Source organism: Ruditapes philippinarum, unplaced genomic scaffold (genome assembly GCF_026571515.1).
Source record: "Ruditapes philippinarum isolate M1 unplaced genomic scaffold, ASM2657151v2 ctg4692_1_1_1_1, whole genome shotgun sequence".
Taxonomy (NCBI): Eukaryota; Metazoa; Mollusca; class Bivalvia; order Venerida; family Veneridae; genus Ruditapes; species Ruditapes philippinarum.
The window spans coordinates 1-101,021 of record NW_026862804.1 but is presented as its reverse complement, the minus strand read 5'-3'; the positions used below and the strand labels follow the sequence as shown (position 1 = coordinate 101,021).

Sequence of the window (101,021 nt, the reverse complement as noted above, 5' to 3'; positions counted from 1 at the left end):
GGTTGACAACGATAAAGCTCCTCAACACTGTGATAAATAATGTTACATGCACTAGGTTACAAAAAAATCAAGTAATAGAAAATATTGTTATTATTAAAATACTTGGTTCTGGTTTAAGCATGTTTGCAAATCATATGTTTCATTTAAAGAAGTTTCCGATGGTAAAGCAGGAGATATTGTACAAAAAAATGTGGAGAGCAACGGTCAACAGATGACGGACACAGTGTCACTACAAAAGCTCTTTTCTGCTAAACAATCTTACAGTTTTGGTTATTTTATATAAGGTTATTTTATACTCGTTTCAGTAGAAAATTTTCTGAACTTGTTTTATATGGAATAACATGAAAATCAATGAAAGTCTGAAAGTCAGTATTGAATGACGGTTCAATACTTGTTTATCAATTTAAATGTATAAAATTATTTTATGAGAGTCTCAGTTGAGCATTATATTTCATTCAACGAGTTCAATAAGTTATGAAACTACATTGACATAATATTCATTTTTTATAGTTGAAATACTTTAAATTGACACACCTACAGTATAAACATTTAGTGAAGCCACACTTTTGTATAACGCAAATGACGTCACGTTAAAAACTGCAGGGCCGTGAAATACTTTTAACGGAGTCCAAAAAGCTACATGGATATTAGATAACAGTCTTTTTGATATTACATAAAGTCCTTAAAAATCTTAATGCAATGACATGAAAGTCAATAAGAGTCTATATATATGAAATAACAAGTTGTGTAAGATCCAATAAAACGTTTTAAATAATCTTCACTAACATAAAAGATAATGCCACCAAGGAACCGCTTCATTAGTTATATTGTCATTTTCATCATCTGCAGTAATGGTCTTAATACCTGAAAATAAATATGGAGCATTTATCAAATTTTTTGCCATAAACTCTTTACATGAATGAATAAATCAAAGACATGTTCTCAAGTGAATGGGTTTTTTCACGATCAATTACCTTTTTACTGACCAATCGATATTAATCCGATTGTATAAATTTTGCCAAGAATTGTATGCCAATATATATTTATGTCTAAATATGTTTTAAATAATCAGATTATTGATTGATTGTTTGTTATTGTTTTTCTGAGATTAGGAAACTTCAAGCTTGGTTAATACTGCAAAATGATTGTTTTCTAATTTTGAATTTTTGTGTCGAGTCTACATAGTATTGGTGACATAAATGACAACTTCTCTGTCCTCTGTCTGTCTTTATGTCTGTCCAGATAAACCTCCAATGGTCTATGAGTTATTCCGTCCATAATCTTAAATATAAAGAAAGAAATCTCATACATCGACTGGTTACGTGGTAATTTACTGGTTTATGTGGAAAGTGCCACATAAAGATAAGAAAAAACACATAAACCCAAAATGTTGGTACGTTCGCCCGTCACAAAATTTGTCCGAACTCCTCTAAGACTTCTTGTGCAATTTTATCTTAAAGGGACTCCACTGAGGTTTAAAGGTCTTAAAACATAACTGTTTACATTTGAATTTCTTACATAAATGAGCTAGGGCACTTTAAACAGAAATGTATGCAAAGAAGTGAAAACATATACTTTGAAATAAATTGGAAATCTTATTTTTATGCTTTTCTTAGTCCTATTTGAGTGAAAAGCGTTTAAACGCTTTTCATTTTGGGTCGTTTTTTACAATTTGAATACTTATTGTGGAAAAAAATGAAGTGCGAATGATTTGAAATTTTGCACAAAGATTAGTCGTGTAAACCTACATCAAATGGTACATTTATCTGAAAAAATATGTTCAGTCCCATCATGTCAAAATACCTCAGTGGAGTCCCTTTAACGTTACAGGAATGATCTGTATCAGGTGTAATTGTGCATGTCGTCGGCATTGCTCGGACCAAAGATTTTTGTAAGAGTTATGGCCCTTTAATTTTTTTTTTAAAGTTTGTCCGGACTACTCCTGTTATACCACTAAATTAAATTTGATTTAAATGAAACTATTTGGTCGAGTTATGACCCTTGAATAAAATAGTGTTTTTCGTGTTGCTAGATACACTGAAGATTGTCTGGATTTCTCTACACAATCAATACAAAGTCTAGTTGTGAAAATCATCGGTATTTTCAGTTAATTTTTTTTAAACATAGATATGACCCTTTAATGATTTCTATTTTTAAAAATTGTCCGCACTACTCCTCTTATACCACTTATGCAATTGTAAATTCAATGAAATTTTACATGATTAATGAGTACGTGCACATATTGCACGGGTACACAGAATTCACACAGCAGATACAATGGCCACAATAAGGCGACACATGTGACCACTGATCCTTCTTATATATATATATATTTATTGTATTTCTCTTGATTTTGTACTTGACAGTGTCAAATTTATGAAACAAGATTACTCTGATTATTTTAAAGTTTAAAAGTAATATTCCTCTTTATATCACGTACTTGTCCTTCCTCTAAAATTAGTTGTATTGATGCCTTCGGTTGACGATTGTGTTGTGCTGATAAGTGATGTCCCCTGTGTTAAAGTTCTGTCAGTGGTAGTAGTAGAGATATTCACAGAACTCCCCCTATTAAGATAAAACTATGAAGGCTTTACACAGAAACTTTAAAAAAGCACCAAACGGCATAAAACATTGAATGCTTACGATTTCTTTTTTTATCTTGAATAAAATCAAACAGTTACATACAAAACTCAGCTTATTATTATTTATGAAATTCAATTTATTCTAATAGGAAAATAGCTTAGTTTTAGACTCTTTAATATCAGAACCCATAAAATAAGAGGAGTTCAGCTTGACATACACTAGTTTTAAGATACTATAGAAGAAAATTTTATTATATTAGGATATAGAAAATATATGGAAAGTATATAAAACACAAATAAAACATTCGAATAATGCTATGTCTGAAATTATTTACATTGGTCTACAAAGGAAGTCAGGAGGATTTCTGTCAAAACCATGCTCGCATTCACTTACACAGAGTCCATCTGAAAATGATAATTGATTTAGGCGCGATAACAATAAAAAAAAATATTGATTTTATAATTAACATAAAAAATAAGCATATTAATGTAAACATCGACATTCAAGAAAAAAGTTAAACATTGTACTTATCTTTGTTTTGTTTTGTATGAAATGTGAAAAAAAATTTTTTTAGAGAATATTTTTAATTGTGCTGTATCATCTGAATATAACAACTCAAATTGCATGAAATAAAAAATACCAAATTAAGTCGAAATGTGTAAACGTTAAACGAGCAGTAACTATGGGTAATAGAGCAGTACTGCTGAAAACCGATTCATTATCAGAAAGACGTAGTAAGTGGTTTACATGCAAATGATCTTCTGGACAAAATTTACCTGGAAGAGGATATTTGCCTTTCTTACATGGGTTACTTTCGTTTATATGCATGCAGATATCCGAAATAACAATAACATCTTCGTCATAGTTCAAATTGAACTTTCCATCAGGGTTAAAGTATCCTTTTTTGTAATTACAGTAAACATAGGTTGGGCTTATATTATCTCCTCTAGAGCTCAATACAAATCTTTCATCCATATCAGCAACATCCATATGCCTGTATGAGCATGCATTAATACATTCAGAATCGATAGGCTGATACATGCCATTAGGACAGTTCACCTCTTCAAGATGAACAATATATCGGTCTGCAACATCCTGACTTGCTTTTACCCATACTTTCCGGGAATTTAAAAATTCAAAAAAAGGGTTTGGGCTTTAATGTTATAAAGGCTATTTTAAAAAAATTTTTTTAAAAAGGGGAGGGGCCCTTAATTTAATTTTTAGTTTTTAAATCAGTTACCTTCAAAAGGTTTTAAATTCAAAAACGCCTTTTTAAAACAATTAAATTTTAAAAAATAAAAAATAAGGGGGAATATTTTAAAAACCTTTTTTTAATTAGTTTTTTTAAAAATTTTTAAAAAATTATTTTTAAAATTAAATAAAGTTTTGGGCTTTTGGGGGAAGGGAAGTATTATATTTTTTTTTACTTTTTTCAAACCCTTTTGGGGAAAAATTTTTCTTATAAAACCCGTTTTCCTTTTGGCTTTATACGGGTGCGCGGGGCCTGAATTTTCCAAAGGAAATTTTTTGAAAAAAAGGTTTCCCTGTTTTTTTTTTAAATTTAGTTTAAAAAAAAAAAGCAATTTGGGGAAACATGTTTTAAATAGAAAAAACCAAAAAAAAATGTAGGAAAAATTTTTAAAAATTAAAATCGGGCCCCTGGGCACAAAAAAAATTGAAAAAAACCTCGGCGGGAAGGTTTTTTTCCCTTTTATTTTTTTTGGGGGCCTTTTCCCTTTGAAAAATTTGGGTTGAATTTTTCCACCCCCCAAAAACTATTTTCTTTTTTTTTTTTAAAGAGGGGGGGCCCAAGTTAAAAAAACTTTTTTTCCCCACGTTTTTTCCGTGGGGACTTTTTGTTTTTGTAAGGGCATTGTTTTTAGAAAACAACTTGAAAATATTGGCTTGTTGTATTTAAAAGGATACAAAAACTTAAAAAAAAAAAAAAAAATTTATTTAAACCCTTTTTTTTCAAAAAAGATATATTTTTCCCTTTAAACCCCAAAACCAAAACCAGGGGCCCCTTTTTTTTCATTTTTCCGGGGAAAAAACGGGGATTTTGGGTTTTAAATTTTCCCAAAGCCCCCGGGAAATTTTTGGATTTTTAAAAAGATCTTTTCGTTTTTTAAAGCAAATTCCCCCCTTTTAGGGGCCCAAAATTTCAGGTGAAAAGAAGAAAAAACCTTTTTTGGGGGACTGAAAAGGGATGGGGACTTTTAAGGGTTTTCGTCCCCCCGCTTTTAAAGGTTTTGCGGGCCCAACTTGCTCCACAAAAAGAAAAAACTGACCCCCCCCAAAACCCAAAAAAACGGGCCCATGGAAAAAAAAAAATCCCATTGGGACCAAAAAATGAATTCTACAAAAAATCGAAAAAAAAACAAATTCCCTTTTAAAAAAAAAACACCAAAAAAAGTTTTAATTTTTAAAGGGGATTACTTTTGGTTTTTATCAATTTTATTTGTTCAAAAAAACCCCAAGTGTTTAAAAAGCAGGGGGACAGTTTTTTGTAAGAAGGGGTTTAAGGGGAATTTACCCGGAGGCTGTTTTTTTTTAAAATCTAACGTTAAAAAAAAAATTGATATAAAAGGTTTATTTGTTTGTTGGGGGTTTTAAGATAAAATTTTTTTCATCGGGGTGATTTTTAAAAAAAACAAAAAAAACAGTTTTTCTTTTCCATTTTTCCCACAAAAAACCAAAAAAAAAATTTTTCTTTTTTTATTTTTTTGTTTAAAAAAACATTTTTAAAACCCAAAATTTTCCCTTTTGAAAATTAATTTTAAATTTTAAAATCTGTTTTTCCACTGGTACCCCTTCTTTTTGGGTTCCCAATTGTTTTGGGTTTCAAATTTTTAAAAAACCCAATTTTAACAAAAAACGTTTTTGGGGTTTAAAAAAATAATTTCGAAAAAATTTCCAAACTTTAAAAATTGGGGGGTGATATTATTCATTTATAAAAAAAAAAAAATATGAATAAATTCTTTGGTTTTGATAAAAAAAAAAGGGGAAAAAAGGGTTCCAAAATCTTTCATCCATTTTTTCTTTTTACTTTATTTTGCGATTTTTTTTTAAACCCGGGGCCCCTGTTTTTAAATGTAAGCGGGTCCCCCTTTTTTAAAATTTGGTGTTTTTTTCAATAAAGAGGAAAAAAAAAGTTGTGTTTAAATTAAAAAAAGGGATATCATTTTTAATTTTTTTAAAGCCCCTTTACCCCTTTTTTTAAAAAAAAGGAAAAAACTTTTTTGGGAGGATTGTAAAAAAAAGCCCCAAAAATTTTAAGTTTTGGGAACAAATGGAAAAAACTTTTTAAAAAAAGGGATTGGGGGCCATTGATGGCCCTGGATCGTTTCCCCCTTTAAACCAAAAAACCCGGCTTTCCCAAAAACAATGCTTAAAAACCCAAGCACCCAGGGCCCAAAATTTGTTTGACAACTGAGCCCAAAACTTTCCCTTTAGTGTTTTTTTTAAAATTTTTTTTTCCATTTTGGGGGGAAAAAATTGTAAACCTTTAAATTTTTAACGGTTTGGCCCCAATATTTAAAAACCCTTTTCCCTAAAAATTTTCTTTAAAAAAAAACCTTTTCCTGCCCAAATTTTTTAAAGGGGAAATTTGGATAAAAAAAATTTGCAGCCATTTAAAAGGTTAAAAAAATTTTTCTAATATTTGGGCCCCTTTGGCCCCAAATTTTTGGGGACCGGCCCTTTGGGGAACCAAATTTTTCTTCGCACTTGACCCAGAAATAAATTCAAAAAAAAACCTTTCCTGAAAAAAAATTTCCGGGAAATTTGGTTAAAAAAAATGCGGGCCCAACAAAGAAGTGTTTTAAAAAAGGTTTTTTTCTTTTTTAAAAGCTCCTTTTTTGCCCTTTAATTTTTTTATTTGAGGGGAAACCCCATTTTTTCGAACCCCAATTTGTTTTTTTAAATTTAGTAAAAAACTTTTAAAAAAATTTTTGGTTTGATGACCCCAATTAAAATTTGTGGATTTGCTGGGAACTTTTTAAAAAAAACCCAAAATTGTTTGCCCAGGGGAAACCGAGGGGAACGGGGGGGGGGGGGACTTTTACCCCCTACCCCACTAAAAACCTTTTCCCCCTTTAAACCCCCTTCTTTTTCGGGTTAGCAAAAAAAAAAGGGGCTGGGGGAAATTTGGGAAATTTGGGTTTTTTGTTAAAAGGGGTTTTGCCATACAAAACTTGGGTTTTTAATTTTATTCTTGGGGTTTGATGGTTTTCCATTCTTTAAAAGTTTTTTCAAAAAGGGGCTTTAAGGGGGCATTTTATTGCTCGTAGGATACTTAATCATGCCAAAATGTCATCAAGAACAGTTTTGCATGTAGAAAGAATGTATTTTTTAGACTGTAAAGATGAAACAAAAAAATTAAGAGACGATATTTGGTGATTGGAAATTTGGATGAATAGAAGTAAGTTTTCTTCTTTTTATTACTTTTGACATTTAAGCTATTTATCAATTTCAGCTTTGCTTTTCTCTAAACAGCCGGACACTGTCAAAATTGTCAGCAAAAATAAAATTGAGGTTCCACATGGGGAAAAAGTAGTTTGGTCATTGAAAAGTGTGAAATGATATTTTGATAATTTTCACTGTGAAATTATCAAATATATTGTTCACGGATAAATCAGTAATCCGCTGAAAAGCTTAAAATAAATCAGAATATTGTGTTTACCTTAAAAAGCAAGGGAAGCAATCCGTTTTTATGTTTTTTCTTGTAACCGTCATTTTCATTATATTTCCTCTTCTCCAATTTCTACAAAGTAAAAATAAAACAAGATATGTGTGTATATATCGCCAATTGTGTGTAGTAAATTCATTCAAGTCTGTGTATCTTTGTTTAACATTGAAACCATGAAGACCGTCTATCACATTGTTGGAGCTGTTACATCACCTATTATGACATAGTAGTACAAAAAAAATACGCAACTGTTCTTTGTATATTTATGATTGATAGACATGTATTACATATAATACTCGGAAATAAAAAATATATCACCTAAGTTATTTGCCCAACAGGCAACAGTATTAGACCTGGCATAACTAATATTGCAATAAAAAATTCAGTCCAAAAGAAATGTGTATTCATGCAAGAATTGATATTCATTGCACAGTTGCTGTTGGAAAAAAACGAGTTAGGTAATAGTTTTAACTTCAATAATAAAATTCAACCTGTAATGCAGGAAAATCACAAACCTCTTTGTTTTTTGTACGGTTGCGGTTTTCAAGTATATATATTTTTTTCTTTTGATGAGTTTGGGTTGACGTAATATTTTCTATAGGGTTTTTTACAGCTGTCCTCTCTACAAGAAAATTGAGATTGAAGTTATTATATAGAAACGTTTTAAAATTACATGGTATGCTAGATATTCACACAACCATAAAGCAAAGAAAATATTAAAGTTGATTAATTAGTGCGAATTGAAACACGGTAACATTATGTCTTTAACAAGAGAAGCAACCTGGTTTTAATGTATTTCATGGATATTATTGTTATCACTTAAATAGTTGTCTATGTTTTTTTATGATTTATGTAATCACATATTTTTGTCTTACAGTCTAATTAATCTATCTTCACATACGGCCTAGGCAGTTCAATAACAACGAAGGCTTAAATGATGCAAGTCCTAAAGACTTCATAATAATAATTTAAAAAAGAGTTTTCAGTTTCGAAAACCATTATGTACTGCAAACAAAACTACGAGCCGAATTTAAAACTGACCATAAAACACATATTTTTAACAATTACGAGTACAATGTAGTCATCAATTAACATCACACACACACGCGCACGCACACACATACTTATACCTGCTGGAGTCTTGATAATAGTTTGTGCTGTACATCTATCGTCCAGGTACACATGACGAGTGTTTTTTGGTTGAGCTTCATAAAAATTGCTGTCGCTATTCCTGGTTTGTTTTGTTGAAATGCATTTCTTAAAGTCACAAAAATAGCTCAATAAACCTAAACATTGTTGTTGCTTTTTTATGAAAAAGTTTTTAATAAAATAATTCTATTTTTAAAACGTTTATTTGCCTCCAAAAATTGTGCAATTTAAATTTTCTTATGATATTGAATAGTCAATAATAAATAGAAAGTAAATGTCGCATAAGCTTAGTTTTAATTAGAATAAATATTCACACGTACATACGTACATTAAGATAATTATGTGTGTGAGTTTTTATTTTAATTTAATTTATTAATGCCAATATGTAGTTTTTTTTTCATACTTCTTTATGCGTGTGATTTTGTAATCAAATTGTGGAAAATACAGTGTTATTGTTGCATCTATCAGGTTAAGTATCTTTTGTCTATATGATTGTTGCTGACCCTTATTGTTCGTGGCTTCAACAGCTTGATCTGCTAACTGTAAGGGTTATAATCATATGGAATTAGCTTTTCTCTTCGAGTGCGTGCTTTAAAATAAAGCTTTAAATATATCTCATTGAAAGAACATTTAACTTTCTTTAGTAAAAATTTGAATATCATATGAATATATTATATGTACAGAAAAATCGTAACATTAAAATGATCAGTAAATGAAAAATATAGGCTCAAAGAAAAAGTTTATATCGCTGAACATTATATAAATTTGGTATCAAGATTCTCAGTATTTTTTTTTATATTTACATCTTTGGGAAAGTTGTTGCATTTGAATCGTTGTTTTCAAAAAATAAATTCAAACCTTTGATATCATATAACTGTTCAGAATAATAACCGTTTTCAAAAAGAAATTGATATTCTGTGAGATACATAGAAGCTAAAATACATTCCTTTCATTTTCTTCAACTTTACCTTGTAATGTTGACGTTTTAATTACTATATAATATTTGTACCACAATTAGAATACTATATTTATCACTTTTCACTAAATATCAAAACCCTTATTCAAATTCCAATTAAACAATATCAAGAATAATAATGTATAAAAAAAATGATGATTGAACTGGTAAGTAAATTATTTGGATTGCAAATTGTAAGTTTGTTCAAGTATAAAATGTAGCCTTAACACGCATGTCTTAGTTATTAGTTAAGTACTATGAAATCCTCGTCTGGAGACAGAAATATTACATTTCCGGTCGCACAGTGTAAGCAAGTTAATTACCTGATTAAATACTTACGTAAACTTTAGGTCCGTCGCCATGAATAAGCCTGCATAACTTTCGAAAGACACTTTCCATCTTGAGAACGCAGGCGACAAGCAAAGGGATAAGAACACTTCGTATAACAATATTTTGATATCTAAAAAATGTGAATGTGTATAATATAATTATAAAAAATATATCACAAGCAACATTGTACATTCGATATACATATTTTAATATGTAAATCTACCACTGAAATAAAATTTGATTTTTAACCATTTCAAGAATAAGCAGTGTATTATGTGTTATCAACTACATACAGCAAACATATTGTTTAAAATAACATTTATATTTTTATAATATACCTTTATACACTAGTGTGATTATATAGATTGAATATCTTTTTTTAAGTTTATTATTCCTAATTATTTCCAATTTACGGGTAAAATTTCAGTACATTTTGTAGTTGCTTTAGTGTAACCCTACAAAGTACATTATCGCGTAGATGTAAGAGTTGCTACCCTTGCGACCTTAAAACCTTATTTAACCTTATTGAAATAATGATGTATTATTAATTTATATGGCAGCATTTCTCGTAATATACTTTGCATTTACCAACATACAATTTGAAATTTAGTGTGCCGTTTCTTGTTTAGAAAGCGCTTTTACTAAATATAAACCAAAACTTGGATTCATTAATTGTTTCCACTTGTAACGATATTACTTTATATTAGAAGATTACAATGCGTGAATATTGTCAATTATTGTTGTTCTTGACAATATTACCACCAAGCAAGTGCTCGATCAAACCATTATTCAGCATTGACATGAGTCTATAGAGTTTTTAAATGATTCTATTGATTTCGCACGAAAACGACGTTTTTACCTTAGCCTCACAACAATGGAGAGAAGCAGTGGATTATATATGCGTTCTACTAGATCAAATTTTAAAGAGTGTCTCATTTTACAGAGTATTGATAATGTACAGCATACAGCTATGAATACAATCTAGAGTTACACCGTTTTACACACATACTTGCCAAAAAAGCAGATGAAACTAAAAAAAACTGACTGTTAAAACTTGACGACAACAGAACCATAAAACTGGTCTTTCTAATAGATTCAAACAAGCGTCGAAACAAGTAGTGCAGTGATATAAAAGAAGTCCTCTCAAATCAGGGTATTATGAATCACCTAAATAATAGTGTTAGATAAGATTCGAACACATTTCATAGACTTCTTCAGTATATTTTGGTCTGAAAATATAATAAATGTCCCCTTAAGAACATACAGGCAGTTTAAGTCCTGTTTTGCCCAGGAGAAAAAGTTTAACTTAACTTTAAAGGGAAAAAACGATTACGCTAAGCAAAATTGAGCTACGTTATATTCCCTTTATATAGTAAAAAACCGGAAGATATAATGGTTGAAAGTATTCCGTATAAATTGCAATTGCATTACACATAACGCAAAAGGAAGTCAGATCCTTTTGTTCACAGAGTTCAGTGAATATATCACGTATATGACAGCCAGAAAAGTACATCAAACAAACGGGCCATGAAAGCCCTGAGTCGCTCACCAGAAACATGTTGGAAATTATTTTTCAAAAGAACTTGTTGAAAAGCAAGTCCAGCACTTTCGGCAAGTTCAACTCAACTTTAACTTGCCCCTCTAGTAATATTCTTTCACAACTTTAGCTTTATTTCTTCATAATAAACAATAGGGCCACTAAGATGGCCCTAGATCACTCATCTAACACATCATTTCATTATTCACTATATAAATTGAAATATTTTGCTCTAATATTTTTGAAAGGCTTTGTTGAAAATATGTATGTTGCAAGTGTGTTCCTATGAGACTATGTAGAATAAATGCAGAATAAATGACCACTAGAGCCGGATTAATTTTGACTGGTCAATTTTTTTATAACTCTTTTGAATGAAAAAACAAAATGTCACATGCAAAACATGTAAAGTGTAGATGTTTGAAGTTTACAGTATGGGACAACAAAATTTTTATACATTCTATATGGTAACATAACTGTACCTCAAAAAAAGAGAGAATAAGTCTAACATTGTAAAAAATATAAAAAGAAGGACAGTTGATATTAAAATTCAATTTAGCATAAGAAATTACACACCTAGTCCAAATTTCAAGTTTGTATGTGGACAAAAACACAAAAATGAAGGTTTAATTATATCAAAAATATCAAAAGTAGCTCAGTTGATATCAAAATTCATTTCGGCATCAGAATTTACAAACCTGGTCCAAATTTAAAATCTGAATGTCAAAATGCAAGAAAGTAGGTCAAATGCTGTCGATAATACCTAAAGTAAGTCAGCTGGTATCAAAATTGAATTCAACATCAAAAAATGCACAAATCACACCCCTGGTCCAAATTTTAAGTCTGTACATAAAAGACAAAAAAGTAGGTAAAGTGATATCAAGTATATCAAAGGTAGGCCAGTTAATATCAAAATTCAATTCAGGATCAGAAATTTAACACCTTGTCCAAATGTCCAGCAGGTACATCAAAAATGACAAACTAGGTCAAGCAATATCAAATTATTATATCAAAAGTAGTCAATTGATATCTTAATTCAATTCGCATCAGAAATTACATTCCTGATCCAAATTTCAAGTCTCTGTACATCAAAAACAAGGTGCAATGGTTTCAAAAATATCAAAAACACCTCAAGTGATGCCAAAATTCAATTATGCACATGAAACTCAGGTTCAACAGTATGTCCCAAAATTTATTGAAATGTGCTTTCTCCAAGTTTAAATCCAATTCGACAAAAAAAATGAAAAAAATACAATTTTTAATAACATTCAATACAAAAATTGAGCATACAAACCCATCTTTGTTAAACAAATGTAATGTTTCTTTAGCCTATTTTTTTCTGGTTAATGACCTACAACTGACCTTACAATGATGCAATATGATGTCCAAATTCTAGAGCTGAAATATATTTACGCATCATATACTGGTCATGACATTAAGACTTTCTCCAAGCCATTGAACCTCTTTTGGAAAAATTCCATATCATACATATATGTACCCATTCCAACATGAGTTGTTTCCCTTTCATTATGAAAAGATAGCCTATGATAGAAATTTATTGAAATTTATGAAATTCTAACTGAAAATGTCTAATTTGGATAAAAGAATGAATAAACTATGTATGGGGAGCTGCAAATCCTATTATTGGCCAAGTAAAGTTGGTCTTTTCTATATATAAAAAACAAACTTTTTTTAATGACACTATCATTATATTTATATTGTCACCTATAGTGTGAAGAGTTTAAAACATAACATATCTACTTTGTGTGAAGTCAAAACACGTTTTTTTATATTTATAAAGAGACTGTGTATCCATCGTCAATATTTTCTAATATTAAATTTGAGCATACAATATCTTTAAACTATAATTTGAAGAAATGACATGACCTGGGGCATTCAAGCTTTAGCTTAAACAGGGCCAATCAAATTAATATGAACAAACTTGATAAAAGACTACCTAAGAATGCTACAGACAAAGTTTGGTGATCATCCATCAAATATTTCAGTAGGAGATGATGTTCAAATGTTTTTCTATATTTAGCTTAAGGTGCCTCTAATAGGGGCCAATCAAATAAATATGAGCAAACTTGATAAAAGTCTACCTAAGAATGCTACAAACAAAGATTTGTGATTTAAGTAGGAAATGATGTTCAAATGTTGATCTATTTTTAGCTTTGGATGCCCCTAAAAGGGGCCAATCATATTAATATGAGCAAACTTGATAAAAGACTACCTAAGAATGCTACAGACAAAGTTTGGTGATTTCAGTAGGAAATGATGTTCAAAGGTTAATTTTTTTTAGCTTTGGAGGCCCCTAAAAGAGGCCAATCAAATTAATATGAGCAAACTTGATAAAAGACTACATAAGAATGCTACAGATAAAGTTTGGTGATCATCCACTCGTCGCCCTAATTCCATAATGATGTAAGTCATATTTTTACCATTTTGAGAAAATCGACTTCAAAGTTTTAACAGGTTATATCTTCACACTTACTCAACCAATTTTAATATAAAATACATCATAGTGGTGCAAAAAAAAAAAAAACCTGCAAAAAAAAGGGGGGGGGACTGTTTACCCAAATTCTTTAAATTTTAATTTTTTAAAAATTAAAAAATTTTGGGGGGCAAAAACCCCAATTTTTTTTTTAAAAAAAACTATTTTTTGGGGAAAAAAAAATGACTTTTGACCGGGGGGGCTTTTAAAGGGGTTTTTAGTTTTTAAAAACCCGGGGCCAAAATAAAAAAATTTAATTTTAGGGAAAAAAAAATTTTTGAAAAAAAAAAGGGAAAAAAAAACCTTTTAAAAAAAATGCTACGGGGCCCAAAATTTTTTGGGGTTTGTTTTAAATCCTTTTCCCAAAAATTTAATTTTTCCAGTTGGGGGAAAGGTTTGATGTTAAAAATGTTTTTTTATTTTTTTTTAAGGTTTTTTAAGGGGGGGCCTCAATTTTTTGGGGGCCCCAAATAAAATTTTAAAATTTTTTTTGAAAAAAAAAAATTTTAAAAAAAAAAGGTCAAAACCAAAGGGGAATTGTTTTTAAAAAACCAAAGATTTTTTTGGATTTTAATGGGGGAAATTTTTTTGATGTTTAAAAAGGGAAATTTTCTTTTTTTAAAAGCTTTGGGGGGGGCCCCCTTTAAAAAAAGGGGGGGCCCAATTTTTCCATTTTTAATTTTTGGGAGAAAAAAAATTTTGTTTTAAAAAAAGGACAAACCTTTTTAAGGGGAAATTTTTTTTACGGGGAAAAAAGGGGTTTTTTTTTTGTTTTTCCATTGGGGGGGAAATTTTGGAAGGGTTTAAAAAAAAGGGGGTTAAAAATTTTTTTTTTTTTGGGGGGCCCCTAAAAAAAAGGGGCCAAAATTAAAAAATTTTTTTAAATGGGGGGGAAAAATTTGAAAAAAAAAGGGGACAAACCTTTTTTAAAGGGAAAGGGTTTTACGGGTTTTTTAAAAGTTTGGGGTTTAAAAAATTAAAACTGGGGTTTTCCCCCCTTAAATTCCCTTTTAATTTTTAAAGTAATTTTCCAATTTTTTTTTTTACCTTTTTTAAAGGGAAAAAATGGGGACTTTAAAAAATTTTTTTAAAACGGGGTTTATAATTTTTTTCCCCAAATTTTATTTAAAACCCAATTTTTTTAATTTAAAAAAAAATTTAACCTTTTCCAATTGGGTTTTGGGGCAAAAATTTGTTTTTAAAAATTTTTTCCCCCCATTTTTTTTTAAATTTAGGGAAAAAATTTCCTTTGTGGGGAAAAGGTTTTTTTAAAAAAAAAATAAAAATTTAAAAAAAAAAATAAAAAAAAAATTCCATTTAAAAAAAAAAATTTATTTTTTTTTTGAAAAAAAAAAAAAAACCCAAAAAAAAAAACCGGGGGGAAAAATTGCTTTTTAATTTTAAGTTACGGGAAAATTTTTGGCCCCCAAAAAAAAAATTTTTTTCTTTTCCCTTTTTGGGAAATTTTTTAAAAAAAAAACCCGGGGTGTTAAAAATTTAATTTGGGGAACTTTTTTATTTTGTTTTTTTTACAAAAAAAAAATTTTTTTATTAAATTTGGGGGGAACTTTTTTTAACTAAAAAAAAAAAATTAAAAATTCCCTTAAAAGGGGGAAAATTGGGGTCGGGGAAAATTTTTTTTTTTGGGGGGCCCCCCCAAAAGGGCCATTAAAATTTTTTTAAATAAGGAAAAAAAAAACGGGGAAAAAAATTTAAGCCCTTAAAAGTCAAAAAAAAAAAATGGGAAAACCCCAAAAAAAAAATGGGGAAAAAAAAGGGGGGGGGGAAAAAAAAGCCAAAAGGAACTTTTGGCTTTTTTTGGGGTTTTGAAATTAAAAAACTAAAAGGCTTCTTTTTAATTTTTTAAATTTTTTTTGACCATTTACATTAAAATTTTTAAATTTGGGGGGGCCTTTTGAAAAAAATTTTGAAAAAAAAAAAATTTTAAAATTTTTATTTTACGGGAATTTTTTTAAATAAAAAATTCAAAATTATTTTTAAAAAAAAAAAAAACGTAAAAAAAAAAAAAAAATTTTAGAAAAACCCCCCGTTATTTTTTTTTGATTTTTTTTTCCCCCACTTTTTAAATTTAAGGAAAAAAAAAAAAACTTTTTTTTTTCCTATAAAATATGTTTTAAATTTTTTAAACTTTTTAAAGAGAAAACACTATAAAATTTTTGGGGAAAAAATTTAAAGATTTTTACTTTTGGTTTTCTTTTAAATTTATTTTTTTCCCTTTTTAAATTTTCTTTCCCCCAAAAATTTAAAAAATTTTTGGGAAATTTACCTTTTATTTAAAAGAAAAAAACCGGCTTTTTTTTGAACCCCCCCAAATTTTTTTGGGGATTTTTAAAAAAAACACCCCCAAAAAAAAAAATTTTTGGGAAAAAAAATTGAAAAAAATTTTGCTTAAATTTTAAAAAAAAAAAAAAACTTTTAAAAACCTTTTGGGGGAATTTTTCCCTTTTTTTTCCCTTGTTAACTTTAAAAAAAAAGAAAAAAAACCCTTTTTTGTTTTTTTTTAACTTTTTTTTTTTAAGGGGAAATAGCCTTTTTATTTTAAATTTTTTTGGGTTTAAAAAAAAAAAAAAAAATTAAAAAAAAAAAAAATTTATAAAAAAACCCCCAAAAAATTTTTTCCCAAAAAACCTTCAAAAAAAAAATTTTAAAAAAAAAAGTTTTGGTTTTTTTTACAGATTTTTGGGATTTTTGGGTTGTTTTTTTTTGGGAAATTTTATTTTGGAAATTTTCCCAATTTATTTAACTTTTTGTTTTTATTTTTTTTTAAAAAAATTGGGCTTTAAAAAATTTTCTTTTTTTTCCCAAATAAAAAAACCAATTTAAAAAGTTTTTTTCCCTTTTGGGGTTTTTTAAAAGGGTTTTAAAAAAAACTAAAAAAAACGGGGTTTACAAAAAAATTTTTTAAAAATCATTCTTTAAAAAAAAAGGCAATGTTTTTCAAAAAAAAATTTTTTAAGGGGGATTTTTCACCCAAATATTTTTTTCTTTTTTTATTTTTCCAAAAAAAAAAAACTTTTGAAAAAAAAAACCCAAAAATAGGGAAAAAAAATTTTTAAAAGGGTTTTTCCTTAAATGTTTTTTTTTTTTTTGGGTTTCAAAAAGGGGAAATTTTTTGTTAAAAAATTTTTTTTTTAAAACAAAAAAAAAAATTTTTTTTTTTTTTTTCCCCTTTTTTGGTTCCAAATTCGAAGGGGAAAAATTTTTAAAAAAAAAAACCTTTTTTGGGGCTTTATTTTTTTTTTTTTTTTTAAAAAAAAAAAAATTAATTTTTTTTTAAAGGGGATTTTTTTTTGGGTTTTAAAAAAAAGGCCCCAAAAATTTCCCAACCCTTGAAAAAAATTAAAACCGGGGGTTAATTTTTTAACCCTTTTTACGATTTAAAAAAATTTTAAAATTTGTCCCAAAGAATTTTTTTTTTTTTTAAAATTTTTTGGGGGAAAAAATTAAAATTAATTTTGGGGGTTTTTTGGCATTTTTTAAATTTTAAAAAATTGGGGTTTAAAAATTTTAAAGGGCTTTTTAAAAAAGATTAAAAAATTAAATTTTTATTTTTGGGGCCCCCAAAAAAAAGGTTTTTTTGGGAATTTTTGGGAACCAACCCGGGGTTTTGGATTTTTTTTTGGCAAAAAAAAAAAGGCCTGAGGGGGGGGGGTTTAAAAACAGGGGGGCATTTTTTTTTTAAATAATATTTGTTTTTTTTTGGCCAAAAAAATTTCTTTCCTTTTTAAAAAACGCAAAAAATGGGGGCATCGGGGCCCCCAAAACTTTTTTCGGGGTTTAAAAAAAAAACTTTTTTTATTTGGGGTTTTTTTGGGGTTAAAAATTTTTTTAAAAACCTTTTAAGGAAAAGTTTTTTGGGGGGCCCTTTTGGGGGAAACCTTTTTTTAAACTTTTTTTTAAAGGAACACAAACGATTTATTTGGGGACTAAAAAAACCCATTTTTCTCCCCCTTTTTTAAAAAAAGTTTTTTGCCCTTTTTTTTTCTTTTTATAAACCATTTTTTGGTATTTTTTTTTAAAACCACTTTTGGTTTGGTTTTTTTTTAAAAATTTTTCCCTTTTTGGGAACATAAAAAAATTTTTTGATTTTTTTTTGGGGAATCTTTTATTTTTAAAAAAATTTTGGCCGGGGTTTTTTTAAAAAAAATTTTTTTAAAAAAAAATTTTTAAAAAAAAAATTTATAAGCAAAACACTTACATGTTATCAAGAAATATAAAACGTAAAATGTCATTCCTGATACCTTGAAAAAACTGCCATTTTGTCAAAACAGCATCACGTGACTAGAATCTTAACGAACTATTGGTTCAGAAGTTACGATATTATGGACTGTATTTTCATCACAATTTTTTGACTTACAGCACTCTGACCCATTCAATATATTGTTACAGACAAAAGCCAGAGTGATGTTGTTCTTACCATTAGATAGAGCAAAAAATTACGAGCATTTTGATACCAAATACTCATATTTTTCAAAATTGGAGTTACGACACTCTGGAATTAGGGCGACGTCCACTATTAGTGCTGTAGAAGAAGACATTTAAAGGTATTTCTATTTTTAGCTTTAGCGGCCCCTAAAAGGGGCCAATCAAATTAACATGAGCAAACTTGATAAAAAGACTACCCAAGAATGCTACAGACAAAGTTTGGTGATCATCCATGAATTAGTTCTGTAGAAGAAGATGTCTTAAGGTTTTTCTAGCTTTAGCTCTAGAGACCCCTAAAAGGGGCCAATCAAATTAATATGAGCAAACTTGATAAAAGACGCCCCAAGAATGCTACAGACAAAGTTTGGTGATAATCCATCAATTAGTTCTGTAGAAGCAGACGTTTAAAGATATTTCTATTTTTAGTTATAGCGGCCCCTAAAAGGGGCCAATCAAATTAATATGAGCAAACTTGATAAAAGACTACCCAAGAATGCTACATACAAATTTTGGTGATCATCCATCAATTAGTTTTGTTGAAGAAGGTGTCTAAAAGTGCTTCTATTTTTAGCCCTAGAGACCCCTAAAAGGGGCTAATCAAATTAATATTAGCAAACTTGATAAAAGGCTACCCAAGAATGCTACAGACAAAGTTTGGTGATCATCCATCTTTTACTTCTGTAGTAGAAGATGGTTAAAGGTTTTTCTATTTCTAGCTCTGTTGATCCCTAAAAGGGGCCAATTGAAATGACATGAGCAACTTTAAGTGTGACTGTCACAAGGATGCTACAAATCAAATTTTAGGTAAATCTGCCCAGTAGTTCTGTAGAAGAAGACGATTGTTGACGCATGACGACGGACGCGTAAGTATCCCCCTTTCATCCTGAGCCTTCGGCTTTTATGTCGATCAAAGATAATAGTTCGTATATAATGAAGTGGAAAAATATAAGGCTGTTGATTATAATTAAGGGTTTAAAAAGTGAATAGATCTATAGATCAAAATTCATTTAAAACTGAAGAACATGAACATGACTTTAGTGCGCCAAGTACATGTTTATTATGTTATCTTATAATCAGGTCCATAGTCTGTTCATTTAAATCATTTAACGACATATGAAAAGAGGTATTATATCTTTCCCTTGTCACAGTTGACAAAATATGAAACTATGAACAACTGGTTTAAACTTGCTTACACTACAAAAGGGAAAATATTTTGAAGATTTCGAAATGTTTGTTAACTTATTTTATTATTATTATTATTTTGTTTGTTTGGCAATTTTGACTGATAAATGATCGGGAGAGTTTCCGTCCTTTCTTACGGGTTTAAAAGGTTTTATTCCTGTTATAGTTCTCGATGCAATTTATACATAATAACGGCTTTGTAACACCGCACTTTGGGGTCAAACGCACAGTGCGTAACGCTCTTTGGGATCAAATTTCGACCCCAAAGAGTGTTACACAGGTGCATATGCATTTTTTAACATCAGACAAACGACCGCACTTTGGGGCCATTAAAAAATAATTTTCATTATGTTTTAAATAATATATTGTAGTCAAATCCAATGGTAAACAAAATTCAAATTATTAAAAAGACGCAACACATGTGCCCTGTCGCGACGAAGTATGCTATATGCGGCAGTATGCTATGTTTTTGAATAGACAGAATAACAGTATACATGTAAATGCTTAAAGGCAACAGATCATTTGTTATCAGCGGACATTATCAAAAAACTGGGGTCATAATTTATTATAATGGTGGCTACGAGTTTTCCGCTCAGACTGAACCTTTTTCCCGATGTTTGACTTGATTGTTTTCTTCCGATAAAATTAGATTATAAGGAAACTTATTCATTGAATTGTATTACAAAGTGTTTTGTATACATCTGGCATAAGACCTTTTTATTTAACTTAAAGTTGTCCAAGTAATAATATTTCAGTACCGTAAGTTAAATGCATAAATGTTTATACAGCTCAAGGCTGTGTCATAATTTCAAAAAGACATTACGCCTCTAAAATCAGTATGGAGCGATAACTCGCCCAGAATTAAGCTCAGAATTATAGTTTCTCATTATTACCAAGAAACACTGCATATTACATTGTCTAGGTCATCTTGACAGTTTATATGAAATTCACGTCATGATTCTAGCAAGGTATTTATATATCTGGAACATGAAATATAAACTCCCGGATAAACCGAAATTAAAATATTGTAATCAATTGCTGTTGGTATAAGAAATCGGTTTATGTTTTTGTTCGAAATCTTAACTACCCTTCCTACAAAATGGAAGGTCTAGGCGATACTTATTTACTATTGTAACTATTATTTCGAACATTTTTATGTATGTTTTTAAAATACATGAAATATGGTTACTTTCGTTACTTTTATAAATGCTTAAACGAACGGACAAGTTACAGTCAATTTGAGTTAAACGGCTTTTTATCATCATTATTATTATAATTATTTTCGGTATTATTATTATTATTATCATTATAACTCGAACCCCTCTAGAAAGTCTACCCCTGCTGATACAGTCGTGTGAATATGATAGTTCAATATTTCAGGATCAAAGGAAGTTAAAACAAGCAAATTCGTTGAATTTATATCCCCCGCCGAATACTGGTTATTTATAACAACAACAACTGCACACACAAGGTTAAGTATTCAGGGTCATAACTCCATGTTAAAAGGTCTGACCATGTGTACCATCTATTGTTACTGAAGGCCCTTACAGACTTTCATTGAAATCCAGTTAGTATATGCAGAGAAATAGTGTAGAATCAAATGTAAGCCTGTATACATAGTTTACCTCTAATCAGAGGCTGTGTTAAAAGATCCAACCGGTACAGTCCAATCACATGGGCATCTTCTCCTTGTGTTGGAGGTACTCACAAACTTTCATTTAATTCATCTGGGACATGTTCAAAGGTGCTGTTATAGAGAGGTCATAACACCCGTTTTGGAACTAAGATTCCATATGAATACTCTTGCTGCTTCGTCTTCATGTATATAGCATACTGCGTCGGGACCAACAATGCACTATGCTTTATAAGGAAGCTCGACTTGAAAAATATCATATGGCATAGTGCGTCGTTAACAAGCATGTGTAAAAACATTGTTGGGGAAAACCCTTAATCTTTAAAACAGACAATCAAATGACAATGGTAAATTGATTCTTTTTTTTTTTCTTTTTTTTAAATACATTAAAACGTTGTCAATGTATTAAACATAAGTTTAACACTTCACACTTTTTGAAACAAGAGCCGGTAGAACCGGTGATGCTCCTCGAGTCCACTTCTAGGGTTTAAAGTTGACATCTCTAGTAGTTTTAGAGTTTAGAGTTAAGTATGAAAAACTACGAAGGGCAATAACTCAATATATTTTAGAGAGTTACGGTTCTACTACTCCGGACAAGAGTTTTGACGGACGGACAAAGCGGCGACTATAATAAAAAATATTTGGTCGGTCTGTTTGGCTTGGCGTTTTATTCCGCCAAGTATTGAAAAACGATTCTTCCTGAGGTTTTCTATTATGCAAAATACTAAACATTTTTCACTTTTTAATAACCCTTTTAATTGATATTTTCAAAATATCGACGAAGTGCTGCAGTATGCAATTAAAAAAATGCATATGGCATACTGCGTAACCCCTTCCAACGCAGGAAGCCTTTAAATGTGCGGCAGTATGCCATATAACATGCAGCAGTATGCTATCCGTAAGGCATACTGTCGCATATAGCATACTGCGTCGCGACAGTGCCCTGAATTATACTAGAAACAAAAGGGATTTAAATGGTCTTGATCAATAAGTGACGAACTTTCATCAAATAAAAAATTTGTTTCAATTATCAAGCTCAAAATATATTTTTTAATAATGTACACTTTTCATTAACTCCATTGTTTTTAGCTAATTGCATCATTTTCCCTTTTTTCTTATTTACACATTTTATAGAAATATGATAGACTTAGCATAGAAAAAGGTATAAATTATGAGAAATCTTAGTAAGACATTTCAGTAAAAAATGTGCCTGATGATATATTTAAAGAGCCATTTATTTAGCTAAATGTGACATATAAGAAACTTGACTAGGTGTAGATGAGGCTTTTGTAGAAGTCCGTACAGGCAGTACTAAAAATATCGTAAACTATTTAAGTAATCGCGATTTAAGAGCGGAGCTTCAGAATAATGTAAAATTCTCACTGGGGGCATAGAGGTGAATGTGTGGTATCGATCCGCCGAGGGTTAACAATAACGTTTTAAAGGCTTACTATTCTTTTATTTGTTTTTCTTAAAGCTTTTTTTTAAATTTTGATGTTCTTCTATAATATCCAACAAATACACATTGGCCAAATACCTGAACCATCTGTTTCATGTGTTGCTTTTTTGGCAAGGATGAGTACAGTTATTGTGAATTAGTATTTTATATGGAAATCAAATACTATATTGTTTTGACTACTTTTATGACAAATAATTTCACATATATCGCTACTTTATCCAGGTAACAAACATCTTACATTTCTCTGCTACCATTAATTTAACATTATAAAATTCATGTTTGCTCTTTCTAAAGAACTATGTTAGATTTCCTTTGTAAAAAAGCCTCTGGTGAACGGTTTTTACGGAGCTAACAAAAAATGTTTGTTGATAATCTTAAAAATGTATTTTTTAAAAATTACTTTTATAGGCCGATCGAAAAACTTGATATTTCACTAGAACATTGCAATAGAGTATATTTATAGTTCTTTAGAAAAAAAATATTAAATGCATTTTATTTCATCCCCATCATATTTAAAATGGGCTCAAAATGGCACCAAAAGTTATCAAGTAAATGACTGACAGAACGGGATATTTTTTTCAGCATCTTTTAATTTAAGGAATCAACCATAATCTATGTACTAGAGTACTGTGTTATACATATTGTATGAACAAAATTTTTAGATATTTCAAGTGGTAAAAATAATGAAACTTTTATCACTTAAGCATCAAACAAAGTATCTACCCCCATCTTGAACTACACCTCAAATATTTCAATGTCGCAGATCGGAAATAAATCAGTACTCAGTATTTAAGCAGAACTCAAATGACGCCTTTAGACCTCTGGAACCAAAAGTGCGTTGATATGTAGCATATAAACACACTTTGGGGTCAATTTCTCGATTTTGACCCCAAAGTGCGTTGGACCCCAAAGTGCGATGCGAAGTTTAACGCACTTTAAGGGTCAGACCCCAAAGTGCGTAAGACCCCAAAGTGCGGTGTTGCACGGCTTATTCGCCTAGTGGTTAGTACGGCGGAAAGGTAACCGCGTAGTTACAAGTTCGATTCGTCTTTTGTTTATATGCGATAAATTTAGGGAGGGGAGGGGCATTTAGCTTTGCCTTTGTCCATCATTCCGTCCGCCCGTACATGCATGCATTCCTTATGTTATGTCATATGTAGCTCTAAATCTTCTTAAGCTAGAATTATCAAGTTTTACATGAATGTTGTACACCTAAGGTTTCGCGTGTGGATAAATTCAGTTTCGTCAGACAAGATTTTGCCCTTGACTAAGTAAATTTCACAACTTGTGTTGTAGCCCACCAGTATTTGACCCAGTCATGAAACTACAGGAATATTGGTCATGTGACGTTGTGCACCTAGATTGTGCATTTGGATTTTTTTTTCAATATTTGTATTCATTACACTTGACTTCCTTGATGATCTTGTTTATCATATTATTAGTAAATATTTGCAATTGTGTAGCGCTTAGACCTGAAAGTATTCGACCTTGAGTGATTAAACTTTTCAGTGTGCAGTTGTACACCTGAGGGTTTGCTTGTGGTTTTAATCATTATTTGTATTGTTGTTGCCCTTGCTTTAGTAAAAGTTTAGCAATTTACAACTTGTGTCGTGAGTTGCCCAAGGCATGTTTGACCTAAGGTCATGGAACATCACAGAAATGTTGGTAAGTATGTATAGTTGAATACCTAGGGATGTGCTTATTTTCAGTTGTGATCAGCGTGTTAAGTCGTTCATCTTAGGGTTTGCTTGTAGATTTCTTCGGTATTTGAAGAGGTATTGCTCTTGACTTAGTAAACATTTGGTAATTTAACTTGTGTCGTGTGTAGCCAAAAACTAATTGACCTAGAATCATTATTGTCCATCAGCATGTGTAGTTGTTTACCTGGGGGTTTGCTTGTACATGTATATTAATTCAGATTTGTAGGGTAATTGCCCTTAAAAAAGTAAAAACTGATCCAAAAAGGTGTATCATATTATAAGCTAGAATCAACAACTTTACAGGAATGTTGATCAGCAAGCTATGTATCTATAAATTTGCGAGTGAATTTATTCAATTTTGTTAGAGGTATTGCCCTTGACTTAGTATAAATTTGCAATTTTCAACTTGTTTCTTGCTAGCGCTAGCTCAAAAAGCATATGACTTAGAGTTATGAAACTTTATAGGAATGTTGGTCAGCATGTGTAGTTGTGCATCTGGGGTTTTGCTTGTTTTTATTTTCAATTCTTAATTTTTAATTCAGCATATTTTAGGATATAAAATTGAGATTTGAAATTCAAATATCAAGTTGTGAAAATTGGAAACATTTGGTGACGTTTTTATGGCCCAACCACTTAGGGGTGGGGAGTCATGTATAATTTCCTTTGTCTGTCTCTCTGTCATATTGTCCTTCTGTACTTCAGTAGGCTGACAGCGGAGAATGGAGACTCTGTGTTATATAAACACGTTTCTAGTTATTTCTCATACTGATTTCTTTCTTTATTTGAATAATGAGTTGATAAATCATGTGTTTGATTTCTAGCATTAGTTTTGTCCCTTTTCAATTTTCATAATTGCGACAAAAGGCATGCATAGTTTTTCATTTCATTGATTTCAACACGTAAAGACGTACATTTAGTGATTCGCATTAATAAAAACACAGTTGTAAAGATTTATAGAAAATAATAAAAAATGATGTTTAATGAAAAAAAAATAAAACATCTACAAAACAACACTTTTTCTTCAAATTATATGTTAGGCCATGTTTATACCATGGAAAAAATTTCAGGTATTTTCATCAGTTTTTGTTAACCGTTAACATCAAATATACGCGAATCAACGCATTTTCGCCCCCCCCCCCCCGCTATTATGCCTCAAATAGTGAAAAAATGTCCTGTTTGGGCCCAAAACACATGTTTTTGTTTGAGAAATGTTGATAATAAAGTGAGAACTTCTTCGGCGGGTCCTCCAACCAAGCGATTCATCAGGGGGTTGCCAGAAGGGGTATGTTGGGGGGTTGAAGAGGGGCGGCAGTCCCCCTCATCGCCAAAAGAATTTTGGACTTGTCTGAGGCTAAAAATGACCCCAGATCGATCATAAGGTAACGTGTAAACAACGCTGAAAAGCATTTGACTCTACATAAATCCATTGAGAAGTTGCAGCACTTTGAAATCAATTTTAATGGGAAAAATCAACGAAAAATAGTGATTTTTTGGCAATTTTGAGATGTCCCCTCGTTGCCATGGTAACAGGAAATTTATGTCTGAGCATGTTGTTACGAAGGCAATGGTGCAGTCAACATTTGTGCCAAGTTTGATTGGTATTAAAGCAGTTTTCATAGTTTTATAGCAATTTGAACTTGTAATGGGAGACTTTTCAATGAAAACAGCCATTTTTCACAAAATTCTCATGAAGTAATGGGTTAAAAAACGTATATAAAAAAAGTTTCTTCACTATTCGAACCTTCAGCCTCCAATATGAACGGGAATAGAAAACATAGGAATAAAGTTTATATAAAAAATATAGGAGAATTTCTACACGAGGTTCAGAACAGTTGACACAATTAGTGAGTGACTTATAAACAAAGATGTTAAATTATCTTTCTGATATTTTTCACCAAGTCAAAACAAGACTAAGTTCTAAGATATCCGAAGTGACCCAGGGCTCAGTTTGTAGTTTTATTCTAGGCTCTTTCATTTGTGCTATGTTATCAAACATTGACAAAATATGAATTTAAATTTACCCCATACTGGAATAACATTGTCACATAAAAACACTGCACCGTAGTCTACATGTGGTAGACTTGTCTTCTATATTATTTTCTTCAATGATCTAATTTCACAGTATTATGATTTCAAATAGTACTTCGGAATTATTCCTAATGCAAAATATAGTTGAATGGTCTGCTATTGAAATACCAACTACAACTCAATTAGGAGTTTTACCACAGTCTGAAACTAGTATAATTATTAAGATCTTCAGCTGTTGAAGTAGGCTCCGAAATTGCTGGATTTTGTGTTGTTATTTGTTTTTTATGTGTACTGTATATTGTAAGTATCTTTGTGACGTTGTCTTCCTTGATTTAAACTTTTCAATATTTGCATATAGTTTCTTCTGTCGACACATTTAAGTTTTATTTCGTCATTCGACAGAAATTTGTGACTGAGGCAAATTTAAGGATGTTGAATTGATAAAGATATAGTATGTCTTATGTACCAAAGTCTCTTGAGTTAATATTATGACATCATTAAGTACATGTGTGTATAAATAAACTGAGTAAAATATACAGCAATGTTTCTTTTCTAAGTTTTGTTGAAACAAAAAGGGGATATGTTCAGCAAATAGGTCAAATTTGTTTAACTTCAACAGGGCATCGCTATAGTTTCAAAAATAATTTGTATCTGAACATAGTTAAAGCAAAACAAATAATGTATGTTTATCATCCGGATTTACAAAATTTATATTATCAATTTAAGTCGCAAAACTTCGATAGTTTCACCCATTCACAATAATAAGTGTATTTAATTACAATAGCGGCTTGCCATTGACGTGGTTTGAACGCACAAGGCCAAAGATCCGACGCACTAACCACTCGACAATGCCGCCACATAAACTATAACTTCATGTAGACTTTTATACGTCTTGACTGAGGCAGATCGGAATTTACTATTGTTTAAGTACATGGTGGGGAGTAAAAGGCGTTAACATGACTACATATCAAACATTTATTTCCATTCAAGTTTTATAGAATAGAAAACATGAGTTTTCTTCTGACACACCTCATATTATTGACAATGAAAATGCAACAAACGATGTGGATTACGCATAACACATCTCTTACATTATAAGAAAAGGGTGGGGTTAAATAACAGAAAATAAATCTTACCTTCACAGCTTTGTTTTAATAACGATGCTCCTTTGTCTCTGAAGGATATAACTGCATAATAAGCTTTTATTTCTTAATAATCCGATGTTTCTGTGACACTTCTGAATTTTCAGTGGGTGAGGATGATCCCTTTGGAAACCGACCTTATAATAATTTCCTTTCTTTCCGATACGACTGTCCCGTCAAAATAAAAAGGAACGTATGCTAACCGTATATGAATATCAACGCTTCTAAAGTATCCTTTATATAATCTTTCATGGATATGAAATTACGGTCAATCGATGTAAATATCACGACTTCTGTAAACATGACGCACCCATTTAATATGCAGTTTTTGTGTTCAATTACCCGCGTAGAAATCGGATATTTTGAAACCCAGTACAACTTAAGCATATATACAAGTCAATATTTAAATACTTCATGGCCGTTTTAAAGCCATTTAAAGAATAATTGAGCCGCGTCATGACAAAACCAACATAATGGATTTGCGACCAGCATGGATCCAGACCAGCTTGCGCATCCGTGCAGTCTGATCAGGATCCATGCTCTTCGCTAACCAACTCTATTACAAGTGGAGAAACTGACAGTGAACAGCATGGATCCTGATCAGACTGCGCCGATGCGCAGGCTGGTCTGGATCCATGCTGGTCGCAAACCCATTATGTTGATTTTGTCATGAAACGGCTCAATTAAAGAATAATCTATCGTACAATATAGACAATATATCGCTGCAACAGAAAAGAATATACATAGCGCTGTTTTTTTAAATATAGATTGTAATGTTTAATTTAGTATATATTTATGATATATTGATTTCAGAGAAAACTGTGAATTAGAACATCTCTTGAATGTTTACGATTGTTTCGAACGGCATTCGAACTGCAATTCTATTATAGCATAATATATCTATATAAGTGTGGGCTATATAAATATTTATATATATTATAACAACTGGCGTGTTTGTTAATAAAACCCAGTAAACAAACACTACAAAAAAAATACAAAAAAACCCAACCTAATAATGTCTAACGTTTTCAGCTTGGAAGAATGCGGAAGGAAAACCTCTTTAAACTGGAGATAAAATCATTATTTATTGTGTAGAAATTCAATTTCCTGCCTATATTTTTTCACCGACTTAAGTTTTATGCAAATTCAGTTTTTATTGCAAATGAAAAATATAAGGAGAAATTTCTTTTTGAATTGTTAAAGATCCTTTACACTTTATACAATATGCTATTATTTATACTTCTGAAAAAATCATGTTTGTGTCCTGTTGTAGTTTCCACAAAAATGTTACTCATTAGTCACCTTTTGCTTCTTTTGCGTTTTTGGCAAAAGCTAAATTTGGAAGTCAGTATGCCCCTTTGATAATAATTTGTTACCTTAATCAACAATAATTTCACGCAATAAGCATCTCACAAGCTCTTAATATATAAGATGATAAAATATTTGTTTGTCCTTTCTACCGTATTAAAATACTATTCATTTCTAAGGCTCGATGTGCCTTTAAGAAAGATTCATAAAATGTATAAATTATGATTTCAGGTTACTGGTCATTATTTTAAATGACAATGTAGAACAATTTGTTCATGCCAAGCCAACATGTCATATAAACATTTATATAATTTTATTTGTTACTCCACGCCCCCCCCCCAACTGAATAAACATGTAAATAAACACAAGAACATTGCAGGTATGCTTACAGAAATGCAATCAAGGTTTATGAATAAAAATTAAAAAGATGCAGTATATAAATAGGAAAAAATGTAGGTATAGGAACGAAACTATAATGTAGGTATTATTTAGGTACGTGCTTATGAACAGAAAAACAATCATTATGTAAGATAATAAACAAAAATACATCTTGACAAGGAGTGAAGGTACATAAAAAGTAGTATAATGTAGGAACATAAACAGATATTCAATGTTCCTGATTAAATGTTTGTTTAACGAGATTTGCACCGCGGGATTTACATACCTTTGACAAACAATTTGTTGCTGAATGAAAGGGAATGGAATCTGAAAGAATGTTGAGGAGTTCTATTCTGAGGGAAAGTAATTAGCCTGCATGGACTCTTTTTGGCGTATGTATTTACACAAGGAAAGATTTGTCGTTCAATAACCGGAATGATCTATCTCATGCAGAACTTGAAGCAACCTGGATTGAACTGATTTTACCTAAATCAAAATCTATTTTATGTGGTGTATTATACAGACCTCCTTCACAGCAAACATTTTATTCTATTTTAGACTCAGTGTGCTCTATTAACAATGACTTTTTAGAATATGAAACATTATCACTTGGTGATTTAATACAGATGTGTCTAGTGACAAGTCTAATCCTCTTTTAAAGTGTTCTAAATCATTTATGCATATGTTTCATTTTAATCAGTTAAAAAGTGAACCTACAAGAATTTGTTCTACAAGTTCAACAACTATTGATTTAATTTTAGTATCTGACCATGATAAAATTTCTCAATCAGGTGTTATAAATACTTCATTTAGTGATCATAACATGATTTACTGTACAGGAAAACTCTCTAAATCTTTTATTGGTTCTCACAATAATGTTACTCTAAGATCTTTATAAAAGTATAATAATGAAGACTTTCAAGCTAGTCTATTATATACTGATTGGAATCCGGTATTACTGAGTGATAATGTGAATGAAGCATATTGACAGGGACAGGTTTAAAGAAATTTTCTTATCTGTAATAAACAATATTGCTTTAGTGAAACAAACTAGGTTGAAACAAAGAACATAACCTTGGATTGACTCTGATATACTTCAAGCTATCAGTGATAAAGATACAGCTTTTAAAATTTATAAAAGTAACAGAACATTGGACAATTTTATTTGTTTCAAGGTCTCAGAAATAAGGTGCAGTATTTAATTCACTCTGCAAAATCAAGTTATTTTACTAGTCAACTTGAGGAGAACAAAAATGATTCAAAATCTTTATGGAAATCTCTCAAAAATCTTGGGCTGCCATCTAAGAAAGGATCTTCTTCATCTAGTTCTAATATTTGTTTAAAAATTGATGAAAAGGTTTGTTTTGATAATAAACTTATTGCTGAGACTTTTTACAATTTCTATACAACTGTTGCTTGTAAACTTGTTGAAAAACGTCCTAAATGTGTAAACAGATTTGGTCAGGTTTTTGTAAACTCATTTTATGCTGAAATAGGTGTTTATCCTTATAGTTTTTTCTTTTGTGTGAAAGCAAAGTTTTTAAATACTTAAATGCACTCAGCACTAGCAAAGCTACTGGCTTAGATGGTATACCTTCCCGTTTTGTCAGGGACGGGTCACCTATAATTGCAGGTCCTATAACCCACATTGTCAACTTGTCTCTTATCCAAGGTGAAGTTCCTGATGATCTTAAGACTGCTGAGTTGTCCCCCTTTTTAAAAAGAATGATAAACTTTCTGTTGGTAACTACAGGCCTCTGTCAATTTTATGTGTAGTCTCCAAAATACTTGAAAAGGTAGTTTTTGACCAAGTTGAAACATATTTTAAAGAGAATAAGCTGTTGTGTAAATTCCAATCTGGTTTTAGAAATGGTTTCTCCACTGATATTGTCTCTTTTACATGACAGACTACAAAAGGCATAAAAATTTTAAAAGGGGAATGTGTAGGTATGGCTCTGTTAGCTTAAAAAAGCCTTTGCCCCTTTTTTTTTTGAACCATTCTGGTCTTTGTGACATCATAAGGGGGTTTATCATATTTTTCCCGAGAAACAACGCTTGTTGATGTGTCGTAGTTTTTCTTCTATTAAAATATAATTTTTGGTGTTCCCCATTAAATTTTTTTTAAACCCAAACATGAAAAGCTTTTTGCTAAAAAAAATCAACCAATAATTCTTTTTTGGTTTTTTTAAAAAAACAAAAAAACAAAAAAGTTTAAAAAAAATGAAAATTTTTTCCAATATTTTTAAATTTATAAAAAACAAAATAAATAAATAATAATTTAAAAAAACCCAATAAAAAAAAGGAAAAAAATTAAAAATTTATATATTAAACCCCTTTTTCCCTTTTACAAAAAATTTTGTTTTTTTTATTATTTAACAAAATTTTTTAAAAAAAATAGGTTTTAATTTTATTTTAAAAAAGCTTTTTTAAAAAACAAAAAAAAATAAAGAAAAGAAAAAAAAACCATAAATTTTTCTTTGGGAAATTAAAATAAGTTTGGGCCCATTTCCCTATGAATTAAATCTAAAAAGAATGTACAAAAATTACACATAATGGTATCATAGTAAAAAAGGGAATTAATCAAAAAATGGCCAATCTGATTTTTAGGAAATAAATTTCTAATAAAAAATCAAAAAATAAGTGGTTCCAAAAAATTTTTTTTGAGTATAAATTAGCTATTTTTTCATAAGTATAACATAAAACCTGTTAATAATATGGAAAATAAGAAGATTTGTAGTATTAAAGGAAAAATTACTGGTTATAGTATGAGTTGTCTTCCCCCCACTTAAATATTTGTGGTGTGTGTAATACCACTCTGTAAACTTACTCAAACTAGATATCTATGATCATATGGAAAATATTACAATTGATTTGTTATGTTAATTAGGTGTAAAATGTTCTCAAATCACTAAAATAATGGAATTTCTATATATAAAACACCAATAATAATATGTCAAATGGAAAATTTACACTTTATATGAAAAATACTGAACTCTGCTATAAATTATTTACTAGCCTGGATGCCAGACCATAAATTAATCCTTAAATATCTACTAATAACCATAATTGTTCCATATAACTTAAAAAGCTTAATATTTTATAGTCGTTTTCCTCCCTTCGGTACGCATCTCCTCCATGTGAAATAATAGGTTTATACTTTATAATGCTCTATTATTCTAAATCAGAAACTGTTTACTTTTTGTCTAATAAATTAACATATTAAAGACATGTCAAGACAGATTTAACATGCCACATTATAGTAACACTTATTAAATTTTTGTATGTGGTAACATAAGGCTATTTATTACACTGATAGCATATAACCGTTTATGGGAGACAGCTCCATCTGTTCAAGCTACACATATATATTGTAGCTATATGTATTTTTACAATTAACTGCCAAGCGGTGTTGCTATTATGACTCTATTGTTTTTGTTTTTTGTAATAGTAATTAAGAGCTCCATCATATATAAATTTATAATAGTAACTGTTGTAATAGTTTACAGTTCATATATTTTTATTGTAAATACTCTATTGTTTCTTTTATGATATGTTATTAAATTATAATAGTGGTCCTAAAAAGTGGCCATGAAACGGTGAGATTACTAATTATTGATAATTTTTTACATTTTTAATATATTTTAATACATATCTTCTTACATGCTGACTGTACACTATCATTAAGTTTTATCGTCCCTAATACATGATCATTAAGAATTGGGTTGTTGCTACATGATACCTACAATGTATATAAAACTCCATTTTTTATCTTTTATCTATATTTTTATCCCTTGTCTATAACAAACAGATGGTCTGTCTGTAAATAAACAAACTTTCTATTTTTACTCTTTTTATATAGGGTACAATCTATAATATACCATATGTTGATACTGAGCCCCTGTTTAAATAATATGGAGCAAAGGCTATATGGGGCTCAATCAAGTATGAATACCTCTATTATGTGTTATCAAGAGGACTTCATCACATTCCTATAATAATTTTAAAAAAAATGAAGAATATAAATGAATTAAATGAAATAATTACTAGATATGATATTTCACAGCACACAGAGGTTATGAACGAAAAGCAAATAAACTTGAAATAAGTCTGATATTTAGGTTTTGTGTACCAGATGAATATGTGTGTTTGTTACAAAAATATATTGCTGAAAACTGCTTTTCAAAATAATAATTTTAAACTTTTTCAAAAACACTTTCTTTTAATAATTGCATTTAGTCATTTTAATATTGAGCACACATTACAACACATGTATTGTGGCAAATATTATTGCTTTTGAAGAAATTACACTAAAAGCAAAAAAGCAATTATATTAAATTTATAATGTTATACTTAACAAGCAGTACATATGCTAGATAAATGAACATTCGTGTATTACATTGCATTTTATCTAAGTTAACAAATGCATCCATTTTTATCCCCCTTGCAATCTCATTAACTATTGCCAGTCGACTTTTTTTGCAGAGAAAAATTTGAAAGAGATAATTTCATTACAAAAGTATCACATATGAAATGTTTAAAATGGAGTTTGGAATTATTTTAACATTGTTGATGAGCAAATTATGAACATGAATACATTTCTGTTAATCAGATCTATTATCTCACACTTAAATATACCTGCTAGGACAATTTCAATCGTTGTTGGTAAACAATATCAGATTTATCTCCCTTACATACTCAGACAGTAAATCAGGTTTAATAAAGCAAATGTACATTCACAAAAGAAAAAGGGAAGTGCCTCATTGTAATTATTTGGATATAAAGCGCCATAGTTACTAAAATGCTCAGGGACTAAACTTGTAGCAAAACATAAACAAGGAGAGCAACTGTATTATTTTAAGACTCAAAAAGCTAGTTGCTTTTACTCGTGTATGTAAACAACATGGAAAATAACTGGACAACATATACGTATGTGACAGATACATATTGTTTATGATAACAACAAATCACAATAAAAGAGAATACTTTTATTTATAAATATAATATCTGAAGGTATTGTTGAATATAAAAAAGAAATATTATTCAGCAATTTCATACGCAATTTGGAAACAGTCAAACTGGTGGCCCAATGTGGAGGGGATAGTGTTTTCAACTGTTGCCCAAGGCCATAGGGTGACAGTTCAAAACACTATCCCCAACACCCAGGGATAACTGTTTGACTGTTCCTTAATCACATGTGAAATTACTGTTTTATTGCCTGATCAATTACTGTTTTAACACTACTTGCAGAAGAAAAACAAGACAAAGAAAATAGTTTTTAAATATGTACTAATGAAACTTTCTCAATTTAGCAATCTTTCAACTATGCCACGTCTTTTCTGGTTTATGATCATGATCGATGGACGATTCAAGGGGGAATCCTCTATGACGTTAGAGCACGCGAGGGAAACAGTCGAAACTATTGACAGGTCAACAGTTCGCTTAGAAATTCAGAAAACAGTAATTAAAATACCAAATAACATCTATATAAGGTATCAGGTAATAAATAATATACAGTTATTTCATATGTGATTTGAAAACAGTCAAACTGTTGGTCCGAGGTGGATGGGGTAGTGTTTTGAACTGTTGTCCAAGGCCGTAGGCCAAGGGCAACAGTTCAAAACACTTTCACCGACACCGAGGGACAACTGTTTGACTGTTCCCAAATCAGATATGAAATAACTGTTTTATATCCTAATCAACTAATATTTTAATAGTAATTGCAGAAGAAAAAAGGAACAAGAAAACAGTTTTGCACATATGTTAATAATTAATCTTAATACTTTAACTATTTCAAGTCACGTCTAGTTTATGATCAGGATCGATGGACGCTTCAGGTGGGAATCCTATATGACGTTACTGACGTCAAAGCACGCGAGGGAAACAGTCAAAACTATTGAGCGGTCAACAGTTCGCGAACGTGGACGATTAAAGAATTTCAGATCACAGTAAAAAATAGCAAATTACATTTATATAAGGTATCAGGTAATAATATAACTGGTTCAATAACTGTACTTTTTATCACAGCCATAGCTATACGCTAAACAATTTAAAACACATAGGTTTGTGAGTTACAGTAAAATAACAACCCTACCCGGAATGTCGCGTTAGTGTTTAACATATCTATTTTAATACCCCGAACAAACACTTCATTTGGACTATGTTTCTATAGGTTATTATTTCCTTCAGGTTTTCACTGTGAAAATGTACTGTTCCCTATGTAACAGTACAATTGTTTAACTTTACTTTACAGTAAAAAACCCCCTTGGTTATGAAGAAAATTAAAAAAGGGGGGGGTTAAAATAAAGTATGTATTTTTTATTTTTATTGTATAATTTTCAAACGGATTTTTTAAAAAAACTTTATTTTAAATCCAACGCCCTTTTAACATTCCGTTTTACATTAAAAAAAGACATAAAAAAGTAAAAAAGGTTTTATTAAAACTGTAAAATTTGAGGAGTCATATAATATAAACATATTGTGTGATTAATATTTTAGAAATAAAAAACTAAAAGTATTTTTAAATTTTTTAATTTACCTTGACTCTTCTTAAAAAAAAAAATTTTACTTTTTCTGTGAAACTTACGTTAGAAAATTTCTTAAAAAAGCCCTTTTCAAAAACAAAGAAAAGAAAAAAAATATGTCTGGAAAAATGTTTTTCAAAAACCGTCATTTGCTTATAATTCAATTAAAAAAGTTTTATTTTTTATATTATATATACGCAAAAAAGGGGTTTAAATAAATAAATTTAAAAAAATTTTGAAAGGCTAATTTAAAAATTATTTTTTGGGGGTATCAGTTAACAAATTTTCACTAGAAATGGTCACATAAAATCATTTTTTCTGTTCTAAGTTGATGTATACCAGTTTAAAAAAATTCAAAAATGGATGTCAAGTTTAAGTGAATAAAATGTGAAGGGCCTGCGTGCTTAATCTTTATATCTGAATGTAAAAACAACAAATTAATCTTTTCCAAAAAAATTTTATTTGAACACAGTCTTCGAAATAAACATAACAATATATAGTCATTTTAGAAATGTTTTTATATTGATAATGTTTCTGTTACTCAATGACCATGACTGTTAGAACATGTTGTCATTGTCCCTATTTTTAAAGTGTAAAAGATGATGGTAATTTATTTTATCAGTGATGTTATACATGTATTCTAAAATAATTGTACTTAAGGATAACTGTCTAGTCAAACAGTTGATGTATTTATTTATAAACTGGTTTTACTTACCTCTATCTGGATCATCCTAAAATATAAATAATAATCACTAATGCACCATACGATAAAAGACGAAAGCAAAATACACAATGAATGTATTGAATTTCATGAAAATACTTTCCGTTATTTAACAAATGTTTGAAACTAATTTATATTTGGACGAGCAGCAAGTAAGGTGCCTTCTATCGGCCGAGCCATCGGAAATGTTTGCGTAGTTCCAGAATAAGTATTTTCAATTAAAACTTATCAAATTTTATTTCATTCCGATTACTATAATGGCATGCTAATGGTTTTTAATCACTGGTTAAAGACTTACAGTGTTGTTTTCTTGTGGTGGTAAAAATGGACCCATATTACCTGGCAGATTCACATTCTTAGCATTCACCACTGTGCTTTGATTCTCTATTTCGTTTATATTTTTGTATACTGTCACTCCTACAGGAAACACATATTAAATATTAACACGAAAATAAATTATTTTTAACTATTGGACACACTTTGTACTCAAACATTTCTTAAAGGAAATATTTCAGATAATAATACAGAGATCTTGTAAAATAGACTCTTTTGCAGGACCTTCTTAATCTGGATAAAACAAAAATGCTATAATTTTTATTTTGTTTTTAAAGCATATTAAATATAAAAGTTGTATTGTAAAATTTGTATTCGTTGATGCATTGTAAAAAATAAAGTACTTTTTCTGTTGTTTATTTTCAATCATTAATAATGTTATATAACGTACAATACTTACTTGGTTTCGTCAAGACAAAACACAGAATCACGGAAACAAGCACTATGACGACGAGGACGACCACGACGCTGATCACTGTAAACATGAATATAAATAAATGGAGTAGTTTGATAATACTTAATAATAATTTTTACATTTGTCTCAGTTGTTTTCTTGATATTCATTCTTGATAACATTATGGAAATTTGTTAAACTATAACTTTAATGCAAACGTCTTAAAAGAGTTTACAAATATTATTTTATCTACTTTTGCACTTTCAACTTGTTTAGTCCTTAAAGAAAAAAAAAATGAATTTTAAAAGATGTCAAATATGTAAATATGCATATATTCAACATTTATATTGATGAGTTGAATAGGGCCGTTTTTAAAACTTACAGACAATGGCCCACAAAGGAAATTCGGAGTTCTGGTTATCATAATAGTTTGTTACATTGTCTTTATCATCTGTTATCGGTGGTCTCCCTGTAGAATATAAGTAAAAATTTGTAAAAATAAACCGCATACAGGTATTGTAATCCACGCAGCGGTTGTTTAATGTGGTCCTGTTTATTTTCATACGAAACATTACAGGAGGTAATATTCTTAGTGTAATTATTTTTCAATTTAAGTACATTGTTTCAAGTACTTTTATGCATTTTTCATTCAGTATTGTATTTTTGCTTCCTTTCTTTCAGAACTCACTCCAGATTTGTTTTGTTTTGAAATTGAGCCACTTTCCCACCGCTATAACAAAGTCAGTATAATTTGTAACCAAGTGCTATTTTATAGATTTTTGTTATTTTCCAAGAAAGACAACTATGTCGATCTTGTTTGATTCTATCTGTAGAGCAATAACCACATTTAACAAAATAATACTTATACCAAAGTAAAACTACATTATCTCTCTTAAGCAAGCATCACTTCTAAACAAACATAAGCAAACACACCTTGCCCAAACATGTCTATCCTATTGATAGGTTGTACTGTATGAGAGGAATGTGAAATTACTATTGACGGTTGTTAGGTTTTACACCGCACCAACACAGTATATGTCATATTGCGACTGTCTAACTTTACTTGTGGTGGAGGAGAACGTCAGGTACTTTGCCGTGCATTATTTTATGAACGGACTGGTACATAAGTAGAACCACCGACGTTCTGTAAGTTAGTTAGATAGCTTCATCACATGAATGAATCCAAAGTCCATGTCAGAAATCGAACCCACAGCGGCAAGGGTAAAGTGGTTTGAAGTCAACGACTTTAATCACTTGGTCATGTAAGTCCCCTATAATTCATATCAGTTGTCAAAATAACAATCATTTTCTGACAAAGTGAGATTCATTTAAATCAAGGCTTGATTATACTTAGAGAACCATATGTAAGTTACCAGTTGTCTTTCTCGTCTTTGGCACTGTTTGTGTGTTAGGGTATAGATACGTGGTTGTTAATGATGCTTTCGTAGTGGTTGGACGTGATGGCAATTGTTCTTTCGTAGGATAGATGTTGGTCCTATTTTATAAAAAATACAAGTTAATGTATTCGTATTCATCTTTGAATTAATTAAATATTAACTTGTAACATTTAAGATTATACTTTAAGTTAATAGATTTAGCAAATTGATACAAACATATATATAATCGCAAAGAAGAAATTCAATTGAATAAATGCATAATAATTATTGGTGAGTCTTTTGACACAAACGTTTCCTAATTAACAGCTTTGCATTACCTTTTAACAATATGTCAGTAAACTTTACTTATAGCTCTGTATTATTGCACTGGTGAGATTATCTACGATTTATAGATATATTTATATCTTGATTACGATACATGTTTCAAATAAGTTCTAACTAAAGTAAGACTTTGAAATAACAAAAGAAACTGCAAAAGTTAATTAACCACGTGAATTATACAGCCTGCCAAAAATTATGTCACTTTCTATTTTTAAAGATAGAAATTCACTTACGTTGGAGTACAAACAAAATCAGGTGCATTCCTCTCGAACCAAGTATCACATATGTCAACACATGTGCCATCTGAAATTAAAACGTAAGTACTTCATTTATCACTTTTCAAGCCATACAAACTAGTTTTCTTGCAGAGGAAGAAGCTTCATAACATTTCTATGATTAAATGTGTCTTTATAAAAGAGACTGCATAAGTATGAAGAAATAACAATGTTCATATAATACGTTATGTTTATCACTTTTATGGTTACCTGGTCATCATAAAATAGTTCAAAACCCCATTAGTTGGTAGTATTTCATAACGTTTACAAGAAGGAAACTGAATTGCATGTGTTGGCATTGTTATTTCAAAAAGAGTATTATGGTCTGGTTTGAATTACTGTATTATAAGCTTAAATAATCCGAGCTGTTGCTAGGCGTTCATACAGAGCCGTATAAACTGTTATTAAGAATAAATTTACATTTCTGTACCACTGTTTTCTTTGTTTTAGATAATTAAAGTGAGGATCACGGTTGTCTAATTTAAACGTGCAGGATTATGAACATACATGTATATCATTATATAAGTTTGAATTAAGAATAATAATCAAATAAAAAATGTTATACTTGGAAGAGGTTGTTGCCTTTCTTTGCAAGGATTATAATCGCCAACATAGTCGCAAAAAAACGGATCATGTAGTTCTTCTTTGTCGTAATCCAGTAGAAAATTGCCGGCTCCGTTGAAGTAGCCCAGTTGAAAATTACAATAAACTTGGGTAGGATTAGTTGTGTTGCCAACGGAATACACAACGTATTTTTCTGGGATATCTTCCAGGTCTCTATGTTCGTCTACACATGCGTGAATGCAGTCAGATTCATAGGACTGGTATGTTCGGCCTGGGCAATTATCCTCTTGGAGCAATATTTTTCTCGGATAATTGATATCGATACCCGCCTTGTAATACCGACCTAAAATGTAATATAATGCGTATGAAATGAAGGTAAAATGTTGTTACAGAGGTAATTAAATTTATGTAGAACTAATTACTTTATTCGATAATTTTTATTTATATTTATCCAACTAAGGGTGTTAAATGTATGCATAAGTAAATGCATTCATCATTTTATAAAAAAAAAAAAAATACTTGGAAGATATAGTTGTAATAATTTGAATATTTTATCTTAATACTATGCTCCTTTTGTTTCTTTGGCTGAATGTTAACGTTATGTAAATACTATATTAAACAGCGTTTATTTAAACTGGCATGATGCCAACCAACTTAAGCATTAATGTAAGTGTACAGGTCAAATGATAAAGTCTTTATAGAAATTATAGGTATATTGTTTTTTTGCAAAACTTTCATTCTGAGAACAATAACAATTAAGTGTAGACAGTATGGTATGCTTTTCACGTAACAATGATACTTAAGTTCTTGTGTAGTCCATATTATCACTTTATAATTTCATTTTTGCAGGAAACAGTTCATTATTCAACTTTATCAAAACATCAAATAGTTTGACATAAATTTTGTCACAATTATGGATTTAGGTTGTAAGTCATAAGTCAGAAATTTTAGTACTATTTTACAAAATAAAAGAAGAAAATACCTTAACAGAATACAAATCAATCAATTGTTATATCTAAAACCAAGATTCATATTAGATAAGGTACCTTTTTGGCATGATAAATTCTTTTTCAAGCACACGAAGGCACCAAATTCATTAGTGTTGATACAATATGGCTTTTCACCTTCATCACATAGGTCTGAGAAATCGCAGCTGTCTGTCAAGAGTTGAAGGTCATTCCCATTGGTGTGACAAAGTTCCTTCAATGAATACAAGTTGTCCATGTTACAGTATTTAGATTCCAGCAAATCTTTCGAAAACATCATTGCATCTTCGTTGCGGGGAGCTGCATTTACATGGCCTATGGTTAAGAGGAAAATCAGGACCTGAAAAGAAGAAATATCATATTATTAATTTCAACCTTGGTATAATGCACCCTTATGAAGCCATAAATATTGCTGTAGAATTTTTTTTCTTTATAACATTAAATTAATTATTAAATTACATTTAAATTACTGGTTTCTAAGTTAACGCTTTAAGAAGAGATATTAGCGTCAGAAGTTGATATTACATTACTGTTGTTACATGTTTTCTTACCATGAGTATTTTATCCAAAAATAGTTTGGGTTTCTTTCTTTTTGTGCGTTTCGAACTATTCTCTTCTTGTATTTTTTCTGCTGGTTTTAAGTCTAAATGATCCTGATATCAAAACATAGACAACAATTAGATGGACATACAAGCCACTAAATACGCAAAAGAATATTGATGTTCCGTTATATTCAAAAGGAAAATTAATTTAAAGTCCATTATCTATATCTCGTTATGATAACCACTGATTTTAATAATGAAGCAGTGGTATGGTATATCTCTTTTATGGTTAAGTTAGATTTAAATAACTTATAAGGGCTTATTTCAAGATCATTGAAAAAGGTGTTGAAATATCTAACAAAATTTTTTATGCAAGATCGACAGAGTTGTCTCTCTTATTATAGTATAAATATTATATTACTTTTATCATTTAAGTGATAGTAATACAAAATGATTTTTACCTGATAAATGCGGAAGCTTTCCGAAAAATCTGAATTGTCCTCTTTTTTGCAACTATTTGTGTCTGTGACTGACTTTAGGCGGCTGAACTGAACTTTTGCTTTTTAAGAAGAAATAAATAAATAGTAAGATTTAAGTGGCATTCAATCTCAAAACTTAATACGTCAATTAAAACGATAGGTTTTTATATTCAGCCTTTCAGACAAATAACATTAGATTTACCTTGAAAAAATGTATGTTCAGTAATTGTAAACGTCAAGAAACATTGCCCACATTAGGTACATTATATGATAGCACTCTTCCTGTTTTGAAATAAAGTCAGAATTGTTTTGCATGGTAAATAGGATTTTATTTGTAAGTTGTTCACATTTTACATTCTGCCTTTCATTTAGCAAAATAATTAGTCTTTTGATTTAAAATATAAATATTCTTACGTTTGCATATAATTGCAACATTGTTGTTGATTATAAAACCTTTTTGATTTACATAGTCATCCGTATTTTGATAATATACGCAATGGAGCAATCTGTTGATGTCCAGTCCCCTTTCGGTTATCACATATAGTTTGAAGCATACGAGTTTATTCACGCTTGCCGAAAGATTCAAGTTCCCGTTTGAATACTGTGCTATTTGCATTCCTTAAATTGAACAATGTAAATATATTTTTAACATCTCCTTATCAACTAATAGGAACCTATAACAATATTCAAAAAAAGAATTGCGAGCTATTATAGTAAGTAAAGCAGATATGTGACCAAAAAAAAAAACCTATGGTTATCCTTTTTCATCACTATAAGACCTTTATTTATTGCAATCGCCTTCATCTAAACTGTAATCAAAACTTTTGCTACAGTTCCCAGTTTCTTTTCTATATCAATGTTGAGTTAAGTGTATTTGGCATTCATAGCACTTTTGGTTAAAAGGATGTAATCCTGGGTGAGGCTCCGGGCACTCGTTCCTAATACATGTAAATTGTATGTATGTAAAAATGAACAAAGAAAAACTGATCAATCCGACTGGATAGCTGTGTCGCAATTGCATTTTAAATCTTAATCAATGACCTAATGCTATATTAAAATTGTAATTTACCATTGCAATTGGTACCTTTGTCGAAATCGTTTTGTTTCCATCTATAGATCTCGGCTATGCTCGCTGATATAGACACTGATGCTGATACACTGTCAAGCAATACCTGTTTATAAAAAAATATCGGAAAAATGAGAGGAAAATGTTTATGTGTTAAAATTCTAATTTTACATGTTTTTTAATACATCACAGATGAATATTTTTTACTGTTAATGGCATGCTTGCAAGCATTTAAAGTAGACAAACAATGTCTCACAATCAATTAATACTTTGAAATACGTCTATTTATACCTGCTTTTATTTAGATTTACCAAGAAATAAGATACAGGTTATAGAAGGAAATCAAACTAAGGGCTCAGAATATGAAATCTCAACAGCTAAAAGCAGACAGTATACAAAATGAACCTGAATGCAAACAATTGTTGGGTCCGGTGTCTTATCGTCTTTTTCCGTATTCCGTTGCAGAAAGACTTTGATACCATTGCATGTCCTCGCAAACTTCGTAACTATGTAAGCCAGATAGAATAAATAAACAATAAGTTTCATCAGGAACAAAGGCTCTATATAGAGAAAGCAAATTTTACAGAACACAACAATCATATCACATTATATTTACAAAAAGAACGTTTATACTGAATTCGTTTTGAAATATAAGTACACAGAGTGCATAGTCAAACAATATTAATAAAAGACGATAAACAACGAAATAAAGGAAATAATTTATTCTATTTTTTTGTTTCAACATGCGTTCATTGTTTTAAATACTTAGCCTTATAGAAAGTATAACAACAAATACTTTTAAAAGATATAAACAGACCTGAAACATTCCATATGTTTGATAATACTTTTAAAACTCGCTGTTTGACCTAAAACAATAAAAATAATGAAAACGATTCAAAATGGTTATATGGTTCGAATAAGACTTGTTGAGAAAAAAAAAGTTAAAATAAAACTTAAATGTCTTTCAAAGCGCGTTTAGCCATTTGTTTTATTTGTTAAAAAGCATATTATGATTTGCATTACTCGTTGCATTTGAAATGTTCGTTCCATACCATTTCTAATTTAAAATTAACTGCTGCAAACGAAGATTTGTTTTAGCTATTAACACTTTCAAATTCATTTATCTTTTAGAAAACATGAAACTATAGCATTTCCGAAAAGATACTTATAATATAAGAGAGAAAAAAAACACTTTACCTTTTGAAGTATATCAGTATATGACTTTCTTAATCTGCACACTTCTACGAGTGTCTGAGGGCAATGCTCCTGGATAAACTTGTTATAACTTTGATCTGTGTCAGACATCATGTACACTTAAACGAACTTTGATGAGACATAAATGCTATTGTAACACCATCTTCAGGCTTGATAGACGTGATTTTAGACAATAAGATTGTTTATGCTGAAATACAAAGTATCAATTATAAAGAACACATTATAGAAATGCATCACATGGAAATTCATAAAAATTGATATAAATCAAATATAAGCGGAAGGCAAAAATTCCTTACCTGTCTAATTCTAATTATCAGATAAGTGGATACTATAAGAATTTCACCACAACATACATGACATATGTGTTAAGCACAATGTTTGTGGTTAAATATAAACTTTTAAATGCTTAGTTTAAAATAATTCATATACAAACTATTGTATTTCTTGTGTCCCTGCTAAGCGAGATTGTTGTTATTGCTTCCCTTAAGGATGTTTGTATTTTAATGTACCAGAGAACAAGCTTCGAAATGGTGTCCTCTAAGGAGTTTCAATGGTTGTGGGTATAAATAAACTTTTAAATGCTAAGATTAAAATGGTTGATATACAATAGTATTGTATTTTTTTGGGTCTCTGCCAAGGGAGATAAATTATGATTCAAAACTTGAATGTAAAGTGAGTTACTCCCCTTGCAAGATTCACTGATACACACGCAGAATTTTTAAGTTTTAACCACTCATTATTATTTCTTATAAATCTGTTTCACTTGATCATACTTGATGTTAGAGTTCATTTTATTATGTTGTCTGCTTTTGTGCATGGCTTTTGGCTTTTGTATGCACCACATTCTCTTGGTACATTGGCTGGGTTAAGCTTACTTTATCATTGTATACACACCGGTCCCGGTGTACACAATGCTTTCTTTATTACATTGTTTAATCACTGTGTAAATATGTTACGCTACTTTACTGATGTACCAAGCCAATTATATATGTCAATTTTATTTAATCGTCATTTATAAATGTAAATAAATGTTAAAAGCACAATACAATTGTTGATGTTGCTTCTCTTAAGCATGTTCGTATTTTAATCAATGTACTAGAGAACAAACTTCGAAATGGCAGAGTTTCAATGGCTGTGTGTATAAACTGTATCGACGAAGGGAGTCACATGACCTGAAGCAGGTTCCAGCGTTTATCTACATTTAAACTTGATACACATTTTTAGCAGTCAACAAAGTAGGTGATAACTGATAAATAATTGTATCCATGAATTCTTATAAAAAGAACAGACACTGCAAAAATTAATTATCAAAAAATATTATTAAACTTTAACTTTAAAAATAATTATAGTACAGTAGACAAATTTGTTACTTTATTAAAAGAGATTATAGTGTAATAATAAGACAAATTCTGTCAATACACACTACGTAATATCATAACGTGTTTTTGTTTGAGGTCCTGTAAAAATTAAAAATAAACAATTAAATATGGTTACTTTTAAATAAGACGATTTTATCTAAGGAAAGAATCCGGTGTCATCTCCTATAAACAGATCTTAACATTTAATTTATCAAGATTTGTTAAGGGCATTTCCTAGAAATATGTTTTATTCAATACAAAGTAGACAGGAAACTTGCAGCCTCTGCAATATATGTCAGTGTTTTCCTGGACGACATTGTCCTAGGCGAAATCTATATATAAAAAGTGATGAGACTCAAACAGCATCTTCTGGTTGAGGGGATAGGGTGCATGCCGAGATTCAAGTTGACTGGAGTAGTGCTAAATCTGTTTTAACAGAAACTTTTCTTAGCTTTAACCCTAGAATGTATCTGAAATTGTTTTATATTTGGTTTTCAAATAAGTATTTTTCTTTCTTTTCATTAGTCCTTAAACTACTTGTTCAAATAATACATGTTTATATCATACTTTTGTTGAAAAAAATGTTTTACTTACATTTATGAAATTGAAGCATGGAATAATTATCATCAAATTGTTGGCCTTAGTATTAAAAAGTTAACTATCAACCCCTACTGTAATGTATAAACGAAGACCAATTTCATTTTTTCTCAAAAATTTGACTATTGAATTTAGAAATCAATATCTGGAAGCTATGTTGATAAACAAAAGTGAAAACTTAAAAAATAATGACAGCATCCCTTGTCAGAAAGTTTCGATTTTTATTATTCTTTTATAAGTACTTCAAATTAGATTTTGTGTCGTTTCAGATAAAGCTGTTTTCTAAGGTATCACACATCGAGTTTATATATCTGTACACATACTGTGTATGTCTTTAATCATCTGGGCATTTCATTTCAAAACTATAAACATGGTTTTTAAATAACTTGTCAATAAAGATTTATAAGAATAACCACAAAAAGAAGTTATCATTACACTTGTTTTGTGCATGCTACTATATGTGTTGCTTATCTTGTCATATTTTTTATGTAGGATGAAAGATCAACTTTGTTTATGTGAAATAACAGTGAATGTTGACAGAATTTTTTTGTGTGCAAAATATTCTTCAATAGGACTTCTCCAAAATTGAGAAACATTCAGTATATTATTCCTACATGCATGGCACCATAGTCATGATTTTCCTGCAATTGCCCTTCTTCACTTCACACTTTAAATTTAAAAGCAAATGCTTCAAGTACATTTGTAGAAACAAATGTGTAACCTTAAGTGTAAAAAGATAAAGCCTTTATCATGAGTCCTTTCTTTTTCTTTAACTTTTTAATAATTATTTTAATCCACAGGTTTTAACAGTGTTTTGGCTATGAGCACTTTATTCTAAAGACATATTTATAAACACAGTGGAAATTATTAATGGATAATTGTAACCTGGAAATAGACCTGTACTGTTATCAGATACTTGAGCTTAATCAGTAATTAATGTGGTCAAGATGTGTGTTTTTCTTCTTTCTCCATGGTGAAGTGTAGTATTTTCAACAGAAATTTTTATTGTTCTCACTCTTTGATAATTATTTGACATGAAGAAGTCCACTTTTAGACAGACCTTCATAGCATGGATAGAAGTAATCTTCCACAAACACACCTCTAGTAGCTTTCCATATACATGAATATTGAGTTAAGAAGTCAGAATAGAATAGGGTAGTATAGAGAATGTATCAATGTATGAAGTAGGTAAACACATAATCTTTAAGTGAATTTAAATACCTGACTTCCTAGGTAGTTTTCATGTCAACAAGAGGAGTAATGACATGTATTGATATTATTTACTAGTAAATATTTTCTGTATAAAAAACATGTACTTAAAACTGTCAACACTAACCAATTGAATAATAGGAAAATATATGTTAATCTTATAAACCTTTGTTTATGGTTATCTAGAAAAAACATTATTTTACCCGATTAATATCTGATAAATATTTCTATGATACATGTTTGTATTTAAAATTTAAGTAAATTGATATTATCCATACATATTTTTTGCTGCCGAGTTAAAGTAAATTAGTTATATATTTCAAGATATTGGCAATGAGATTGATAATTGACTAGTCATTGATGATAAAAACATTTATGATACAATATTAAAACATCATAAATTGAGCGTTACCGATACATTCGGTACGATATTTGTAGCAATTTTGTTGGTCACGTGGGATATTGATTATTATTTTGTCACAGTAAGATAAAAAATTGAAAACAATTATGTCGAAATGTAAAGTTATTTTCATTTCTCACTGTTCAATGACCATTTGCATTTGAATGGGCATAATTTAACTTTAATAATATGCATGTAGTTACGTAACTGATAATTATGATTGACTGTTTCCATCACATGGATATTCATAAATATAAATCAAGTTGTTAACACAAGCCATATATCCCTGACCTGTCTAATTCTAATTATGAGATAAGTGGATACTATAAGAGTTTCGTTAACAAAATAACGCATGTCAATGTTTGTGGTTAAATCTATTGCTATTCAAATAAAAGGTCAGAGTAGGAATCTATCAAGGCGTAGATGAAAAAGATAAACGCGCTATCAATTGAAACTATTTACACGGTCCTTGTAATACATTCATTGTTAAGGAGTGTATCTGTTTACACGAAATACAGGAGAATTATAGTTATGATAAAAGCATATATTTAATTTAGATTAGACTTTACAATGTCTTCACATTGCACTTAAAGCACATTTCTGATATAATCAAATATTCTATGTATGACTAAATTATTAAATATGTAGGAGCGCCTTATACTTGTGCATATATTGATTTAATACTGTGCACTATCTTAGCTAACGACTTAAACATGTAATTTATGCAAACTGAGGTATTTTGTATTCCTATACACTATCTCCAAATTTAAGACGTCCACAAGATTTTAGAATAAAGTATATATCTTACTCTGTTTATCTGTTAATTGTGTGCATAGCTTCTAATGAAATGTGCCGGAATTTGGAAATAAATTAAATTACGTCTTCATTGTATAAATCTATCAAATTTAGACCAATACGTTCCTAGCAACATAATGTACTTATCAGTAAAACAAATTTTTAACATATAAGTCCAGTAACTGATTAAAGGTACGAACTATTAATTTTCTTTACGTTTTGAAATATAATTATTCTTAAAGAGAACAAAGTCTGGTGCTCTATTTATAAAACTGCAGAATTTTTCTACTGAATAGAAACTGTATTACGTTATGCCTTTTAAACTTTCAAATATTTTTCCATCTCTACATAACAAAACAAAAGAAACATTGTTGAGTAAAAATCACTTTTAAAATCACTTACCGAGTAATCTCCAAATTGTTACTTCCATGTGAACTCAAACTGCGTAATAAGCATATTACTTAAATCTATTAAAACGCCATGAAATTTGTTCCTTATCATGATAGATTACGTGATATATTAAACTTAATCACGTTAGAAACAGAGATTGTTATAAAATTTCAAAGTTGATGGTTAGTTTATATCCCGAAAAAACTTTAGTACTTTTCATAGAGATAGTCTGGTATACCTGCCCTTTTCTCTCCGCTCACTAAATTTTATAGTACGACGGGAACCAGACTATTCATTCGGATCATCTTGCACAAGTTCCACCACGTGACCATGATGTAATATTATATTTTGTATTTTATTAATGAAACGGATTTATTTGTGTTGAATTATAGTCATATAATGATTGGAAAATTTGTAAATTTACAAATTATCATAACAAAATCAGAAAAATTGTCAACAGGTATGTCTTTTGTACTTTCGGTTTCTAAAAATATACTAATCAGCAAATAATGCATACTTTACTTTGATTCTTTAATTCAACGTTATAATAAAATAAACTTGCAAAACTGATACCTACATTTATATACTATTTGTTTACATGTTAAAACTGTGTAGATTAGACCGATAATTGTGTTCCTAGGTATTTATCGAGCGATTTACACATTTTTACATACTCATAGGGATTCCATATATGAACAGTTATAGAATGTTAGCATTGCCTAATACACGTGCAATATTACTTGTTGCCATTATTTGGTTTCATTAATTGATTAACTAACAAACACTTTCGACGATGAAAAGTAGTTTCAGAAAAGAGTCTTAATCGTGTTTGGAATTTGGCGTCTTTTTAGTTCTAAATATATACACTATATATATTTATAGTTATCACATAATAACAATTTTAAATAATTGTAAACATAATTCAAGAAGATAACAAGGTAAAGTATTATGTCTTTATGTTTAAAATTAACATTTCTGGAAACAATTTGAGCAAAACGATATTTATCTATTATTTAAAAAGAAAAGTATTTTAAGGGTATAAATGTATATGTAATAATATGTTTTTAACATTAATTTACAGTAAAAAAATATTAGTTACATAGATGTATGGTCGATTTTCGAAAGAGTTTTAATTGGAATGTCTTTGTAAACAAAGTAAAATGTTTCGGAACAAAATATGTTGCTGTTATATGAGTACGGTTGTTAATAATGATTTCGTGTATGCGCCATTCACTCTCATATATTTTCAAAATTCGGAAAATAATTTTTGCAGCAGATATATAGCTTTACGCACATTAATTCCATTAGTAAGTCAGAAGACAATTTGCTACATATTTCTTTGTAGTAAATATGGATAATATTTTTTCTAGCCGGTAAAATGATATTGAACATAAAGATATATTGTTTGTACTCAACACATTGACTATAATAATGAGCTAAAGTTAAAAGCATTTTAATTTTCATCTGAAAAAGTAAAAATTCAAATAAGAGGTACATGTCATGTTGCATTTTCACGGGCGTCCGTAGCCGAGTTTTCAAACAACATGCCCCTCACCGCTATGGTTTCGAATTTAACAAGGGACTTTGGATATTTTTACGCGAGGAAGATTTCCAGCTGGCTTACCAAACGTCAGTGGTTCTACTTATGTTATTGTTTTTGCCAGAAATAATTCATGTAGTGATATATGAGGTCTTCTGCCATCAGTAATGCAGGAAAGTCGCTATATGACCTTTATTTTGTTGGTGCGACGTAAACCCCAAGCGAAAATAAATGTATCATTTTTTGAAACTTAATCATTTCTCTCTGTGTTATATGTCAGGAGTGTCATAGTCATTACGTAAATTTCATGAGTTCCTTTGTTTGTTTTCATGAGATAGACATGTGGTAGACATTTATATCTAATTATTTTAAAATCCGCCGATGCATGACAAAGTTACAATCAGGACGTAAATGTGTGTACCTTTAAGTTCTACTTGTGATAAAGTGTAATTCAAAATGGTAATGTGACATTGACTTTGTGTGGTAGGGACGATATTCTTAAACGTGACACATTGTCTTGCTGTGGTAGACATTTATGCCAAGTTATTCTAAAGATTCTTCAATGCATGACGAAGTTACAGTCCGGACACAAATGTGTGTACCTATAAACTCTTATTGTGATAAAGTGAAACTTCAAAATGTTAGTATGACCTTGACCTTTAAAGAAGGGACATAATTCTTAGACGCGACACATCATCTTGATGTGGTAGACATTTACGCCAAGTTTAAAATCCTTCAATGCATGACAAAGTTACAGCCCGAAGACGAAATTAACCCTCATATTGATAATGTGAAACTTCAAAATGCTAGTGTGACCTTGACCTTTGAGGTAGGGATGTAATTCTTAGACGCCACACATCGACTTGATGTAGTAGACATTTATGCCAAGTTATTTTAAAATCATTCAATGCATGAAAAAGTTACAGTCCGGACACGAAGATGTGTACCTATTAATTCTATTTGTGATCATGTGAAACGTCAAAATGTTAGTGTGACCTTGACTTTTGGGGTAGGGACCTTGTTCTTGGACGCGACACATTGTTTTGATGTGATAAACATTTATGCCAAGCTATTTCAAAATCCCTCAATGTGTGACAAAGTTGCAGTCCGGACACGAATGAAATGGGGACGCACAGACAGACAGGCGGAAGGTGCGATTTTAATATGTCGCCTTTCGGGAGCATAAAAATAATTCATGCTTTACTTTGATTTCTTTTATTCAATGCTACATTGAAATAAATAAATACCTGCATGTATATACTATTTGTTAACATGTTAAAACTGTGTAGTGTAGATTAGACCGAATATCGTGTTCATGATACCGTGTTGAGTTATTTATCCGAAGTTGTACGGCAACAGCCGAGGAATTACGAATGTGATAACGATTTACGCATGTTTCAAACTTATTTGTAACGCGATCATGGGGATTCCAAATACGTAATCATATATATAAATAGTTTAAGTGTATTTATTTTCAGAAATAATTGTGAAGCATTGCCTAATACACGTGCAATATTACTTGTTGTAATATTTGGTTTGAATAATTAATGAACAAACAAGGACTTTCAATCTCAGAAAGGAACTCGGTTTTGTTTGTAAGTTGACTTCTTTTTACTTCTAGATATATACAAGCATTATCATAATTATTATGATATTTTTTTTAATTCGAACGAATAATAATGTATAGTATAATATCTTTAAATATCTTTAAAAATTAACATTTCTGGAAACAATTTCAGCGAAACGTTATTTATTTATTATGCCCCCATTTCGAAGAAAAGGGGGTATATTGCTTTGCACTTGTCGGTCCGTCGGTCCGTCGGTCCGTAGACCAAATGGTTTCCGAGTGATAACTAAAGAACCCTTAGGCCTAGGAACTTCAAACTTGGAATGGTGATTGGTCATGACCAGTAGATGACCCCTATTGATTTTGGGGTCAAGGGGTCAAAGGTCAAGGTCACATTGACCTTGTAAGCAAAAACGGTTTCCGATCAATAACTAAAGAACCTTAAGGCCTAGGAACTTCAAACTTAGTATGGTGATTGGTCATGATCAGTAGATGACCCCTATTGATTTTGGGGTCAAGGGGTCAAAGGTCAAGGTCACATTGACCTTGTAAGCAAAAACGGTTTCCGATCAATAACTAAAGAACCTTAAGGCCTAGGAACTTCAAACTTGGTATGGTGATTGGTCATGATCAGTAGATGACCCCTATTGATTTTGGGGTCAAGGGGTCAAAGGTCAAGGTCACATTGACCTTGTAAACAAAAACGGTTTCCGATCAATAACTAAAGAACTTTAAGGCCTAGGAACTTCAAACTTGGTATGGTGAATGGTCATGATCAGTAGATGACCCCTATTGATTTTGGGGTCAAGGGGTCAAAGGTCAAGGTCACATTGACCTCTTGGGTAAAAACGGTTTCTGACCAATAACAAAAGAACCCTTAGGCCTAGGAACTTCAAACTTGGTATGGTGATTGGTTATGACCAGCAGATGACCCCTATTGATTTTGGGGTCAAGGGGTCAAAGGTCAAGGTCACATTGACCTCTTGGGTAAAAACGGTTTCTGACCAATAACAAAAGAACCCTTAGGCCTAGGAACTTCAAACTTGGTATGGTGATTGGTTATGACCAGCAGATGACCCCTATTGATTTTGGGGTTAAGGGGTCAAAGGTCAAGGTCACATTGACCTTGTAGGTAAAAACGGCTTCCGATCAATAACGAAAGAACCCTTAGGCCTAGGAACTCCAAACTTGATATGGTGATTGGTCATGATCAGTAGATGACCCCTATTGATTTTGGGGTCAAGGGGTCAAAGGTCAAGGTCACATTGACTTCTTATGTTAAAACGGTTTCCGATCAATAACTAAAGAACCCTTAGGCCTAGGAACTTCAAACTTGGTATGGTGATTGGTCATGACCAGCAGATGACCCCTATTGATATTGGGGTTAAGGGGTCAAAGGGCAAGGTTACATTGACCTTGTAGGTAAAAATGCTTTACAATCAATAACTTAAGAACCCTTAGGCTTAGGAACTTCAAACTTGGTATGGTGATTGGTCATGACCAGCAGATGACCTATTGATTTTGGGGTCAAGGGGTCAAAGGTCAAGGTCACATTGATGTTGTAGGTAAAAATGGTTTCCGATCAATTAACTAAAAACGCTTAGGCCTAGGAACTTCAAACTTTGTATGATGATTGGTCGTGACCAGCAGATGACCCCTATTGAGTTTTGGGTCAAGAGGTCAAAGGTCAAGGTCACTTTGACCTTGTAAGTAAAAACGGTTTCTGATCAAAAGCTTAAGAACGCTTAGGCCTAGGAACTTCAAACTTGGTATGGTGATTTGTCATGACCAGCAGATTACCCCTATTGATTTTGGGATCAAGGGGTCAAAGGTCAAGGTCACATTGACATTGTAAGTAAAAACAGTTTCTGATCAATAACTAAAGAACGCTTCGGCCTAGGAACTTCAAACTTGGCATGGTGATTAGTCATGACCAGCAGATGACCCCCATTGATTTTGGGGTCAAAGGTCAAGGTCACATTGACCTTGTATGTTAAAACGGTTTCCGATCAATAACTAAAGAACCCTTAGGCCTAGGAACTTCAAACTTGGTATGGTGATTGGTCATGACCAGCAGATGACCTATTGATTTTGGGTCAAGGGGTCAAAGGTCAAGGTCACATTGACCTTGTAGGTAAAAACGGTTTCTGATCAATTAACCATAAACGCTTAGGCCTAGGAACTTCAAACTTTGTATGATGATTGGTCGTGACCAGCAGATGACCCCTATTGAGTTTTGGGTCAAGGGGTCAAAGGTTAAGGTCATGACCAGTAGATACTTGATAACCCTTATTAATTGTTTGATCACTGGGTCAGAAGTCATGCATAATAACCTTATCACATGACTAATTGGCTGCAGATAGGGGGCATACATGTTTTACAAACATATCTTGATTTTACAAAATAGTATTTTGAAAGTCAAAAGATATATGTAATGTAATATGAACATTTACTAACGGTAAAATATTATTCTTTACAAAATTTGTATGGTCGATTTTCGAAAGAGATGTAACATGGAATGTCATTGTGAACAGAGTAAATGTTTCGAAACATAATATATATTTTGCTGTTATTTGAGTACAGTTGTTAATAATGATTGCGTGGATGCGCCATTTACTGTTTACTGTATCTTTTCAAAATTTAAACAATATTTTTGCATTTATACACTTCATTTCCATAAATAAGTCAGAAGACAATTTGCTTAGTACCTTCATATTTCTGTATTGTATAACACAATCATTCCAGCCGATAAAAATGGCATTGAACATGTTTGCACTATACACATTGAATATATGATGATTGAATGATAAATGTAAAAAACAGCAAAATTAAGTTCAATTTAATGATCATCTGAAAAGATAGAATTTCAAATGAGAGATGTATGTCATGTTGCATATTCACGGGCGTCCAGGCCGACTTGACTTCAAACAATTTGACCCTTACCGCTGTGGGACCGAATCTAACTAGGGACTTAATTCGAGGAAACTATCTGGCTAGCTTAAAACGTCGGTGGTCAATCATTCCTGAAATAATACACGAAGAGATATTTAAGGTCTTCTTCCATCAATTATGCTGGAAAGTCGCCATTTGATTTGTTTAATGGTACGACGTAAAGGCCCCAACCGAAAATAAATGTAGCATTTTTGGAACTTGATCATTTCCAAACCTGTGTAGTATAGCGATACATTTTTGACAGCAATTACACGTGAATTACCTGACTTCCTAGTTAGTTTTTCATGTAAATAAGATGAATTATGACAGGTATAAATATGATTTATTATTTAACGCAATATAGATAATATTTTCGGTTAAAACAACTAATATAAATAACCAGAAGCTTAAATTTGTCGACACTAGCCAGTTCAATAACAGTAAATTATAATTATGTTAATCTATTAAATTTTTATGTTTTTTGCTATCCAGAAAAGTTTCATTTACCCGTTTAATAACTGCATAACACCTACATAATGCATGTTTGTATTTATAATTTGATTGAAGTGATATTATCCTCAATTTTCGCAGTCGAAAAGTGACTTGAATAGTTGCTATTGTAATTATGATTAATTAATAATTGATCATAAAAAAATTATGATTACAATATAAAAAGGTACATTACTAGAGCGTTACAGATATTTGAGTGATATCTGAGTGATATTTTTAGAAATTTTCTATGGTCACGTTGATTATTGACTATTATTTTGATTAATTTTGTTAGTAAAATAAAATATTTAGCACATTTATACCAAAATTTTATGTTATTTTTATGTCATAAATGTTCGCTATTCATTAATACTTAGATAAGCATGTCACTTTAATGGTATAAATAATAGATGATTTTGACTAACAGTTTTAAAAGACCTAGGTCATCTATGTGAAAAGTTCAACTTTTGATGTATATGTGTTATTAAACGTCAGTGTAGATTCTTTTAACACACTTTTGTAGAATTGTTTATAATATTTATAATTATAACTAAATTTTCAGTATGTTATATAATGTAGCATAATGCGTTGTATAGAAAATGAAATTGCAAAACATAAAGATTATGAGTTCATTGAAGCAATAATTTAAATTTATTTTTAGTTATGTCCTTTTATATTTATGTATTGCACATGGCAATTGTCACTACGTCCTTAGGTAAATAGTGCGTGTAATTATTTACAAGCAGGACACATACAAAATTAGAATGACAAAGACAAAATTGTGCACCAATTATCAAGATTTGTTACAATGACTTAAATTTAGAAATTGACACGGCAAGTATTATTGTAGTGGGTTAAGCCGAATATTGCATAAATATACCTATGAACAAGACGATTCTAAAACCAAAATGTAATTGTTTTATGGGAATAAAGTAAACCAAACTTGGACATGTAAGAATATGATGATGAAATGTGTTTGGATAGCATCATTTAATTTATCACATATGAATTCGTGACAAAATACTAGAGGGAAAAGTAAACAAAGGAAGATATTTTATATACAAAAAAGGAGATCAAAACAGTAGACAAAATTAATGACTTGAAGACGCCCGCACTACTATTTTTCATCAAATGAAGAGTGAAGTCAAAAGAAGACTCATTGTATCATATTCTATAATACCACAGAGAAAATCAAGATAAGGACAAAGATTTGGTCATGTTATTCATGAGCAATAAAAGTAGAACTTCAGATGGAAAGAAAATACATTTTGGTACATAGATTATGGTCGATGTATAAAAGGAAACTTGAGTCAATCCACGTCAGTGCATAATATAACTGATTGTAAAAATTTAAAAAAAAAACAGATAGTAAATCGGCACATATATCATCACGCAAAGGTCATATAACAATTGGAATTGATATTCTCGAGTAAATATTTGAAATATCGAGCTCTTGGAAAAGAGTTTATACATACATGTAATACATATGGCAGGGGAAACCAGAAGGAACAGGCGTTGCCATAAACATAAGGATAAGTGCTGCTAGTTAGACAAAGACTGTAGTCTAAAAAGAAATGTTTCATAAACTTGACGAGTATGTGTCAACAAATAAAGATAAGATATCAAAACACAATATAGTGTATATACTTGAATGGAAGGCAAAGTTGATTGAATGTTCAAAGGCAAAATCAACGAATCTTTATAAAGTCAAACAGACAGATATAAATGGTAGTGAGACGAGTAAATATATCGAGAATAACAAAATATGCTCATGACTATTGTATCAAAAACGAAGAAAGGTTTTGTCTATTTGTATAGCTCTTAAGGGGAGCGAGAAACTACAAGTTGTCTTTAGATTTCACATGGGAAATGTAAACAAGAACAAGTAATGTACATAAATATTTGGACAGCCAGGAAGAAATAGAAAACTTTATTACTGTAACGAATCAAATCTGGATCTAAAAACTGTAGGATGCTTTAGAATTGACATCGGACTGTCTAAGAATAGGACGCTGTTGTTTTGTGCAGGTTTCTTTTGTCATATTCTTAAAAAGATGATATTTTACCATTGGATTATATAACCAAATAATTATTGATTCAGATATCAAGGTGTGTTTTAATCTTAGATTACCCTTGTGCGATTCAGTGTAGTAAAGCTATTAAATTACATAGATCATTAAAGATATAAAAAGCAAAAATCTATAAAATTTTACAAGTATTCATGTAACGCATGACTTGTCATTCTAAAGAACTATCAATGTTTATTTTGTTACAAAATGTGGGGTACTGTTTAAAATTTCCTTTTGTACTGATTTCTTTCTTTCTTTTTTAAGTAATAACCTATTAAATCACTGGTACAATCATGCCCGCTAAAAATTAATTCTCAACCAAAAGATGGAAGTATACCAAATTAATATTAATTAAGAAATTAAACGAAAGGACAGATATTTTTATGCATTTAACAAGCTCTTTCTAACACCTGTAATTTTCATAAGGCATTGAAGAAATACTACGCTCAAATTTTCTATTTGAAAATACTGATTCTTGCTATACAGTCTTATCATAAATGAAAAATTACATATTGTGAAAATACACACAGAGAAGATAATTATGTTACGTTTTGAACTTGACATGCTTAGCCCAGTATGAATACATAGTGTCATTAAAAATCTGGCAGTTGTTTTTGTTTTGTTTTGGGTTTTTTTAGGAAAACGTCAAATTAACTTGACTAATAAATAGGAAGGCAGCTTCTCATGTATAGTTTGTTCATTCATTTATTCAAATTAGACATATCTGTAAGAATTTTCTAAATGCAAGGAAAGTATTTTACCCAATTATGAGCAAAGTATATATCCTTAACGTTGAATCTATTTGGAATATCTGCTGTGTTTATCTAATCTCAAAATAGAGTGAAAGATACTGAAAAAAGTGTACAATTAATATATAGAGCTGTAAGAATTCATGTTGAATTTGAAAATGTAGTTAGTGCTGTTCTGCTTTTTGTATCAACCATTTATATTTTCTATATACTGAAATCAATTTGATGATAAATTTTCTGTTTTTGTTGTGATGTAGATTTCAAAAAGTTTGTTTTTATTTACTGCAATGGATGTTACCAATGTGTCATGGTCAAGCTTACAGGAAAGATAAAACTTCATGAAATATATATCAGTATATAAAATTGTCATAACATGTAAGGATTTCAATTACAACACCGAAAACTGCATTTTTTGTAGGTAAAGATCTTTATCTAGACATCATTCATTCTGTTAACGAGAATTCAGTGATTTTTTTGTCTGTCTTTTTATTCCCAAACCAAATGGGTGGGTTTTTATGCGACTTGTAACGCACATCAGTGGCACGGGGTTTGACAAAAGGATTTAATGATTTGATATATTATTATTTTAAGAATTTTAAATGGCATTTTATTGCATATTTGGAAATATAACCCAAATCAAAAGGTGAATACAAATTTATTTCGAATAATAAAAGACAAATATTGATACAACCGGAAAAAAGATAAGCATACCATTGACAGAATTAAAATTGTTACATTTGGTCAAATTGGTCAAAACTTCACTTTTAAATTGTTTTATCGATTAAATATTTGCAAAGATAAAGTTTTTTATTTGCTTTTCTTACTTAATATTCAAAAACATTTTTATTTGTATTGATGTAGGTTTAAGCAGAAAAAAATCATACATTATATCATTTTTTTAAACACAATAGGCACGAATCAAAGTGTTAATTTATATTTTATATAACATCTAAACCGTGTTTTGCTATCAAAGTAAATGATATAACATATTAACAATATTCATGAAAAAGAAAATACAAGCTAGAATATAAACAAAACACAAATTAACAAAATCAGAATAAATGAATTCCAACAAAACATTTTTGTCCATGGCAAAATGTCATATAAAGTCAAATAATTTGGAATTTTCTGCAAACTGTAGATAAGGCATTAGCTTGAAGCTGAATTCTCTCGACTTGAATTAGTATTTTTACATACATGTACTCCCTTTTCGGGTGCAGCAAATAACGATCATACTTCCTACAGTAAAGAGGAGGGCAGCAATAACCATTACTAAAATAAAAAATAAAGGCAAAATAAGGCTATACATGTATATGAATAAATATCATTTGTCAAAAAATTTATTTGTAGTGTTTATAATTTCACACAATCTATGTATATGCATATTTATACATGTATAAACATATTATCACGAATTTTAATTCATTTCCTTCACATTAATATCCATACAGTTTAGCGAAAAATAAAACTTAAAAATAAAACATTATTTATTTACCTATGATTACTGTAACATGCCAATTCTGCGTAGAAGTATTTTCACTTTGCACCGGTGTAATCCATTCAATCTGGAAAATATGGTGTAAGTAAAACGTTAAGTGATAACTTATCCATGAGAGAGTGGGGTAAAATTTTAAAGAGTAAAGTTTATATATATCTGCACACTATCATTTTGACATTTTATAAAGAAAACAAATGTCTTAAAATAATAAACAAAGCCAACATTTAAAAGTATTTCGCAATCGTATCAAGATTACATGCATTATACGGTACTGTACAGTATTGTATTGTCATATAATCATGTTTTCAATTTGAATCTTTGATTTAATGTTAATTAACAGGATTTTAATCACTACCACAAGACGTAATGTACTAAATATAGCTAGTGTGGGATCCAGACAGATGTAAGTTTGCACCCACACTGACTATATCTCATTGCATTATAGTACTTTCTCATGTAAACTATTTCATGTTTTTACCATAAAGACGTACCATGCAAAATGTAAGCACGCCGAATTTAAAACTATTTAAACAAAGCCCAAAGTAGAGCGTAACAAATTGATTTTACTTCCTTTAAAATAAAAATATGCTTACCTCATGCTTGTCGTCTGCTTGAAATCGTTCATATCCTGGGTGTAAAGATTGAAAATAAAGGTTAGAAACGACTTTGTTTATCAACAAATAATAGTGTTTTTTCAACATTGTTTTGGATGGGGTTAGTTCATTATTTTAAAGGATATAAAGCTAAATTTTATGAAATATTGTTACTAAAATTATCAACAGTAAATTAATATTGGTGTGCAATCTTATGGCCAATTCTTGAAAAAAATTGTCATGTAATGTCTCCTTTGTTTGTCAACAACGAATTGTGCCGTTAACAGGGCAAAATGTTCTGATTATAGAACAAATAGCTGCTAATTTTAATAAAGTTATAACTCTTTAGCAATGATTTCGCGCAAGCGCCATTCACTGTAAGCAAATATACATGTACTATCATATTACTTTCATATAAGCATTCTGGACGTATTCCTTTTTTTAGAATTTAAACAATACCTTTTGCAGCAGATATATAGCTTTATGCACTTATTAAGAAAATTAAGTTCAATGAAATACAAAATAAGTCTGAGACTTTTGTGATAAATATGGCCATTATTTTTATGGGCTAAACTTGGTAACAAATAACATTAGATATTTTATAATAGTTATCTCCCTTTGTAATTGTTTATTATTCAATATTAAAATATTTACCATCATCGTCTTTAGAACCACTCTTTGTTGCTGTCTTTTCTGGATTTTCAACGCTGAAAAAGTAAGTAAATTAAAATCATAAAGTTGAAATTAAGGTAATGCAGATAGAATATATTTTACAAAAGTCATCTGTAGAAATTCTAAGACAACGACTAAAGAAATTATTTAATCAATGTAAACCTCTTGTATTAATTTTTACCTACATGTTGTTCTTAGTGCACCTAAAGTTGTCGTAAACATCTCGAGAGTGCCCAGCTTCACACGGCTCAACACACGAGCCATCTTAAATGAAAAAAGAAAACATGACATATTTAGTTTGACCATTAGCACATGTACATTGGCTTGATTCTGTAAACAGAAAATCAAATTTTAAATGTTGCAGGCTCGGTTTGACTAGGCTTGTTCACAGACGGCTCTGGTAATTGCAAGCTACCGTCCAAGACTTTAGCACCTGCTTAAGCAGTATTCAACATTTGGAATGAAATGGTAAAATTTTTAATCATCTGCAGAGACAACTTTTTTACAGCAATACATAACAAAAATATATTTTATTCAACATAGAATTTTGTACAAACAACTTATAGTCATGCAGTTCAAATGCAATGCGGTGTTAAGTGTTATAAAGTAGCATTTTCTACATACAGTAAGTTAGCAGAGAAGTTTTGTTATGACCTTTAAGAATTTGTAAATAACACATTAATGAATTATGTTACTTTAAGCTGACGAAATATTGCATAAAATACTTATACATGTAGACGAATATAGAAACTTTAAGATCGTTGTTAAACGTTGCAATATCTCATCATCTACCCCATTAAACAGCAATTATTATTATTTAGGATGGCATATTCGTTGTACGTTCTAAGAAAATTAGTGCTGTGGTTATCTTTCTTTTATCAGCATGCAAAATGTAAAGTAAAATGAGTGTATATGGATAGTAGCATGGATAATTCAGGTAACTTGCCAGCTTTTAAATTGTTTTGATATTCGTGGTTGACATGAGTGTCTCGAACTGACGTATTGTTGGCCATCTACAAAAGTATGGCTTAGAAAAATAGTATTTAGCTTCTACCAAATTTAATGAGCAATAACGAAATTTTCTGTTTTCTCTTGAAATATCATCGTGCCCTTCTTTTTCTAACACTTAAAAAAATTTTCAAACAAAAATATGTGTTTAAAATGGCTGCAAGATGAAAGTCTGATAGAATTATTAATTTTGGAATACCAACTTTGTTTGTAAATGACTAAAATTCTTAGTTTGGTATCATATATATTAATATTATCTTGTTGAAGCCAGACATCAGGCATTTTATTTGGTTCCGCATATATTGTAGTATTTGATAAGTCCAGTATGATTACACATTATCTGTATTTTTAAGCATGTTGTATACTTTTCTTATAATAGAATTATCGGATGACTGATATGTAGTACTTGAAATATTTTTATCTAATTTAAAGATTAGAATTTCATGGTGTAATGTCGTCGGATATCTACCTATTTCTCCATATGATACATCTAGATTTGTTGATTAACGAATAACGACTTTCGGAGGAATGTACAATGATAATGTTTTGTAGTCATAATATCCAAACACTTCAGTGCTATAATTTAAGACAGATCCTACTAATGTATCAAACAGTTTACAGTTATCTTGAATATATAAATATAGGTGATTAAATACAGTACAAGGTTATGCATTGAAAACAAGATGCTTTTGTGTCTAATACCAATTTCCATTTTTTTTAAACATTCCTTAACATTGAACGGATTTAAGTACTTCTAATGTTCGGCCATTGAAAGGAAGGTTAAACGTTGTTTGTCTATCTAGTTCAAATATAATAAATTTAGTTGTACATGTAGTTGTGTTAACTTGATCTAATTTAACAATACGTATAATTTAACATTGACTGTAATGCAACAGGTGTCTTGGCAAATAAAGCAGTATCATCTGCTATCTCTTTATTATATCGTTCTGCTATTTTAACGCTGCTGTACATGCTTCCATTTGCTTACACATTTTAGGCTAACATTTTCCTGAAAGATTTTTGAAAAATAAACGATCGCTGTAATCATTCAAAGCATTTTTGAAATTCTACAAATTAAATTTTTTTATCAGACAAAGTTTGTACAATTATTTAGTGTAGTATATCTATGTAACCTGTCGTTGGTTTTTTTTTTATTTTGGAATCCATATTGATTAACTATTATAGTTTTATGTTTTATCTTACATAATGCAAGGCGATAAAGTAATACCTTGGAATATATTTTTGCAATTATGTTTATCAAATGAAATTAATATCCCTGTATTTTTGCATCTTCCTAGTCACAGCCTTAATAAATTGGAAACATAATTCCTGATCCCCAATCCCCTGAGAAATAAACATCTTGTTTAAAAGTGTAAGTATAAGATGATGTGTTTCAAGGAATGAAAATATATCTGATATCAGTGTGTCTATTCCATTACTTTTATAATTGTTTTGTGAAAAAAACTGCTTTATGCAATTCCGACATACTAATTTGTTTATCTAAATCTCCATCTATAATATTTTGATTCAAAGGCGTATTTTTCATCTGTCGTTTATGTGTTATACAGTGATATAGATCTTGGGCTGTTGAAGTTTCACATAGTCTTGTTGACTTCGTATTTGATTGTTAGGTTTTACTCGTACATGTATCATTTAAGTTTTACCTCTCATTAAATATATCTCTTAGTTTGTGTTCGTTTATGGAAAATATAATAATTATATTTTTAATTTTATATATACTTAACAAAGGTGAACATTGTTTGTTTACTTTTGTTGTTGTTGTTGTTTTTACAAATGCATTTAACTTTATCATTCATTTTAATATATCTCCCCTTTTTGAATTTAAGCATTCTAGAAATTGAGAAAGTTTTTGTTTTGTCAAATTTTTAAAAGTTTCCCTCTATACTTCTATAGGCGGTGAAATATGATTTTACATGTCTGAAAACTTTTTAGGTGTGGTGAAAAAGAATTTGATACAATTTCAAAGTCATCAGTGTGCATAAACAAAAAATCAAGAGTTAAAGATCCATTGATTGAATAAAAGGTGTACTTTCCTATACCTAAATAATCGTGTAAACGTGAATTAATATTAGATAGACGACAAAATACATCAAGCGTTTACCTGCGTTATATAGGATTTTATCACGGAAAACCCGATCGGTATTTTTACATTATTTGACATAAAATATAGGTCATGGTTAATACATTCATTACATCTAAAAATATATTTTAGGTTAGATGTGCGACAGTTTAGTTCCTAAAAATTGAAACATTTACCCTTACATTTATAACGTTTTAAGCTAGACTCATGTCTATTAATCTAGAATTAATGTGACACGAAAAACCGCGTATTGTAGTCAGTAAAAAGTAAGTAGTGTGCCTTAAATAAAAAATAAATCTGGAAAACCATAAACGGAAATGAAATTTTGAAAATATATCATAAGAGACTGTAAATAGACAAAAAAGCAGGCACATAACCTTGAAGAAGTTTCTTCAAATATGGCAAGGCGGAGTACACCCATACAAAACAAAAGAATGTTTGTGTAAAATTATTTGGTAAAATATTGATAAAATATAATACATATACATACGTATAGCATAATGATATACACCTTTACTATATTTCTATACTAGATCTATTATTTTACGCATATATTAAAGATGTTTTGGTCAGAAATTATTTTAAAAAGGTTGTGGTTTTTATTATAAAATTAACAATTTTGTGAAAGTTCTTGTGAAAATATTTCAATTATTGTCGATTGAAATCCCGAGTAGTTCACGCAAGTTTCACTCGCATACTAGATTACCTCGTAAGATGTTGAAGATAAAAAAATGTGTAAATGTAATAAGACATGTATAATAAACTAAACTAACAGTGTGATCTAGCAATTTGAAAATACATAGTAAGCAGCGTCTGTTGTATACAATTTAAGTTGAAAAATATATAAACATTATCTTACTTACCTGGAAGTGGGGACATTACACCATGGCATGGATTGTGCTCCTTCACATTGGTACACTGGAAAGAGCTGTATGTCATTTCTCTGTCATATCTAGTCAAGAAATTCCCATTTGGGTTGTAGAAACCTCTATGGAAATCACAATATACCATTGCTGGTGATGCATTATCTCCAGAGCTATAAACGGCATATTGGCTTGGAAGGTCTTCAAGACTTTCATGTCTGTAGGCACATGAGTTGTAACAGTCGGATTCAGAAGGTTGGTACGTCCCTAGTGGACATTTTTCTTCTTTCACAATAACAAGATCGGGATCAGCTTCTTTTTTTCTGACCTTCCTTCTGTAGCCTTAAATTAACAAAGCTAAAATCAGCTTTTCGACAGAAAGAAATGAATAAAAAATATATATGTAACTTCAATATCAGTTTACTGCAAGCGTTTTGTTTTAAACTAAAGAAAAATCAATTCATTGTATCTTAGTTTGGAGACCTTTCTGTTGAAAATGTGTCAGGGTTAAATCGTTTACATATACATGCACAGTGCGTTAACTGGAGTGCAGGTATTTGTTACCCGCACGCCAGAGCATGCCCATTGATTGGCTCATTTTTGTTGGGGTTTACATATTGTGACGGCAGTGAAAGTGAAATCGACAGAAATGTCATATTTAGATGCTCGTTCATTGGTTCATTTTTGCCGGGGTTTCATATTGTAACAACAGGGAACGTGTTTTTATGTTTGACTATGATACAAAAGAGAAAGAACACCAAAACACTCGGTAATCTGATTAATACTCGGGGGGCTACGCTCCCTCGTACAAATCAGATAACCTCGTGTTTCGGTGCTCTTTCTATTACATAACCTACCTTTTTTGCATGTAAGATTATAAGGGGAGCAAAAGTATATTGTTTCATCATCATCTCCATCTATGCAAATTGGTTTATATCCAGGATCGCACATAGCCGCAAATCCGCAAAACTCAATGTAGATGTTAAACATTTTTTCGTTTCTTCCACATGTGCGGGGTCTTAAAACACCAATGCCATTACATTGTGAAGCCTTCAGTATGCTGTAATCATATTCGTTTGTTGCGTCTTTGGTTATTTGAATAGGAGATGTTGTAACTAGCGAGAATTGCATAGATAATAACAAAGTAGCCCATACAAATGCCTGAAAAGGGAAGCAAAAGAAAAAGTGATGTTAACCATTAATTAACATACTCTACTGTTTGTGTTCATGAGTCTAACTTTCTTACAATTAAATTGAGTTTAAAATGTAATGTTAAAATGATTTCAGTATTAAAAAATAAACTATAAAAATCTATGTACATTAAATGTGAGTAGGTTTTTCTTCAATACGGGTATTTTGGATGACAGCGTTTGCATCTCTCTTTCACAAATTATGAAAAATTACTTTATCAAGCTCTCTCAGTAAGTCTTAACCTTTACCCCTGTTTTCAGTGATAGGCGCTGAACATGAAAAATGAGCCAGGCTGCAAACAAATGACGGATGTTTGATCTTTTAATCTCATTAGAGCTCAGATTTCTTGGCATATCCATCTCTTCATTAAAAGTGTCATGCAGTTTTCTTTTATGACTTCTCTTTACTTTTCTGATCTTGGAAATACATTTGCCCTCCTAAAAAAGGAATAAAATAGCATTAGCAAAACAACATACGTTTAAGAAGTTATTTTACTTTTATCAGGCATTATATCTTTCAAAAATAATCCACATGTAAAATTTTAAGGTTCTGGATTACGAGATAATTTCAAATATAAAACAAGAAAATAGACGAGGTACATATCAAAACTGTTTTAAGATAATAGATCACTCATAAACTTCAAAGTTGAAATTATACTTTAAGTAAGTTGCCTATTTTTAATCGTTCTTGCTACAATGTTGTTTTTTATCTTCTTTTTTTTTTTGACTGTTTGTTTTATTTTACATACCTTACTCTTCACTTTGTGTACTTCACCTACGTCTTTTGAAACATGATCTGTTGTGATAAAATATTTCGTGTTGTCATCAACAGCATTTCCTTCGTTTACTTCCACACCTTCATCACCATGTGATTTTTTGCCTGGAGATGAATGTGCATTTTTCATTATTGAAATATTGGCAATGTTGTTATGTTACTTATTTCAGAATTTTTATAATAATCACACAGTAAATCCAATTGAAATAGCAAAACAAAGTAAGTAATATGTAAGTAAGAAGATATTTTTGAAATAACTCACTTTATAAACTCATAATTTTAACTTGGAAAATGAATGATATAAATTTTGGAAATGATTGAAAAAGAAACTAAATATGCTAATGTACAAATATTTTGAATAATGTAATCGTTTTACATAATATTTGTCAATATTCTAAAAGACAAAACTCTTTTTAACTTTCCTTCTTATGGATTATATCTTTGAAAATATCTATGATGTTAAGGGTCAATTCCCTTTACAAGAAAACACTTTTTCTGTCCGCTTGTTCAGATTTAAAAAAAACGAAGTCAACGATGTTCGATTAATATACGTTCTATAATAAGTACAATTTTAGAAAAATACCAAATAATTTATTTCGTTAACTTTGTATAGTTCGACCCGCTAGCTAAATTATAAGTATCAGCATGGACAATATTGAGAAAAATACTATATTATGCATGTATCAAATCCGATTATGATGTTTTATAAAATATTAACGATTAATTACCTGGAACTTGGTCAGTTTCCTCGTCGTGTGATGGTTCCTGTCTTCCATGTGTCGAAGATAGGTTACCTTTCTCGTTCATAAAATGATCTAAAATATCTTTTTCTTGCAACATTTTCTCAATGTAGGCGATCGTTTTTTATAACGTATTGGTTTTGATTTAATTTATAGCGATTTAAAGTACGTGTTTATAGATGGGTATATTATTTAAACCTATTTTCAGCTCCACTGAATAAAATAAGAGATAGTCCATGTAATGTCGATGTACTCTTAAAATTGTTATTTTAAGCTATCGGGTTTATATACTCGCATAGTATTGCGTTGTAAACTAAATATAGCCATGGAAAATCCCACACACTACTATATTTACCTTTTACCTAAATTAGGTACATTGATTGAAATTTAAATTATTGTAAAATATTGAATTATGATTTTTCTTAACATTTTTATTACTTTATTTATATTACTTTTACCTTATATATTACTTGAAATATATTCATGTGAAATATTTTCAAAATATTTTCAATATAGGCTATATATAGTATATATCCATATACATTCTATTTTTAAATCCAAGAAAGGGAAAAAACGCATAGCAGTTAACCACCGGGATGACGGGGTCAAAAATAAAAACCAAAGGTAGGAACAAAAGACGGACAGAGTGACATGTGCAAAGACGATCGGGTAAATGAAAAGGAAAACAGTCGCTAAGAAATGTGGAAATATTGAAGGAGTAGCGACAGAGAAATACAAAAAAAGTGTTCATGACATATGAGCACATATTGTTTATGAACAGTTTTAACAATTGCATGTAGAATTGATAACAATCAATCAAAATTTACGCACTGACATCAACAGCCTGGTATTGATAGGAAATACTGTAAAATGTTACAATAACAAAATCGATATTTGTAATCTTCCCAAGGCAACTAATTTCTTGTCAATCAAGGTAAATCAATCCAATTTACGAGGTAAAAGTATCTTTAATATGAGACATGCGAACATGCGACCGTGTCGTCTTAACTTGATATTCAGTCAGTATTTATATTGTATTATTTTCCTATAAGGATAGTTTTATTAAGATATTTACCGCGAAAATGGTAAAAATGTTGCTTATCAATTTACACGTACATGTATGTCACTTCACGGGTCACACCAAAGAGCACTTTTGCTTTTAAAGACAACGTGTAGGTTGTATTTTTAGAGTCACGTGGAACTTTAACTATTTTTTATAGATTGGTTCTAATAATATGCACCGTAGACAACTGTATTTATTCAATAACATATTTTTGACTCTGTCATTACCCAGCCACTTTCTAGATATAGCACCAGACAAATAATGTTTCTTCTTTTCTTTTTATCTGACGATTGCTATATTGGGAACATGTCGCATATTTCAGTAGTGTGTGCTCAGTGAAGTTTGAAATAGATTGGTTAATCATTTCAAGAACTTCATCAAACTTTTAAAATTTGCTAGACAGCAGTTTGTGAATTTCAAAATGAAAAATATTGCACTTAGGCAACTAAAACAATTTATTTACTTTTAAGTAATATTTACACAACTTAAACGATTTATTTACTTTTTAGTAATATTAACACAACTAAAAAGATTGATTTATTTTTTAGTAATATGTACGTGAATGATCATAGAACCCAATTCAGTGTGTACGTTAGATATGAACTTTACTAAACAGAACTTACAAGTTATCTGACAAGTTTTGTATGTCTACACATGATGGAAAAAATATGTGTTATCTAAAATTGTCAACTACTGAAATGATTTTGATATAATTTCATATGAAATAAACGACATCAGTGCCTATTTATCGAACAAAAACTTTGATTACTGAATCTAATTCTAATACAAGTATTGGCATACTTTTAAAAACAAGTAGATAATTAAAACGTTACATATATAGACAGAATATTGAAATGTACACAACACATAACACATACATCTGCCAAGTTGGACTATAACTACCAAGCATAATTAAAGAAGCATGCCTCAAGATTTGTGCTCATTTTTATGAAAATTTTGAATAATTTTTTATTTAAAAACGAAATATTGTGCAGTGAACAAGGGTAGTGATGAATAGATTGTAAACGGTAATAACAACCCACTAAAATAACTAAAAAGAAGTCCAAAGATACAAAAATATAGCCCTTACTGTAATAGTCACGCAGTAGAAATATGGTGGTAAATACACGTACTTCGAAATCAGTCATATAATGCATATCGCATGTAAATTATTCAAGAATTTGTCATCGTTTTACTTCTCTCAATATCTTTTGGCAGCTCATCTTGAGGCATGCAGCTTTAAATAACTTCTTAATTAAGTGTAGCTATAATATATTTGCAATATTATTTCATTCAAAAATCATTTTTCTTAATTGCTTATGAACATGATTTCTTTTGTAACATAAAGCTCTAACATCAAAACAAAAGACATGTATTCAATCATTATAAACACGTAATTAGTGTTCATAATAAAAGTGTAGTGGAACAATTAACAAAATTGGTATTTTAGACATTTTCCTTGCCTCCACGTCCATGTATCTAGATTCCAAACAGAATAATTTTCTTCTAAAAGTAATCCGGGATATATATCATCATCAACTCCGAAATAATATTTTCCGAATGTATCCCTATTTAGCATCTGTTTCTGTTATTCACAACATGACCATCTCGATATTAATCGACATTTCACATTGCAAGTAAAATGACCAAAAGATAACGATGAAAACAAGAACTTTATAACAATCAAACTTTTTTTAATCGAAACGCAAAAGCGAATAAGATTCAGGTAAATATCAAGGATAAGTATCGCATATAGCACAATAAATAGATACTTCTAACTCCAGAATTCCTTTTTTTTCTTTTTTTCTTTTGCTTTTTTAAATGCAGTAATAAGTTCAACCAATACCTTTTCAATTCAACGACGTTGTGTACAGATTTAAAAACTTAAAACATAAATACAATGATTATTGCGTGGTCAATAACATTCGTATAGTGTTTACTTTATTCGGTATAAGCAGGGTAATGAAAACACGCTGTGTTAATATCCATTTATCTCACATCAATTTTCAATCCATGAAATTTTTACGATGAAAAAAAGTTCAGAATTATAATGTCATGAACGGATGTCACAAAATTGTCTTTCCAAAACAAGTAAAAACATCACACATCTTCTAGTCCTTCATCTTCTTCTCCTTCTGCTGCTCTTTGGAGAAAACGCTAGAAAAAAAAACTTATCCAATAAGTCTCTTATTAACTAACTCAGCATATTAAGCACGTCAGAAATTATAAAATTTGATTTATATTTCAGATATATTACCACCTACTTATCAATTCTTAACTCTGTTTTCTCTTTTCCTATATCCTTTATTACAAAATCATACAATATAATGTTTTTACTTATAACACTTAACAATATTATATAACATCTTTTATGCTATACAATTGATATCATAATCTTCGGAATTATTATTATTATTATTATTATTATTATTATTATTATTATTATTATTATTATTATTATAGATATAGTGTACTTCATTTTTGAGTACCTGTTTTGCCTTGTCACTTATAGAGAATAAAAAGCAAGTAAGTGTGTTTTTCATTAGTTATGGAACAAATAAGATTTCAGATAATTATTAAATTTTATATTCTTTATATTGATGTAAAGAGACACATACTTGCATCTCAATCGGTGCGTTATTTCCTCTCTCGGGTATCCCTTGGTAAATATTGACACTTTCAACATTTTCAATTACGGTCTTATTTTCTGTTTTCTTGTTTCTTGTCAGGGTGATGCTTTTTCTAAAAGTTACATGTATGAAAATATAACAGATTTGTGTTGAACACATGTTATGTAATAATTGTATCTTATTTGGCATGGTTTGTGCCGATCTGTCAAAACTAAGTATAGTTTAAAAAGCAATTTGACTTGAAATTTCAGATAAGGTCTATGATTCTTCTGTGTTGTATGTCTATAAATGTAAAAGACTACCTAATTTTTTCATAGATAAGGAACAGATAAAATAGCCAGATAGTGCGTTTTGATGCTAATCAGTACTTTCTCTGAATTGTTTCTAAAATAAATTGATAATAACGAATGAGGGAAAGAAAATAAAATATAACCAGTTAACACTTTAATGGTATGCCTAGTAAAATTTTCAATAGCCCTATCTAAAAACATAAGTTCTTCAAAATCATTAGTCTTTTTTAATGACGTACCAGACCTAACACCGCGTCACTCAACTCAATTACCAAGCTATTTGCTTTTGAATTTTTTATTGATTGAATGATGGATAGTAAGATGAAATTTAAATCAGAGAAAAAAGAGCCAACTAAATTTTTAACGAAAATTTCAAGCATGCAAAGAAGTAAGTAATGAACAAAAATATATTCCTACCTTCCGTTTTTCTTGTGTTTCAGAAAACAGACAACTAAACCAATTATCATAACAATAACCACAATAACGCAAATAAAAACTGAAAATATTTCATACACATTATAAACACAATTATGAATGTATGTTAAAGGCGATTCATACAACAGTTTCTGTTTGTTATTTTTAAAAAGACAAAGAAGGAAGATGTAAACTAGTGAACAGAATTTTCTATAACTTTGCATGATAAAAGAGAATCATAATTGAAACAATATTTGAAGAAAAGATGGAGTAATCTGTCCCTGAAAGTTAATTTTGGTTTGTTTTCCATTAGCAGATTATTAAAATTTGTAGCAAACAACACTTTATTTCATTTCAAGTATTAGGATTATTTAAGTCCATTCCCTGAATTTATATGACATCATTTGTTTTCATGATGATTTTCTGTAATAATGCAAACATAACAAATATATGTTTGCTAGATAAAATGTTCCTTCTTTGTCCATGTGAAAATGAAATAGTGAACGTCTTTAAATGTTCTCATGAATTTTGCTTTAAATAATAATAAATGTTTGCGCATGACTATATGAAAATATACTGAAAAATATAATATTTAATACAGCCTTTATGATTTGATTAAATGTCAATGGCCTGAAAAAAATTGATTACCCCTGACTCAAATCACATTTAAAGGCCCGATATGATCCAGAAATGCTTTTATTTATATATTTCAAAAAGCTTTTTTAATTTTAGTGTACTTCTATCGTATCCAAAAAAATACTCGTTGACCAATTACCTGAAACATCTGTACAGTTATAGTAAATAAGTATTTTATACAGAAATCAAAATGATTCATGCACGTTTATATTTTGCTACCTTTATGACAAAATACGTATTTTACATTTATCGTTACATTTTCTGATAACAAGTAGCTAACATTTAAGCTTCATAAAATAAATTGAAATTTATTTGTTTCTGAGGCATATTGTCTTTGAATAAACAACTCTAAATAGCTAAATGATCTTTCAAAAAAGTAAGCATTGTGTAATTTGTCGGGTATAGTACTTTTCAAAATAAAATGGTTCAATCAATTTTATTGTCTGCAATTTAAATACCTTTTAGATTCATAATCTTTACCTGCAAAAATCATATTATTCAAATGTGTAGCGAGACCTTTCTCATCATTTGGTTGATGATGTTCTCTCTGTAACAGAAACATTTTCTTTGGTTATGTTCTTTATCTAAATTCTAACTCGATGTATTTCAGCTGTTTTATTTAGAATATCTAACAATGTTTAATTTAAAATATCTAACATAGTTTATTTGATTACTTGTTGTCATAGTTAGCTCATGCATTATTTGCTAGGTTTATTTTTATCAATGTTAGATGCCTGTTACTGTATTATCTTTGTTTACACGTATGATTCAATTTGATATACTTCCAAGATGTTTATGAATAAACCTCGACATACAGATAAAGACAATAGGAAACAAAATTATATGAAAATAAAAGTGATGTTAGATAGTATACCCAAAGAGAAATAGAACAACTGACAAGACAAAGAACAGTTGTATACAGTATTTTTCATTATGTTTTGAAATAAAGGAATAACTGTACAAAATGTGGTTCAAGCACACGCACAAAATAATGGGAAATAAAATAGGAAATGTGGTGGTTAGTGAATAAAAATGATACCCTTTAAGAATGCCAGTGTTGAGCTGTTAATTGATAAATATGTAAATCCTAAACATGTGATGTTATTTGTTAATAACCAAATATGTTAAGATGCCCTTTTAAGTACAGTAAATTGTTATTTCTTGAAAACGACGTTTTGAGGTGAAATATTTAACATTATTATAATCGAAAAAAGCCTTATCACCTATAAAACAAAATGGTATGTAATTAACTTGAATAGCAATAAATCGTTTTTAATCTTTTGTTAAATTATTTCTGAAGCGATTTTGTTTTGCATTGTTTGTATTGCTTAAGTACTTAATTCTTTCTTATATAATTGTTCTAACTTACCTCATGTGCCACGGTATTTTCGACTGGCCCTGTGGTTGTAGAGTTTGTCGTGGTTGTTGTTTGCTGGTTTGCTATAATTTATTTTAACCAATAAATATTTTAGAAAAGTAATCAATAATCAATGATATGTCATTAGATATAAGAGTTACATTTTTCATTTAACATTAGAAACGTATATAATAAACATCTTGTGCTCGAGTAGAATGGATTTTTTGCTGTATTTAGCTGTAAAAAAGCTCCGCCTTTTTCTACTCATTGCTATGTTGCATGGCATATCACAAACAAAACAGTGTGTTCTTTAGTTAAACGGTCATTCAGAGACCATGTATTATCCCAGTGTTTCAATTGGATAGCCTTTAATACAATTGGCATGAAAATGTAAACACTACAAAGATCTATTATTAATGAATCAAATTGTTTAGTTAAGAATAAACGAAATGTTGAATAATGAGAACGTATATGGGCGTTTATATGCATAAGAGTGCTAGGTAACAGTAATGTTTTGAATTGATAAGAAATACATTCATAAAGATATATCACATTATACCCTTTTCACTAGAAGATCCACTCTGTGTGATGGCAAAGGTTCCATTCCTTTAATATTAAGCATACAGTTTTATTATCTTACTTACTCACACGTTGCATGGGAATTTCAAGAGTTAATCACATTTAATGGGAATTAAAACCAAAATAGCTTTCTAAAAAGTATTACGTTTTAAGCATGATTTTTTTATTAAATCATCCCACTCATACGATTCGAATTATAAATAATACAAAAGCTTTATAGCTCCAAGCTATATTTTGAATTAGCTACTGACATTTGAACGATTTAAAGTAAACTTTATTGAATAATATATAGATTTAACTTACCAACTTTTGGTGCACTTGAATCCGTCGTGGGCATCTCGTTTAAGGCCTTCCATGCAAGAACCAATACATGTACTGTCTGTAATAAACATTTAATGATGTTTTGCTAGTTCATATTGTTTAAAATATTTTTTAATTTACTAATATTGACAAGAAATAATGACAGATTAAAATCAATATAAAACGTGACAATACTTACTTGGAAGCGGATATTCTCCATTAGAACATGGGTTGATATCGGAAACGCTAGTACAGAAAAAAGGATAGTGCACAAAATGATCATCATATGCAAGTAGAAATTTCCCATCCATGTTGTAAAACCCTTTCTCAAAATCGCAATAGATCCAAGTCGGTGATATATTGTCACCCACAGAATATAAGACAAATTGTTCTGGCAGATCTTGCAAATCCCAATGTTTATTCATGCACGAGCCGTAACAATTTGATTCTGTTGGCTGGTATCTCCCACGTGGGCATTTTTCCTCACTCACATGAACTACATCGGTATCATTATCAAGCCATGCATTCCTTCTATAACCTGTTAGATAACAATAAACCTTATAAATAGACAAAGATAACAATTTGGTGAAATATCTTTTGATTAAATATGAAAGTATTCAATCGATTTCCAACAGAAATTCGTAATCATTAAAAGATAAACATTCGTGATGAGACAATGTGTATACTTTTCGACCTTTGTAACGATTATTTTATTCATATTTACTTAACCCTTTAATAGATTGTACCTTTTGGACAAGTAAGGTTTTTCGGGGAGCATATATGAAGCATTCCACCACTTTCGCCGTCGACACAAGTCGGTTCAGAATCATTGTCACAAAGGTCCTCAAAACGGCAAAAATCGATGTAAGTTTTCCGTGATATTTCGTTCTTGTGGCATGACTCTGATCTAATCAAGTCCTTGTCGTTACATTGGGAGGTTAATAGAAGTCGGTATTCTTCAAAGTGTTGCGATTTCGGGTCATGATTTATAGCGACAGGCGATGCCGGACATAGTCCACTCACTATCAACAGCAGCATTAAGAAAGCCTGTGAAATATTTAAAATGAGTATTATTCTTTTACGGAAAATGCAAACTTACAAAGTTTAGTAATAGAAAAAGCACTGAAACACGAGGTTATCTGATTTGTACGAGGGGGCGTAGCCCCCCGAGTATTAATCAGATTACCGAGTTTTTTGGTGTTCTTTCTCTTTTGTATCATAGTCAAACATAAAAACACGTTCCCTGTTGTTACAATATGAAACCCCGGCAAAAATGAACCAATGAACGAGCATCTAAATATGACATTTCTGTCGATTTCACTTTCACTGCCGTCACAATATGAAAACCCCAGCAAAAATGAGCCAATCAATGGGCATGCTCTGGAGTGTGGGTAACTAATACCCGCACTCCAGTTACCGCACGGTGCATGTATATGTATACGATTTAACCCTGACACATTTTCAACAGAAAGGTCTCCAAACTATGATACAACACACTGATATTGTTATTTTTGAACATTCATCATCACAATTTTGAATCTGTCAATTTTATGCTCCTCAGATATTGGTCCATGACAAAAATATATCAAAATAAATATCTTAAAGGGTTTTAACACCGCAAAATTGAAAAATGATCCGGTTTCGATTTGATAGAGATTGTTCATGGAGGGCAGTGGTATGGTATAACATCAGTTCATGCCCCTGGTACAGGCTTAATTGGTTTCTTGAGAAATGTATTATGCAATGTAATTGTTGGTACATTGAATTATTTCCATAGTTTTATAACAACATAATTGTAATATTTTATATGTTTACCTTTCTAGATGTTTTCATTCTAAAAAAGCATCCGAATATGACAGCAAAAGTCTTGGCATTCTGTTGTTTTTCACAAGTCTCATAATATGCTTCTCCCTTGCTGTTTGTAATACATCTGCTTCTTTGTTTTGCTTGACCCTGTTGTTTGTTTGAAGTCTTGGTCATATAGACAGCAGTGAAAAGGTATAAAACGATACAATGAACTTTGAGTTTGATACTAAAATGTTGTCCTTAAAATTCAGTGTATTTAGCATAAGCGTATTCGTAATTATATTGATATGTAAAACACATATACTAGTAACCAAAAACAGAGACGAAGACGATATGAACAGAACGGCCTTCCATTTATTAACATTTACAAACACAATTCTATTTACGAACAAAAAATATAATCCAATGTATCATTAAATATTACTAGACATGCGAACAACATAACTTTTGATTCAAAGATTTTACTAAAGTTTCCATAACGCTGTTTCAGCTCAGTTAAGATTACCATTTGCTTTGACTGTTTTCCTGCCTCTCCAGTGCTCAAGTTGCTTGGATTTTCTGAGTTAGAACGGTGTTCTGCTATACTTTTGTCATTTTTAACATTATCCATAGGACATGTGTCTTTCATTTCAAACTGAAATCTCTCCTTTTCACCATCCACAGACTCGGTTTTGATATGCAAGTTTGCATTGACCTGTAAAAGTATGTACAACTTCACAAACTTTAATAGGACTTATATTTGACTTTAACTTTATCAGTATATTGGTATATTTGAATGATCTTTATGGTCAAAAGAAATTTTGAAAACTTACTTTTGAAAATTGCTTTTTCTTTTTTGTTTTGACTTGTATAAAACATGTATTTTATGATAAAAACTGAATATTTCTTAAAAATTCTAAAAACAGTAGCTTAAAAAACTAACAATAATAACCTTATCACTATGCCTTGTCGCCAACGGTTTGGTTTTGACAGGAGTATTTTCATTTGGTGTTGAATTGTTTATACCATTTTGACTTTCTTTGTTTTCAACTGAACCTTCAACACTCTTTATACCATTCCATTGACACAGATCATTGACTGATAAGGAGTCATCTATTGTTTAAAAGGGAACTGATATTGAAATGCTTCCTTGTATTTGTTCATTTAAATCATCCATCCATATCATGTCATTACATTTTGAAAGAATATCCTTTACATTATTAATCGAATACACGGTAAGAAAGGCTGACATAATGTTCATGACATCATATATTAAAAGTTGCTACCGTTACATTTGTTCAAGCTCTTGACCAATTTCAATGAAATAGTACTTTAATTTCTTATTAACTTTATATACACAAGCATACGTTTGTCGCCAGCATTTGTCGAGGTTTATTTTGTTTTATTATTCAACTGTTAGCAAATGAAAACATGACATACCGTTAGATTTGTAAGGACAAAATATTGTTAATCTAATGATATTATGTCATTTTTTAATGTTTACGTATATTGACGGTTTATTTGAATAAACCCGTAGACTGCTGGCGACAAAGAATTGTCAATTTAATTTAAGATATTTTATTGTTGTAATGTTATTCAATAAGCTCATATTCCCCCTTTGTTTTTCTCATAACCTTTTATCTTTTATTCAAACATTTCAAATATTCTTTATTGACTGACATTCCAAAATCTTAAGTACCTTCATATTTATTCGTATAATTTTCATCCTTTTTTCCAACACTTATACTTGTCTCATGCATGGTGCCATTATGCACCGTTTTCTCTTCTACCTCGAAGGACCAGTTAACATGTTTAGCCGAGAAAAAAGTCAATCCGCTGTTATTCACCAGAAAAGAATTAACCTAAATATGAAATAAAATGTGATCAAACATCGAAATGTTTTACATAAAACTTTAAGACAAAATTTAAATGTTTAACACAGACAGGTAAGTCCAAAACAATATGTATAAGTTTGTTAAACAATATTTATTTCCTATCACATACATGTACAATTAACATTATATATCAAATTATTAATATACATACAAGTATACAGATATAGCAAATATAATATTTTGTACAAATAAATGATTGTTAGCATGTCAAAAAGAGTTTTTAGTTTAAGAAGACCTTCCCCTGATCTAGGTAGAAAAACTAACTTTCCGTAGGGAAAGTGACTAGCTTCCTCACGTTACAGAATTCGAAGTTCCTGTCAAAATTCGAATCAACATTGGTGATCAAGGGACATGTGGCTTGAAACCACTCAACCATAGATTTCCACTTTCGATTCTAACAATATTTAATGGCATTTTCTGAATGTGTACCTATAGATCAACATATTTTGTGCAACACTATAAGTAAGAGATGTTACATGAGACTACAGAAAAATCAAATACGACATATATTTCTTTTCTGTATAAGTATCAAGAACGCACACAAATGTTCAACACGTTTGCACCACATAACATGCATATGAGCAATTTTTAAGAAAGCTAGGGTGAAAATATTACTTCAATGTTTTACCATTTTAGGGATGTTTGTCTTTGCGTAGTTCTTTTACCCATGTTGACCTATATTCGAACTTGATCTAGAAGTTCTCAAAACAACCATTCTGACCAATCTCCAGCATATTTGGACCGAAACATAGCTTCCAGAGTTCCAACAAGGCTTTAACAAATATGTGTTGTTTGACCTAGTATTTACTCCTACGTAACCCATATTCAAACTTGGATTAGAAATTATCAAAACAAACTGTCTGACAATTTTCCAGGATATTTGCATCGAAACAGTAGCCCACAGAGTGTTTTCTTTTTCTTTGATTGTTTCTGTGTTTGGCTCCAGTGAGTTTTCAATTAAGATGACCCATCAGAAAAATAACAAACATATTAACCAAGTCTGTTGACAATTAAAGCAAAAATGTGACCACTAGAGTGTTAACGAACTACTTGTAGATGGACGATAGATGACCCTAAAAGCTCACCCTTGATCAGATCTGGTGAGCTTAAACGTAAATAACATATTTAGTGTCAAAGAAGTTTTTCTTAGAAATCCAAGTTCAAATTGAAGATGATTCTGAGAATACAGGTGCTTGACTTATGAATCTAATCAAATATGAGGTAGGTGTTCAAAACGAATATTAAACTGGATGTTTGAAGTTAATCCCTTACGAAATTTAGACGTTGCAAAAAAATAAGGAAACTTTAAGCAGAAAGAGCAGGCAATTCGATAAAAAATATCTATATTTAGTTATATAGTTACAGTTGAAATTTAAATTATATGCTAGTACCTCTTCATTATAATATTGGTGTTGATATAAAATATAAATTTTGAGTTTGAGGTAAGTCCTTTTAGAGATAAAAGAAATTAAGAGTAAACAAATATTTTAAGAAAAAAACTAAGTTTAAGAGGGTCATTATTCTAGAAATAGTCATGCTAGAGTTATGAATCGTATTGCACATGATACGAGAGGGGAAGAAAAAAATATTTGAAAAAGAACAAAGTCAAATCAAGAAATAGTCTCTAGATCTACATTTATGAATCTTGTTACACATGGATGATAATAAGAAAATATTTAAGAAATAAAGAAGTTAAAGTAAAAAATAACATCTTGAAAGGTGAATTTCTAAGGAATGATTTTAGAAATATTGGTGCTAGAGTTATGAAACATATGATGTGGCATAGATTTAAAGTTTGAAGTAAATCACATATGGTGTGAAGAAGTCAAAGTAAAGATAATCATTCTTAAGGAAAATTCTAAGTTTAATGGGGTGGGTGATAATTATGAACATATTGGTGCTAGAGTTGTGAACCTTGTTACATATAATGTGGTTGATGATAAAGAGCATATATTTAAAGCTTGAAATAGATTACAAAGCTGTTACAGTAAAATGTAACTTTTTTAAGGAAATAAGGCAAATTCAAGGGGAAGTAATCCTGAAACTTTTTCCTGTAGGGTTATTCACTTATTAACCGTCACATATAATATGGTTGATGAAGAAATATGTATTTGAAATTTGAACCAGATAAATTAAGGAATAAGGAAGCAATGGTACAAATACTTTTTAATGCACACAAACTTAACCAAAAATCTGGACGCAGATGAGTATGACAGCTCTCAATTCATACCTGAAAAAAAACTCAACATACAAATGTGAATGCAACATACCTCCCGTGAACCCCAAATCCCCATTGTTTATATCCAAAGCTTTTTATGACCCCAAAGTAAAAAAAATGTCTAAAGTCTGAAATGAAATTTTCCCGTTTTTTTATTTAGGAAATTGAAATTTGGGTTTTTTTTTTTCATGTCAATGGACGTGTGTAGAAATCCATATATCAATTGGTTCTCCTCAATTGTTTTCGAGCGCATTACTAGGCTGTTTCTCTGCCCGTCTCAGCAGCAACAATAACAATTACAATTGTAATAAATATTTTTTTCAAGAAAATTACATATAAGGCATTTATACAACATTAGTGCGTACTAAATAAACACGGGAACACAATCACAGCAAAAAATGCCGGCTAAATCATGTTTCTGTATACAAGTCATACTCAAAGAAAAGATGTATAAGATCTCCCAACAAAAAATGAATAATATGTACATAATGCAAAAAAAATAGCTAGATAACAACTTTTAATACAAATTGTCTGTATTATTAAACTACTAAGTTTGATACAAGTCATATAGCATATACCATTACATACATGAGGAAAGAAAAGCAGGGCATATAATTTTGATCACGTCTTTTTACGTATGAACTATAAATTTTTACAAATTCATAAGCCCCTGAGTATAAATCAGACTGCCGAGTGTTTTGGTGTTATTTCTCGGGAAAAAATAGAAACACTTTGCCTATCGTCACAATATGAAACCCGTTAAAAATGTAATCAAACAAAGAGCATCTGATTATGACTTTTCTATTATTATCCCTTTCCCTGCTTTAACAATAATTACCTCGAAAGGAAATGTTCAGTAAATACTAACAATAAATGGTTTTATCCGGATTGAAAGATTGACAAGTGCATTCAAGATTTTCAGCAAGGTAAAGGTTACAATTACTTTAAAACTTCGCCTATAAAGATACAATTAGAACATTTTTCAAAATATTTAATTAAATTACAATTACATAACCAATGTAATTAATAACATTTCAATTACAAAAGCCAACCATTATCACTTGTATATAGTTAAAGTTTAAGCGATATATGTGAAATACTTAAAAAGTATACATAAAAGTAGCAAAATGTAAGCAAAGTAATATTTTTTACTTCTATACATACTGCCAAAAAGCCGCAGGTAAGAAAGATGGTTCTGGTAATTGGCAAATGCTATCAAAAAAGTACACCACAATTAAGAAGCCTTAAAAATAAAATATTTTTGAGGCATAATTGGCATTTTAAATTATTTATAATAAGATCATATTTTATATTAAATAAATCCTCTTAAGCAGCCATTGAGTCCGCACAGTGCTCTACAAATAGCACACATTTAAAGTGCAGGAATACATGAAGAACAACATGCCAAGTGGGCACATGGTAATGTAATTATACATGCAAAAGCATCAAAGCATAATTTACAAGTTTCTTGATTTTTCAATTGTCTGTTCTTTAATATCACCATCTGTCCCTGAATATCATCTAATTCCAGATTTTCTAAAATTACTTCTACAGCAGTAACAAGGTCAACAGCAGGTATTTTCCCAATATATCCTGCTTCATCAAAGATTAAACAGATGTATTGACGATATCCTCATACGAACAATACAGTCGTGCTACACTTATAGAATCCTCATTCCTTTTCATAGCCAGTTACAAGTACGGTGTCAAAAATTACCGTCATATCACAGGCACGGCCATCACTACATTATATTCGTCACTTCCTTCCGTAATCCAATCAACATATCCTTTTCCTTTACTCTTAATGACATGTCCGCATTAGGGCTTGCTTGCTAAAACGTGTTGTTTCAAAGGGCAATCACCTTCTGGCCAATCCTTTATTCCTATCCCGCAACAAAAACATGTTACAGAGTCCCAAACTCCAGTATATGCAAACCAAACCTCTGATAAAAAAATGTTCTTAAGAAACCATTGAGTTCGCACAGTGCTTTAATATGTGCTCTTCAAATAGCACACCTAGAAAATGCAGACATATATAGAGAGCAACAGGTCAAGTGACCACACGGCAATGTTATTATACCAGCAATAGCATCAAAGCATAATTTACAAATTACTACATGGTTCTTTCAATTGTCTGTTCTTTAAAATCACCATCTGTCCCGGAATAACTACCATCTTATTCCAGATTTTCTTTAATTTCTTCTACAACAGCTGTAAGAAGGTCCACAGCAGATATTTTTCTCAATATATCCTGCTTTATCAAAGATTAAATAGCTGTATTGATGATATCCTCATTTGAACCATACAGTCTTGCTACACTTATAGAATCTTCACTTCTTTTCATAGCCAGTTACAAGTACTGTGTCAAAAATTACCGTCAATATCGTAGACACCGTCATCACTATATTATATTCATCACTTTCTTCTGTAATCCAATTAACATATCCTTTCCCTTTACTCTGAATGACATGTCCGCGTTAGCGTGTTGTTTCCAAGGACAATCACCTCATTTTCAATAGAAAGGCCTCCAAACTATTATCAAGTAATAGAAAGAGCATAGAAACAAGTCAGTCTCGGTTGCCTGTACCTCTGGTTGGTTCCATGAAGCGGACTCTAAAGTGATTAATATAAGTTGCAAGAACTTGTTTCGCAATCGAGCTTATATAAATATGTATAGACCAAATTTGTATGTCTGACAGTCCAGTGTGAAAAAGTTACTACTCATGCGACATAAGGAAGAGATATTTCCATGTGAACTATTTATCAAATTTAACATAAAATACAAGAAAAAATACATTTAATAATTAAAAGATGTACAACTTACATACCTTACGTTTTAAACCTTCCGTGTAAGTAGTTTATTTAAGGTAATACATATTGCGTTGTATCAAGTGGTATGCTATTTGGGGTAAAGGAAATTCCGTGTTCATCTATTTTTGTAAAACTCGGAAAACCATATGATAAATATTTGAATATTTTGAGTTTAATTTTTTTTCATTTTCCTGTTTGTAGTAATTGAGGATGTAATACTACTTTTTGGGGCATTTGAGCATCATATTTATGATATACAACCATAAAAAGTATGAGTTTCAGGATCTTTAATAACCTGTTTAAAGTCTACATTTATAACATTTTAAGTAGTTGTCGTTTACATGAAAATGTTTAAATTTGATGACTTGTACATGGTACATGTATTTATCCAAATCATCCGAGACTATAACTCTACTTCTGTGTTTCATTTAATGCCGGTTTTAATTGAAATTGTTCTAGACAAATATGAATAATACAAAACTGCTATGGTTTTCTCAACCACCAAAGATGGTGAATATTTCGATCCTTCGCCCAAAAACACACCAATTTCCACCTGTGTAGAAGAAAGTATAACTATCCAATCTGTTGTGTAATATGATATGCTCCATCATTCTCTCTAGTCACGTTGGTTAATCTCAGTGGGTGTAGACTTGTCTCTTTGATACCAGTTTAATAGAATGCTTTGACATGTATAAACATATGCTTTCGTAGTTAGATTAAAACTTATGTATATTCAATGGTGTTCTGGTCAAAACTGACCATCGGCCATTTCGACAAAATGCTACGACACTGTTATTGTCTTCAGAGCGTGTCATTGGTTTCTACTTCGTTCGCATCTGAACTATTTTATTATCATGTCAATAAATATCGTATATTACCAAAACAAGCAAGTAAACAGTGTTTACCTTTACAAATATATATTCCTTCCCGGTATATTTAAAGTCACTAGTAAGTCTTATAATTAGAATAAATACATGTTGTACCTGTTTCTGTTTTATCAATTTATCGTTTTAGTAACAAATATGAATGTTAAATTTTTGAAGCTCGTGTATTTATTTGACAGTTTAAAAGATACCTTTTAGCCATATTTTATTCAACTTTTAATGTTGTTTTATCGTTTTCTGAAATAGATCATTTTTGGTTTCCAGAACGAAATGATATTATGATTTCTGAGCATAAAAATGAATGTTTTTACCCATAAGTGTTTTATGAACAAAATTTAAGTTATATTGATTGTATTATAATACATGTTTTATTCTCAATGAAGATGTATTATAGGAAAATCTAAATTACCAAAAGATTTTTTTCCAATACTCCTGTTCCAAAATGGCGTCTGAATATTATCAAACAAGGATGAACATTAGTTTTAACCAATCAAAGTACGTACGTACCAGATCAGCCGATATTTCTTAGCCAATCAAATACAAATTTAGGGAGGACATAATGCTACTTATACATGTTATATAGAGGATAATGAATGAGTGAAGGCTAGGTACGGAATTGATAAATTCATTGATGAACCTACACGAATATAATATTATATTCATCACAAACCTAAAGTTTTTTCTGTTGGGTTTTACGTCGAACCAACACAGTAAAGGTCATATTTCGACTTTCGAACTTTACTGATCAAGGAAGACCTCAGGTGCCCTTCTGGGAATTATTTCAGGCAAGAACGTGCACCTGAGCAGAGTCACCGACTAGACAGCTTTCTCACCTGAAAATATTCAAAGTCCCTGTCGGGATTTGAACCCACAGCGGTGAGAGGCAAGTGATTTGACATACCCAAAAAAGACTATTTTAGAATGAATCATTTTTCAATGACGTGCCTATGGTGTAACGCTTAAAGTTAGCGCGTCTTTACACTATGTTTGTATTACGCAAATGAGTCTCGTCAAAATATATTCAGGACCGTGCAAAACCATTTTACAGAGTCGCAACAGCGTTACCGGTATGTGATAAAAATGTATAATACATGTATGTGTCATTCGCTGAAATAACAATAATACACAATATACTTTTATCTTATTTAATATAACACAATGTTGTCGTTTTCTTTAATCCTATATATCTAAAAATATTATTACATAGACCAGCAACGACGTTCTGGAAGACTAGTTAATACCAGAACATTTCAACAAAATCAGCAATAATAATAATATTACAAGACAATAAAATAAAACATCAAACGTCCAAAAAATGAGTAGCACATTAACATAAGATCCATTTTTGTAATTTGACTGCTTGGTGGAATGAACACAACTTTTACCTTGTCATAACTTGTGAATGTCTAAGTTAAGATAAAACCATTTTTCTCACTATTTCAGCCAAAAATAAGTGGACAAAATCTGATGGAATGTGCAAACAATTGTAAAATACAATACATGCCTAGTTTATAAGAATCGTAAAACATTAAAATATGGAAATATTTCTTTACAAATTAGCATTAAAATGACTTTTTAAGTAATAATAGGCCATATCTCAAACACTATAAACAGTATAGTCTATGCAAAGCGACCCTCTGGATAGCAATCACCTCTTTTTAACGATATAATTCCTTCTCAAAGTAAAGATTTCCAATATATTTTACCTCTGTAGGGCAACACCTCTATACAGCAACCACAATATTTGTCTCTCAAAGGGGGTAGCTTTGCACAGGCTACACAGTAGGTGGATTATGATGACAATTTAATTATCACTTCTTTATTCATATACTTTTATATACAAAAATCGTATTTCGATGGGATCATTTAAACATTTACTAACATATTGTAAATGAATTTCAATAAAATTATGATTGTAAAATAAAAATAAATCATATTCAACAATATTATCATTCAAAGGCTTAACTATAAATGACTTTAATAGTTTGGTGTTTTATTACGTACATGTATTTCAGGTTGAATCAAAAACCACAACATTCCCTTTATTTCAATATTAAATAGAAAATTAGATCTCAACATTAAGTTTAAGCATCATAACAATAATCTTTAATAAAAGACAAAAACTATAAATAATATCTGAAGTTAAAAGAATTCTCAATTAAAAAATATGTGTATTATTACATCATGTGTATCTAAAAAAAATTGTATTAAATTCAATCCAGAAAATATCTGATATGTAAGACAAATGTTAAAAAATACCCATTACGTATTTGTCACATCACGTTTTTTTTTCTATATATAATAATCTTCTCATTTTAACAAAATAACAAAAAAATCAGAAATAGCTATCTGAATGCTTTAAAATATTTTTAACCTACATATATCTCGTTAAATCTACAGCACCACAACTTGAAGCAATATTCGCAGTACAAGTTTTCATTCTTTTGTAAGATCTATGTAAGAATTTAAAATTTCATGTGTGTAGGCTTTAAGACCTCCTGGAGCTCCTTTAAATGGACTTTTCCAGCTTTTACTTTTAGAACTGTCCATAATCAATTTAAAGAAAATCATGATAAAAATTCAAAGCAAGTAAGGTAACAGTATAAGAGTGTGGTCAGACTAGTACATGAATATGCAGGCTGACTTTGCTCTCTATACTGATGCTACATTAAGTTCCATTAGGTTAAAGGTTAACAGTTTCAAAATAATCAATGCATGTCCATTCTACACATATATATATATATCATGGCAATGGTTTGTAAATATGTAGAAAAGTTTAGCATAATTTAATTGCCACCAATATACTTACAAAAATAAAACACCTAAAATATGTAAAATGATTTGACAAAAACAAATATTCTCACTAAGATTTTGAATCAAGTATTTAATTTTCATTGTACTAAGAATATTTTATACCTGCACATTTTTCATTTATTAAATGACATATTTGATATGGATTTGGTTTAATAGGCGCCTGTTTTAACAATACATCTAAACAATGAATTGTTTACTTAGAGAGTTTTTGTACAAACAATACATTACTTTAATGAATGACAAAAATTTAACAAACAAGATAGCACCATGAACATTCTCGTTGCCAAATTCTCTTTCTTAATATACGAAAAGTGGTTCATCAAAATTAGAGACCTATAAGATTATAAAAGACAGTTTTTATTTTGAAAATACCTTTCTTAGTAAAAAATCCAAAGTTTAGAATAGCTTTGTCACGATTTAGATGCTCAGCACATAGACTTATGATAGAAGAAGGTAGATTTAGGAATTATTTTTTATATTGACAGAGATCAAAGAATTTGTTTAAAATGTAATATGAATGAAATTGAAACAGAATATCACTTTTTAATAGTTTGTCCATTTTATAGGGAATTAAGGAAAGAACATTTACCAAAATATTATTGCTCTTGGCCTACCTTAAATAAATTTATATCTTAATGAAAAATTCTAAGCATGTTACTGTTAATAGATTATCAAAATATATCTACTTTGCAAATCCATTACGTGATAGAACGAATGATTGATTGTTTTCAGATAATGATATTGATATATATAGCATACTATTATTTACAAAGAGATATAGAAATACAATGTATATGTGTTCTTAACAATATAAAAATGTTCATGTAAAAATTATTTGTATTCAGTTACATACTTTTCTCATATACAATTAGTAACCATCATTCTGTTTATGGCGACAGACATTGTAAAATGTTTATGCCTTTTGAAATAAAATCTAGAGTATATCTTCTCTATTAGGATGATGTCTTATATGCTATTAGTAATTTTCTATGTATAATTCATTTAATTACAACTAAACCGAATGTTTACCCCTTATCTAGGAATCATAGTACGTGTCACAGCTGTCTGAAGCATGAAAACTATCAGTTACGGGGGTGTAGATAAGAATACGATAATTATTTATAAAATTAACTATATCAAAGATTGATAATTACTATCATATTATATAACTATATGTATTTGCATTTAAATTGTGAACTCTTCAACCTATTAGTATAAGCACGAGTTTTCACGTAACCAGAGTTTATAGAATGAATCAAAAACTACACACGCTAAAATAGTGGTAACAAATTAATATCAGAGTCTTTACCATAAAAATCAAATAATATTCCAGTTGACACAAATATTTTCCTACACATTGATTTGTTTTTGTTAATATGATATAATTCATAGATAATTATATGTGTGAGAGTTATATTTTTTCTTACTATTTCCCTTAAATGTTAGTCAGAATAAATCTCTTATGGTTATGACAAAGCTCTGTGATTTTTATAGTGCGAGAGAAATAACAGAATTATTCTTATTTCGAACAGCAGGGCGTACATTCCAAATTCCTTATAAAAGATGAGGTTTAATATTGACTTTTTTCTGGCATTAAAGAGTGAAGGAGAGATACATATGGAGCGTTCAGGATGCGTTTAAGTGTGCAGTGCGACATTGTTTGTATATTAACAACTTTCTAACACATAAAGTATATAACAATATGAAACAAAATTATGTTTTACAATAACACATATAATATACAGCTTCTAATGCCAATCTTGAGTCAAATTAATAAGGTTATTCTATACAATGGACAAAACAAATCATATATAACAAAATATACTTTTTACACAGGTAACGCTTTATTTATGTTACACAATTAAATAAATGAATTAATAAATGATTCAATTAGTTGACTTTTAGTACCTGGGTACTCTTAAAGACTGTAAGATTGGATAGGTAGGAAGACATTGGATTGAATCAATCGATTGCTCACTAAACCGAAATGGACTAATGGCAATATGTAACTAAGGACATACAGAGAAATTTGTAAATGTTACGAAAATTATGTATACATCATACAAATGTAACCTCATATTATAAAGAGCAACATTGTATTTAGTATATAATTAACTACTTTAAGTATTTAAGAATATTGTTTGATTCAGGCAGATTTTAAACCAATACAGTGAAGCTATGAAAAAAGAGTTAATTTATATATATAACTGATTTTGTCTACCATAAATACTGGCTTTCGTAAGTAAAAAATTGTACAACTCATCTTAGCGTAGAAACCCTTATAGCATACAAATTGTTAAAGGAGCAATGAATGAGATATCCAACCACTTTCCATACAGGTATAATATTGTACTGACTGAGCACTCATATAATATCAATTTACACCAAGATCGTATTATGAAAAGAAGTAAGACCCCCTTGCATCAGCAGCACAATTTTATACTATATGTTTGATGAGGAGGTATAAAATCGATAGAACCATCTGACTTCTGACTCGAACTGTACAGTGAGAAACAGAGTTTATACAGAGTTATCAAGTAAATGATACTGCTACGACGCTCATTCATATCAAATCTCTTTGATCAGCCGGCGGTGTATATATCTATATATAATTACAGCGCGTCAGTGCGTGCGGTGAGTCTCAAAGAACAATATACATGATCATCAACAAAGTTAGAAGAAGACATCTTATGTGCCTACACGTGAATATTGTTTTACGTTAACTTGAGTCTATGATAAAACACGTCAATTACTCTATATATACTAATGTAATGAGTGCAAACCTTTGACGCTTGAGAGAACTCTCCTTCGTTTCTATATAGCATGAGAAGCCAATAGGGGTCTAGTTTGTTTGCTCTGATGCAATATAAGCCAATTGACTCAACTTGTCCAAAAATACACGAAATCATTGTGTTACAGATTTTTTTGTATGAGGTATCTCTGAGAGAGATTACTCCACAGGGGTGTTATAGTTCTAAAGAGACTTTCCGATAGACATCGAGGATTAGTAAACATCAAGGTTCTCATTATGAGAGTGTAACACTAGAGAACTCTTCTGACACTGCCCTAAATCAAAATTATGGCGTTGGCGCATAACTCTCTGGCTTCATAAGACCAACTTTGGGACACTATAGTCCAAAGTTTGAGTTCCTTACAAGGTGTATCACACAGAGTCATGTTGTCTTCTTAAGTAAACATGATGCCACGAATACCACGGAGTGTCTGAAGTGAGATAACATCAGAGAGTCAATGTTGGGAACCAGTGATAGAGATCTTCTGTGGACACTTGATCCAAAATAGAGAAGTAAGTCATGGTGAATATATCGTGATACTGGTTTCAACTGTAAGGATATTGAACGCAGAATCAGAACCTTCTATAGCACTCCAAGCTTTTATAATGTTTCTAGACGGCTAGAGTTACTTAGCCGTTTCTTATAAGATTATTTTACTAAGAATGCAGTATACCGTTTGTTTCACCAGCTTACAAATGGTGCCGACTGTCGCACGCATTGTGTGAACACTTGCGTACTCACCTGTGTTTGATTCCATCACAAACTTATAGATAGGGGACATCTGAGCATGAGATACACTTATCATAGCACGTCTACTACGAGTACCATACAAACGCTTTGGAAGGGAGGGTAATTCCTGATGGCCTACGGAGACAGTATTTTACATGTAATTATGATCAGAAACCGTTTTAACAGCTATCCCGTATAATCCTTAAGAGAGTGCAATTGTATAGCATGGACCTCCATGTGCATACAACAAAGGCTCCCTTGAAACTGGCTAGAAACATAAATACTATATAAGGTCATTAATTTAGGGATTTTCAGGTAGAGCTGCTGGTCATTGACAAATCTGTAATAATCACCCTATAAATTCACAGAAAATAGTTCATGAAGTCTCTCCTAGGCCTAAGGGTTTCTTAAGTTATTGTGATCGTGGATTTCAATAGAAACCAGTATGATATATTACCAGTTTACAAGTTGTCCAATGTTGACTTGAGACCTTTAGACCTCTTAGAGCCATCCATATATATTAGTAGGTCATTCGAAATGCTGTTATCGAAAATTTAAGACCTCAAAGGTATATATCAGAGGGGTGATACCAAAAGGTATATATGAAGTTCCACTAATGCCTACAGAGGGGTTCTTTAGTTATTAGATAACCGATCATTGTTTTTACATAAGAAGAGGTCAAGTTGATTGACCTATTTTTTGTCGATGATCAATCTATCTAAATGGATCCGAGCTTCTGAAAACAAGACACTCAGGCTGAGGTTGGATTCATACTAACACATGATGTCGATAGGGATAACTCCCCGGCTTTCATTTCGACCAGAGTGCACCAATTTATCAGTTTGTACGTTTTCTTCCTAGAGACATAAAAGAGAGCTCATACATATTTTTTGTTTATCGTTATTGATGGATCTACCATGTGGTTCTCTGATCCTATCAAGGTCAACATTGTGTACGACTTGACTTTTAACCCACTGTAACTCCGCACAAATTCGATATAGGGAATCAGTCTAACATGATCAGTAAAAACCTTGCATAATTCACCGAGTAGGTATACTCAAAGTTTGAGAGAAGTAAGTATGGACACCGTAAATGGTGTTCTTGGTCTGCTGATATTTAGAGTAGTGAAACAGGAGCCTGAGATACTTAAGAAGAGACTATTTATTCCGTTGTAAGCGCTACAATCGCTAAACCCTTTGGTATACTCGAATATATGACTCAACTTAATAACCACAAAACTAACATAGAGGAGGTCATGTCATGCTGAACTGGTACGATCCGGCATAAAGGAAAACACCAATTCAAACAATACCCATTTTAAGAGTTTATGGGTGTGAAGGATTCCTTACGGATTCTCACTTGTATTTATGGTCTCTTATGTATTATTGATTTTGCATAACGGTCTTGACAAATTCTGAACAGTGTTTTTTGTTCTTTTGTTTTGTTAAGTTTTAAGAAATAATAGGTCTGAAAAACACAGCACCTGCAAGAGGTGCCAAATCGTTGTGCCGACTTTATTAGAGCAGACTTTGATCAACATTGATATCTATATGCACACCAAAATCGCTATACGCGGAGTCAAATACTGTATGGCGGAGGTCATGGATTTATACAAAAGGGAGAAAGATAAATGTTCGACCAATCACCATACCAGGTTCTTGTCTTAGAGAAAGTATAAAATACAGCTTAGGGCGTTGGCAGGTTGACTGCTTTTTATTGATCGGTGGAAATATGCAGAATAATAAATCAGCGATCCTTTTGCTTGAGCTAAAGGCTCAAATGTGACCTGACTGACCTTTCAATGAGAGAGACTCACTTGACAGTTTTAGTTTTTGAAAAAATATATTTGTATTTACGTCGGGATACATCACTACTTGAATTGAGAGTGACAAAATCACCTATATTCTGACACCGTGAGAAAGGATGAATTAGTAAAGTTCCTAGGGCCTCATAAAGGAGTTGATTTAAAGAATGTTTTGAGATTGGACGCGAAATTTCAAAGATCTCGTTTGTGATTCGCATATACGAGTTTAGCCGAGAAATTGTGATGAACCTTGAGTCTTTGTATAGATCTCTCCTTGAAGCCAACCAAAGTTAAATTTAAGGGGTCATCCTAAACTTGAGATCATTTTCTCCTTATGACCAAATCACACATGCACCAAGTTTGCCAAGTAAATTATATCCCTTCCTCAGGTCCCCTAATGCGAAATTACTGTCCATAAGGCGGCATTAAAACACTCCCTCTCAAATCAATTTCATTATAATATTCTGATGGGCTTTCCAACGGAGGCAGGACTTAATTTTGTTGTCAAACCAGAAGACAAAATTGAACCTGTCTGGCATTTCTTGATTATTTTGGTACAGGGACTTCATTTCATTGTCTGATTTTAAGAATTTAATATAGCAGTTTGGGAAAGCCGTATGTCTATTACATAATGTCTTGTAGTATGAAATTTCGTTAAGTGCACCTATTGTCTAATTATATATATAATATATATATGTTTTTTGTGATTTCAACAACCAGCATAGTTTGAGTTTGTATTTCGAATTTCAGCATTTTTCAAGCATATACTTCCAATGGTCCTGAAGTGTTATGATAGTATATACAACCAATATAAACTTTGCTCCAAGGATAACGCTCCGTGGAAAGTCCTTTAGCTTGAAATAGAGAAGTTTTTGGTTCTAGTCTATGAGTATCCATTCGTATATACCTCCAGCAAAAATAACACATTGTTATAAATGACTCTAGGAGTCATAATAAAGTAATCCTATACTTCCTACATCCAAGTGACAAATAATAGTATCCTCGTGGACGCACACAAGTGAGTTAAGTATAAAAAACCAAAACTGGTATCAATCGTTTAAATTTCTTGTATACTAAATATCTGTTATTCTGTCACTGAGGTTTATCTATCAAAGGTGCTTCTTGCACAATATATATTTATGCAGAAATGTACGTGCTCCGGAACTCCTGCTCGCATTCCGATGATATATATATATATATATCTGCTGCTTGTGCAGTTCCTTTCTTAATATTGCTGATATGCGATTGAATGCGTTCATATTTTTATTTTTATCTTTAGAGAATTATTTTATCAAATGGATCATATAACTTGTCAAATACGACTAGAGTTTATGCGTTCTGGCTCATGATGTTGGTGAACGATGTCTTACATTTTTCAACATACAATTTGTTGCTAGTCAAGCGTTCTCTTACTGAAAGTCTAGTGACAAAAAATCTTATGTAAGTACAAAATGGCCAGGTAAAATCGATGACTCATGCCTTACACCATATTTAGATATTTGAAACAAATTACAATAACTGCAGAATGCGGGATCTCAATTGTATTATTTGAACATCTATAAGATCAATATGTAATAAAGAGATTACAATAGTTATTGAGAGTGCATTGTAACAATGAAAGATACTTTTTAAAATATAGAACTGTGTACAATGAGAATATATTTGTTCTTACATATGGTTAAATGATTTAAGAGGAGATATATTTTCTTACACACTTACTTTGCACAATATTGCTATGTTGAAGTACTTTAACATTTACTAATATATATTGCTACAAATAAAAGAGAGAATAATAGCACATAAATATCAGTAATAACATTGACTCATTTTGTTGTTTTATCATATATTCAATGTTATTTTACATAAACGACGATTTTTTACTGACTGGATGCTTTTCAAAATCAGTATAATTATCACGGTTAAGTTAACAAAATATCATAATATAAACAAAATGGCACCCTCCAATCTTTAACATACGTTGTGATGTCGATGTAACGCGTTGTTTCCAAGTTTTGTGGAAACTGTTTCTTGCAGTTTTCTGTATATCGAACTCTATTGCAGCTGTTCTGACAATTTTCTACATAAAATGCTTCAAATTGCGCTAATCTTATGGATGTTTTACAGTCCTCTGTTGTAAAATATACTGTGTCAGCTCTTATCCATGATATTCTAGCTTTTTTCGTGTTGAGTTCTACGTCAATTTATAACTTAAATCCAGTTTTTCTCGATACCAATCCAAATTTTCGCTTTGCGTTTTAGATTTAAATCGCTCACCAAGTCGAAAAGTACCTTAGCTTTGCGGAATTGAGTATTGTAAAGGTCTGTTTTCGAAGGCAATATTTCTAGTTTTCTTCTTTAGGGATTTTTAGTTTTCCTTCCAATCTAATTCGGGGCTCAATAATTCCCGTACAATCTCGGCTTCGTATCAGATTAAGATATATAACAAAACGGTGAAATTTTTCAGCTGAAAGATGGATAAATTAAATAAAAAGAATTGAAACCAAAAATGAAGTAATTGTATCTCAGCCAATATTTTTATATAACCTTTTTAAATACTTCAGTCAATTAAACACTAGAAAAAAATCGTTTAGATGGTCAACCGATGTAATACTATCTAAAATTGTACACCCTTGATTTAATGGATTCGTAACAATTTAAATTATTATAAAACGACAATGTTGAGTATATTAGCGAACATCTATTAATATAATATTATCGGGCTGCTTCTGTTAGGCATGATGAAATTATAAGGTAATAAATTAATCAAATCGTCACATAACAACAGTGTTAATAATTCAGACAGAGAAGAAATATCCGCATTCTCGCATCAGTCAAACTAGATTAATTAAATTGTATCCCTATTAAGCATTGGCAGACCGTGGCGTTACTGGTCTGTTAACGATCTCAAGAACAGCGACTATCGTATTATATGAAGAATTCATATTCAGTCCATTTCACTAGAAAGTCGATATGAAATAAGCAATTCTTGCTGAGTACGGTCCTGAAAACCAGTTTGAATATCGATTACTTTTTAGGTTAACTATGGGTATTGTGAGAGTAATTAAAAAGAAACTGTGTTAATGAAACATATACCATAAAGAAGTAATATTTGTCATCTTATACAATATTGCAGAGTTGAAGCATTATATCGTTAATAACTTAATTGAAATGACAAATAAAACTGCATCAAGTCGTTCACATTGTTTTTTGATTTTCTATGGAATGAGTGCAAAAAAAAAACATTTTAAATCTATATTATATATACATCTATCTACTAGATTCAAACATGATCACACATTATGAGAAATGTTATATACTATGTGCAACTTACTACGAATTCATATTATACGTCATCAATTAATTAATGATTAAGCCATGCAATAGGCTGTTTGACATTATAATAGAATTTACTGTTTTTTGTGTAAGACTTCAATGTACAGAAACCGACATGTGTTTATAAAGTTCTTAAGCATAATTAGAAGATACATATATATATATATCACGCGAATGCAAACATCAATTGGTTTAAAATTTTTAAAAATCATATAAATCGGTTTCATGCATAATAAAGGGATGTTTTTAAATCAAACTTCTATTAAATAGAGATAAATTTGTGAGTGCATTGCTTTACCAATTTTATATTATTATAGCGAGTGATTATAACCTTCTATCTTGACCTATGGCATCCCTGACTGTTTTTTTTACAAGTTAAAATCACACAACTTTTCGTCTGCAGGAACTTGCTATATATAGGATGAGCAGCACTGTACAGTCATATCAGAATTGCAATTAAGATTTAGCTGCATTAGCCCGGAGCATTTATGTAGCCTTCGACCACTTCCCACTCATCGTGACAACAGGTATTAATATATGCATATGCATTTAAAATAATCTGGTCATAAATTCGCGCCATCATAGCATATTCGGACATGCATTTTTGTCGCAACAATTTACAATCTTTTTGCAACGAGAGGCACACTGTTTATTATATCATGTTCTACATGTCCGGCTAAGTCCTTACCTACATAGCATCCAAAAAGAAAATATGCTTCCCAATAACAGCATTTACAATCTCATGCTGTGTTTAAATAACCATACATCAATTAGTCCCAAACCAGATTATTACCCAGTTCTATATTTCGGATTTTTCAATTGCTGCTGATGATGAAATTGCTCGCATTTGTTAGCTGTATCCTAATATATTCTTTGGAGTCTATTCCAATAGTTGGATTAGATGTGTACAATTTTACAATCGAGAGTTTTCTCGTCCAATAAGTGGATGAAGTGTTATTCGTTACATCAATGGTAGAAGCTAAACCTAAAATCAAAAGCGTTCAAATTCATAATGTTTACCTTCTTTATAAAACACTTAAAATTGCATAATTTAGATTAATCTCAGTCAAATAACAGCAAAAACGAAAGAAATGCAAGTTAGTTGTATCCAATGAAAGCGAATGTTTGATCTGTAACTTAGCGGTTGCAAAGGGAAGACAATCGGTAGTATGAAATTAACTGATTACGGAGGAAAGTCACAGGTTGCTTTGGAATTCACTTTTTGCTAAAAAATTCAATGTTTGCAATGGAAGTCAGTGTTTGTTAAGGTAATGATTGCTATAGAAAGTCAATGGTTACTAGAAATAAATTGCTTTAAAAAGCCAATTGTGTTATGTAAGTACAGTTACTAGGGACAAGGAAAGATGAAAGTCATGGATTGTTAAGCTAAGAGCATTTTCATGATTTTGCTTTGAATTCAAGGTTGATTATTCAATCGTCCACTACACAATGTTTAATGCCAGACATCTAAGCGCTTCAGATTCTATTTGATACATATAAGGAAAAGCCATGACCACAGGGCATGGTCAGTTTTAACCAGGAGATCTTCGCAGTTGAAGAGATGCTATGTGATTCAAATAAAAAATTAAGATGTGTACGAAGCCTTATAGAGTTATAAGAGAATATTTTTTGATAACTTTTACTGTATACATTCTTTTATATGAAAACCATGACATCCGGGAGGCTTTTTACCCAAGAGTTACTTACATAACTTGGCTAAGGACATAAACCATGTTTCAACTCTAGCGCTGGAATGATAGTTTATAATTTATTGGATAAACTAACCCCCCTATGACTGACCAATTTTAGCCCAGGGGAGTATAATGACTAGTAAAATGTATGAAAAAAGGCCGCACTGACGATGCCTGTTTCGTGTCAATATATAGATTATAAGCGCGTGTGTGTTTTTTTATACGAAGAAATTTCAAATTTTAATATATTTCTTACTTTCGGTTGCCTGGCAACGAGAGTTTCAAGCATTTGTTATATTTTACATTTGAAAGCCAATTGCCGGAGGGATTATACATATACAGGTTGATATTTTTGAGGAAGTTTTGTTTACGTGAATATTCTTATTATAAAATAAATATATAACTGACAGAACAGATTCTGGGAACGGACGATGAGTCACATCCAATAGTTCACCTTAGCTCGTCGGTTTGGTGCGAGCTTGTATTGAAGACATTAAAAAATTAGCGTAATAGTTCTTGTTTTCAACATAATGTATATCAATAGGCTTAGTTTTTCGTTCAGAAAATACAAGTTCCTGTGTATTTTGGTGTCAAAACTTGTTTTATACTATTTTGTAGTGTATCCCATTCATGTCTAAATGAGATAATAATTTTTATGTTTTGCCTTTTTTTGTCATAAAACGAAAACTTTTAATGTGTATAGTGTAGTAAGCCACATTAGTTTGTATGGTAATCAAATTATGTTTGGTATGTATATTAATTAGATAGAAAATAAGAATTATTTATTGAGGTTGGTGTAGGGTGGCGCAGGTTTGTAAGGCGATAAACATGAAGGCTGACTATCCAATATGAGATAGGCGATGGTGAAAAAACCATTTAAGGATTGTGAGTCAAGTCTAGTTTTGTTAAACATTGTCAAAAGATCTAAAGATCGTCATTCAATCTTAATTGTGCATCGTGTTATGATATCAAAAGTTTCGATTTATTTTATAATACAGAATACATATAAACAGAAAATGTAGATAAACGGCAGGAAACAGAGTATAAGTAGAACACATTTAAAAAATATTACTAGAAGTTATAGAAATGACAGTACAATATATATTGCGATATCTATTTGGCAGTATCGTGATAATAACGTTTAACACATTTTACTCAACTTATAAGAAAATATATCACTTTAACTTTAAACAAAAAAATCAAGCTTTGTGTCTAATGTAGGAGTCACATTGACGAATAATATTAATAAAAAATTTTTTTGGCCAGTATCTAAAGAATTATTATAATTTACTTATCTATGTAAGCTAGGGTTTTTTAAATAACATACAATGGATGCACTGGTTTGACGTAGAGACAGATATCATTAATAAAAATTTCAATTCGTCTTGGCTAATGATCAATGTTGTTAATCCTAAAAGAACAAATTTGAATTAATTATAGTGTCTGAATGAACAATTAGAAACGAATGACTAAAGTTAATAAGTTTGTGTTTATAAGTTAGTAGAGATTTCAAAATTTGAAGTAATAAATAGTGGTATTATGTCCATTTGAAACAAAATTTGAAGATACGAGGAATACATGCATCAAAAAAGACCAACACACAAATTGAAAAAATGATATGGAATATAATAACAAGTTGTCAATATTATAAAATTTTAGTCAAGCAGAGCTGTGTCGAGCACCGGATCAGGTTTTCAACTTCATAACTTCTCGATCATCTTCCATGGGATTCACATTTTAACTTCGTGAATTCCCGTTTTCAACGATCATATCACGTTTACTATTTTAAGCCTTCATGAATTCCGAATATCACTTCACGAATACGATTGTCAACTTCATAAATAACGATTCAACTTCATTAGAATTCATGAGTATAAGACTCATTGAAATCAACAAATCAAACATTCACGAAATCAACTTCGTGAATTCGCAATTTTCACTTCGTGAATTCACGATTTCAACTTCATGAATTCCAATTCAAAAATCAAGAAGATTCACTCGTAGTTATCAACTCGTGAATCGAAGAATTTTAATTTTATAACGATTCATGATTTCAACTTCATGAATGAATTAGATTTCAACTTCTTGAATTCACGATTTAACCTCGAACGGAATCATAACCATTTAGTCTTTATGAATTGAAAATCCCGATTTTTCAACTTCAAGAATTCAAAGATTTCAACTTCATGAATTAACATTTCAACATCATGAAATTTCATGATTTAACTTAAAATTTACGATATTTCTAATACTGAAACGAAATTCACCAATGTGTTAATACTTTCATAAAGATTCACTTCGAGTGAATTAACAGAATTTCAAAACTTACTCGGTTTTGAAGGTTCACGATTTCAACTCACGGATACAACTTTATACTTGAAGTGTTTGTAAATTATTCTATTTCCATGATCTAAGTTGAGACTAGGAATTAGAGAACAGGATTATTGTTGTTGTTGAAATCGTGAATTCGTAAGTGAAATCATGAATTGGCCTATAAAAGTTAGATTTCAGTAGTATAGCTACATGAATAAAGCTGTGTAACTATAGGTAGAAGTTAGTAAACTTAGAGTGTAATACGTGAAAGTTGTGAGTAATGAAGATCAATAGGTCGAGATATAATATAACGTGAATAAGATATGAAGATGTCCTATACGGTTCTATTCGTAGCTGTAGTAAGCACCTGAAGGAGCACTTAGTTCATTGACTATTATTGCCGAGATACATTAATTATAATTCAGACCACAAACAGATCTTGAGAGATATAACTATCCTTAATTGATCATGTTATAACAAATAGGAAGGATGGAGCTATATCTTGGAAGGTACTAATAAATTGTTTCAAAGTCAATTGTAAAGAGACATAAATAAATTTTTAAAAAAATCTAATTCGTTAAAAAGCTTATCAGTTAACATTTTTCAAACCAGTAGGGGGGTAGAAAAACACTTCATACCTCTCTCTTATCATTTCATTTCACGTGAATGAATAATAGTATTTGAATATGCTAGTGGGGATGACTGGATCAAAAGCCTTATAAGTCATTATTGTAATGGCTCAAGTTTAATTACAACAGAAACAACATAAAAAATGAGAGTGGATTAAACAACGTTATAGCCTCTATATAGATACCAATGGATTGTAGGAACCATATATTGACATGTAATTATGACCAAACTAATAGTCCTAGGAGGGCGATGCTAACATTATACCTCAAAACAGTGTCCCAATGTTATTTCGTATCTCTCTCAGTACAATCAACGAAAAAAAAATATATGAGAACCACCAAATGACCGCATAATTAACGAAAATAAACAACAACAAAAAAAAAAACCGTAAGAGCATCTTTTAATTTTTAATCCAGTGATATCCACAGCGCATTGAAACTAGATGATTGAACAGAAATGAAACACATGTGATAACGAATGACTGGAGATATACAAATTACATATTTCGGGTATATATAATGCATAATAAAAAACAAATTTAATAGTAAAATAAGATATCAATAATATGTATACTTCTTTTGGCAAAAGCTATTGCTCATATCAACACTATTTTAATCAAACTATTTCAAACACAGATATTCAACGAAATAATACAAATCATTTTCTAGACTATGATATTCATGAAGGGAATTTATAG

At 30.5% G+C, this 101,021-nt stretch overlaps 5 protein-coding genes and 1 long non-coding RNA gene across 11 annotated transcripts in view; all 6 read right to left on the bottom strand.

The window, feature by feature from the left end:
* The window catches only part of LOC132720276 (uncharacterized), a 6,810-nt gene extending 3,124 nt beyond the window's left edge, over positions 1-3,686 (bottom strand). The window contains exons 1-4 of the mRNA XM_060704371.1: positions 3,360-3,686; positions 2,918-2,987; positions 2,441-2,565; positions 787-864 (exon numbers count right to left, since the gene is read on the bottom strand). Of these exons, the coding sequence (XP_060560354.1) occupies positions 787-864; positions 2,441-2,565; positions 2,918-2,987; positions 3,360-3,624 (538 nt within the window). The 5' untranslated portion in view covers positions 3,625-3,686. The remainder of the gene's footprint in view (positions 1-786; positions 865-2,440; positions 2,566-2,917; positions 2,988-3,359) is intronic.
* Positions 3,687-6,941: 3,255 nt separating this feature from the next.
* LOC132720275 (uncharacterized) lies at positions 6,942-27,670 on the bottom strand. Of its 2 annotated transcripts, XR_009624322.1 has the most exons (6): positions 27,317-27,668; positions 9,714-9,834; positions 8,823-8,959; positions 8,401-8,527; positions 7,786-7,892; positions 7,246-7,345 (listed from the first exon to the last, which is right to left on the bottom strand). XR_009624322.1 is itself a non-coding variant. In XM_060704368.1 (5 exons), the coding sequence occupies exons 2-5, from the start codon at positions 9,771-9,773 to the stop codon at positions 7,247-7,249; spliced, it is 393 nt and encodes a 130-aa protein (XP_060560351.1). In that variant the 5' UTR covers positions 9,774-9,834; positions 27,317-27,670; the 3' UTR covers positions 6,942-7,246. The 2 variants fall into 2 exon arrangements, 1 of the variants encoding a protein (XP_060560351.1); XM_060704368.1 differs by lacking the exon at positions 8,823-8,959 and having other exon boundaries at positions 6,942-7,345; positions 27,317-27,670.
* Positions 27,671-36,075: 8,405 nt separating this feature from the next.
* On the bottom strand, positions 36,076-37,059 carry LOC132720274 (uncharacterized). The gene is made up of 3 exons (XR_009624321.1): positions 36,984-37,059; positions 36,549-36,667; positions 36,076-36,260 (listed from the first exon to the last, which is right to left on the bottom strand). It is a non-coding gene; the product is annotated as an uncharacterized LOC132720274 (long non-coding RNA).
* A 289-nt stretch (positions 37,060-37,348) lies between these two features.
* On the bottom strand, positions 37,349-48,853 carry LOC132720269 (uncharacterized). Its single transcript, XM_060704361.1, has 13 exons — positions 48,584-48,853; positions 43,805-44,009; positions 43,425-43,473; positions 43,013-43,113; positions 42,626-42,713; positions 41,956-42,159; positions 41,524-41,621; positions 41,072-41,173; positions 40,581-40,860; positions 39,536-39,877; positions 38,929-38,998; positions 38,351-38,472; positions 37,349-37,446 (listed from the first exon to the last, which is right to left on the bottom strand). The coding sequence occupies exons 2-13, from the start codon at positions 43,913-43,915 to the stop codon at positions 37,349-37,351; spliced, it is 1,665 nt and encodes a 554-aa protein (XP_060560344.1). The 5' UTR covers positions 43,916-44,009; positions 48,584-48,853.
* A 9,701-nt stretch (positions 48,854-58,554) lies between these two features.
* Positions 58,555-67,477, bottom strand: LOC132720273 (uncharacterized). 2 transcript variants are annotated; one of them, XM_060704366.1, is made up of 10 exons: positions 67,345-67,477; positions 66,591-66,721; positions 66,085-66,279; positions 65,509-65,812; positions 64,652-64,993; positions 60,865-60,943; positions 60,662-60,714; positions 60,008-60,042; positions 59,412-59,481; positions 58,555-59,188 (listed from the first exon to the last, which is right to left on the bottom strand). In XM_060704366.1, exons 1-10 carry the CDS (start codon positions 67,454-67,456, stop codon positions 59,106-59,108), a joined length of 1,404 nt encoding a protein of 467 aa, XP_060560349.1. In that variant the 5' UTR covers positions 67,457-67,477; the 3' UTR covers positions 58,555-59,105. The 2 variants fall into 2 exon arrangements, with proteins under 2 accessions (XP_060560349.1, XP_060560350.1); XM_060704367.1 differs by having other exon boundaries at positions 66,091-66,279.
* LOC132720271 (uncharacterized) lies at positions 67,341-78,293 on the bottom strand. 4 transcript variants are annotated; one of them, XR_009624320.1, is made up of 13 exons: positions 78,110-78,293; positions 77,363-77,523; positions 76,937-77,125; positions 76,441-76,596; positions 75,372-75,672; positions 74,825-75,163; positions 74,629-74,704; positions 74,306-74,352; positions 73,759-73,829; positions 72,848-72,936; positions 71,757-71,835; positions 71,038-71,161; positions 67,341-70,576 (listed from the first exon to the last, which is right to left on the bottom strand). XR_009624320.1 is itself a non-coding variant. In XM_060704363.1 (13 exons), the coding sequence occupies exons 1-13, from the start codon at positions 78,168-78,170 to the stop codon at positions 70,520-70,522; spliced, it is 1,728 nt and encodes a 575-aa protein (XP_060560346.1). In that variant the 5' UTR covers positions 78,171-78,293; the 3' UTR covers positions 67,341-70,519. The 4 variants fall into 4 exon arrangements, 3 of the variants coding, with proteins under 3 accessions (XP_060560346.1, XP_060560347.1, XP_060560348.1); XM_060704363.1 differs by having other exon boundaries at positions 72,870-72,936; XM_060704364.1 differs by having other exon boundaries at positions 72,870-72,936; positions 76,441-76,578.
* Positions 78,294-101,021: the final 22,728 nt, after the last annotated feature.

Bases quoted from the DNA above. Each gene is read 5' to 3' on its own strand.
- LOC132720275 (XM_060704368.1), bottom strand. From the start codon at position 9,773: ATGGAAAGTGTCTTTCGAAAGTTATGCAGGCTTATTCATGGCGACGGA. The intron at 7,893-8,400 runs GTATAAGTATGT...ATTTTCTTGTAG, and splicing joins TATTATCAAGACTCCAGCAG to AGAGGACAGCTGTAAAAAAC. The intron at 7,346-7,785 runs GTTTGTGATTTT...TTTACTTTGTAG, and splicing joins ACCGTACAAAAAACAAAGAG to AAATTGGAGAAGAGGAAATA.
- LOC132720269 (XM_060704361.1), bottom strand. From the start codon at position 43,915: ATGATGTCTGACACAGATCAAAGTTATAACAAGTTTATCCAGGAGCAT. The intron at 42,160-42,625 runs GTACCAATTGCA...GTTCAATTTAAG, and splicing joins ACAAAACGATTTCGACAAAG to GAATGCAAATAGCACAGTAT. The intron at 41,174-41,523 runs GTAAAAATCATT...TTTTGATATCAG, and splicing joins AAAGCTTCCGCATTTATCAG to GATCATTTAGACTTAAAACC.
- LOC132720273 (XM_060704366.1), bottom strand. From the start codon at position 67,456: ATGTTGCAAGAAAAAGATATTTTAGATCATTTTATGAACGAGAAAGGT. The intron at 64,994-65,508 runs GTAGGTTATGTA...TGTTAATTTAAG, and splicing joins TAATCTTACATGCAAAAAAG to GCTACAGAAGGAAGGTCAGA. The intron at 60,043-60,661 runs GTAAATATTTTA...CTTTACACCCAG, and splicing joins TGGTTCTAAAGACGATGATG to GATATGAACGATTTCAAGCA.
- LOC132720271 (XM_060704363.1), bottom strand. From the start codon at position 78,170: ATGCATGAGACAAGTATAAGTGTTGGAAAAAAGGATGAAAATTATACG. The intron at 77,524-78,109 runs GTACTTAAGATT...TTTAAACAATAG, and splicing joins TTATACGAATAAATATGAAG to ATGACTCCTTATCAGTCAAT. The intron at 76,597-76,936 runs GTAATCTTAACT...TATATGACCAAG, and splicing joins GAAAACAGTCAAAGCAAATG to ACTTCAAACAAACAACAGGG.